The following is a 142,229-nucleotide window of genomic DNA, read 5'->3' as shown; positions in this document are numbered from 1 at the left end:
CTGAGATGAGGAGGAATTTCTTCACTCACAGGGTTACGAATCTTTGGAAATCTCTACCCCAGAGGGCTATGGATGCTCATTCAGTGACTATATTCAAGACTGAGATAGATATACCTTTGGACTGTATGGGGAATTAAGGGATATAGGGATCCATTGGGAAAGTGGAATCAAGGAGGTTCGAGGGGCCATATGGCCTACTCCTGCTCTGATTCCTTGTGATCTCATGCTACAGCCACAAACAACAGCTTGAAAAATTGGGCCTTCCATCACTGAACAGAAAAGTTTGAAGGAGAATCTGATCGAGAATTTCTAAAATACAAAATGTTTTCAGAGAGTAATTGATGAAAATTGCTTTCACTCAGTAACAAGGAGGCATGGCTCAGAATTAACATTAGAAAAACAAAGGGAAGGCGTTATCAGAAATGTTTTCACAGAAAGCGTCATTCGAACATGGAATACTATAGCACAAGGAGCTACTGGAGAAGAGAACATAACATCACTTAGAAGGGAATTAGTACTTGAAAAGGACGAGTATAAAACAATGTGATGAAAGGACAGGAAATGGGATGATAGAAGATAGCTCCAGTTGAAAAGCTAGCACCATTGCAGTCAAAACTGGACTGAATGGCCTCCTTGAATTTTATGGCTATTTAAATGTGTGGTTTGCAACTTCACAAACGGATTTAGTGGTATTATTGAAGGTGCATTGTCTCTCCAGTTCAGGTGAGCTGTACTGGATCTGGTTACAAAGAGTGGAATAGTCCCATACAAAGATATGAATTAGGAGCAAGAGTAGGCCACTCGGCCCCTCAAGCCTGCTCTGCCATTCAATAAGTTCATGGATGAACTGATTGCTCCACATTTCCACCTACCCTGATAACCTTCCACCCCCCTTACTTATCAAGAATCTAACTACCTCTGCCTTAAAAATATTCAAAGATTCTGCTTCCACTGCCTTTTCAGGAAGAGAATTCCAAAGACTCACAACCCTTTGAGAGAAAATATTTCTCCTCATCTCTGTCTTAAATGGGCGACCCCTTATTTTTAAACAGAGACCCCTCGTTCTGGATTCTCCCACAAGGGGAAACATCCTTTCCACATCCAGCCTGTCAAGACCCCTCATGATCATATATGTTTCAATCAAGTCACTTCTTACTCTTCTAAATTCCAGCGGATACAAGCCTAGCCTGTTCAATCTTTCCTCGTAAGACAGCCCACCCATTCCAGGTATTAGTCTAGTAAACCTTCTCTGTACTGCCTCCAACACATTTACATCCTTCCTTAAATAAGGAGAACAGTACTGTACACAGTATTCCAGATGTGGTCTCACCAATGCCCTGTATAGCTGAAGCATAACCTCCCTACTTCTGTATTCAATTCTCCTCATGATAAACGATAACATTCTATTTGCTTTCCTAATTATATGCTGAACCTGCATACTAACCTTTTGCCATTCATACACTCGGACACCCAGATCCCTCTGCATCTCAGAGTGCTGCAATCTCTCACCATTTAGATAATATGCTTCTTTTTTATTCTTCCTGCCAAAGTGGACAATTTCACACTTTCCTACACTATACTCCATTTGCCAAGTCTTTGCCCACTCACTTAACCTATCTATATCCCTTTGTAGGTCCCTTATGTCCTTTTCACAAGTTACTTCCCTACCTATCTTTGTGTCATCAGCAAATATAGCAACCATACCTTCGGTCCCTTCATCTAAGTCATTTATATAAATTGTAAAAAGTTGAGGCCCCAGCACAGATCCCTGTGGCACACCACTCATTACATCTTACCAAGCAGAAAATGACCCATTTATGCCTAAGCTCTGTTTCCTGTTAGTTAACCAATCTTCTATCCATGCCAATATGTTACCCCCATACCATGAGCTTTTATTTTCTGCAATAACCTTTGATGTGGCACCTTATCAAATGTCTTCTGGAAATCAAAGTACAATACATCCACCGGTTCCCCTTTATCCAAAGCACATGTAACTCCCTCAAAGAACTCCAAGAAATTGGATAAGCATGATTTCCCTTTCCTGCATCCTGGTTGATAGCGAAAAGGATAGCTGTCGGCTGCAGGAAGATATCAATGGATTGGTTCGGTGGGCAGAAAAATGGCAAATGGAAGTGTGAGGTGATGCAATTGGGGAGGTCAAACAAGGCAAAGGAATACATGATCAATGAGAGAATACTGAGAGGTGTAGAGAAAGTGAGGGATCTTGGAGTGAATGTCCATAGATCCTTAAAGGTTGCAGGACAGGTCGATAAGGCGGCTAAGAAGGCATATTGAATCCTTTCCTTTATGAGCCAAGGTATAGAATATAAGAGCAGGGAGGTTATGCTGGAACTGTATAAATCATTAGTTAGGCTGCAACTTGAGTACTGTGTGCAGTTCTGGTCACCTCATTACAGAAAGGATGTAATTGCATTAGAGAGGATACAGAGGAGATTTACGAGGATGTTGCCAGGACTGGAAAAATGCAGCTATGAGGAAAGATTGGATAGGCTGGGGTTCTCCTAAGAACAGAGAAAGCTGAGGGGAGATCTGATTAAAATCTACAAAATTTTGAAGGGCCTGGATAGAGTGGATGGGAAGGGCTTATTTACCTCAGCAGAGAGGTCAGTGACTAGGGGGCATAGATTGAAAGTGATTGGTAGAAAGATTAGAAGGGAGATGAGGAAAGGTTTTTCATCCAGAGGGTGATGGGGGTCTGGAACTCATTGCCTGTAAAGACAGTAGAGGCAGAAATTCTCAACTCATTTATCAGATCTCTGGATATGCAGCTCAAGTGCCGTTACCGCCCCAGCTCTTCAAACTCTCGCCACTGTCTCTGGAATACCCTTTATTTCTGGGAATTTCTTCAACAATGACGAGGCTGCAAAATGAGCACCTCTTTCCCCTCTGCACCAAATTCCCACAAGAAGCAATTTGCTCCCTTCACACTCTGTCGACGGCTCACTCAGACAAAGTCTCCCCTCCATGTGGCCCTTGCTCTTTGCGGTTTGAAAACCCTGACTGCTTGTCTAGAGTCTCTGATGAGTCACGAGCCAGCTTAGCTTCTGGCGACAGTAATTAACACCTGTTGAACCAACTACTTTCAGCTGATGGACAGGAGATTATACAATCGGTTTGGTGGAGAATTAGATACGTTTCTGGAAAGAGCAGAGTATGAAAGATATGACGAGATGTTCAGTGGGTGTAAACTCACTATTGGCACAGCCAGTCTGGAAACACATTTCACTTCCTGCCAGAAGTTGATGGGTATCAATCTCCTAATTTTCCTCAGTAACAGGTTACAACAGGTTCCACGTGTCTGGGTAGCATTGTCAGAGCTGAGTTGATTTGAATTCTCCATTTTTCCAATCCTTCCTTGCAAAATGAAAATAAGCCAGTGATTATATTTCTCTTATTTAGAAACTACTTTTGAAGTGTCGACATTGTTGTAATGTTGGAAATGTGGCAGAGAATTTACTCATAACAAGCTCCCACAAACAGCAATGTAATAATGACCAGAGAATCTGTTTTAGTGATTTTGATTGAATGATAAATATTGACCAGGATAGTGGGGAGAGCTCCCCTGCTCTTCTTTCAAATAGTGCCATGGGATCTTTCACATCTACCTGAGGGCCTCGGTTAACATCACATCCAAAAGGTGGCACCTCTGACAGTGCAGCTCTCCGGCAGTTCTGTGCTGGAGTGTCAGCCTAGATTTTTGTCCTCCAATCTTATTCATGGGACTTGAACCCACACCCTTCTGGCTCAGAGGTAACGCAAGTGTTACCCTTTGAATCATGGTTGCTGACACTGTAAGCAGTCCAATAGTAGGTCAGCTGTCTATCTCTTTAACTGGTAAATGGTCTGTAGATTGGAGAACAATCAATATAGTGGTCTATTAAAGAGATCCTGCTGATCCAGGGGTAAATGTATTGTCTGGCCTGTTACTAGTCTGTACAGATTGGGCAAGTGCCAATCCTAATCTCTGTGGTATTAGCATTCTCAAAGTGGGGCTGTTGGTTGGGCTGCTACAATTGGTCTGAGTAGCACTGGGTTAAGGAAGGAGTGGAAAGATCTGCCAAGGCTCCCACTCCAGGTCATTATCCAGTGACCCATGGACATTGATTGAGAACAGGATCAAATCCAGCTGCAATGCACTCACACAACCAAACAACCTCCCAACATTCACCGTTTACGTTTCAACACAGGAGGAATGACGACTCCAGACAGGCACCAGAGTGCACCTGATCACTGTGGTACCTACCCCAACATGAGGTCAACATCCTCAGGAGGAAAAGAGCAGGAAACAGGGGCAGATTTTCTTATTAAAAAGAGAAAATAATATCAGAGAGTGAGTGAAAAAGGGGCTTTGTGACCACTTATAGGTAATATAATTATGAATCAAGACATGAGTGTTTTTAGAACATAGAACATTACAGCGCAGTACAGGCTCTTCGGCCCCCGATGTTGCGCCGACCTGTGAAACCATCTGACCTACACTATTCCATTTTCATCCATGTGTCTATCCAATGACCACTTAAATGCCCTTAAGGTTGGCGAGTCTACTACTGTTGCAGGCAGGGCGTTCCACGCCCCTACTACTCTCTGAGTAAAGTAACTACCTCTGACATCTGTCCTATATCTATCACCCCTCAACTTAAAGCTATGTCCCCTCGTGTTTGCCATCACTATCCGAGGAAAAAGACTCTCACTATCCACCCTATCTAACCCTCTGATTATCTTATATGTCTCTATTAAGTCACCTCTCCTCCTCCTTCACTCCAACGAAAACAACCTCAAGTCCCTCAGCCTTTCCTCGTAAGACCTTCCCTCCATACCAGGCAACATCCCAGTAAATCTCCTCTGCACCCTTTCCAAAGCTTCCACATCCTTCCTATAATGCGGTGACCAGAACTGCACGCAATACTCCAGGTGCGGCCGCACCAGAGTTTTGTACAACTGCAGCATGACCTCGTGGCTCCGAAACTCGATCCCCCTACTAATAAAAGCTAACACACCATATGCCTTCTTAACAGCCCTATTAACCTGGGTGGCAACTTTCAGGAATTTATGTACCTGGACACCAAGATCTCTCTGCTCATCTCCACTACCAAGAATCTTCCCATTAGCCCAGTACTCTGCATTCCTGTTACTCCTTCCAAAGTGAATCACCTCACACTTTTCCGCATTAAACTCCATTTGCCATCTCTCAGCCCAGCTCTGCAGCCTATCTATGTCCCTCTGTAACCTACAACATCCTTCGGCACTATCCACAACTCCACCGACCTTCGTGTCATCCGCAAATTTACTAACCCACCCTTCTACACCCTCATCCAGGTCATTTATAAAAATGACAAACAGCAGTGGCCCCAAAACAGATCCTTGCGGTACACCACTAGTAACTAAACTCCAGGATGAACATTTGCCATCAACCACCACTCTCTGTCTTCTTTCAGCTAGCCAATTTCTGATCCAAAGCACTAAATCACCTTCAATCCCATACTTCCGTATTTTCTGCAATAGCCTACCGTGGGGAACCTTATCAAACGCCTTACTGAAATGCATATACACCACATCCATGTCTTTACCCTCATCCACCTGTTTGGTCACCTTCTCAAAAAACTCAATAAGGTTTGTGAGGCACGACCGACCCTTCACGAAACAGTGCTGACTATCGCTAATGAACTTATTCTTTTCAAGATGATTATAAATCCTATCTCTTATAACCTTTTCCAACATTTTACCCACAAATGAAGTAAGGCTCACAGGTCTATAATTACCAGGGCTGTCTCTACTCCCCTTCTTGAACAAGGGGACAACATTTGCTATCCTCCAGTCTTCCGGCACTATTCCTGTCGACAATGACGACATAAAGATCAAGGACAAAGGCTCTGCAATCTCCTCCCTGGCTTCCCAGAGAATCCTAGGATAAATCCCATCTGGCCCAGGGGACTTATCTATTTTCACACTTTCCAAAATTGCTAACACCTCCTCCTTGTGAACCTCAATCCCATCTAGCCTAGTAGCCTGTATCTCAGTATTCTCCTCGACAACATTTTCTTTCTCTACTGTAAATACTGACGAAAAATATTCATTTAACGCTTCCCCTATCTCCTCTGATTCCACACACAACTTCCCACTACGATCCTTGATTGGCCCAAATCTAACTCTAGTCATTCTTTTATTCCTGATATACCTATAGAAAGCCTTAGGGTTTTCCTTGATCCTATCCGCCAATGACTTCTCGTGTCCTCTCCTTGCTCTTCTTAGCTCTCCCTTTAGATCCTTCCTGGCTAGCTTGTAACTCTCAAGCGCCCTAACTGAGCCTTCATGTCTCATCCTAACATAAGCCTTCTTCTTCCTCTTGACAAGCGCTTCAACTTCTTTAGTAAACCACGGCTCCCTCGCTCGACAACTTCCTCCCTGCCTCACAGGTACATACTTATCAAGGACACGCAGTAGCTGCTCCTTGAATAAGCTCCACATTTCGATTGTTCCCATCCCCTGCAGTTTCCTTCCCCATCCTACGCATCCTAAATCTTGCCTAATCGCATCATAATTTCCTTTCCCCCAGCTATAATTCTTGCCCTGCGGTATATACCTGTCCCTGCCCATCGCTAAGGTAAACCTAACCGAATTGTGATCACTATCACCAAAGTGCTCACCTACATCTAAATCTAACACCTGGCCGGGTTCATTACCCAGTACCAAATCCAATGTGGCATTAATTATCAATTAATTACCCATTGCCAACAACAGACAACCATAATTTGATTGTACCATTGGTACAATGCAGTATATGTAACTGTACATGTCATTTGCAAGAGTGGAGATCATGAGCTGCACTGAGATTTCCACAGCTCTGGATAATTATAAAACAAAGACAGTGACAGAGAGCCAAATCACACTCTGAATTGTTTGGAGTGTTTCCTTTCAAATTTTGGAAACAATTCCCAGCAACATGTCAATGATTACTAAAAGCACAGCATTACCAAAAGCCAGAAGTGCTGAGTTGATGATCCATCTCGGCCTCCTTCTGAAGTCCCCAGCATCACAGATGCCAGTCTTCAATCAATTCGATTCACTCCACGTGAGTGAATCACTCCCAATAACTAGCAGATTTAATCTTGTAAGGTATCTGAAAGAAAGACATAAAATACTGGAAATACTCAGCAGGTCAGGCAGCATCTGTGGGGAGATAAACAGAGTTAACGTTTCAGGTGGATGACCCTTCATCCAAACTTTTCTCAGTACTCTCAAACTACACTTCTGTTTCCATACAGTCAATGGAGAAAGTTGGATGTGGAACCTGGGCGGGGAATGTACAGTCTATCTGTGTGAGTAATTTTTGTTTCTTCAAAAGTCTCTTAATTATTTGCTTTGCACTTTTCTACCTCCCTCTCCTGAATCTCGCTCAGTTTCACTCCTCTGGATGTCAACAGCTCTCCGGACCCATGCACAAGTGCCCATTCTTTGAATGTTAGAAAGTTTTATGAGAGGAACATGGGCTAACTGATCCTGACCTGTAAATATAAACAACCAAAATTTCAGACCAAATTAAATCAAAAACCTCCATATTCTGTACAAAGCATTACATTGAGAGACACCCCTCCTCTCGGCCACCTAACAATTTCTTCATACATGCCTTCTTTTTGTAGAACAATCAGACAATTGATAACTTGCATCCAGCCATTTAATTTTGGAGATTTCCTTTCTCACCAGCATTTGTTTCAAACCAGCAAGGTCAAAGCATTTCTCACTCACACTTTTCGGAGAGTCTACATTATCCCACAGTGAGCCATTATCTACATAACATTTAGCGGTTATACTATCTTCACTACACCTCTTTGTACTTAAAATATTTGACAAATAGAATCTCATGTTTGCTCAGAATAGTTTTGCTGTCCACAAACTCCCATATACTGCAGGCACACAACCTGCTCTGCCATATCTTAGTTTATATTTTTATATCTACATTTGAGTTTGTTGTCAGTTTTTTTTATTTCTTTGTCGACAACACTGATTTGCAGGAAATACTAAAATACTGGACAAAATTATTAAATACTTACTGCCTTAATCTCACAGGAACCACTACAAGTAGTGGAGGCAAAAAGCAGCATCTCCGTCCCCCTCTGCACTGAAATCTCATTCTCACTCAATTCCTCACATTTACACTCTGTTTATGATGCACTCCAATTCAGAGCAAACTGGACAACCATTCTAGACCTAGTTGCACCTCGTGCAAGTTGTTCTGCTGCAACTACAACACTGGAAGCAAGCTGACATTCTGTAAAATTGCCCAGCAATGTCATGTGCACAAAAAGCAGAACATATCCATTCCAGCCAATTATTATCCTATCAGCCTACTCTCAATCATCAGCAAAGTGATGGAAGGTGTTGTCAACAGTGCTATCAAGCAGCACTCAGTTACCATTAACCCATGCTCAGTTTGGGTTCCACCAAGGCCAATCAGCTCCAAAACTTATTACAAGCTTGGTACAAAATTCCAGAGGTGAGGTGTGAGTGATTTCCCTTGACATCAAGGCAACACTTTACTCATTGTGGCATCAAGAAACCCGAGCAAAATTGACGTCAATAGTGATCAGAGTGAAATGTCTCCATTGACTGGAGTTTTATATAGCAGAAAGAATGATGGTTGTGATTTTTGGGAACCAACCAACTCAGCCCCAGTACATTGCTGCAAGAGTTCTTCAGGATTGTGTCCTCAGCCCAACCATCTTCCGCTGCCTCATCAATGACTTTCCTTCCATCATATGCTCAGGAGTGCGGATGTTCATTGATGATTGAACAGTGTTCAGTCCCATTCACAACTCTGCAGATCGTAAAACAATTGGTGCCCACATGCAGCAAGTCCTGGGAAATATCCTGACTACAGGGTTGATAAGTGACAAGCAACATTTATACTATACAAGTGTCAGGCAATGATTATCTCCAAGAAGAAAAAGTCTAACCAACTTGTTTTGACATTCAAAGGCGTTACGGTAGTCGACTCACCCACCATCAACATCCTGGGGTCACTATTGACCAGAACCTCAATTGAACCAGCCACAGAAAAGCCATAGGTACATCAGTAGGTCAGAGGTTAGGTCTTCTGTGGCAATTGGCTCACCTCCTGACTCCCCAAAGTATTTCCATCACCTATAAGGCACTACTCAGGAGTGTGACGGAATCCTCTCCACTCATTGGATTGGTAGCTCTGGTCTCAGCTTAATTATTAGGGATAGACTGAATAATTACAGGCCAGTTATTCTAACCTTAATCTTTTGAAGTCTGCCATGACTACAAAGAAACACTGACATGCACTGATCATAACCCATTAAACTGAAATGCCATAATATTCTGATGGAGTTTATTATTACAACGTTATCACTTGAAGGTTGTACATATTTTGGGAAAAAACAATGTTATCGCCAATGCTTTGTCATGAATTTAACCTTATTAAGTTGCATGAGTAACAATGGTACAAAGCAAAATTGTGTTAACTACCAGTAGAGTGAATGGGAGCATGACTGCGAAAATATGTTTAAAATGTTTTCAACTTGATTTTTTTTCGTTGTAATGAAACACATTCAAAAGTGCTGTTACATTTCTTCAAGGATGGAGGTGTTATGTGAGTGCTTCTATTTTTTCTTTGCAAAAAAATGCTTTGGGAACTGATATTTGAATTGTGGACTGAGTGAAGTGTGCACAGACTGCAAGGCACCTGTTTCCAAGCAGCTCAACAGGGAAATTACATTTATGACTGTCACATGACTTGATTGTGGGTTTTCATTTCACTTTGTATTTTGAAAGACCAGTGGGCTGGACCAGCAGCATCCGGTGACAGCTGGCTGGGACCTATTTTCACAGACCAGGGAAAAAGCTTACTCTCTGAAATAAGACTTGCATCTCTTGGAAAAAGGAATCCTACATTTGAGGTGTGGCTGTGATCTTCCTGGGGAGAAGAAACGACCCCGGAGAGAGAAAAGACCCAGGAAAAGAGGAGTTGCTACACTCTGTGGAAGAAGATTGCTTTACAGAGTGGATGCTTGCATTTTTAAAGGTAGCAGATTCCTATTGCCTTCAGTCTCTGAAACATCTCTACCTCAAGAGTGATTCCTGTTGCCTCTGGTGTTTTAAGAGATCCTGAACTCTCAGGAAAGCTTCTATTGCTAGACTGCTACTTCAAAACACAAGTAGACCCATTGCTACACCCTTTGCCGAAAGACCTCTGTGACGATTGCTGCAGCTGAATTGCTCTGAATGCCTACTCATCACAGACTGTTCATCAACCTTGCTTGGAGAGATTTTGAGTGGCATCCAACTATTCGACTCTGGGACACCTAACCAATCCAGAAATACCCTACCAGACCGTAACAACCCAATTATTTTATTATTCCTAAGAAAGAGTTGTAAACAAAAACGGCCTTTTTCCCTTGTTAACCAGATTTTGAATGTGTGTGCATGTGCATGAAGGTTAGAAAGAATACGGAGTTATAAAATCTTTTCATATAGATTTATCTCATTATTGTTTAAGATTTAGTTTATTAATAAATAGTTAATTTTGTTGTTGTTTAAAGAAACCTGGTTTGATGTGCTTTATTCTGGGGGACAAATAGAGTGTTTAACTTGGTTATTCTCCAGTAGGTAGGAAACGTTACTAATATGGTGTGACCTGTGGAGCAGTGGGACTGAATTAACAGTGCATTACTCCCCCCTTGGTTGTAACACTATATTTGGACCAAGGTTGTAATGAGGTCAGGAGCTGAATGACACTGTTGTCAGGCCCCATAGCCTTTGCAGTATCCAGTGCAATCAACCATTCATTCCAGCAATAGTACTGAAGAATTGTGCTCCAAAACTAGCTGCCCCCCTTGCCAAGCTGTTCCTGTACAGCTACAACAATAGCATCTACCCGGCAATGCGGAAAAGTGCCCAGGTAAGTCCTTTGCACAAAGGTCATGACAAATCGAACCCGGCCAATTACTGCTCTACAGTCTCCTCCCGATCATCAGCAAAGTGGTGGAAGGGGTTGTCGACAGTGCTACCAATCGGCACTTGGTCAACAGTAACCTGCTCACTGAGGCTCAGTTTGGGTTCCGCCACCCAACTTCTCTGATCTCTTCATGTAACTGAAGCCCTTCATCTCTGTTGCCATCCTGTTGAACAACCGCTGTACCATCTCCAAGGCATTGACATCCTTCTGAAATGTGGTGTCCAGAATTGTGCACAATACTCCAGCTGAGGTTTAACCGGTGAATTGTAAATGTTCAGCATGACTTCCTTATTTTTTGTATTCAATGTCCCAATTTATAAAACTAAGTATCCCATACACTTTCTAAACTGCCTTTTCAACTTGTCCTGCCACCTTCAAGGATTTGTGAATATGGATTCCCAGGTTCCTCTGCTCTTCCAACTGCTCCAAATCGTACCATTGTGATTATACAGCCTCTCCATGCTGTTTCTCCCAAAGTGTATCACTACACACTCATCCAGATTAGTTTCCACGTGTACACTGACAACACCCAGCTTTACCTCATCTCCACCTCTCTCTTCACTCCTGCACCACTGTTAAATTATCAGACTGCTTGTCTGACATCCGGCACTGCTTGAGCAGAAATTTGTTCCAATAAAATGTTGGGAAGACCAAAGACATTCGCCCAGATCTTCCTGTCGGCGCCGAAGCTGTGGATTACACTACCAAAACAAAATACAAGGAGCTGGGGGCTTATGTGTGGGGGAGGGGGGGAGGGGCTGTGGAGAAGAGCTGGGGTGCTGGAGTGTTTTAACACTCCCATTAGTTTGAAGGGATGTGCACCTAAGCAGGCTTTGCACCTGCTAGTATCAGCCCTGCATCTCCCTCTGGACAATCAAAATACCTGCCCCTTTAGAAATCGGCCCGGATGAACCATCAGTGTTCGCTCTGCTGGAGCACATTGAGGCACAGTGCAACTTCTGGTTTTCGATGCAAGTGCGATCACTGGAGGTTGTGGTCACGAGAACACAAGAACAAGGATCAGAAGTAGTCCATTTGACCAATCGAGCCTGCTGCGCCATTCAATACGATCATGGCTGATCATGGGCTTCAATTCCACTTTCCTGCCCACTCCCCATATCTCTTGATTCCCTGTGAGACCAAACATCTGTCTATCCCAAACTTAACTGCATTCAATGATAGAGCATCCACAACCCTCTGGGGCAGAGAATTCCAAAGATTCACAACCCTTTGAGTGAAGTAATTTCTTCTCATCATAGTCCTACATGATTGGCCCCATATCCTGAGACTGTGCCCCCACATTCTAGATTCCCCTACCAGCAGAAACAATCTCACAGCTTCTACCCTATCCAGCCCCTTCAGAATCTTGTATGTCTCAATTAGATCACCTCTCAGTCTTCTAAACTCCAGAGAATGTGTGCCCAATTTAATTCACCTCTCATCATAGGACAATCCCCTCATCCCAGTGATCAATTTAGTAAATCTTTGCTGCACCACCTCCAGTGCAAGTGTATCTTATCTTAAATGTGGAGACCAAAACTGCACTCAGTATTCCAGGTGCAGTCTCACCAAATCCCTATACAATTTTAGTAAGACTTCTTTATTCTTGTACTCACTCCAGTCCCATTGCAATAAAGGCCAACATGCCAACTGCCTTCCTGATAGCCTGCTGCACCTGCATGTTAACGTTCTACGTTCCTTGTACGAGTGCCCCCAAGTCTCTCTGAACATCAACACAGACCAGTTTCACACCTTTTTAAAAATATTCTGCTTTTCTATTTTTACGACCAAATGAACTGCTTCACACTTACCGACATTAGACTCCATTTGCCATCTTAACCTGTCTATATCTCTTTGCAGCCTCTCTACATCCTCCCTGCAGCTTACCTTTCCACCAAGCTTTGCATCATCAGCAAACTTAGATACATTACTGTCTGTCTCTTCATCCATGTCATTAATATAGAGTGTAAATAGCTAAGGCCCCAACACTGATCCTGACAGCACCACACTATTCACTGTTTGCCAACTTGAAAATGCCCATTTATGCCCACTCTCTGCTTCCTGTGTGTTAACCAATCCTCTATCCATGCTAATATTTTACCCCCTAACACCATGAGCCCTTATCTTGCCTGTTAATCTTTTATGTGGCACCTTATTGAATGCTGTTATTGGTGCCATTGCAGCCCTCAATCGTGGCGAACACCTTAGTGTTGGTCTGCAAGATCGAGGTCATTTTGTTCTTCAGTCCTGCCACAAGCTCCGTTCCCCAGTTATCAACTCCATCCCTCTCCTTGGCAACTGTCTGAGGATGAATTGGACTGTTTGCAACCTTGGAGTCATACTTGACCTGAGATCAGCATCTGACCACAATTACACGCCATCGCTAAGACCGCTTATTTCCACCTCCCTAACGTTGCCTGACTCCACTCCTGCCCCAGCTCTTCTGCTGAAACCCTCATTCTGGCTTTTGTTACTTCTGGACTTGACTATTCCAATACACTCCTGGCCTGCCTCCCACTCTCTGCCCTCTGTAAACCTGAGATCCTCCAAAGCTCTGGCTGTGTCCTGACTTACACCAAGTCCCATTCACCTATCAGCTCTACGCTCGCCAACTTACATTGACACCTAGTTCAGCAATGCCTCAACTTTTAAAATTCTCATTCTTGTTTTCAGATCCCTCCATGGCCTCACCCTTCCCTACATCCAATCTCCTTCAGCCGCACAACCCTCCAAGAGATCTGTTAGAACCATAGAACCATAGAAAAATTACAGCACAGAAGGAGGCCATTCAGCCTGTCGTGTCTGTGCCGGATGAAAAAATTAGCTGCCCAATCTAATCCCACCTTCCAGCACCTGGTCCATAGCCTTACAGGTTACAGTACTTCAGGTGCATGTCCAGGTACCTTTTAAAAGAATTGGGGGCTTCTGCCTCCATCAGGCAGTGAATTCCAGACACTCACCACCCTCTGGGTGAAAATGTTTTTCCTCATGTCCCCTCTAATCCTTCCCCCAATCACCTTAAATCTGTGCCCCCAGGTAATTGACCTCTCTGCTAGGGGAAACAGGTCATTCCTGTCTACTCTATCTAGGCCCCTCATAGTTTTGTACACCTCAATTAAGCCACCCCTCAGTTTCCTCTGTTCTAAGGGAAATAACCCTAGCTGATCCAATCTTTCCTCATAGCTGCGACTTTCAAGCCCTGGCAACATTCTTGTAAATCTCCTCTGTACTCTCTCCAGAGCAATTATGTCCTTCCTGTAATGTGGTGACCAGAACTGTACACAATACTCCAGTTTTATACAGTTCCAGCATTACATCCCTGCTTTTGTATTCTCTACCTCGGCCAATAAAGGAAAGCATTCCGTATGCCTTCTTCACCACTCTGTCTACCTGTCCTGCCACCTTCAGGGTTTTCATTGAATTCTGGCCTCCTGGGCATCCCTGATTTAATTTTTCCACCACTAATAGCTGTGCTTTCAACTCCTTGGGCCCTAAGCTCTGGAATTCCCTCCCTAATGTAATTATAATAATAATAATGATGGTAATGCATTTTGGAAGGTCTAATACAGGTGGGAAGTATACAGTAAATGGCAGAACCATTAGGAGTATTGACAGGCTGAGAGATCTGGGCATACAGGTCCACCGATCACTGAAAGTAGCAATGCAGGTGGATAAAGTAGTCAAGAAGGCATCCGGCATGCTTGCCGTCATCAGTTGGGGCACAGAGTATAAAAATTGTCAAGTCATGCTGCAGCTGTACAGAACCTTAGTTAGGCCACACTTGGAATATTGCGTACAGTTCTGATCGCCACACTACCAGAAGGATGTGGAGGCTTTGAAGAGGGTGCAGAAGAGGTTTACCAGGATGTTGCCTGGTCTGGAGGGTATTAGCTATGAGGAGAGGTTGGGTAAACTTGGATTGTTTTCACTGGAACGACGGAGGTGGAGGGGCGACATGATAGAGGTTTACAAAGTTATGAGTGGCGTGGACAGAGTGGATAGTCAGAAGCTTTTTCCTAGGGTGGCAGAGTCAGTTACTAGGGGACATAGGCTTAAGGAGCGAAGGGCAAAGTTTCGAGGGGATGTGCGAGGCAAGTTTTTTACACAGAGGGTGGTGAGTGCCTGGAAACTGCTACCTGGGGAGGTGGTGGAAGCAGGTACAATAGAAACGTTTAAGAGGCATCTTGACAAATATATCAATAGAATGGGAATAGAGGGATATGGACCCTGGAAGTGCAGAAGGTTTTAGTTTAGACAGGCATCAAGATCAGCGCAGGCTTGGAGGGCCGAATGGCCTGTTCCTGTGCTGTCCTGTTCTTTGTTCTTTTTTTAAACCTCTCCACCTCTCTCCCTCCTTTAAGATGTTTATTCAAACCTCTGTCTTTGACCAAGCTTTTGGCCATCTGCCCTCATATCTCCTTGTGTGGCTGGGTGTGAAATTTCACTTTATAATGCTCCTGTGAAGCTGCTTGGGATGTTTAATAATGTTAAAGGTGCTCTATCAATACAAGATGCTGTGTTGTTGCCATATCCCTGCCCATTTCACCAATCTCTGTCCTCCTGAAGTCTGCTATTATCCTGCTCACTATTGACAACATCGATAAGTTTTCTATCATCAGCAAACTTTGATATGACTTTCTGGCCTGGAGTTTCCGCTCGGTTGAGCTGCTTCTTCACCACATTCCACCTGAAATGAGCCAAAGCAACATAAAAGATCAAGGAATCTGATGTGCAAATACAGTTCCCTGGTTTAAAAAGGATCTCACTCGGAGCCGGCCCTGTGACAAAACTGGTCACGACCACGGTTGAATTAATCACCATGGCGATTTTCCGCTAATTGTGCTCATTTGCAGTTGTTGGAGGAGGCTCTTAAAATAAGCTTTTTTAAGGTAACATGGACATGAATAGATAGACACATTTGAAACGCTTTTAAACATCTCTATCTCTTTCCCACTATTTCGGGGTCCACAGTAAACATCCAGCAATTTTACAGCTCTTTCTGTTTCTAAAGTCTAACCAAAAAGATTCAGTCTGAACCTCTGCCAAATCATCCCTCTCTGGATCTGTAATATTATCCTTGATCAATACTGCTGCCTCCCCGTCCCCCACCTTCCTGTCTTTCATCCTCCCTATGGAGAACTGTAGCACACAGCGTAACCACAGATTGCAACATTAACTGAGTGCACAGAGTCATAGAGTTATACAGCACAGAAACAGGCCCTTCAGCCCATCGAGTCCGCGCTGGCCATCAAGCACCTATCTATTCTAATCCCATTTCCCAGAATTTGTCCCGCAGCCTTGTATGCTATGGCCTTTCAATTGCTCATCTAAATACTACTTAAATGTAGTGAGGGTTGCTGCCTCTACCACCCCTTCAAGCAGTGTGTTCCAGATTCCAACCAACCTCTGGGTGAAAGAATTTTTCCTCAAATCCCCTCGAAACCTCCTTCCCCTTACCTTCTATCTATACCCCCAGATTATTGACACCTCTGCAAAGGGAAAAAGTTTCTTCCTATCAACCCTATCTATGCCCCTCATAAATTTGTATACCTCAATCAGGTGCCCCCTCAGCCTTCTCTTCTCGAAGGAAAACAGCCCTAACCTATCCAGTCTCTCTTCATAGCTGAAATGCTCCAGCCCAGGCAACATCCTGGTGAATATCCTCTGTGCCCTCTCCAGTGCAATCACATCCTTCCGATAGTGTGGCGACCAGAACTGTAGACAGTACTCCAGCTGTGGCCTAACTATCATTTTATACAGCTCCATCACAACACATTGTGAACTGAGTGAAAAGTTTATAATTTACTAAGCAGTCGGTGAGTGGGTCAGACTGAAATTGAGTCTCAACATTTAGAATTTAACTTTGAAATTTAATAGCAACAGGCAGTTAGCAGTTAAGCAGCTAACAGTCAATCAGCTGTAACAGCTGTAAGTGTTTGCCTGAACATGGGGTAATTACTGGGTGCTGCAAGCTGGCTGAGCAATTGTAACATGGGTGTGTCTTCAAAGGTAAATAAAAGTGGAAGATTTCTGCTGTCGTGCAGAGTGCAATGTTAATTCAGTGGGAAGCTGAGAATTTGGTGAGAGGAGGAATTTGGTGCAGAGGGGGAAGGAGGGGCTTCATTTTGACTTGAACAATTGTGGTAGTTTATATCAGCTTGAGGTAGTAAGTAAGTTTAATGTTTTAGTGCAGGTCAGTGTGTAGAAAAAGAAAAAAAACTTACAACAAACTAAATTAGATATAAATAATGTCTACTCGGATATCTCAGAGCAGATTGTGTGTCTGGACTGCAGAATGTGGGAGTTTGTGGCCAGTGAGACAGTCCTGAGCAAACACATCTGCAGTAGATGTCTCCATCTCAAATCTCTCAGGCTCAGAATCATTGAACTGGACTGTGGGTTGGAGACATTCCAATATATAATGGAGGGGGAGAGGGAACTGGACAGTTCACTTCAAAAAACCTTAAACAGACAAAAGGTAATTACATATCCATAAATATAGACTAAGATAAGGTATGGACCAAAGATAAAGAACTAAGATACAGGAACCATGGCTGAGTCCCGTGGCATTCCCGATGGCAGGACCGGATGTTGGTGGAACTTCTGCTTCTGCTGTTTTACCCGTTTTGCACGCAATTTTACATGCAAATCAATGGAGTCACGACGGGCACAGGAGACACGTGTGAACATGCGGCAGGGACAGACTTTCATTGGTGGAATGCACCGTCACTCAATCCAGCACCATGAGCACCACGGTTATAAATCTTTCTGTGTTCCAAGCCTCAAGGATTAGCAGTCTTTGTGTTATGTAAGTGTCTTCAAATTTACCGCCATTAAATCTTTTACTTAGTTTTAATTGCTTTTTTCATTGTTAATTTTTTAAACCCAGCACCAACTCCCCATATTTTCTTTTGACGACAGCAAGAGCTAAAAGTAAGTCAGCCAGCAGGCAACGCCCTACCCCATGGTTCAGTGATGCCTCCCTGCGGGTTCTCCTCCAGGCTGTCAGGGAAATGCAGGAGGTCCTCTTCCCTGTAGATGGAGTCAGAAGACCCTCCCACCTGACCAAGGCAGCCTAGATGGAGATAGTGAAGGAGGTCTCAAGGAGGTTACTCAACAAACCTGGGTTCAGTGTCGGAAACGTATCAATGACTTGCTCAGATTGGCAAGGTTAAGTGGTCTTGCCGATGCTGTTCCATTGTTTTTTCTCCTTGGCTCCGTATGTTTTAAGATAGAGGGCAGACAAGGAATGCAGTGTAATGCATGAGCATCCTTGGTGCCATGCACTAAATGATTGCTGAAAGTTGAAGATTGGCACTTTTTATGTGCTTGGATCTGTTGTGTCAAAGCCAGTCCTGAATGAGTGACGTTGATGCATTTATACAATGGGTGTGATGCATCTCTTGAGATGTCATTGAGTCTGGACTGTTCCCTGCAGGATAAATGCTCCTGTAACCAGCGGGAGCAGGAAAAAAACAGGTGAAGGTGTCCCAGACATCAGTGTCCTGACACTGGCTGAAGAGGAGGTTGTGGAAATAGCAAGAGAGGAGGGAAGCAGAATCATCGCAGATAGTGAGGCCGGATCCTCAAGGCGTAAGAATGGACTGTCATCTTCAGTCAGGCAGCCATATGTGAAAACCAAAGGAAAGGGTGTGAACTCATTTTCTCTGTGCCTCTGTTTGTGTCTCCACTGCAGGTGCCCACACTGGAGTCTCAGAACATCGCAAAGCCCAAGACTCCATCCCTGGGGAGGAAGATGAAGCCAACGCCCCAGAGGGTGCACTGTCACCTGCCTCTTCTTCCACCTTCGCCAGTGCAGACACATCCACACGTTCCACAGGGGGTTTAAGATTAGAATCTGGGTCACCAGCTGGTGTGTACAATACAGACACGTCCCAGCAGCTGAGGGAGCATGTGCCAGCCAGGTCACCTGACAATCGGATGACTGCTGGGGACCAGGCCCCTGCTCAGCCCCACACTCATGTTGATCCTCTGTTTGTTGCTGTGAAACGTCTGCTGGATGTGCAGCAAAGCCATGTGGAAAATATGTCAGAGATGCCTGAGGTCATGCCTGGCTTCACTCGTTCCGTGGAGGAGTCCATGCAAGCCATGATGTCTGCCATGTCCCAAGCATTTGAGTGTGTGGCTTCTCCAGTTGAGAGTCTGGTGAGCTCCGTGGTGAGTTTGGTTGATCACTCGAGCCATATGTAATCTGACCTGCTCTCCATCGCTGTTGCCATGGGCTCCATGCAGCAGAGTCTAAGCGAGAGGACGAGGAACCTGGACCACCCTCCAGGTGCTCCTTCCCCTCAGGGAGACAGGCAGGTGCCATTGTGCACACATATGGAGGAGGAGTGCCTGCCAGCTGACAGGTGACTTCCTCTCAGGACACTCCTATGGTAGCAGCATCTTGTCCTCTCCCCGCCCCCAACATTGACCCCCTTACCTCCAGGAGGTGAGCACAAGGGAGATGCTCAAGTACCAATGCTGCAGACCCGCAGTAGGATGGAGCCAGAGGACGCCCGCCACGGTCATCCACAGCAATGGGGCAGTGCCCTGAGCAGACTGTCTCCACTTCAGCTGCTAATGTCGGAGTAGCACCATGTTGTAGTTGTAGAAAACAAAAAATTAAGCAGTTATGAGCACAAAGGTGGCACGGCTGATAAATAATGTAAATAGATGTATAATCTTTCCGAATACATCTACTGACTTCCATTTTTGATACACTCTCTTACATCATTCAAAATGTCCCAGCTGAAAAGGGAAATGATTCTTGGAGCCCCCTGGCTGACATACATTAATGCTTGCAAAGCTTTTCTGAAACTGTCCAGTCTGTTTTTCTCCTTGACACCTGAATTTTCAGTCTTCAGTGACAGCTGTTTGTCATTTGAAGAATTTGCAGTTTATTCCTTAGCAACACGCCTTTCTATGTAAGATATGTGGCCCCTCACTTACATACTTTGCATAGGAACTGTTGCGACTCCATTATAACCCAGATCCAATTTCATGTGCTGATCACAACAAAGTGCTGCAATGTTGCAGTCTCCTCTGTTTGAGGGGCAATGGCTGGATGGAGGACACTATTTCCATTGAGACGCAAGTCGTTTTCAGTGAAGGTGATAGCAGACAGGGCGGTAAACACAACTCCACTACAGGTTCAAGTGTTGCTGTTAAAAGCGGCCTACTTCTAGATTCCAGCATTGAATCAGCTCACAGGGATGTGTGAACATTTTTTGAGGTTTTCTCTTTTCCCTTGTAGCTTTAATTTATCAAATGCCCCAATCTTAGCTGAAACGTGCAAAAATGAGGTTCTCTCTGATGTCCCTTGCACTTCTCTCCATGACTCTGACATCCATCTCAATCTCATTTGCATTGCTGCCTTCCACCTCATACACCTCCTATTTCCATTGAGAAGCACTGGTGTAATTACCCATGTCCAAAGGGGATAGTCCATGTCACCCAGAATCCAGCCATCAACTTGGGCTGGACTTCAACAAATCTTGGCAGCTGTGATATCTACAAAATGTATGATTTGTGACATCTCTCTGGGAAAGGAGCACACACCGGCATGATTTTTCTCTTCTGGTCACAAGCTAGTTGTACACTCAATGAGTGGAATTCCTTTGCGATTGAAAAATACAACAGTCTGGTCCTAGGGAACTCTAATGGCCACATGAGTGCATTTGATCACCCCTTACACTCTAGGGAAATGACCGATGGCACCGAAGGCCCTTGACCTTGCTGCCTGGTCATCCTCATCGATGGGCAAATGGATGAAATTATTTGCACGATGGAATAGGCATTGGTCACCTCTTTGATGCAGCTATGGGAGCAGACTGTGATATGACACATATGTTGCCCGTTGAGCCCTGGAAAGCACCAAGAAATTGAATGCAGCAACAACCTTGAGGGCAACTGACATGGGATTCTGACCAAAACCCAGGTAATGCTGAAGGGTCCTGCAAATATCTGTGACCATTTCACATAACATCCTCAAGTATCTCTGCCACTGCCTCTCTGACATTTGAAGGTAGTCGCTGAAGGTAAGCATGCAGGTGCAACAGGCGGTAAAAAGGTCAAATGGTATGTTGGACTTCACAGCGAGAGGATTCGAGTACAGGAGCAGGGATGTCTTGCTGCAATTATACAGGGCCTTGGTGAGGCCACACCTGGAATATTGTGTGCAGTTTTGGTCTCCTTATCTGAGGATGTTCTTACTATAGAGAGAGTGCAACGAAGGTTTACCAGACTGATTCCTGGGATGGCAGGACTGACGTATGAGGAGAGATTGAGTCGGTTCGGATTATACTCGCTGGAGTTCGGAAGAGTGAGGGGGGAATCTCACAGAAACCTTTAAAATTCTAACAGGACTTGACAGGGTCGATGCAGGAAGGATGTTCCCGATGGTGGGGGAGTTCAGAACCAGGGGTCATAGTCTAAGGATACGGGGTAAACCTTTCAGGACGGAGATGAGGAGGGATTTCTTCACCCAGAGACTGGTGAGCCTGTGGAATTTGCTCCCACAGAAAGCAGTTGAGGCCAAAACATTGAATGTTTACAAGAAGGAGTTAGATATAGCTCTTGGATCGAAAGGGATCAAAGGGTATGGGGTGAAAGCGGGAACAGGCTACTGATTTGGATGATCAGCCATGATCAAAAGGAATGGCAGAGCAGGCTCGAAGGGCCAAATGGCCTACTCCTGCTCCTATTTTCTATGTTTCTATGTTTCGATCCTTGTCTGAACATGTGGTTTGTGCTATCTTTCGAAGAAATGGTGCGTGTGTCATGCTTGGCTGGTTTCCCCACCTTCTAACCTCCTTCTGCCACTTTCCAGCCTGTACCCATCACCCTTAACACACCCAACATTACCTTACACCTTCCTGCTGTGATCCCATTACCTTGGACCAGATCATTATCAATTTATTCATGCCATCACTCCCTCTTGCTGCTGCTCCATCACCATCCAAGTGCTGACTCTCACGCTTGATCCTCCCCAAATCCAACTTGATGTCATTGCCGAGTCCCATTCCCCTCCCTTTGATATAATTGAATACCCAGCTCTACGTCTTGACCACCCCTATACGAAATCGAATTGCCCCTCGACTGTGACCATTCTCTCTGCCAGCCAATATCCTGATTTCGCTCCATGGGACCTCGACATGGACAGCACTCATCCCTCCCTTCAGGGTCCTCAAGACTATAGTTTACTGCTCTGTTCAGATCAACCCCCACCACCACCCCTCCCTCCACCTTGCCCCTCCACAGCCCCCTGTCCTCAGCCAGCGTCAGCTTCAATAACAATGACTTCACACCCTGGACATTGCACCCCTCCGTCCTCTGTTCCTCAACCCAACCGAGACCCCACCCTGTCCTTCACCCCCCGCCCCCATGTCTTCCCCACCATTCCCTGAGAAGATTCGCCCTTGTTGGTGCCGAGTCCGGAGCCAAACATTGATTCCGATGTTGGTCTTCCTTGTGCTGATGAGTTCCAGACATGAAACCACTAACATCAGACACAACTGCACAAAGCTGACTTGTGTATGCCACGTTTAAATAAATGTGAACCGGGTGTCACGGGAATACCATTTGCTGCTAACTTAATCTGGCAGGTAGGACTTAATCTGAAATAATTGTAGGGTAATGAGTATTCACGATATGGAAAGCTGCAACCCGCCACCCTGCAGGCTGAACCCCAGATCACCACAAATACGCCGCTGACTTAATTGCAAAATAAAAAACTTACCGTTAGAAAAGCGAAATATTAAATCACGCCTAATTAAGTCACCCCGCCCGCCACCAAAGCCATTTCTGCAGGGCCCATAAAACTCCCCCCAGTTTTTCACACAAAGAGTATTGGAAATCTGAAACTCTTTCCTTCAACAGGTTATGAATGCTGGGTCAACTGGAAGTTGCGTGACTGAAATCAATAGATTTTTGTTAGGTAATGGTATCAAAGGATGTGGAGAAAGACAGGTAAATGATGTTGAGGTACAGATCAGCCATGATCTAATGGAATGGTGAAATCGGCTGCAGGAGCTGAATAACCTACTCCTGTTCCTGAGTCCCATCGTGGCCCCATCTCTGATTCTGCCCACATTCTGCTCGATTACAGGTTGCTGTTGAGACAAAGATAATAAGAATATTTAAAACGGAATTGCGTAAGGACTTAATTGTGGATTTACATAGAATTACATGAAATATACAGCACACAAACAGGCCATTCGGCCCAACCCATCCATGCCAGTGTTCTGTTCTACTCGAGCCTCCTCTTTCTTATCTAACTTTGTCAGTGTAAGGTTGTATTCCATTCCCCTTAAAAGCAGCAATTTTCAAATGACTTTCATTTAAGTTGCAGAGCTTTATCCCCACAAGTCAGCTTATTATAACAACCTTATTTTACACAGTTTTATGTATAAAAATACAGTTAGTAAGCCCACGCCCCCCCAATCACCAACTCTGATCCAGTTTTGCACTTGACAAAAGGAGATTACCAGACTTGGGTCTCATCCCCGATACATTGAAGAAAAGGCAAGCAAGCAGTCACTGCTGAAATATCTAGTCCCGCTCATCATCATTTTATCAGGAAGTGAGAGAAATAAAATATGCAAAGAGTCACTGAGTTGATTAATATTTACTTTTTGAAAATTCACTTAATCTATGAAAAATGGTCCTATACACAGGTGCGACGATAGGAACGTAAACATGATACTTTGACTCAGAAGAATTTCGTTTGAAAAATTCTGGCCTAACAACGATTATGGTTGCTGACTCTCAGGGTGGAATTTTATGGGTCCGCAAAACAGGTTTGGAGGTGACGGGGACCAGAGAATTGTGTCAGGAGGCAGGGGGTGGAGGGTCTGTCATCTCCTCGTCACAATGCAATTGGGATAGGCTGACCACGGCCTTCCTGCCCGGAGGCCAATTGAGGCCCTTACGTGGTCTATTAAGGGCCCCTTCCTGCCACTGCGAAGATTTAACCAATGGCGGGGAGGCCTCCAGCACAAGGGGAGGTTGCCCAATAAAACGAAGCACCCTCTCTCGATGCTTGGGAGGGCCTCCTCCTTTTGCAATCTGTGGCCCATGGAGGGCCCCGCTGGGAAAAACTTTATCTCTGTCACCCGCCCTCCCCCCTCCCGCACTGAACATCCCCCTCTTCCCCATTCCCCTCGCCTGGACCTGCTGGTCTGGCCCTGGTGACCCCACCTGACTTCGCCTGGATCCTGGCTCCAGCCACCAAACACTTCTACTAACCCAACAAAAGTCAGTCGAAATCAATCAGCAACTTAACTGAAAGTAGTTGATGATCTTTTTAAATAAGGTGATGGTGGGGTCGAGGTGTTACTCCTGCTGCTGAGCGCATGTTCAGCTGTGCAAGGTTATATGAGAGTATTAGCTGGTGTTGAGTTTGAAAATGGCACCGCTGTAGTCAAATCAGTGTTACATGTTGGCTGACTTGGCAATCTGCCTACTCTGCAAGCTTCTGCTGTACAATTCCTGACCCACCCTAATGTCTTGGTCAAAATGGTATCCAGCAGTGGGCCACACTAGAAGTGTGTGTGTGTGCAGCACTGGTGTCATTTTGCTGGCACCATTTTGCACTCAAAATGGCATCTGTAGCATCGACAATATGAGTGCGACGGAACTGCATTTTACAGCCCTTTGTCTCACAGCCAAACAAATTCTAACACAATGTCAAGGAAAGCTTAATTAAATGACAATCTCAGCATTAAATAGACATTGTTTTATTCAATTGGATTTAGTGTCTGCACATGTGTTTCCGAAGCTCTTGCAGGCACTCTTAAAAAGCCTGTGGATTGGTGACACAAATACGTATGAAATTATTCAGTGTAACTTTAGAATACTTATACAGTGGCTTTTGACAGACGAAACATTTTGTCACAGTGCAATCTTCTGAATTCTGCCTGCAATTAACGTGTTCCGGTATAATGAGCAGAAACATATTTCACTCCAGTTTCAATGTGACATGTAAAATTGTGCGAGAGTAGATTAAACAACATCCACCATGTTTACTTTTGTTTGTTAGATTCAGTTATTGCTTAATATATACAAGATGAAAGTGTAGCCACATATTGTGACAAAATGGAGTATTGACCCATTGGATTGTTTATATCCAACAGCGGGGGCTGGAAACCATGAATGCAACTGATCATCTCCATGATCATCTTCAAGACTATAAAGAGCCAGAGCAGGCCCCAATCCCACAGCTAGTGGATGAGCTGAGTGAGTTAAGGGACAGAGTAGGTCAGTCAGTGAAGCTCTACCACCAGCTACGGAGTAAAATAAAGGTTCTCAAAGAAGATACTGAATGGGAATTTCAAAGCCCAAGCTGGTGGGAGAAAGTATGGGATTGGGGGATGAATGTCAACATCCACCCTTGGATTAGGATAATAACACATGTGTTGGTGAGGGTGCAATTGATACTGGCTCTCACCTGAGTATTAGCTTGTAGATCATGCAGACGATATACTATGTGAAAGAAAGCAAAGGCTTTGGTAAAGGAACAACACAGGAGGTTAACCGCAAAGGGTCACGATAATTTGGGACATATTGATTTAAGTGACCGGGATTCCTGAAATCACGTGATTGACCAGCATTTAGAGGCAGGGAATACCGGACAGGGTTAAAATGGGAATGATAAAGTAGCTATGTCAGTTAATAGGACTAGGGGCAGTCCTTTACCGAAAGGTGGGATTGTTGGGGGAAAATTGTGGCCGATGTAGCTCAATAAATATAGACATATATACAAGATGAAAGTGTAGCCACATATAGTTACAAAATGGAGTATTTACCCAAGGCATTGTGGGACAAGTTAGTTAGCTTGCAGCCTTGGGCATGGTACTGCTTAGCACAGGCAAATAGGCTGACCAAAGAGGGCCCCTCATATCAGTGCATAAGACAGCTGCTCTGTCTAATTGCAGACTGCACAAAGCAGCTAGGAAAACAGGCCTGACAGAGGTAGAAAGATTCATTGTGAAGACTCAAGGATAGTTGATAAGGGGGCCTGGTAAACATCCTGAGATGGTCAGGGGCGACCACAAACGATCCCCACAACCACATGATACCTAATCAGTAATTTTATTGGTAATGAATGTAATGTATGTAATCAATAACTGTTATGATTGGATTGTCTCCAGCCAGGATGGGCTGAGTAACTGTATATCCGCTGTGGATTCTCCTTTGTTCAGTGGAGAAGCACATGGTAAGCCCAGCGTCTTAGTCCCCACCGGTGTAAAATTCAATAAACCATTTGACGATTGCAATGGACCCTGAGTGTTAAGAGATTTGTCTTAGTCATTCCACTCTAACAGAGTACAAAAGCAGGGAAGTTATGCTGAACCTTTATAAAGCTCTGGTTAGGCCCCAACTAGAGTTTTGTGTCCACTTCTGTTCGCCGCATTTTAGGAAATTTGTGAGGACCCTTCAGAGGGTGCAGAGATTTACCAGAATGGTTCCAGGGTTGGGAGATTTTGGTCCAAGGTTAGTTTGGAGAAGCTGGGGTTGTTCTCCTTGGAGCAAAGGAGATTGAGGGGAAATGTGATAGAGATCTACAAGATCATGGCAGGATTAGATAAGGTAGACAAGAAAAAACTGTACCCATTAACTGATGGTCAAAGACTATGGGACACAGATTGAAGATTTTGGGAAAGAGATGGAAGGGGAAAATTGCAGAAGAACTTTTTTATGCAGCAAGTGGTAATGACCTGGAAAGAGGGTGGTGGAAGCAGAAACAATCAATGATTTCAAAAGGATATTGGATGGGCACTTAAAGGAAATAGACTTATATTGCAATGGAGGATCGAGCAGGGGAATGGGACTGACTAGTACACGACAGAGCGCCAGCATTAACTCGATGGACTGAATGGGCTCCTTCTGTGCTGTAAATAAATCCATGACTCTATGACAGACAAGCCAATTCTCACCAATCCATCAGAAGACACAGACAGGTTCGACAATGTCCTTTAATAAAAACACTTAAAAAGAACAATTTTAAAAAGGGGAGCTGTCGTTATGTAAAGCACTGTGCAAATGTAATTTGCAAAAGCAGCAGTCCTGAGGGTTTGTTGAAATTAGATCATGTTCACCTGACAATCATTGTTTCAACATTCTCAGTGTGTTTTATCCGTCAAACCACAGCATATCTTCCGAACTCCTTTTCCGTGACAATCGTGGATCAAAGAGCTTCAGGTAAGGTTCTAACAAACAACTATTTAGAAACATTTGGAAGAGTTTATGTTATAATGTAACTCAGTGACACAAATCAAACCATCCTGCAACAGGAAGCATTAACAGTACAAGCAGCACAAAGTTATTGTAGAAAGACTGACCGAGACTGTCAGTACTGAGTGGCAATGTACAACAACAATTTGCATTTGTATAGCGCCTTTAATGTATTGAAACATCTGAAGGTTTCACAGGAACATGATCATATAAAAACTGGCCCACAGTGTAGGTCAGTGGGCACAGGGTGATGGGTGAACGGGATTTGGTGCAAGTTAAGTTACGGGATGCAGAGCTTTGGATGAGCTCAAGTTTATGGAGGGTGTGAGTGAGCAGCTATTCTGGGAGAATTGCAGAGAAATGCAGTGACTGTATTTACTGTTCGAATCCAGATGGAGCAGTTGAGATTACTGCTTTTCAGGAGGCAGCAATATGTCCATCGGAAAATGTTGAGAGGCACAGAGGGTAAGCATGAACAAGTGGCCTTGACAGCTGGTTTATTCCACATCCTCATCCTCCCCCAGCACAGAGACACTGAGGACAATTGTAAAATCCCTACTGTCACCGTGACTGAGATGGAAAGACTGAGCAGAACGCAGGGACCTGCCTGGTCTGTACAGTTCAGTACCACACTGGGAAATCTACTGAAGCCCTTAAATGGAATTTACTGCTCAGCTTTTTAAATAATGTGAAAGAATTCAACATTTCAAACCATGTGATTTTTTTATAATCACAAAGTGCTGGAAATACTCAGCAGATCTTGCAGTATCTGTGGAGAGAGAAGCAAAGTTAATGTTTCAGGTCAGTGACCTTTCATCAGAAGTTGAGGGGCCAGTGTCCACATTAGTATCACCCTGATGTGGCGAGGAGGTTCACCTCCTCCATCTCAGGGCTTGTATGAACTTTGCTGCTCTCCCCCAAAGGACAAGGAGCAGAGATACTCTCCAGGCCCTGGTCTCTCTCTCACCTTCCCCCTGCTGTGTCCAGCTCATGGCCGAGGTGAGGGTTTGCAGGACAGCGCGGATCATTGGAATCTGGCTGTCCGTGAGAGTCACCAACATCGCGATGGAGGAAGCTATGCGCTCAAATGCCTGGGACATAGCAGCTATCATGGCCTGGATGGACTCCCCCACTGTCCGCTCCTGTGACATCTCCACCAGATGTGTTGCCTTAACTCTCTCTGCAACTCCAGAATGTCCTGTGCTGTCGACACCAGAGGACCATCATCAACCTGGCTGCCAGCTAGCTCGAAGGCCTCCTTCTCAGCCTGTGTCAGCAGTCTAATCTTTGGCACTCCTCCACCAGTCCTGGACCCCTCCCTCACATTGTGGGCCCCCTTTGCCGGGAAGAGCAAGGATGCAGATATTGAACATTGCCAAACAACAACATGATGCCAGTCACAACAGGAGCACTAAAACCAAAGGTGGGGAAAGCTCAGTCTGTAATACAGACTCAGCCTGTCATGTCGGTGCCATGCTCCAAGCAGCAAACGAGGGTGAGTTCTTTCACTCATGGCATCAATCCTCCCTGCCCCACCTCCCTGTCTTTGACATTGCAGTGGCACCCATGTGCCACTCTGTATGGGAACACCCAGGTCAAACAGAGCCATACAGCAAAGTGCCACTTACCTTTGCCAAGCGCATGAGGTCGTTTGCCTTCTTGCACACTGCACTCAGGCTTGGCGGATGACCCCATGGTTGCTGACTTCCTCTGCGATCTCTTTCCAGGCTTGCTTGATCAGGCGAGAGGACCTCTTCTTACCATTGCTGGGGTAAAGGACCTCCTGCCTTTCCCTTGCAGCCAGGAGGAGAGTGAGCACGGAGGCATCGTTGAACCTGTGGCCATCCTTCCTCACGCCTCTGCCATCTGCGGTGCCTTGCAGGTGTAGTTCCTTGGCAGACTGGGCTCTTCAGATGTCACTGCTGGCTGGTCAGCTCCATCAGCAAAGGTTTAAATATGGTGCCAGCATCTTCTGGCTTTTCAGCTGCATCATAGCCAATGTCGAACAGACTGCCCCTTCAATGTGATTGGGGGAGGTGGTGGTGGGCTGACTCGGGCAAGCTAATGAACCGCTGGACAGATGATTGCAGCGGATCTTTGGCGTGTGGACCGTGTGTGCGGCACATCATTTTTTAAGCTTGCCACCGAGATCGGTGACAGGCTCTTAAAATCCAGCGTGTGTGTGTGTGTGTGTGTGTGTGTGTGTGTGTGTGTGTGTGTGTGTGTGTGTGTGTGTGTGTGTGTGTGTGTGTGTGTGTGTGTGTGTGTGTGTGTGTGTGTGTGTGTGTGTGTGAAAGTTGGCGCGTAGTTTATGATTTTAATTAGTTCGATTTAACTACAATAAAGTTAACCTCTTTCTTTGAAAACCTGACCGATTGGTTCTGGTTTTGATCATAACAAGTAAGTAATCAAACACCTACTGAATTGGCCAGTACACCCACTTTAAGAAAGAATTAAACCTGTTGTGGTCAAACAAGGAGAGGGAAAAAAGAGAAGCCTTTTGTCCCCTCCTCACTTGACCGTAGCAATGTAATTCTCTTCCTCCTTCTCCTTTTCCATTTCTTCCACCTCTTCCTTCCCCTCCTCCCGTTCCTCCTGTTCTTTCCCCTGAGGTGGCCTCTGGATTGCTGTAGGTAGTGGCTGTGCCCTCATAATGTTCAGAAAGTGGAGAACACGGCACACCACCACAAACTGGGAGACCCTCTCTGTCTCGTACTGCAGAGATTCCCGCCGAGCAGTCCAGGCAGGGGAAGTGTTGTTCTGAAGGCCGATTGCCTGCTCCATGATGTTATGCGTGGCTCCCTGGCTTTAGGTAAACACCCACTCTGCTTACATGGTGGGATTGCGGAAGGGGCTCATCAGCCATTTGCAGAGGGGTGGCCCTCGTCCCTGTGCAGCAAACTCTGGATCTTCTCAGAGACCTGAAAATGGTGGATAGGGAAGGGTGTCGTAGGATGACAACATCGTGGCTGCTGCCAGGCATTCACCGAGATGAACTTCTTGGTGGATCACACACCAACTTCACGATTATGGAGTTGTATCCCTTGCTGTTCCTATACTTCTCCCCATTGACACGGGAGGCTCACAGAGCCACATGCTTTCAGTCAGTGGTGCCCTGCATGATCAGGAATCCTGATATCCTAGTGAAGCCACGTGCCCCTTCACCCTGTACTCCCTCCTGAGGGAGAAGAGGATAAAGTCCCCTCGCATTGTGTATTTAGCCTCCATCACCTCCCGGATACTGTGATGTACTCCATATTGTGAAATATTCATCACATCTTCCACTACCACCTGGACAGATCCAGAGGTGTAAAATGTGAGGGCAACGGTGAGCTTCACAGCCACTGGGAGGGTTGTCCTCACCCTGGAGTGAGATTGCAGGTTGGGCTGAAGGAGGTGTCACGGCTCTGTGACCAACTCCTTGGGAAATCTGAGCCTCCTCAGGTATTGGCTCATCGGAATGTAGCAGTTTTCTCCTGGAAGACCAGTGATGGGTTGGGCCTTTGATGGAGAACCCTCCTCCAGCTCCCTCTGCCTCCCCTGTTCCATCTGATGGTCATGTTGCAGACTAAGTGGGACAGCAACAAGTGCCCTCATTCCTGGGTCCAGTCCTCCTCTCTCCTCCCTGACTGTAATCACCAACTGCCACAAAACACCTCCAAAAACAACACTCCACACAGCTTCCACCAACTCTTTCTGAACACATGGAAGTGAAAAACACCTCACCTGCAACATGCTGACTGACCCTTTAAATAGGCCTAGTTCAGGGCCCATCTTGCCTTTCTGCACTTGTTTATTCATGACTGATTAACACCTGTGCAGACAGGACCTGTGTGGTCCAAGTTTGCAACCCTGGCATCGCATCACTCAGTTAGGCAGTGTAACATGAGGATAATGTCCATCCACAGCATTATGGAGCACACAGGGGACGTACCTGTGTGTGCCCTTCCTCTGTACTAAAACTGTGTGGGCCGTGCAGGAAGCAGCCAGCAGTGCGACTCACACTCAGTAAGCAGCTCAAGGCCTCGGTAGCGGCGTTACGCAAAACAATTTTTCATCCATCAAATTGTTAAGGGGTTTGACAGGGTGCATGCTGGGAGGATGTTTAGCCCTGGCTCAGGAATCTAGAACACGGGGTCACAGTCTCAGAATAAGGGGTCGGTCGTTTAGAACTGAAATGAGGAGAAACGTCTTCGTTCTAAGGATTGTGAACCATTGGAATTCTCTAACCCAGAGAGCTGTGAATGCTCAGACATTGAGTATATTCAGGCAGAGAGTGAGAGGTTTTTGGGCAATAAGACAATTAAGGGAAACGGGGATGGTGCAGGAATGTAGAGTTGAGGTGGAAGATCAGCATTAATTACAACTGTTTAATTTCCTGCCATTTTTCGTTCTTAGTACAGAGCCTTAAAACATAATATTTTAAATTTTAAAAAGTTTTTTGTGTTACTTTTTGTGTCATCTTAAATGACATCATACTACTTAGGAACATCTAGTACATATTTGACTTGAAAACACTTTGGGCTGGCATGAGGTTGTGACAAATGCTGGAAAAATGCAAAACCTTCTTTTACATGCTAACGCAATGCAGTCTGAGCTGTTGGTCTGTGCTGTGTTGTGAGGTCAATAAACCAGATAAAGTTCTAAAGTGAACATCGTTCCCTTCCCCCATTCACCCTTCTGTCACCAACACCCCCCCCTCCACAACTCCCAGAACCCATAAGAAGCAGAGAACCATTGCAGACAAAATGTGAACTTTAGTTTGCACATACAGAAACGCATGTCACAACAGGAAAGATTACAAGGAATAATATTTGGAAAACTTGTTCCTATTATGTGCTTTTAGTACTCACTGACACGGAACACAAAAGTCCGAGTGTATCAGGCCTGTGTCCTCAGTACCTTGCTCTGCAGCAGCGTGGCCTGGACAACGTATGCCAGCCAAGAGCGACGTCTCAATTCATTCCATCTTCGCTGCCTTCGGAGAATACTTGGCATCAGGTGGCAGGACTATATCTCCAACACAGAAGTCCTTGAAGCGGCCAACACCCCCAGCTTATACACACTACTGAGTCAGCGGCGCTTGAGATGGCTTGGCCATGTGAGCCGCATGGAAGATGGCAGGATCCCCAAAGACACATTGTACAGCGAGCTCGCCACTGGTATCAGACCCACCGGCCGTCCATGTCTCCGCTATAAAGACGTCTGCAAACGCGACATGAAATCGTGTGACATTGATCACAAGTCGTGGGAGTCAGTTGCCAGCATTCGCCAGAGCTGGCGGGCAGCCATAAAGACAGGGCTAAATTGTGACGAGTCGAAGAGACTTAGTAGTTGGCAGGAAAAAAGACAGAGGCGCAAGGGGAGAGCCAACTGTGCAACAGCCCTGACAAACAAATGTCTCTGCAGCACCGGTGGAAGAGCTTGTCACTCCAGAATTGGCCTTTATAGCCACTCCAGGCGCTGCTTCACAAACCACTGACCACCTCCAGGCGCGTATCCATTGTCTCTCGAGATAAGGAGGCCCAAAAGAAAGAAAGAAAAAGAAAAAGAGTACTCATTGACATGTTGCTGGGAATTGTTTCCAAAATTTAAAAAGGAACACTCCAGACAATTCACGGTGTGTTTTGGCTCTCCGTCACTGTCTTTGTTTTATAATTATCCAGAGCTGTGGAAATCTCAGTGCAGCTCATGATCTCCACTCTTGTAAATGACATGGACAGTTACATATACTGCATTGTACCAATGGGACATTGAAATTATGGTTGTCTGTTTTTGACATTGGGTCACCAATTAAAAACCTGGCTTGGAAGTAGCAGGAACCAATTGTATCGCAGGCTGCTGACGTTATTAGCAGTCTAATATTAGGTCACCTGATATGTCTCTTTGACTGGTAAATAATCTGCAGATTGGAGAACAATCAATATCCTGTTGATCCAGGGGTAAATGCATTGTCTGCACTGTTACTAATCTGTACAGATTGGACAAGTGCCAATCCTGTTGATAGATTGTTTGGTTGTGTGAGTGCATCACAGTTGCACTTGATCCTGTGCTCAACCAATGTCCATCTACAGACCATTTACTTGTTGAAGAGACGTATCAGGTGACCTACTATTAGACTGCTAATAACGTCAGCAGGCCGCGATGCTTTGGGTTCTTGCTATTTCCGAGCCAGAAGGTTGTGGATTCAAGTCTCACCCTGGAACTCGAGGACAAAAATCTAGGCTGACACTTCAACACAGAACTGAGGGAGAGCTGCATTGTCAGAGGTGCCGTCTTTTGGATGTGATGTTAATCGAGGCCTGTCTACTCCCTCAGGTGGATGTAAAAGATCCCATGGCACTATTTGAAAGAAGAGCAGGGGAGCTCTCCCCACTGTCCTGGTCAATATTTATCATTCAATCAAAATCACTAAAACAGATTCTCTGGTCATTATTACATTGCTGTTTGTGGGAGCTTGTTATGAGTAAATTCTCTGCCACATTTCCAACATTACAACAATGTCTACACTTCAAAAGTAGTTTCTAAATAAGAGAAATATAATAACTGCTTTATTTTCATTTTGCAAGGAAGGATTGGAAAAATGGAGAATTCAATGCAACTTAGCTCTGACAATGTTACCCAGACACGTGGAACCTGTTGTAACCTGTTACTGAGGAAAATAAGGAGATTGATACCCATCAACTTCTGGCAGGAAGTGAAATGTGTTTCCAGACTGGCTGTGCCAATAGTGAGTTTACACCCACTGAACATCTCGTCATATCCTTCATACTCTGCTCATTCCAGAAACGTATCTAATTCTCCACCAAACCTATTACATAATTAATCTCCTTCAATTAACACATTTATATAATTCAGCTCACCGTGCCCATTTATATAATCCTCTTCAATTAATCCATTTACACAATCATCATCACTGAGCCTATCTATAAAATTCCCTTCACTGATTCTATTTACACAATCCATTCTAATGAACCCATATAAAAAAACACTTCAATGACCTCATCTGCTGACTTATTCCACAACTCCCTGCTTAAAAAGTGATAATGCTCCGCTTGACCTTGTTTTTTTTAACTTCAAAGACCATAATTGCTCATTTGGTGCCTGATATTTGAACCTTTCATCACAGTGAATGATTTCCCTGGATCAACTTTGCCATTTCCATTCAGAATCCGGAAAACCTCAGTGAAATCACCTCAAAATTGCATCTCCTTTTTGAAGATAAAATGATAATAGTTTTCATTAAGAAATTATATGATTGGTTTAATTAAATTACAAGCTTAATTTGCAAGTTTAAAACAGTATGATCAAAATTAACTAATAGTGTGTAATATTTATAATTCATTTTCCTTTTGCAGTTTTTAACACAGCTGATGATATTTCTCATAAATGTTGTCAGCTCCGCATTCTGTGGACATTTAGGAAAGGTTGAATTGGACGCTGTTAGTCTTGCCTCAGCGGTAAGTTTACATTCAGAATGAGCACATTTATTTCATGATAATGTATCCTCTATAAAATTGTGATGGAATTGCATTGCTTCTATCAGTTTCAGATTCAGTGTCTTTATCAGCTGTTTATAACTGATGATAGATGATGAAATCAGCTCCTTGTAATAAAGCCTGGGATTTACCTGCTGGTCTCAATGGAAGAGAAACTAGAGTGTAGCAAATGGCTTCAGTGGCCCGAGATTTAAGAACAGAAAAATCAGCTCAGAATTCCAGCTCATTACCATTGTCAGTGACCCATCCTGGAGTCTGAAATGGGTGGATGTTAGGGTGAGAATGAGACTGGACTCAGTCGTCATGCTGTTCACGTGCAGCTAATCTTCTGACTGTCACTTGACTCACACATGAAGACTGCTCACTTGTGCAAAGCTTTCAAGGGTTGTTGTGGCCCATGGAACTGTGTCAGCAACAACAACAGCTTGCATTTATATAGCACCTTTTACATAGTAAAATTCCCCAGGCACGTCATAGGAATGTTATCAGACAAAAATATCGACACTAAGCCAAAGAAGGAGGCATTATGATCGTTGAGCAAAAGCTTAGTCAAAAAGGTAAGTTTTAGAGATTGTCCCTAAAGGAGGAGAGGGAGGTTTGGAGTAGGAAGCCCAGAGGTTAGGGCCCAGCCAGCTGAATGCACAGCTGCCAATAGTGGGGTGAAGGAGGTGAGAGCTGTAGTAGAGGCCAGAATTGAGGAACAAAGAGACCTCGGAGGGTTCAATGTCTGCAAAAGGTTACAGGGATAGGGAAGTGCGAGGCCATGGAGGGATTAGAACACAAGGATAGGAATTCTAAATTCCAGACAGTAGTGCACTGAGAACAAAGGTAGGTATTAGAGCACAGGGTGTAAATTATTAACTGTGTTTAATTATATGTCGGTGGGGATTCACTTGAGCTCCTTTAAATAGATACAGACTAATGGAAACTAAAATGGGAATGTTACAACCAGGTGAGAAAGTGGTCTCGCGTTCCCTTTCAGCCTTCACCTGGTCTTACTGTAACAGGGTTTAATTTTTTTAGCTCCCCTTTGGTGAATCCTTGTTCACCGCTTTCCAGTCATAAGGCAAAGAAACCAGCACAAAAAGGCTTTCTTAGGTTTAAAGAAGAACAGTTGAAATTTATTAAACTTAAACTTAAACTCTAATTTGGTTGACGTCTACGGATACATGATGCACCCACACAAGCTTCCATACGCAATACACACATGCAAATAGAAACAGAAAAGAGCAGAAGAAAAATAAAGTGGAAAAGTTTGGGCAATATCTAAAGAGTTTTTGTTACAGTTTTTCAAGCTCACTGTAGAGTCCTTGATTGTAAATAGTTCTTTCTTTTCATTGGGGCCCAGTATTCTTCTTAAACCTTGTTTGCTGTCGGGGACTTTTCTCTCTTGGTGTCTTCAGTGGATTCAGAGGCTTGTGAGAAAGAGATGGGAGCACACAGGAGAGATCTTCTCAGTCCAGAAGCAAAAATACACTCTCAGTTCAAACTGTTTGTACAATTCAGAAAACCCCAGGTTGCCAAGCAGGTTACTCATGTGACTAACTGGTCTGACCATGTCTTGGCTCTGTGGATTGTATCATCTTAGCAGGGCCTGGAATGCTCGTCTTACACACAATACCTGGTGATCAAGGTCCATTGTGGGTTGAATGTGCCAGGGAGTGGTCCTTTGTCCTTCCAATCACTGTCTGTTAATATGCAAATGTCTTTTCCAGCCACGACTGATCTGTTTAACAAGTCCTTTCTTCACTCCAGTGACAATTTAAAATCAATGTTCATGACAAAATTAATGTACCTCATTCTTGGGGCAGGTGGGAGCCCAGCATGGCACCCGATCAACTCTATCCAGACCCCTATTGATTTTGAACACCTCTATCAATTCTCCTCTCAACCTTCTCTACTCTAAGGACAACAACCCCAGCTTCACCAGTCTATCCATATAACTGAAGTCTCACATTCCCAGAATTGGGCACAACACTCCAGTTGAGGCTGAACCAATATTTTATAAAGGTTTATCATAACTTGCTTTATTTAAAAAGTCCAGAATGCTATATGCCTTATGAATCACTTTCTCAACCTGCTCTGCCACCTTCAATGATTTGCTCTGCTCTTGTACCCGCTTTAGAATTGTACTCTTTATTTTATTTGCATTTCCTTGTTCTCTCGAGCAAAATGTACCACTTCACGCTTCTCTGCAATAAATTTCAACTGCCAATGTGCCTGCCCATTCCACACCCTGGCTATGTCCTTTTGAAGTCTATCACTATCCTCCTCACAGTTCACTGGGCTGGATTTTGCAGACCCCCGACATTGGGTTACATGGCGGGGGTGGCCAGAAAACGCCTCCGGGAAAGGGCCGCCATTGACCCCAATGATGGGAAGTCCCAGCCTGATATTGCTGGTGACGGTGAGGCCTCCTAGCAGCTCCCCTGCATCTCGGCGATGGGACCCTCACTTGCATATCCAAATAAATGTAAATGAATGCATGAATTATACTTCCAACCCCACCTGAGTTCCCTTTCTGGTTGTCGGCCCGGTGGCCGGCACTCCCATGCCTTCGTATCCCCATTTAGGGGAATGAGGCGGAACACTTGTGTGGAGTGGGGAGGAAGTATGTTTCTCAGAGCAGGGTGGGAGAGTGGTGTCAAAGTAACATCATTGGCGTAGGGAATGGGGGGAAGGGTTTGAGAGAAATGTTTATGCATTTTGGTGGGGGTAAGGTCAGCTGGACAAGGTAAGAATTTTGGGTGAGGGCAAATAATTAATTTAATTGTTATTGAAGGGTGGGAGAGGAGCAGAAGAAATGTCTTTCTTTATTTTTATTTCCTTGCACTTAAAATGTTTAAATTTAATGGTGGGGATCAAAGCCGTTTAAAATGGCTTTAGAAACAGTATGGAGCAAACTATTTACAGAACCTTCCTCTAGGTGTTACAGTTGCAGAGTGAATCTGGCTTGTAGTCACATGACTGGTACTTAGCTCTTAAAGGGACATCACTCTTCAAAGATACAACAGATAGAGGGTATCTCTGGGTTGTCATGAGCTAAAATATCAGGTGATCTCCAATGATCTCTGTTGTGCTTCCTCCCAGCACCATGTTTTGTCCTGTCACAACAGCTAATTTAATGGCTCACTGACAACATCACAGTTGAGCAGGAACTTTCCAACTTGGTTTAACCATACCCATGAATCTCTGGAGCCAGTCATGTGTCGAGGAGCTGGAAACTCCTTGATGGCTGTTGTTTTCTGTGGATCAACTCTGACACCAGAAACATCCACCACATGTCCAAGGAACATGACAGTCGGTTGTGTGAATTCTGATAGATCCATTGGGTTTTGGTACTAGTACCATCCCCGAGCAGTAGCTTGTTGGTTGTGTCACAGGTTAAATAAACCACTGCTTCAGGACAGGGCTGGATTTTAAGAGCCCGGTGGCAAGCTCAAGAAATGGCGGCCTGCGCACATGAAAGAGCTGCCGCGATCTCCTGCATGGCAGCTCATTTAAATAGCCAGGGCGGCCCGACCCCCAATCATGTGGAGGGGGCAGGCTGTCCGTCCCCGGCAATAGCATCAGCTGTCTGTGCGCAGGCACTGGTGCTATTTAGAAAGGGCAGCCAGCCCTGCCAACATAGTTAAATTTTTAAAGTTAGAGCCCCCAAAATGTATCAAAAACATTTCCCATGCCACTTTCCCACCCCACAATATCAATTATATTAACTAATTGTCCTTCCCACCCCCCAAAACACTTGACTTTTAAATCTGACCTTTCCACCACCACCGCACCCCCCCCTCCAGACTGCACAAAGTTTAAAGTTCACCCCTTCCCTCCATCCCCTCCACCCCTTACGTTAATTTGATTCCATCCCCCACCCCCCTCCCCCAATGGAAAATCTTAACTCCTCCACCATTCCCACCAGTGTCAGGCCGGCTTTCCATGGATGGGGAATTGAAGGTGTGAGTGTGCCGGCTGCTACACCGAAGATCACAGCGAGGTCCGGAGGATTCAAGGTTCGTGTGTTTAAATTTATGCCTGCCATTAATTTCAACATTTTAATCCAGGTCCCGTCGCCCAACAGTGCGGGGGGGCTGCCACGGAGCCTTGCTGCCGCCAGAAGAATCAGGCCAGGCCTTCCCGCGTCGGTTTCTGTGGCGGACCGCTGCTGGAACCATCTTCCGGCCTCCCCCACCACAGAGCATGAGGTCAAGGCTCTGGTAAAATCCAACCCAAAGAGTCAATTTCCTTCTTTACTTTTGGCAAGAGTGGGTGAGGAACTTTTCTGGATGTAAACAGGTACACAGTCTTTGTTTCTGGACATAGAGTTATTTGGTTTGCTGTCTTCAGTGTTCCTAGTCCTGCAAACAGATGTGGGAATTCAGCTCTGACATTTGTTCGGCTGATATCTCAGCTTTCCAGTTCCTCTAGTCTGCAAATCAGATGCAAGTCGGTACAGACCTTCCTGCTCAAAAGTGAGCAACTCTGGTTTTGAATCACACACAATGTTTCTGTGCTTTCCTTTGCTCGATATTGGAGAGTTTCCTTCAGTTCTTCAATGTCTTTGAGTTCTATCACTCCTGGTTCATATAGTTTTTCGGATGATGGCTGAAGACTGTTCAGCATCAGAACGAACCAGAACTGCTGCACCAGTGTCTAAGTTACAGTGTGTCTTGTTTCCCTCTACTAGGATCTCAGCACTCCAGCAACTTCCGCTTGGTTCCTGGATCTCTCCAAGGAAAGGCACCTCAATGTCACGGATATCATCTACTTCATGGAGTTGCCACATTTCAAAGGCTTTGTGCGTATTCTGTACCAGCTCCTTCCTATGACAGACAGCTTGGAAGTGGCCCATCTTTCCACATAAATGGCATTTGCCCTCTTTGGCAGGGCTGTTTCCCGCCTGTGTTTTTCTCTGCTACACCAATTACAGTTAGCTTGGGCTGTTGATGGATGCTCTTCCTGTCTCCCTTGCTTTTTTACAACAGTTTTCACTTTTTTCTATTTGATACACTCTACTGAGTCAGCTGCTTTTGAAATGGGGCTCGCCCCCTCTCACCTCGACCCATGGATTGATTCTGTTTCCCAACATCAGCTTGTCTGCTCAGTTGGATTGCTTTTACTCAGGTTAGATCATCTCTTGATTGTAAGTTGTCAGACAAAGCATCATCCAACACTCCCATGACAATTCTGTCTCTGATCTTTCAAAGTTCCATATTCACAGACCTCTACAAGTTTATACAGGTCGTTTATAAATGCATCAACACTTTCCCCTTGATGTTGGGTATGTTTTTCCTGCTCAACAATGGCGTTCTTTCTGAGATGAAAGTATGTATCAAGTGCTTTGATTTCTTCATCATCCGTGACCTTTTCCCCATTGATACTCTGCGTGACGAGAATATCATCTGCACAGTCACACATCGTATATAACAGCGTATTGACCTGCTCACTGCTCACCTTTGCAGTGAGGTCTGATGCCGTGCAATATCTGGCAAATCTCCAATACCACTTTGGCCAGGTTTCTGCTTGATTGAGGCCTGCGACTTTCTCAAAGCTTTCAGGCAATAGTAGAGACTTCTCCATCATTATTTTCCACCCGCTGCCACTGTATAATATTCTTGGTATTGTTAGACGAATACGGAATACTTAATGAATCTGCAGAGGTGTATGAAACAGAAGCTTTATTGAATCACATCTTACTGCTCTGGCACATCTTCCTCAAGGCTGTATGAGAGACCAAAACATGTGATGTTACATCCAGGGGTCGACAATGTGTCCGTATATATACAGCAGTGTCCGTGGTAAAAGATTTTTAGGTTGTGACTGGTAATTTCGGGAATGCAAAGTTTCCCATTGGCTTCTTCTTTATGATCAGACTGACTTGAAAAAAAATCATAAGTCTGTTTCACAGCTGACAGCTGACAGGTGCTCAGAGTGGGAATGGCACTTTCTGAACTTTAGACAGATTTGGGGTTTTCTGGAGGGTTCCAATTTCCTTTTGAAAAGTCTGAATCTGTCTGAAGTGCAGAAACTGCCATTCCCACTCCCAGCAATAGTCAGAGAGAGAGATAGTGGGGGAGAAAGAGCAAAAGGTGGGGGTGGGAGAGGGAGGGGAGCGAAAGAGAGGGAGAGGGTACACCATGAGAGAGAGAGAGGAACAAGGAGGAGTATTGGAGATAGAGAGAAGGGGCGGGGGAGAGAGAGAGGAGGAGAGAGACAGAGAGAGATGGAGGGAGGGACAGAGAGATGGAGTGGGAACAAAGAGAGGGAGAGGGGTTACAGAGAGAGGGGCACAGAGAGAGAGACAGAAGGGACAGAGAGAGAGTGGGGGACAGAGAGAGAGGGGGCAACACAGGGAAGGGAGGAACAATACAGAGAGGGGGGATAACATATAGAGGGGGAACACAAAGAGGGGGAATACAAAGAGGGGACACAGAGAAAGAGAGAGAGGAGGGACAGAGAGCAATCAGGATCACTTCTGACAGATGGACATCTATCCGGAATACTCTGCATCACTACAGCAAGTGTACGGGCAGACATTGACAACTTGTGCAAGCAAAAAAAAATGCTAGGTATCGCACTAAATCAGTGTCCAACATAGTGACGAGAAAGTAAATCAATAAATCAGTCTTCTCATTCAAAGCTTCTTCACAAAAATGCATACTCATTGTTGCTTTGATTAATAGTAAGAAACATTTTTAATGCCTTTATCTTTCAAAAATTGTCTCAGCGACTCCCTATGTAAGACAAAAATTGTAATGTGGCCCCCCCATGCGAACAGTTTGGACACCCCTCTCTGTCCCCCCACCCACATCTCTTGCCCCCCTCTTGCTCACCTGTTTCTCTGCTCCCCCACACCTCTCTCTCTCTCTCCTTCTCTCTCTCTGTCCCCTTATCTCGATGTGTCTCTCCCCCACTTCCTAGCAGCTGAGTTATTTTAAAATGCCAGTTTAAAGGCTTATATTGTGTAAACTCATTTTAAAATGGCAAAAGGCATTTTGGGAATGTCTCGATTTCTGTGCTCTGGCAGGTATTATTTTCACTTGAGACACAAGCTCAGTGACATGTTGAAAGTTGCTGGACTTTTACTTCTATATAAATGTCACAATTCTGCTGCTCCCCATTTGGAATCACATTGTTCCAGAACAAGTAATGGGGAGAAAACAAGGAAGGAAATCCAAGGAGTCTCCAGAAGTCTGACCGATAGATAGTAGTTAGTAAATACGATGTAACAGATGGCTTAATCTATGAGAAACTATCGACAACTCCTTGACAAAATCCATGCTGCATTTACCGTTTTCAAACCTGTCGAGGAAGACATTGTAAACATTTATTATGTTTCAATGACCATGTTGGAAACAGTCATTAAATTTTTTGATGCTGCAAATCAGATTAAAGGACATGTTTTACAAGTATGTCAAATATCGAGAACTGTCTCATCGTCTCCCATCGTAATTCTGTGGGCCCTCCAACCTCCGAACCTGTCTCAGGGGGGCCTATAAACTTAAGACCACAGTATATTTGTCCGATGCCAAAATACCCTGTCACATGCTGAGCTCTTTGTAATTTCAGTAATTTTCCATCAGAGGTGCTTGGGGGAAGTTCCTTACCCTTCGATGTTCAGATGGACTCGGCTGCATTGATATTCTTCCAGATGAGTTTGTGCCTTTATTCTGGCAGCTATTGTTAGTTATTAGGGCTTTATCTAAACTTTTTAAGGCTCAAGGCTTGTTCCCTCATTTCAAACACAGATGTTTCATCTTGAACACATTGGCTTTGTTTAATTGGACAGCACTGTCTGGGTAAACACAATTACTACAGAACACTATGGGCTGGATTTTGTGTTGGAGGCGGGGCTCCCAGTGCCAGGCTGAAAAGGCGGGGGAATGCCCACCTCTGCCTTTTTGTGCCCCCGCTAGAGCGATCCTCCGGTCTTTTTAAATCGAAGTTTCAGGAGCCGGGATCACTGTCCCTTTAATGATGGGGATCCTGTCTTGAAGAGTTGCTGGCCAATCAGAGGGTTGGCAGCTCAGCAGTATTGGCAGTGCCACCAGGAGCAGTGGCCACTGCTGGTACTCCAGAGGCCTTGGAGCCAAGCCCAGCACTTGAACCCAAGCCCAGCACTTGGACCCGGACATCAGGTAAGTGAGGCGGGATCTCCGGGGTCAGTCCGGAAGGTCCCGGTGGTGGGGGTGGGTTTGACGTCCAATGGGGGGGTGGGGGCCCAGGGAGTGGGGGAATGGCACTGTAGTTCCCAGCGGGGTTCTTCCATGGGCCACAGATTGCCCAGGGTGGAGGGACACTCCCCAAGCCCACAGAGTGTGCGCCTCATGTTAAAAGGTGCCTCTCCACGTGGCAGAGCACCTCCCTGCCACTGGTAAGATCCCAGTGGCGGGGAAGAGGTCCTTAATGGCTGCTAATCGGCCAAATAAGGGTCTGAATTGACCTCTGGGTGGGAAGGCTGTTGTTGGCCTTTACCGCTCCCAGGAAGATTGCTTGGTGATCGGCACTCCGCGCACTCCCACCCCCGCACTCCCCCCAATCATTGATCGCGATACTCCATGCCCTCCCGCCTCTGACCTTGTCTCAGGGGGGCCACATAAAATCCCAGCTTCTGGTTCAACAGAAACCGAACTGTCCTCAGCACTAAAGGCATGACGGTAATTTGGTCAAACTTCACCATGAGGTTAAGTTTTGGTAAAACCATTACTGTTTTACAAAGAGAGAGAATTTAATTCAGGAGATTTGATGTGTTATAAAAGAGAGGTCTTAGGGAATGGAAAGTCCCTCGTAAGATTATAGGTTGTGATGGTAAGACAGTATTTATCAAACTATTAAGGTTCAACCCTCATGATTACTTGGAATTAATTACAAAATCTCAGACTCTGAGCAGCTGATAGAAATAAGTGAGGTTCCTTGTACCTCAAGTACTCGTGTTTTGTGATGAAGTTCCTGCGCAACAGAATACGGTAGATCAAGGCTGGATAGTGGTGATGTGAGTGATCATGACACACAGGACAGAGCTATCACATCCAAAATCCAATTGCCCAGAATGGGTACACGGGTGGCATATATTCCAGAGGGCTCAGTGAATGGAGGGATGTGACACTTGTGGGATATGCAGTAAAAGGTCCTGGCAAGTTAAATATTGGTTGAATGTTCATGATGATGGTGAAGAACCAAGCTCCATAGACTGACAGAATGGGATGAAAAAGTAGAGAGTAAGAAAGCTCAGTGAAAGTACTGACAGTGGGTTCAGAAGTAACTCTAGCATCAGAAAACCATCACCTTCCAGAGACGACCGTCTGATCGTGCAAGAGGGCAATCTCACAGTAAGAGTTCCAACACACAAAATAGAGTAAGTACAGAATGTTTTAAGGGCAAATAAAACATTAGAAAAATTAAATCTGGAGAAAAGTGGACTTAATTTCCTATTCTTAGGTGACCCAAAAAACATGAAACCAGTCATTTTTAGTGACACTTCACATGTTAATCTTCCTGATTGGTATTCTAGTGCAGCTGGTTTCAAAATATTTCTGATGGGTGAAATTGAGAAATGTTGTCCTTTAGTTTGTGAAACTAAGACGGTGTTAAAAGTTCTTTGGCTGTCGAAATACTGCCATGGAGATGGGATTCTATTTGTCAAATAATTAAATGAGATTCTATGCAATGGGTGTTTTGAAACTTTGGTTGTTGATAAAAATTCAATTTTTTATATAAGGCGAGATAAGGGAATCTATTAAATATCTATGAATTCTGTTTAATTGTGTGCAGGGCTGGACATTTACTGGGGATTCATTTGAGCCCTTTTAAAAATAGACACAGACTAAAACTATGGGTGTTGGGTTGGGAGGTCTATGCTTGTAATGTGTAAGCCTGTAAATAAATATAAAGGTCTTTAAGGATTGACTCCAGTGCTATCCTTCACCAATTGGCTTTCTGGAATTGAACACGGGGTCATGGGTGAACAGGACTTGGTGTGAGTTTGAGGTCAGCGAGGCTGAGTTTTGGAAGAATTCCTGTTTATCAGGGGGTGAAAAATTAGAGACCGGCCAGGAGAATACTGGAATAGTCGAGTCTAGAGGTAAGAAGATAATTAAGAGTTAGTACCAGATGGGAAGGCAGAGAGAAAAGGGAAAGAATGAGCAGCAAAACAAAATCACAATGGTGTTTTATTTATTTGCATAAAAATAGGATTTTGTATTTTGTAGCATGTTGCTGGCATCTATGATGATGGTGCTTAAATGTTCTTTTTCTCTTCTTTATTTCTTTTGTACAGGTAATATCTGTATCAGGGATCACTATAGGTATGGGATTGTCCATAGCATGTGACACACTGATATCCCAGGTAGGTGCCGTTAACTCCAGGCTGTACAGTGGGCAGTGATGAACCTCTTATGCAGCAAAAATTAATTCATTATATCAGAGAACAATGGGGGTGTGAATTTGGTTTCCATAGCGCTGCTGGAAGTGGTGATATGTAAGCCTTGTGCCCTCCTGGAGATACAGGCTGTGCCATCAGCTTCTTCCAACATGGCCCGCATGGCAGGCTGTGTTGAGAAGAGTGCCCATGCGGGCGTCCCTGTGTGTGCCAGAAGAATGTGAAGTAGCGCTATCCTGACAGCACACACCCTACCAGCTGTTCTGATGTCAGACTTCCTAATTTGGACCAAGCAGGTCCAGGGAACAAGTTTTCTTGTCACTCTGCAAACAGCAAACATTGAGCTGAAGACAGGTCTGACACCAGTGCTATTTAAAGGGCCAGGCACCCAACTTGCAGGTAAGGTAATTTTGAAGAACTTCTGCTATTGTAAAGTGTCTGGAAGTGCTCTGGAGGTATTGTGGTGAGTTCCTGGAGAGTCTTGCTGTATCCTCCCAGGAAGGGTAGAGGATTAGGTGACCTGTCCACACAAAGGCTACAACAGGTATGGGCATAGCAGTGGCAGTACCACTGGATCCTCAGCACGTCAGAATGAAGCAGAGGCTGTTGAGAGGTCAAGCTCTGCTCAATGCCTTCTCCCAACTTGGAGGCAGACTTCTCCATGCCCCTTGACAGTGACAGGCAGGCCAATAATGCACCCAGAATCTCGGTGTGCATTCCCATCAGCGCTCACCTGAATGTCATCCCATCCAGGTCCTCATCTGATTCTTCTGCAGCAGAACTCCTCTGTGACTGTGCCCTTCAGGGAGCTGGCAAATGAACCCTGGCCTGGCTGCAGCCCACTTGTGCCCAGATGACTCTCCACATGCTGATCCCAACTCTATGATAGCCTCCAAGGTACGTGCAGATCCAGTATCTGAGCTGGTAGCTGCAAGTGCCTGATCAATTGACAGGGTCTCTTTATCAGTGGTATGGTGTTGCTCTCTCTCTTCCTCCTTCAGCTGCTGTGGCTGGGCAGGTGGCAGTTTTGCCCTCTAAAAGCAGAAACTCAGAAGGGGAAGGTTGGTGTGAGGGAAGGGGTGTGGAGTGGGAAGAAAGAGGACCATGGACACCATCAGCAGCTTGCTCTTCATGGGAGATCCCAGGATGAGGGTGAGTGACAGTTGAGAACGGGCATAAGGCAGTAACATACCGTCATCCTGAATGCTCTTGGCGACACTGGATGACACGGGCTCTAGTGCAGCCAATCCCATAATGCAGAGAATTATCTGCACCGTAGGGTTCAGGAAATGGAGGTGTCTTGTCTCCCACCAGTTCTGCTCTGCTCCTTTCTATTGTTTGCCACCTTGTCCTGCGAGAGAGAGAGAATATCAATGATTGTGTAGCACTGTGTTCGGGTGATCTGCCTGCCATAGCTGAATAGCTTTAGGTATGTGGAGGCAGCAAGTGGTGAGTGTGAGGCTGGCAGCATTGGTAGGTGTGTGAGGGTGAGGTGGATTATCTGGATGTTCGATGTGTGCCCTCAGTGCTGGGACTGCTGCTGGGTGAGTGATGGGGGTGTGGTGTATTGAACAGATACTGATGGTGTGGTGGGGAGGAGATGTTATTGTTAAGCTGCAGTCAATGACCATGACCACTTGTGTGAGGTCATTGGACTTCCTGTGGAAATGCTGCCAGATCCTTGGCGCCAGAGTCTGGAAATTGACCTCCCTGGACACCTGCTCTCACTCCTTTGAGGGTCGTCCTTGAGGATCTCCTGTCCCTCTACAGAACAATGGTGTGTGCCATCCTGTCCATCTCCATCACTAATGACTAACCCTCACCCTAATCCCTCCAATCACACACCATCCTGACGTGGGAACAAGATCGCTTTTCCTTCACTGTCATTGGGTCAAAATCCTGGAACTCCCTTCCGAACAGCATTGTGGCTGTATCTACACCACATGGACTGCAGCGGTTCAAGAAGGCAGCTTCCATAAACAGCAATGTGATAATGACCAGATATTCTGTTTCATATTGATGCTGATTGAGGAATGTGTGGGAATGTGTTGGTGTGGGAGAAATGGGTTCGAATTCATGGCACATTGGCACCAGTACTGGGGAAGGAGGGAGCTGTTCCGATGGGATGGGCTCTGCCTAAATCAGATTCCTGGTGAATCGCAAAACTAGGGCTGTAGATAGGGCTTTAAACTAAATAGTGGGGGGGTGCGGGGAGGGTTCAGTTGCATGGAAAAACAGGAAGTTAAAGGAGAAGGTAGGAGTGCAGGTTAGTGATGAGGCTGATTGTTACCAGAAAATAAAAGGAATGGACAGAACGTGTGAATGTCATATTACACCAAGGAATCAGACAAGAGTAGGGAAATTTGATGATAAAACAAACTTAAAGGCTTTGTATCTGAATGCACGAAGCATTCAGAATAAAATACATGAGTTAACAGCACAAATAGAGATGAATGGTTGTGCTTTAGTGGTGATGACTGAGAGGTGGTTGCAGGGAAACCAGGTTTGGGAATTGAATATCCAAAGGTACTCAGTATTTTGGAAGGATAGGCAGGAAGGAAAAGGAGGAGGTGTGACTTTGTTAGTAAAGGAAGAGATCAATGCTGTAGTGAGAAACGATATAGGCACTGGAGATCAAGACGTAGAATCAGTCTGGGTAGAAATAAGAAATAGCAAGGGAAAGAAGTCCTTGGTGGGAGTAATCCATAGGTCCCCAAACAGAAGTTCCGCAGTGGGACACAGTATTAACCAGGAAATACTGTGGGCTTGTAAGAAAGGTACGGCAATAATCATGGGTGATTTTAATATGCATATAGACTGGATTAATCAAATTTGCAAAGGTAGCCTCGAGGGAGAGTTCATTGAATGTATTAGAGATTGCTTTTTGGAGCAATATGTTGTGGAACCAACCAGGGAGCAGGCTATTCTAGATTTGGTATTGTGTCATGAGGTGGGATGAATTAATGATCTCATAGTTAAGGATCCTCGAGGGAAGAGTGATCAGAGCATGCTAGAATTTCAAATTCAGTTTCCGGGCGAGAAACTGGAGTCCCATTCCAGCATTCTGGAGTTAAACAAAGGTAATTACATAGGCATGAGGATAGATTTGGCCTTAGTGGACCGGGCAGGAAGACTAAAAGGTAGGACAGTTGATGAACAGTGACAGATGTTTAAGGAGATATTCAATTCCTCCCAACTAAAATATTCCAGAGAGGAAGAAAGATCCTAAGAGGGGGTAAAACATCTATGGCTAAGCAAGGAAGTTAAGGATAACATAAAGACAAAAACTAAGGCATATCATATTGCAAAGGCCAGTGGCAGGCTGGAAGACTGTGAAACTTATAAAGATCAACAAAGGGTTACTAAAAAAGTAATAAAAAGAGCAAAGGTAAATTCTGAAAGAAAACGATCACAAAATATAAAAATGGATCGCAAAAGCTTCTATTAGTATATAAAAGGTAAGAGAGTAGCTAAAGTAAATGTTGGTCCCTTGGAGGTTGAGAATGGGGAGTTAATAGAAAGGAATACGGAAATGACGGAGACACGAAATCAGTATTTTGCCTCAGTTTTCACAGTGAAGGACACGAGTACCTCCCAATAGTAACAGGTAATGCAGAGGTTATAGAAAGAGAGGAACTAAGAACAATCATCAACACTAGGGAGAAAGTACTGAGCAATCTATTGGGATTGAAGGCAGACAAGTTCCCAGGGCCTGATGGCCTACATCCGAGGGTCTTAAAGGAAGTGGCAGCAGAGATAGTGGATCCATTGTTTATAATATTCCAAATTTCCCTGGATGTGTGAAAGGTTCCAGTGGATTGGAAAAAAGCTAATATCTCGTCCTTTTTCAAAAAGGGAGGGAGGCAGAAAGTAGGAAACAATAGACCAGTTAGTTTAATATTTATCGTTGGGAAATTGTTAGACTCCATTATTAAGGAAGTAATAACAGGACGTTTAGAAAGTCAAAACGCAATCCATCAGAGTCAGCATGGTTTTATGAAGGGTAAATTGTGTTTGACTAATTTGTAAGAGTTCTTCGAAGCTGTGACAAGCAAAGTGGATAATGGGGATCCTGTAGATGTAGTATATCTGGACTTCCAGAAGGCATTTGATAAGGTGCCACACAAAAGGTTAATACACAAGGTATGATCACATGGGGTTACGGGCAATTTATTAGTTTGGATAGAGGATTGGTTAACCAACAGAGAACAGAGACTCGGGATAAATGGGTCTTTTTGTGGTTGGCAAGATGTAACTAGTGGGGTGCCACAGGGTTCGGTCCTTGGGCCCCAACTATTTACAATATATATTCATGACTTGGATGCAGGGATAGAAGGTACTATAGCCAAATTTGCAAATTGCAAGAAAGAAATAAGAAATTTGCAAATGGATATGGATAGGTTAGGTGAATGGGCCAAAATTTTGCAGATGGAGTTTAATGTGGATAAGTATGAGGTTATCCATTTTGGTCGGAAGAATAGAAGGGCAAATTATTATCTAAATTGTGAAAAACTTCAGAGTTCTTTGGTGCAGAGGGGTCTGGGTGTCCTCGTGCATGAATGGCAGGGCAGGCTCAAGGGGCTGAATTTCCTACTCCTGCTCCTAGTTCTTATGTATAAGTACTGGTCAGGATAACTCCCCTGCCCTTCTTTGAAATAGTGCCCTAGGATCTTTTTACATCCATCGGAAAGGGCAGACAGAGTTTAACATCGCATCCTAAAGGTGGCAGCTTGAACAGTGCAGCACTACCTCAGTACTGTACTGAAGTGCCAATGTAGATAGCTGTGCACAAATTTCTGGAGTGGATCTTGAACCCACAACCTTCTGACACAGAGGTGAGAGTGCTACAACTGAACCACAGCTGACACAATAGCAAATGTACGAGCAGCCTCTCAGCATTCAACTACAAACACCAACTCTTACTCTGAAGATCAATCAGGATGGAAACTTTAACATTAAATAAATATTCATTAGCATTGTTTACTCTGCTTTTGGGGATACTGAGAAAACTTGCAGAAGCTTTCCTTAGGAGATAAGTTAGTTGGGTAGATTCCACGTAGCAGCAGATGGTTTAAAGAAAGGAGGGACAGAATGAATCAAATGGTATCGGATCATTCTGTCCTTTCTCATCATTTCTCTTCAAATTCTGTTAAACTTTCTCTCCAATGTGCAGTAGGTATAGTGGTTCAGAGGTAATTTACACTCCTGTGGTTGTGGTCAGAATGAACTTGGCATATTAAATGCTGAACAACAATAGTATCCAATCAAAAGTGTTTTGGTTAAGTAAGATAATTATTTTAATATTTTATATGTTGTTGCAGTCATAGAGAGATACAGCACTGAAACAGGCCCTTCGGCCCACCGAGTCTGTGCTGACCAACAACCACCCATTTATATTAATCCCATATTCTCTCCCACCTACCTACATGAGGAGCAAATTACAGTGGCCAATTTACCTATCAACCGACAAGTCTTAAGCTGTGGGAGGAAACCAGAGCACCCAATGGAAACCCACACAGTCATAGCGTGAACTTGTAAACTCTGCATAGGCAGTACCCAGAACTGAACTTGGGTTGCTGGAGTTGTGAAGCTGTGGTGCTAACCACTGCACCACTGTGCCATCCAATTTGAATCAATAAATAAATGTCGGTCCATGTAGAATCAATGCCATCGATCAGAATGTTAATGAACAATATCGATATAACTCACTTTAACTAAACTTTTGTTCTGATTTTCAGACATATGGCAGTAAGAACTTGGAGCGAATTGGCGTGATTCTCCAAAGAGGGATTCTCATTCTCATGATAACCTGTTTTCCCTGCTGGGCCATCTTCATAAACATTGAGCACATTTTATTGGCTATCAAACAATCTCCTGCAGTAGCCAAGTGAGAGTCTTATCTATTTTTTATGACAAAGAGAATAAAATGACGGCGTTAGTGTGAAAGAAAGAAGCCATCCTGAGTTTGTGGCCCAAAGACAGAGTGTGTTCATGAACATGCAAATTTTGGTCAAGCAGAGGCTAGATGGTTTCCTCAATACAGAGTGGGCCAATAAAATACTGAGTCGACCATCTTGCAGTGGATTCCACCTGGTAACAACATTCAGAGCAGCATTGATAGGGAATAGCAACAAGACTCATGCTGTCCACATAGTTGGTGTGATGGGAGTGAGAAACTAAGCTGAAATTGAAAGGGAAAATAATTCAGCAAAATAAATCCTATAATAGAACAAAATAAAACGGACTTTAGTCCTTAGAATAAGGACTGTTAGTCAGTGCCACTCTGCAACAGGTCATTCTTTTCTCCCCCGGAATCCTTTGCAGCCACATGGAGCAACCTGACTGGAAACTGAGCAAGTGAGTCTGAGTGATCCTGTGATTCAAACTCATGTCTTATTGGGAGTTAGATATAAAACTACTCCAAACCCCAGAACAGCTGCCTGTTTGATTCTTTAGAAAATAAATAGAATGATAGAATTCTACAATGGGAGGAGGAAGCCATTCAGATCATCGAATCTGTGGCAACTCTTTCGAAGAACAATCCAGTTAGTCCCACTTCCTCGCTCTTTCCCCATGTCTCTACAATTCTTTCTTCTTCAAGTATTTATCCAATTCCTGTTTGAAGGCTACTATTGAATCTGTCCCCACCACCCTATCAGGCAAAGCCAAATCCTAATCACTCATGGCATAAAAACATTTTTCCTCATGTCATTTCTGGTTCTTTTACTAATCACCTTGAATCTGTGCCCTCTGGTTATTGACACTTAGCCTTTAGAAATAATTTATTTGTATTTACTTTATTTAAACCCTTGATGATTTTAAACATCCTTTTCAAATCACCTCTTAGCCTTTGCTGCTCAAAGGAGAAAAATCACAGTTTCTCCAGTCTATCCATATACATGTAATCCCTCATCCATGGAACCATTCTAGTAAATCTCTCTGTATCCTCACCAAATACTGCCCTTCTTACCATTTCAAACTGAATGTGAATAATTTTCCTCTGCAATGACATAAATATGGCTTTGAAATACATCACTGGGAGGTAGGAATGTAGGGGTAGAAATTGATCTTTTTGTCAATTTTCTTGGCAGAAAATGGGGGGCAAAAAGGACCAGTTTTGGGAAGCAACATCCCACAGCCATATTGGTAAAGGCAGTTTTCCAGGTGTCTTGGGCAGTTGAATAAAACAGGCGTCCGGTCCCTTACATATGTAAATGAGGCAGTACAATGAATGTTGATTTCATGCCTGTATCAATGTTGTACCAGACCAGATATCAGTCCAAACATCAGAGTTGGGAATTTATGACCATCTCCATGATATATTATTTCCTTTGTTCTATTGTGTCTCCCAGTGAAACCTGCCTGAGAGTCCACTATGTGGCAGATCTAACTTGCTGCCTTCATTGCTGGGGCACAGGATGTTGGTACTTCACTGTGCTGCAAGACTTTGATATCTCAGTTTGGATGTCAATCATTGTAGAATCAAGGCTGACATCGATAGATTTTTGGACTCTATGGGAATTAAGGGAGAGGGGATTGGCAGGAAAGTGAAATTGAGGTCAATATCATCCATGATTTTATTGAATGGAGGAGTAGTCTCGAGGGGCTTTATGGACTGTTCCTGATCCTATTTATTATATTCTTATGATCAGATAGTGATGTTCTATGGTTTCCCTATTGTTACCAGAATCTTCTATTTCTCTTGCAGGTTAACACAACTCTATGTAATGATATTTATTCCTGGTCTTCCTGTAAGTAAATTATTCTCAGTCGTGCACATGCACACATAGCTCGTTAAAGAACTGAATCAGTAGTTACCTGAAATGTGAACAGGCCAAAAGAGTCCAGAAGATCACAGTGGATCTCCTTGTGACCAACTGGGTTAATGCACCAACCATCAAGCCCATATCCATCAGGATGATCCCCAGACTATGCTGTTCTCAATTGGGGAACAATAATGACTCAGTGCCATATAGCTAGATACTGGAAGAAGTCTTAAATAACCCAAAGACAGATGCCAGCAGAGCTCCAGAACCTCAACCTTGTCACTGATCCCCATGTGCACACTCACAGAAAGATGTTCATGCACAAAAATTATTCACACACTCACACATTCACATACTGATACTCACACATTCACACAAACAGACTCACACACACATCCACTGCACGCACACACACACACACACATTCCAGCACCATCATAACCAACTAGATATCCGGAGTGACTTATTTCTTGCCTTTCATGGCCCTGGATTGCTGAGGCCGATAACTGTAGCTCAAGTGCTTCCTGGTTCCTGCCCAATCCTTAGCTAACTCTCCGACACGTCCACATATCTCCCACTGGACCAGGACTCCATCACTGAAAATCAAACTATTGTTTCCAGGACTGTGACAGACTTCATCTCCTCTGGAGATCTTCCATCCACAGCTTTCCACCTCATAGTCCTCCAACCCCGAACAGCCCGCTTCAACTCCTTCCCAAGATTCACAAACAGGATTGCCCTGATCATTTCAGCCAAATCCTGCCCACTGAACTGATTTCTTCCTATGTACACTCTATTTTTTCACCCTTTGTCCAGTTTTTCCCCACCTACATCCATGACTCTTCTGATGCCCCCGGCTCTTTAACAGCTTCCAATTTCCTGACCCAAACCTTCTTTTTGTCACCATGGATGTCCAATCTCTCTACACCTCTGTCACCCACCAGGATAGTCTGAGGCTCTCCATTATTTCCTTGAATAGAGGATTTTTTTATATTTATTCATGGGATTTGGGTGTCGCTGGCCAAGCCAGCATTTTATTGCCCATGACTAATTGCCCTTGAGAAGGTGGTGGTGAGCTGCCTTCTTGAACCGCTGCAGTCCATGTGGGGTAGGTACACCCACAATGCTGTTAGGAAGGGAGTTCCAGGATTTTGACCCAGCGACAGTGAAGGAATGGCGATATAGTTCCAAGTCAGGATGGTGTGTGACTTGGAGGGGAACTTGCAGGTGGTGGTGTTCCCATGAACCTGCAGCCCTTGTCCTTCCAGTTGGTAGAGGTTGTGGGTTTGGAAGGTGCTGTCTAAGGAGCCTTGGTGTATTGCATCTTGTAGATGGCACACACTGCTGCCACTGTGCATCAGTGGTGGAGGGAGTGAATGTTTGTAGATGGGGTGCCATCAAGCAGGCTGCTTTGTCCTGGATGGTGTCGAGCTTCTTGAGTGTTGCTGGAGCTGCATCCAAGGGATGCAGGCAAGTGGAGAGTATTCCATCACACTCCTGACTTGTGCCTTGTCGATGGTGGACAGGCTTTGGGGAGTCAGGATGTGAGTTACTCACCTCAGGATTCCTAGCCTCTGACCTGTTCTTGTAGCCACGGTATTTATATTTGTTTATTTAGAGATACAGCACTGAAACAGGCCCTTCAGCCCACCAAGTCTGTGCTGAACATCAACCACCCATTTACACTAATCCTACATTAATCCCATATTCCTACCACATCCCCACCTTCCCTCAATTCCCCTACCCATACTGGGGCAATTTGTAACGGCCAATTTACCTGCAAGTCTTTGGTTGTGGAAGGAAACCAGAGCACCCGATGAAAACCCACGAGGTCACAGGGAGAACTTGCAAACTCTGCACAGGCGGTACCCAGAATCAAACCCGGGTCACTGGAGTGGTGAGGATGCAGTGCTAACCACTGCGCCACTGTACCACCCATGGCTACTCAAGTTCAGTTTCTGGTCAATGGTAGCCCCTCGGATTTTGATAGTGGGGATTCAGCGATGGTAATGCCATTGAATGTCAATGAGAGATTGTTAGATTCTCTCTTGTTGGAGATGGTCATTGCCTAGCACTTGTGTGGCGCGATTATTACTTGCCATTTATCAGCCCAAGCCTGGATATTGTCCAGGTCTTGCTGCATTTCTACACGGACTGCTTCAGTATCTGAGGAGTCACGAATGGTGCTGAACATTGTGCAATCATCATCGAACATCCACACGTTTGACCTTATGATTGAAGGAAGGTCATTGATGAAGCAACTGAAGATGGTTGGGCCTAGGACACTACCCTGAGGAACTCCTGCAGTGACGTCCTGGATCTCAGATGATTGACCTCCAACAAACGCATCCATCTTCCTTTGCGCTAGGTATGACTCCAGCTAGCGGGGGGTTTTCTCCCTGATTCCCATTGACCTCAGTTTTGCTAGGTCTCCTTGATGCCATACTCAATCAAATGCTGCCTTGATGTCAAGGGCAGTCACTCTCACCTCACCTCTTGAGTTCAGCTCTTTTGCCCAAATTTGAACCAAGGCTGGAATGAGGTCAGGAGCTGTGTGGCCCTGGTGGATCCCCAACTGAGTGTCACTGAGCAGGTTATTGCTCAGCAAGTGCTGCTTGATGGCATTGCTGCTGACACCTTCCATCACTTTACTGATGATTGACAGCAGGCTGATGGAGCGGAAATTAGCTGGGTTGGACTTGTCCTGCTTTTTGTGTCCAGGAAATACCTGGGCAATTTTCCACATTGCAGGGTAGATGCCAGTGTTGTAACTGTACTGGAACAGCTTGGCTAGGGGTGCGGCAAGTTCTGGAGCACAGGTCTTCAGTACTATTGCCGGAATATTGTCAGGGCCGATTGCCAATGCAGTATCCAGTGCCTTTAATCGTTTCTTGATATCATGCGGAGTGAATCGAATTGGCTGAAGTCTGGCATCTGTGATGCTGGGGACTTCAGGAGGAGGCGAAGATGGATCATCAACTCGGCACTTTTGGCTGAAGATTGTTGCAATTGCTTCAACTTTATCTTTCGCACTGATGTGCTGGGCTCCCCCATCATTGAGGATGGGGATATTTGTGGAGCCACCTCCTCCAGTTAGTTGTTTAATTGTCCACCACCATTCACGGCTGGATGTGGCAGGACTGCAGAGCTTAGATCTGATCCGTTGGTTATGGGATCGCTTAGCTCTGTCTATTGCATGCAGTTTACGCAGTTTAGCAAGTAGATAGTCCTGTGTTGTAGCTTCACCAGGTTGACACCTCATTTTGAGGTATGCCTGGTGCTGCTCCTGGCATGCCCTCCTGCACTCTTCATTGAACCAGGGTTAGTTTCCTGGCTTGATGGTAATGGTAGAGTGGGGGATATGGCAGCCCATGAGGTTACAGATTGTGGTTGAGTACAATTCTGCTGCTGCTGATGGCCCACAGCGCCTCATGGATGCCTAGTTTTGCATAGCTAGATCGGTTCGAAATCTATCCCGTTTAGCACGGTGGTAGTGCCACACAACATGATGGAGGGTGTCCTCAATGTGAAGATGGGACTTTGTGTCCACAAGGACTGTGCTGTGGTCACTCCTACCAATACTGTCATGGACAGAAGCATCTGCAGCAGGCAGATTGGTGAGGATGAGGTCAATTATGTTTCTCCCTCTTGTTGGTTCCCTCACCACCTGCCGCTGACCCAGCCTAGCAGCTATGTCCTTTAAGATCGGCCAGTCCGGTCAGTAGTGGTGCTACCAAGCTACTCTTAGTGATGGACATTGAAGACCCCACCCAGAGTACATATTGTGCCCTCGCCACCCTCAGTGCTTCCTTCAAGTGCTGTTCAACATGGAGGAATACTGACTCATCAGCTGAAGGACGGCGGTAGGTGGTAATCAGCAGGAGGTTTCCTTGTCCGTGTTTGATCTGATGCCATGAGACTTCATGAGGTCCAGAATCGATTTTGAGGACTCCCAGGGCAACTCCCTCCCTACTGTATACCACTACCTCTGGTTGGTCTGTCCTGCCGGTGGGACAGGACATACCCGGGGATGGTGATGGCAGTGTCCAGGACATTGTCTGTAAGGTATGATTCCGTGAGTATGACTATGTCAGGCTGTTGCTTGATTAGTCTGTGGGACAGCTTTCCCAACTTTGGCACAAGCCCCCAGATGTTAGTGAAGAGAACTTTGCAGGGTCGACAGGGCTGGGTTTGCCGTTGTCGTTTCCGGTGCCTTGGTCGATGCCGGGTGGTCCGTCCAGTTTCATTCATTTTTATTGACTTCGTAGTGGTTAGATACAACTGAATGGCTTGCTAGGCTATTTCAGAGGGCATGTAAGAGTTAACCATATTGCTGTGGGTCTGGAGTCACATGTAGGCCAGATCAGGTAAGGACAGCAGATTTCCTTCCCTACAGGACATTAGTGATCCAGATGGGTTATTACAACAATCGACAATGGTTTCATGGCCATCATTAGACCAGCATTTTTAATTCCAGATTTAATAATTGAATTCAAATTCCACCTTCTGCTGTGGTGGAATTTGAACCCACGTCCCCAGAGCAATACCCTGGGTCTCTGGGTTACTAGTCCAGTCACATTACCACTAGGCCACCACCTCCAGCCAGTTTCCATTCACCACCACCTTGCTCCGCCCAGCTGAACTTGCTCTCACATTAAACAACTTCTACTTTAACTCCTCTCACTTCTTCCATGTAAAAGCTGTTCCTATAGGTACCTGCATGGGTCCCAGCTATGCCAGCCTTTTTGTTGGGTATGTGGACCATTCCTAGTTCCAGTCGTACTCATGCCTCCTCCCTCACCTCTTTTTCTGGTACATTGATGACTGTATCAGTGCCGTTTCCTGTTCTCACCCTGAACTGGAGAACTTTATCAACTTTGCTTCCGATTTCCACCCTTCTCTCACCTTTATATGGTCCATTTCCGACACTTCCCTTCCCTCCCTTCCCTTTCTCGCTTTCTCTGTCTCCATTTCTGAGGATAGACTATCAACAAATATTCATTATATGCCCACTGACTCCCACAGCTACCTCGACTACACTTCCTCACACCCTGCTTCCTGTAAGGACTCCATTCCATTCTTCCAGTTTCTCCATCTCTGTAGCATCTGTTCTGATGATAGAACCTTCCAGACCAGTGCTTCTGATATGTCTTCCTATTTCCTCAAGCTATAGCTTGGGTCATAGAGGACCTGTGTAAATGATCTGCAGTCAGGCTGAACATAACCCCAATGAACATCGGAATCATGAATAAACTTTTCAAGGAATTATGAATGTAACTAGCTTTTTTATTTCAATAGTGATTGATACATTATCTGCTGCTAACTATTTTCAATATTCTTTCTTAGGCAACATTTCTCTATGAATTAGAGATCAGATACCTTCAGAATCAGGTATAGTCAACAACAACAACTTGTTTTTATATAACGCCTTTTACATAGTAAAACATCGCAAGGTTTTATAAAACAAAATATGACACTGAGCCACATAAAGAGATTTTAAGGCAGATGACCAAAAGATTAGGTCAAAGAGATTGGAGGGTCTTGAAGGAGGAAAGTGAGGTCGAGAGGCAGAGAGGTTTAAGGAGGTGATTCAGCGCCTAGGGCCTAGACAGCTGAAGGCACGGCCACCAATGGTGGACACTGTGTTTTGAAATGAGCATGAAATTACTTCAATAATTATTGCAGTAAGATGTATTTAAGAGTCTTCAGTTTTGTTCCCCTGATTTCGAAGGGCAACTGCATTCGGGCAGAAGATTCATAATATTTCAGGAACTAACTTTGAAAAAGCCGAATGTAGAATCCACCCAATTTCATGACACTAAAATCAAAGGGATAAAATCGGGTGGCGTCGACAATGGGAAGGTGATCTGCTTTCCCAGATTATCACCCAGGCTGTGAATGTGAAAATTACTGGAGTGTCAGTTTTTTTCATTGACAGTCTGGGCTGAATTTTACCAGCCCTCCGACACCAGGGGTCGTGGTGGGGGGCCCGGAAAATTCCTCTGGGAGAGGCTCACCATGACTCCCGACGCTGAGAAGGCCCCGTTTCTTTTTGCCCGCGGCGGTGAGGCCTCGATACAGCACGGCGGGCCTTCATTTTAATATAAAAATCAATTTTAAAAAATGCAAATAAACCTGCCTGGACCAGACGACCGTCCCATACCGATAGTCCGCCCACCGGCCAGAACTCCCGTGCCTTCGGATGTTCGCACAGACTTCTGAGGTGTGACACTGGTGGGGAGGGGGGAGGGGGGAGCAGTGAAATTCTCAGGTCGGGCCGATGGTGGAGAGCGGGGAACAGTCTTTTGATTGGTGGGGGCGATGGTGGGAAGGGGTTAAGATTTGAAGTTAATAAAAGTTGGTGGTGGGGGGTGGGGGGGGGGACGTCAGAATCTGTATCGAAGTTTTTTTTGGAGGGGGGAATGGGAAATTAATGAATCGATTCTTCCTTTGGGTTGTGGGTGAGGGAGTGAAAATGTTACTACATGTGCAACTTTAATTTTGAACATTTGTTTCCTTTAAAAATGCAAATGATAGTGAAGGACTTGGAGCCCATTAAAAATGGTGCCGGCGCCTGTCTGGTGATGCCTGACGGCTTGGCCAAGGACGGAGCGACCGCTCCCTCTACGTCATCGGGGGCGGCCGTTCTGCCCCCTCCATTTAAATGAGCCTCTGCGCGTGATATCGGGGGGCTCAGTGACGACGCATTCCCATGAACGGACCGTCAACTTCAAAGTAGTCGTCACAATTTGCAGCACGCTCAAAAAAATTTAGCCCTAAATCTCTCAACAGTGAAATGCTAGGAAACTGCACCTTCATAATGACACTTTGATTCTCTATTCCCCCAGTGCTGTGATGTCCAAGCTTTTAGTTTATTCTCAGGATGTGTACAATACTGGAAAGGCCACATTTATTGTTCATCCTCATTTGCCGTGAGAAGGTGATAGTGGGTCTTCTTCCTGAAATGCTGCAGTCCGTGTCGTGCTCAAGCTCCCCTGATGATTTTGGTTGGGAATTCCAGACAATGACTCAGGTGTCATGCCAACGTGCTGTGTTGAGTGATTTTTATTTAAATCCACTGACTGGAGAGAAATGAAAAATGAACAGACTTTACCAGCAGCTTAAGATGGCCACCAATTGGCAACACTGTATCTGACATTCCAAGGCCTGCGAGGTGGAGACAAAGTGTCTGCCCCATTCCAGCAAGAACCAAGACCTGGGAAATTTAAGGAACTGCCTGTTCCCTTTAGCAAAACTATCACTTGAATAATGGAACCCTGGTTGTGAGAAAGAAATCCCCAGACGTAGGCTGTTTTAGTTGCAAGTAGAAATACACACTGCTAGCTATAGCGACAGTGGAGTCATGGTAATGTCACTGGACTAGGCTCTGGAGACATGGGCTCGAATTCTACCACAGCAGATGGTGAAATTAATCAATCTGGAATTAAATGCTAGTCTGATGGTGACCATGAAACTAATGTTCTTTATGGAAGGAAATCTGCCATCCTTACCTGGTCTGGCCAACATGTGACTCCAGACCCACAGCAATGTGGTTGGCTCCTAAATGCCCTCTGGCCTAGCAAGCCACTCAGTTGTATCAAACTGCTACGAAGCCTAAGAAAAGAAATGATACTGGACAGACCATCCAGCATTGATCCAGGCACTGGAAATGACAAGGGCAAACCCAGCCCTGTCCTCCTTGCTAACATCTGAGGGCTTGTGCCAAAGTTGGGAGAGCTGTCCCACAGACTAGTCAAGCATCAGCCTGACATAGTCATACTCAGAAATCATACCTCACAGACAATGTCCCAGACACCACCATCACTATCCCTGGGCATGTCCTGTCCCACTGGCAGGACAGACCCACGAGATGTGCCAACACAGTGGAACACAGTCGGGAGGGAGTTGTCCTGGGAGCCTTCAACATTGACTCTGAACCCTGTGAAGTCTCATGGCATCAAGTCAAACATGGGCAAGGAAACCTCCTGCTGATTACCACCTATCGCCCTCCCACCCCACCCCATCCCTTGGCTGCTGAATCAGTGCTTCTCCATGTTGAACACCAACTGGAAGAAGCACTGAGAGTAGCAAGGGAACAGAATGTACTCTGGGTGGGGGACTTCAATGTCCATCACCAAGATTGGCTCGGTAGTACCACGACTGACCAAGCTGGCTGTGTCCTAAAAGACATAGCTGCTGGACTGTTTCTGCGGCAGGGGTGAGGAAACTAACAAGAGAAAAAATCCGACTTGACCTCTTCCTCACCAATCTAACTGTTGAAGATGCATCTGTCCATGACAGTATTGGTAGAAGTGATTACCACACAGTCCTTATGGAGACAAAGTCCCATCTTCACATTGAGGAGACCCACCATTGTGTTGTGTGGCATTACCACTGTGCTAAATGGGATAGATTTCAAACAGATCCACAATTCAAAACTGAGCACCCATGAGGCACTGCGGGCCATCAGCAGCAGTAGAATTGTACTCAACCACAATCTGTAACCTCATGGCCTGGCATATCCCCCACTCTACCATTACCATCAAGTGAGAACCAAACTTGGTTCAATGAAGAGTGCAGGAGGGCGTGCCAGGAGCAGCACAAGGCAAACCTCAAAATGAGCCTTGTGAAGCTATAACACAGGACTACTTGCATGCCGACAGTGTAAGCAGCATGCGATAGACAGAGCTAAGCGATCCCACATACCCATAGATCAGATGTAAGATCTGCAGTTGTTGGGCGGGTGGAGAAGGTCAGATGGTAAAGGTAAGTGTTTTAGGAGGAAGGGCTAATAATTAATTTAATTGTTATTGAGGAGGTGGGACAGGAGCAGAAGGGATGCATTTATTTAATTTAATTTAATCTTTATTTAAATATTTAAATTTGCCGATCGGGCGAACAGCTGTTTAAAAATGGCAGCAATGCCTTCGCACAGGCAGCTGACGCTACTGCTGGGGCCGGGCAGCCCACTGCTCCACGTGATCGGAGGCTTGGAATTGTGGTAGCTCTTTAGCGTGCGGGGCCGGACACCATTTGCTTTCGCCAGCATTCTTATAAATCTCAGTCTTAGGTCTCAGCTCTTGATGGGCTGGTAGAATAGCTTACGATGGCCCCATTTTGATAATATGAGGGCTGTTTACACTCTATTGTATTGAAGGGCAGTTGGAGACGTAGAATCTGTGAATGTCTTTGTTTTAACTCATTTTGTGCATCACTCACATCCATATGTGATGAGCTGTCTCATTTCCATGTAGATGAGGTTAATTTGTTTAGTTCCTGTAGACATGGATGTGTATTTTAGTGCAGGAGGTGGTTATGTCATGAGACTGTGTCCTCCATCTAGTTGAAAGCAAATGTTCCAGTCATTTAAAATTGTTCTAATTTTTATAGCTCTTCAGTTTATTTCTTTTATTTTCATTGCTGCACTTCTTGTGATTGTGGCACCTCCCCCAAAAAGGAAAAAAAGAAATGTCTTGGATTCTATTTTTTGTTGTTTGTTCTGATGACTTAGTCAGAAAGGATTAAAGAAGATATACGGTCACGCCAGTACACACATTCATTTCATACACTCCTCAGCCTTCCAAACCTAGTACAAGCTTTTGTGGATAGAGTGTGTATTTTTACATCCTGGACAGTACAGTGACTAGGACATAGTTTTTTTGCGCTATGTGTATAATTTTTCAGTTGAATAGTTGGAGGAGTAAACTCCATCGAAAAAGCCTGGCTTTTCTAACTTTGAATTTTTGCAGGAATGTGAGCAGATTGTGGTCTGTGTAAATTTGAACCTCTTTGTGAGAGCATGGAATAGCAGAATAGGGGGAATGAGTGAGTAGGACACTTATCAGAGAGATAGCAGTTTATTGACTAAAATCAGTGGATTCAAATCTCCTGCACTCTGGGGAAGCTCAATGATAGATGGGGGAGCTCCCCGGTGAACAGGGAATTTAAATTTGCTGATGTAACTGCAAATGTGGGCAAGTAGTCAGCAACTACAAGCAGGCAAGTTCAAGCAATGAGCCTGAACCAAGTGAGGAAAGGGGACCCTCTTAGATCAGGCACATTGTACCCCAAACATGGCCATTGGGAGAACAGTTGCATCTGACCTTCCCGCTATACTGGCACCATGCCACACATACTGTTGGTCTATTGAACGGCAATCCCGAGGCCTGACTTTATTGTCTTGTTCCCACTTCAGGGGATCATCTTGCCTCAGCTTTTCACTGGTTTCATAGCCAACATCTTCAATGCAATCATCAATTATCTCTTCCTCTTTGTGCTGATGCTGGGAGTACCGTAAGTAGCAAACAAATTTTTTAAAATGTTAAAATATCAGTTCATAAACTTTCACAGAATGATGACACAAACATGGTTTGAAGCTGCCTTTAAAATGTGTACTTGGTGTTTTTCAGAGGCTCAGCTGCTGCCAATGTTGTTTCTCAGTACTGTCAAGTTATACTTCTGTTTGTATACATTCGATGGAAAAAGTTGTACGTTGGGACCTGGGCAGGTAGGGTCCAGGTGGTAATTCCAACTTTGGACGATGGTTTAAATGGACGATAACCAATTTGCCCTACTTTCCTTTCTCCTTCTGTGCTTTTCAGACACTTTCTGTACTGTGCTCGTAACTCGTTGTTTTTTATTTAGGATGGTCTACTGACAGCCTGCAGGAGTGGGGCCACTTTATACGCCTGGCAATTCCTAGCATGTTTATGCTCTGTATTGACTGGTGGACATATTATATTGGAACTTTTCTGGCAGGTAAATGAACGACCTCACTGATAAAAAAATATACACACACCTTCCACTTTTGTTAACTGGGGCTGAATGAAATGTAATGCAAATAGATACCCTCAAAGCAGATAAGTAAGGCCACTCTTTGCCCTGTGGTCGTGAGGTTTACAATGGTTCACAAACACACACAATATGAAGACACTGGGGGAGAAATTCATCTTGGCTGCTGGTGTAAAACAAGTGAGAGTCAATCCACCCGATTCCGTGCAGTATAAAACGAGCTTCCAATTCACTATCACCCCGATCATCACAAGACAAATTTCTATCTCACTCTCTCCTTCAGTCAAATCACAATACACAGTTCCCCCTGCACTGGACAAAACAAACACAAAGTGATAGATCATAGCAAGATCAAGAGTCTGATCATAAGATGGCAAAATCAACAGAAGGCAAATAACCAAGGAAACTGAAGATTGAATAGCAGTTATAAAATCACACAATGTGTCATAAAAGCAAGAATACTGAAGCAATCTGTGCCCACATGCAGCAAGACCTGGACAACATTCAGGCTTGGGCTGAAAAGTGACCAGTAGCATATGTGCCACTCAAATACCAGGCAATGACCATCTCCTACAAAAGAGAATCTAATCATTTCCCCTTAATGTTCAAAGGAATAACAATCACTGAATTCCACCCCCGCCCCCACTCCACCCCGCGTCAACATCCTGGGGGTTGCCATTGACCACAAACTTAACTGGTCTAGCTACATAAACATAGTGGTAACAAGAGCATGTCTGAGGATGGGAATTCTGTGTTGAGTAACTCACCTCCTGACTCCCAAAGCCAGTCTGCCATCTGCAAGGCAACAGTCAGGAGTGTGCTGGAATACTCTTTGCTTGTCTGGATAAGTACAGCGCCAATAAAACTCAGGAAGCTCGCCACCATCCAGGACAAAGCAGCCTGCTTGATCAGCACCCCACCAACCACTTTCAATATTTTTAAAAATCACTCCCTCCACCACCGATGCACAGTGACAGCAGTGTGTATCATATATAAGCTGCATTGAAGCAACTCACCACGCCCATGACTTCTTCTACCAGCAGATGTGTGGGAACACCATAACATGCAAGTTCCCCTCCAAGTCACACACCATCCTGACTTGGAAATATATCTCCCTTTCGTCATTGTTGCTGGATCAAAATCCTGGAACTCCCTCCCGAACAGTAGTGTGGGTGTCACCGCACCAGATGGACTGCAGTGGTTCAAGAAGGCAGCTCACCAGCACATTCTCAAGAGTAATTAGGGATGGACAATAAATGCTGGTCTTGCCAGCGATGCCCACAACCCATGAAACAAATTTTTAAAAAGAACAAATAGAAGGAAAGTGTTTCAGTGATGGATACAGGAAATGGCCCATAGTACCTTAAAACCGATATGGAGGTTTTCTCCCACTAAACTCATTAGGAAAGCCAATGCAATGGGAGTCTCTTTGCCAAATTAAAGTTGATTTTATACCATCATGTTCTAAATTCTGGACCTGCATCAGGCATGAAAATCTATGTTTGATGTAAGTTGACAATCTGATCCAATAATTCACGTATTCAAGCTGTTCGGGGACCTGACTGGTTTCCTTCACCAATGTTTGGTGCCTGGTTAACTTGTTTTGCCAAAAATGACTCATCCTCTATTTCTCCCCCACAACCGCCCCCCCAACCCCCCAACAGAGTACTGAGGAGATGAAATCTTGTCAGGGTGACACAGTGGTGCAGTGGTTAGCACTGCAACCTTACAGCTCGAGTGACCTGGGTTCAATTCTGGGTACTTCCTGTGTGGAGTTTGCAAGTTCTCCTTGTAACCACATGGGTTTCTGCCGGGTACTCTGGTTTCCTCCCACAGCCAAAGACTTGCAGGTTGATAGATAAATTGGCCATTGTAAATTGCCCTTAGTGTAGATAGGTGGTAGGAGAATGGTGGGGATGTGGTAGGGAATATGGGATTAATGTAGGACTAGTATAAATGGGTGGTTGGTGGTTGGCACAGACTTCAGTGGGCTGAAAGGCCTGTTTAGGTGCTGTATCTCTTGATAACAAGAACTTCAAGCTTAGCTGACTAAAGGCAAAGAGTGATGCCACGCCTCATCACCCAAATTCAGTTAATGTTCCAATGGAGTTTTCCTGAAGAGGAGCAATCATTTTCCATCAAATACTAACCTCTAGGTTGTCCTAAGAATCAGAATTATGAAACTTTTCAGAAGCAATAGCACTTGGAATGTTTGTCTGAGACCGAACAACATTCCAGATGAAGCCGTTCCTCAAAATCATCCAAAAACGTAACCAGAGATTCACAGCATTTGCTGCTTCATAACCTGCTCTGTTTAGTTTCTGTTGCTGATTAGAGGATACACTTAGTTCCACTCTGTGCCCTGAGTGTATGTCAGAATCGGGAAGAAAGGCTTGCATTCATACAGCTCCTGTCATGATCTCAGGATGTCCGAAAATATTTTACTGCCAATGAAATACTTTTTGAAGTGAAGTCACTGTTGTAATGTAGGAAACACGGGAAAGGAGTTTCATGGATCATTGGCCTAAAGTTGGCCTATTTTGAAAAGCTTATTTGAGAAATCGAAGGTCTTTGATTGAAAAACGAGGGCCCCTGGAGTCAGCCAGTGAAGGGACAGATTATCTATACAGTGGATATTTGGCACTGCGAGTCTTATTCAGTTCCATTCATCTCCAGAATGGGTTGAAGAGGGAATGGAGTTGAGCTTTAACATTTGTCGTGAAGAATTGTATTTGTGTGGTTTTACATTTCCAATTCTATTGTTTTATGTTGACCACTTTACCAATTTTTACATTAAATAAAGGGAAAAGAGTGAAGAGTAGAGTTAGGGAATGGTTAATAATTGTACATCAATTGTATTTCATTATATGCAAGTGGAGTATTTTAATTGAGCTTTCACTTGCACACATATAAAGAGACACTTACGGAAACTGTAGTATGCTTGTAAAGTTTCACTCTCTAAATAAATGTTAGACTGAGTAAAGATTGGCTCCACTTCTATTTATAATGGGGAACAAAGAAATGGCAGACCAATTAAATATATACTTTGATTCTGTCTTCACAAAGGAGGACACAATTTACCTCCCAGAAAAATTGGAGAACATAGGGTCTAGTGAGAAGGAGGAACTGTCTGAAATCAGTATTAATAGGGAAATAGTGTTAGGGAAATTGATGGGATTGAAGGCCGATAAATCTCCAGGGCCTTAATCTACACCCCAGAGTACTTAAGGAAGTGGCCCTTGAAATAGTTGATGCACTGCTGGTCATTTTTCAAAATTCTATAGACACTGGAACAGTTCCAATGGATTGGAGGGTAACTAATGTAACCCCAATATTTAAAAAAGGACAGAGAGAGAAAACATGGAATTATAGACCGGTTCATCTGACATCAGTAGTAGGGAAAATGCGAGAGTCCATTATCAAACATGTAATAGCAGAGCACTTGGAAAACAATGACAGGATCGGACAAAGTCAACATGGATTTATGAAAGGGAAATCATGCTTGACAAATCTAGTGGAATTTTCTGATGATGTAACTAGTAGAATGGATAAGGGATGTGGTGTATTTGGACTTTCAGAAGGCTTTCGATAAGGTCCCACATAAGAGATTAGCATGCAAAGTAAAGCACATGGGTTGGGGTAAGGTACTGACATGGATAGAGAACTGGTTGACAGATAGGAAACAAAGAGTAGGAATAAACGAGTCTTTTTCCGAGTGGCAGGCAGTGACTAGTGGGATAGCGCAGGGATCAGTGCTAGGACCCCAGCTATTCACAATATGTATTAATGATATAGATGAGGGAATTAAAGGTAATATATCAAAGTTTGCAGATGACACAATGCTGGGTGGGAGTGTGAGCTGTGAGGAGGATGCAGAGAAGTTCCAGTGTGATTTGGACAGGTTTAGTGAGTGGGCAAATACATGGCAGATGCAGTATAATGTGAATAAATGAGGTTATCCACTTTGGTGGCAAAAACAGAAAGGCAGATTAATGGCCTACTCCTACTCCTATTTTCTATGTTTCTATGTTATCTGAACAGTGATAGATTGAGAAAGGGGGATGTGCAGTGAGACCTGGGTGTCCTTGTGCACCAGTCACTGAAAGTAAGCACGCAGGTGCAGCAGGCAGTTAAGAAGGCAAATGGTATGTTGGCCTTCATAGCAAGAGGATTCGAGTACAGGAGCAAAGATGTCTTGCTGCAATTATACAAGGCCTTGGTGAGACCACATCTGGAGTATTGTGTACAGTTTTGGTCTCCTTATCTGAGGAAAGATGTTCTTGCAATGGAGGGAGTGCAGCAAAGGTTCACCAGACTGATTCCTGCGATGGCAGGATTGACGTATGAAGAGAGATTGGGTCGATTAGGCCTGTATTCACTAGAGTTTAGAAGAATGACAGGGGATCTCATAGTAATCTACAAAATTCCAATGGGCCAGGAGATTGCCTCAGCTGGAGCATTTCAGCAATGAAGAGAGACTGAAAAGGCTCGGGTTGTTATCCTTGGAGCAGAGAAGGCTGAGGGGGGACATGATTGAGGTGGACAAGACTATGATAGGTTTGATAGGAAGAAACCTTTTCCCTTAGCGGAGGGGTCAAGAACCAGGGGACATAGATTTAAGGTAAGGGGCAGGAGGTTTCGGGGGGACTTGAGGAAATTTTTTTTCACCCAGAGGGTGGTTGGAATCTGGAACGCACTGCCTGAAGGGGTGGTAGAGCCAGGAACCCTCAAAACATTTAAAAAGTATTTAGATGAGCACTTGAAATACCACAGCATACAAGGCTATGGCCCAGGAATATGGGATTAGAATAGTTGGGTGCTGGATGGCTGGCACAGACACAGACCGAAGGAGCCTGTTTCTGTGCTGTATAACTCTATGACTGGACAGACTAGATGCAGGAAGGATGTTCCCGATGGTGGGGGAGTCCAGGACCAGGAGTCACAGTCTAAGGATAAAGGGTAAGCCATTTAGGACTGAGATGAGGAGAGATTTCTTCACCCAGAGAGTGGTGAACCTGTGGAATTCTCCACCATGAAAAGCAGTTGAGCCAAATCATTAAATATATTCAAGAAAGAGTTAGATAGAGTTCTTCGGGCTAATGGGATCAAGCGATACGGGGAGAAAGTGGGAACAGGTTACTGAGTTTGGATGATCAGCCATGATTTTATTGAATACAAAGCAGGCACGAAGGGCCGAATGGCCTTCTCCTGCTCCTATTTTTATATGTTTCTATCCTTCACCAACTGGCTTTCTGGAATAGAATGTGGTAGCAGAGAATGGTTGCCTAAAAATAAAGTTTGAAAGCAAAGAAAACATTCAGACATAAGATTACAATCCTATGAGCCATTGTGAGAAATGTTAGAAAGCAAGTGAAAATTGTTGGGATATGATTACCCGCCAATGTTCTCAGAGCCCGAACCATATGACCAGTGGATGAATGAAGTGGCTATATGGACAAGTATTGGCCTTGGCATTGTAGCTTCCTACCCAAAGTAAATCAGAAATGAAGTATTTTGTGAGCTGGATAGTGATGAAGGTTTGGACCTTCAATTAGAGTTCTTGAATGAAATGTACAAGGAAGATAATCTATCAAATGCCAATGAGGCATGGCCAGACCTCAATAGATTTTGATCTATGCCATGCAAGAATACATCATGGACTTTAACAGACTGTATAAAAGATTGAGGAAGTTCAATCTGGGAAGCCCTAGATCAGTGCTATCATTTAAACTGTTGGAGTGTGCTAAAGTGTCTCGTATGGACAGGCTCCTGGTCTTAATTCATGTTTGCTTATTGGAAAGAGACTCCCTGTTGGATCAGATGCCTTCTGCCTTGAAAAAAGTCCTGGAGAGACAGCCATTTCCTTCAGCTTTGGTGGAACAAATGGTCCAGTTGCTGGACACATGCATCAATTCAATGGAAGAGTTACAGACCAGTAGAATAAGCACCATTAGTAGATCTGGCTATTACAACAGAAGACAGAATTAAAACAGTGAATGAATCCCAGAAATGCCCAAGGAACAGTTAATAGGTCCTTCAGGTATCATTATGAGATGAATCGCCCAAAGTGGAGAGGCAGATCACTTGAAATGACACATGAGACAGAGAAATCTGAGACAGAAGATGAAGGTAATGATGAATGCAAACAAATTTTACTAGTCACAAGGAGTTTTAGTCCTGTGATTAATGTGTTAGTCACAAACTCATTTGACTGTGTTGTGCTAGGTAGTGCATGCACTTCCACTGTATGTGGAACAGATTGGTTAAAATGTTATCTAGATTCATTCAGTAGTGACGATCAATGCAAGGTTAAGACAGAAAAGTACTACTTGCTTTTGGTTTGGCAATAACACCACATTAAGGTCCCGAAAGAGATTTGTAATTCCATGTCAAATAGCTGGTGTAAGCCATTTTATCAGTACTCATGTAGTCATGTAGTCATCTAGTTTCTAGTGAGATACCGTTGCTGTTGAGTAGATTTTCTACGAAAAAGGCACAAATGAATCTTGACATGGAGCATGATAATTATTTTTGGAAAGCCAGTGGACCTGCAGTTTACCCAGTCAGGACATTATTGTATTGCCTGAACAAATTCTGACACTTCTCATCAAAGTGTCAGACAATGACATCAGGTGATAAGAATCAGTGAGAAAAGAAGCAAATTGTCTTAAGGTTACATCGACAATATGCTCACCCAACTTGTCAAAGATTGAAATCCCTGATAAAGGATGCAGGTGTGGTTGATGAAGAGTATACAAGGCTTAAAGAAGAGATTAGTGTGAAATCTGTATCAGAGAATGCCACCATGTCCTATTGTAAGCCTTGCATTGGCATGTGACTTTAACAAGGCTCTTGTCATGGGTATAACAATAGGGAACAGAGACAAAAATATTTTCATTCTACATTTTTTGGACCGGTGACCATATTTAGTCTTTCTGCAATAATACTTAGTGAGGCCAAAAGGCTGATTGTGGACAAAATCATGGAGAAACATCCTGGGGGTTACTATTGACCAGAAACTAAACTGGACCAGCCACATAAACTGTGGTTCCAAGAACAGGTCAGAAGCTGGGAATTCTGTGAAGAGTAACTCAATTCCTGACTCCCCAATGCCTGTCCACCATCTACAAGGCACAAGCCAGGAATGTGATGGAATACTCTCCACTTGTTTGGATGGGCGCAGCTCCAACAACACTCAAGAAGTTCGACACCATCCAAGACAAAGCAGCCCGCTTGATTGGCACCCCATCACACCATCAACATTCACTCCCTCCACCATCGATGCACAGTGTGTACCATTTACAAGAAGCATTGCAGCAACTCACCAAGGCTCCTTCGACAGTTCCTTCCCACCACCCAACCTCTACCACCTAGAAGGACAAGGGCAGCAGATGCATGGGAACACCACCACCTGCAAGTTCCCCTCCATATATCACTATATCACTGTTCCTTCACTGTCCCTGTGAAGCAGAACTGGCAGTTTTTCCAATCGCAATGGCAAAGTTATTAAATTGCAATAGATTATGTTTGCAAACCAGAACAGTTACAAATAGCTGCACTTCTATCACTGTTGGGGAGAGACTGTTACAAACTGTATTCCACCCTAAATCTTTCTGAAGAACAAAAACAGACAGCAGAAATGTTGAAAGCCTTAAAGGCATGCTTTGAACTCTAAGTGAACATAACTTGTGAACAGTATGTGTTCAATATTAGGGTCCAAGGTGAAAAAGATTCCATTGATCAATATATTACTGCCTTAACACAGTTCACAGAATCCTGTGAATTTGTGCAACTAAAATATTGCATGAGGGAAAATATATCCCAAAGTGAGAGCACATCTACTGAGAGAGGAGAAACTTACTCTCAGGAAAGCGATCGACATGTGCAGAAGCACTGAGGTTGTAAATCAGCAGCTAGAGCATATTCATGGCAGAACAGACCAGGCCTTGCATTATGCTGATAGATATTCCAGACCGAAAGGGAAGAAAGATCACTGACAAATGACAGGATGCAAATACTGTGGAGAATATCACACAAAGTTAAAAATAGCATGTCCAGTGTGGGGAAAGCAGTATTTTCACTGCAAGAAGCCTAATAATTTTGCAGACAAGTGTTTGGCTAGAAGGAAGCACATGCAGGTACAGATAGTCATTGGAGAGATATCAACCAAAAATTCTTGACGAATCACTATGCACCATATAACAGGTTGCTTCAGAGAGGTCAATCGGTGATCAATTGTTTGTGACGTTGGAATGATGACTGCAGAGGGAGAATATCAAGTCAACATAAAGTCTCAGATAGACACCGGTGCATCATGCAATATCATGACCTTCACAGACCTGTAAGAAGTGGCTCAATGTGGCGATCCCAAAAATGAAGTCCTCGAAAGTTAGGTTGAGGCTATATGGTGGCACCATACTAGTGCCAAGAGGACAAGTTACTCTGAGAGCCCAATACAATGACAAGAATGAAGATCTGGAGTTCCAGATCATAGACGGCAAGCAAAAGCCACTCATCTCAGCCGAAGCAAGTCTAAAGCTTGGACTGATAACCCTCAACGTGCAAAAAGAGATTGGCAACGTGTCGCAGCTACTAAACCATTGACCACGGAACAGATCCTAGAGGCGTACAACGATGTGTTTACAGGTTTAGGATGTCTTTCTGGAGAATATCATCCTGAAGTAGATGAGAGGATAAGACCAATTCAGCATCTGCAGAGGAAAGTTCCTGCTGTTCTCAAGGCCAGCCTGAAAGACAAGATAGAAGAGCTGGAAAAGAAGGGAGTAATCAAGGAAGTGACAACCCCGACAGAATGGATTAGCAGCATTGGAGCAGTGAAACAACCTGGAAAGCTGAGATTTTGCATCGGCCCAAAGGATCTAAATAAAACTCTGAAGAGATCTCACTACCTGATGCCAACCATTGAAGGAATTTTGCCACAACTTGCAAAGGCTGAAATCTGCACTACCCGAGATGCGAACGATGGTTACTGGCAAGTGAAGCTGGATGAAAGCAGCAGCTTTCTAACCTCATTCTGGACACCATTCGGGAGATACAGATGGTTGTGCATGCCGTTTGGCATTTCCACGGCTCCAGAGGAGTATCAACACAGACAGCATGAGATAGTTCGTGATCTTCCCAGAGTGGAAGCTATAGTGGATGATCTGCTAGTTTATGGATGCAGAGACTCAATGTAAGAAACCATTGCTGACCTCGATCAAAATCTAGTGTGACTGCTGGACAGAACTCACGAGGTGAACCTGAAGCTGAACAGAAAAAAACTGCAATTAAAGATGCCCCAAGTCAAATTCTTCGGTCATGTACTGACAGCAAAAGGTCTTCGCCTGGAACCTGAACAGGTGAGCGTGGTAGCAGCAATGTGGCAACTGACAGATGTAAAAGCAGAGTGATGATTTGTTGGATTCATCAATAATTTCACAAATTCTTGTCTAATTTCTCTTTGGAGTGTGAACCATTATGCCAACTCACTGCAGTGGTATTGGGGAACAGAACAAGAAGCAGTGTTCACTAAAATCAAACAGCCAGTGACGGCAAAGCCAGTGCTAAAATACTATGATGTAAAAGATGAATTCACCCTGCAGTGTGACACCAGCGAGACAGGACTTGGAGCAACACTAATGCAGCAAGAACAACCAGTCACATTGGCATCCAGGGCATTAACACAAATGGACTGACTCTACGCTCAGATCGAGAGTGCCTGGCCATTGTCTTTGCTTGTGAACATTTTCATCAATACCTACTTGGAAGAGACAAAGTGACAGTCAATCCAACCACAAACCACTCCAAAGCATTTTCCTCAAGCCACACCAATCTGTTCCAAGGCGTCTGCGAAGAATGCTACTCCATGACAGAGATATCATCTGGATGTGACATACAAGTAAGGGAAACAGATGTACATTGCTGACATGCTATCGAGAGCAGCACTCCCTATGAAGAAAGTAGAGGATGCTATAACAGAGTGTGAAATCTTCCAGATCCAACATGAAGCTGCTCTGGAAGTCATCAACCCAGCAGAGACATTGAATCTGACAGACAAGTGCCTTGTTCAAATCAAGCGAATTACCCAACAAGATGCAACTCTCCAAGTGTTACAAGAAGTAGTGATGAAAGGATGGCCTGAAAGCATCAAGGACACTCCTGTGGTCACAAGAGCATATTGGGCTTACAGAGATGAATTGACAGCCCAAGATGGCATCATGTGCAAAGGAAATAAAGTCATTATCCTGAAGGAGTAGAGAGGAGAGATGCTAAACGCATCCATGCAGACCACCAAGGAATTGAGTTGAGTCTGAGGAAGGCAAGAGAAGTGCTCTACTGGCCAAACATGAGCAATGAAATCCAGGATCACATCAGCCAGTGCAGTGCATGTAATGAGTACCAATCTAAGCATGTTAAAGAGCTGCTGATGACACAAGACATCCTGGACAGACCGTGAATGAAGCTGGGAGTAGTCCTCTTCACTCTCGCAGGAACTGATTATCTTGTCACCGTAGACTACTATTCTGACTACTGGGAGATAGACCAGCTGGCTTCAATCACTACCGGAAAGCACACTGCGGTTGTTACGGGATTCCAGACATTGTGATGACGGACAATGGCCCTCAGTTGACGAATGAAGAATTCAGCCACTTCATAAAGGATTGGGAAATTCAAAACCGTACATCATCTCCACATTATCCCCAGTCCAATGGAAAGGCTGAGGCGGCAGTGAAAATCGCCAAAGTAATCATAAAGAAATCGAGCAAATCCAGAACAAATGTATACAAGGCAATCCTCGAGTGGAGAAACACACCTACCAAAGGCATGGAAAGTAGTCTGGTACAAAGACTAATGTCATGCAGCACCCAAACTATACTTCCAATAGCAAAACAGCTACCGAAACCAAAAGTAGTAACAGGTGTGAGTGATAAAATCAAGGTGAAACGGCAGGAAGCCAAATTTCATTTTGACAAAACTGCCAAACCATTGCCGGAATTGAACATTGGAGAGCCAGTCAGAGTACAAACTTTCAACGCTCCCAACAAGAATCAGCCCAAGTGGCAACTTGGGACCTGCACAGAGCAGTTGTCACCTCGATCATACGCGATGGAAGTGAATGACCAGATATACTGTCGCAACCACAGGCATATACACACAACTGGAGAAGCTGTTCTTCACCGCAGGTGGTCAATCAGGAAGATGAGAATTCACCGCCTGCACAGACCACAGACCAACCATCAATCCCAGAGGTCCACAGCACCTCAACAACGGAAATGGAACAACAACAGTTACTGCGGCAACAAGTGACATAGAAATGACACTCGCTGGAGAAGATAAATTCACCCAGATGAACAGCCACCAACAACACACACGCACACCATGAAGAGACCAGCACGATTTCAATACTATGGCCTGAATTTTCTGAACGCGCCACAAATCGCAGTGCCGCTCTTTGAAGTTGGCGGTCCGCCCGTGCAGATCCGCCGTCGCTGAGCCCCCACAATATTTTGCACAGGGGCTGATTTAAATGAAGACCATCTTGGATGGCCAGCCCCGATGATGTTGAGGGAGCAGCTGCTCCATCCCCATCAATGGCATCCGGCGCCACCGCGCAGGCCCCGACGCCATTTTTAAAGAGCGTCAAGCCCGGACAGATTATTTGAACTGTTAAAGGTGCCACCACATTTTATTTGAATAAAATTAGTTCATTACACATCAAAGCCCCTCCTCCACCCCCCAAATGATAAAACAATATATTTATTTCCCTCCCTCCTCCGAAAAGACATTTTTGCTGGTCCCAACCTTTCAACCCCAAACTTTGCACCCTTTGCCCTTCAACACCTTCCCACCATCCTCTCAGCCTATTGAATCAGTTTTCCCCACTGACCCCCCCACCTCCCGACCTGAGAATTTCACTGCTCTCCCCTCCCCACCAGTATCATGCCTCGGATGTCTGTGCCGAAATCTGAAGGTGCGGGAGTTCCGGCCAGCAGTCGGTATATCAGCATGGGACAGCTGTTGGGACCAGGTAAGTTTATTTGCATGTTTTTAAATTAATGTTAATATTAAAATGAAGGTACCACTGCTGAGTGGCAGGGTGGTGGGGGTGGGGGGTGGGGGTGTGGTGGGCGTAGGGGTGCGCACGTCAATGCCTCGCCGCTGCCGGTTAAATGCAGCAGGGCCTTCTCGGCCTTGGGGGCCAAGGCGGGCCTTTCCCGGAAGAATTTTCTGGGCCCCCCTGCCACGACCACCGATATCGGAGGGCTGGTAAAATTCAGCCCGATGTGTGCAATGCAATTGCAGAGACTGACGAGAATAACGAACTGCAAATGCACGAGAACAGTTGTGTGCAAAGTGGGTAACTTGGATAACTCACAGTGCCAATGTTAATGTAGGCATTTTTTGGGTGTTTTTTTCTATGAAAAGGGGGATGTTTGGGATAGCAATGCAATACTGTAACAATGTGTCTCCTGGCTTGCTGTAGTCATGTGACCTCTACCATGAGGCACTAACTGCAGGCATCCATCAGAGGGCAGTTCAATAAGGACACAGTATATACACAAGACTGTTTTCCTGTGAGCTTGAAATACAGATTAAGCTTCCAAAGAACATGAAATTAGTCATTTGTAGTGATGCTTCACACGCTAATCTTCCTGATGAGAATATGAGTGCAGCTGGTTTCATAACATTTCTGAGGTGGGGGGCAGGGGGGAAATGGGAAATGTTGTCCTTTAGCTTCGGAAGTTAAGAAAATAAAAAAAGATTGTTAAAAGTACTTTGGCTAGTGAAACAATGGTTCTCGTGGAGGCAGTGGATATAGGATTCTTTCTGTCAAATATTTTAAGTGATATTCTAAGCACAGGGCTTAATGAAGATAGTATCCCATTGAATGTTATGTAGAGAATTGTTCATTATGGAATAAGTTACACTCCAGAAAAAGTGTGATTGAGAAAAGGTTACGGATTGACCTTGCCAGCTTCAATCTAACGCTGGAAAGGAAATCTCTTAGTCAATAGGTTGATGCAAGTCATCAGCTGTCTGATTGCTCTATGAAAGGAAATGCCAGTACGAAAAAATTGTTAGGGTCCGAGAGGAGGGGGTGAGTCGTAATGTAATGCTTTGTATAGATTATGGAAGTTTTCTTTGATCTGTTTTGAAATTTTGTTTGTGTGAGTTAACTCTAAGCTTTTTATTTAAAGAGAAAGAAGGGAATCCGTTCATTATATATCAAGTGCATATAATTTTACGCAGGTAGAGGGCATTAATTGAGGTTTCTCTTGAGCACATTTAGAGAGACACTTACTGAAACTGTAGTGTGGTTTAGTTAGGAGGAATATGCTTGTAATATTTCACTCTGTAAATAAAGGTTTGACCGAGTAATGATTGGCTGCTGTGCTGTCCTTCATCAATTGGCTTTCTGGAATAGGATAGTGGGAGGACAGCAGGGAATGTTTTGCAAACCAAGTCACAGGAACAGTCAGACCTGACAGGTAATTCAGAAGAGTATCCTGTCTATATTGGAATTGCTCTATCAGTGTGAATATTAATTGTATTATTTAGAAGGTAATATCATTGTCTTGTATCCATTTCACTCTTGCAGTTTATGATGGGATTAAATTGGACAGCTCTTTCAAATGGCTAGCACAGGCACAACAGACTGAATGGTCTCATTCTGTGCTGTAAGATTCTATAATTCGACATTGTCTCAATCTCTCAATATATCACTGCTCTGTAGCACATCCTAGACTGTGCCTATCATTCCATATTAAATCAAACAAATCTTAAATAAATGAATGTTTTAGCACATGGCACCAGAGATTGAGGGTCAATTCAGTACTCTGCTGAGTTACTGATCTCACATGGGCTGCCATGGGGAGTAGCAGCTTGGAGGCCAGGCACTGCTCTTCAGAGGAGGAGACAATCCGAGGGGAAGCCATTATCAGACCATTCTTATTACATCCTGGCAGCGGCTTCTGAGCAGCATCGGCAGAATCCTGGAATCCTATCACCCCCCCCCATCCTCTCAGATGGAGCTCCCAGGAAGGGAGGAAGATGAGGGATGAGTAATTAGAAGGGGCACTGACCCCCTTCCCCCAAAACAGAAGCACAGAGATTTGTTTTGGGTCTGTAATTTACAATTTTCCTTAATTTATTTTTCTCTCAATATTAGTTTGCTTTAATGCAGTTTATATTACACTTTGTTCCCTTCCTGTTCACAGGGTTTATTAATGAAGTTCAACTCGGAGCCCAGACTATTATTTTTCAGATTTTAACAGTAATGTGCATGGTAAGGTGAAGATTCTGTTCTTACAGGCCTAATGAATGTTTAACAGAACAAGGAAACAAAATTACTCTTCATACCGAGAGAATGCATCAAATGAATGTTAAACGATCTTTTTTATTGCACTTACAGTAAGGGAGACTTCACTATTGATGATACAAGTAACATCCCAGTATTAGCTGTAACTCATGAAATGGAAGGGAGGGAGGAACTCAAGAAAATTGCAATCACCAGGGAAGTGGCACTGAACAAATTGTTGGAGCTGCGGGCTGATAGGTCCCTAGGTCCTGATGGACTTCATCCGGGGTGTTAAAAGAAGTGACTAGTGAGATAGTTGATGTATTAGTTTTAATTTTCCAAAATTCCCTAGATTCGGGGAAGGTTCCATTCGATTTAAATATAGCAAATGTAATTTCTTTCTTCAGAAAGTAGGAAACTACAGGCTAGTTAGCTTCACATCTGCCTCACGAAAAATGTTAGAAGCTATTATTAAAGACGTTATAGCAGGGCATTTAGAAAGGGAAATCATGCTTAACCAATTTATTGGAGTTCTTTGAGGGAGTTACATGTGCTGTGGATAAAGGGGAACCGGTGGATGTATTGTCCTTAGATTTCCAGAAGACATTTGATAAGGTGCCACATCAAAGGTTATTGCAGAAAATAAAAGCTCATGGTATAGGGGGAAACATATTGGCATGGATAGAAGGTTAACTAACAGGAAACAGAGCGTAGGCATAAATGGGTCATTTTCTGCTTGGTAAGATGTAATGAGTGGTGTGCCACAGGGATCTGTGCTGGGGCCTCAACTTTTTACAATTTATGTAAATGACTTAGATGAAGGGACCGAAGGTATGGTTACAACATTTGCTGATGACACAAAGATAGGTAGGAAAGTAACTTGTGAAAAGGACATAAGGGAGCTACAAAGGGATATAGATAGGTTAAGTGAGTGGGCAAAGACTTGGCAAATGGAGTATAGTGTAGGAAAGTGTGAAATTGTCCACTTTGGCAGGAAGAATAAAAAAGAAGCATATTATCTAAATGGTGAGAGATTGCAGCACTCTGAGATGCAGAGGGATCTGGGTGTCCGAGTGTATGAATGGCAAAAGATTAGTATGCAGGTTCAGCATATAATTAGGAAAGCAAATAGAATGTTATCGTTTATCATGAGGAGAATTGAATACACAAATAGGGAGGTTATGCTTCAGCTTTCCAGGGCATTGGTGAGACCACATCTGGAATACTGTGTACAGTACTGGTCTCCTTATTTAAGGAAGGATGGAAATGTGTTGGAGGCAGTACAGAGAAGGTTTACTAGACTAATACCTGGAATGAGTGGGCTGTCTTACGAGGAAAGATTGAACAGGCTAGGCTTGTATCCGCTGGAATTTAGAAGAGTAAGAAGTGACTTGATTGAAACATATATGATCATGAGGGGTCTTGACAGGCTGGATGTGGGAGAATCCAGAACTAGGGGTCTCTGTTTAAAAATAAGGGGTCGCCCATTTAAGACAGAGATGAGGAGAAATATTTTCTCTCAGAGGGTTGTGAGTCTTTGGAATTCTCTTCCTGAAAAGGCAGTGAAAGCAGAATCTTTGAATATTTTTAAGGCAGAGGTAATTAGATTCTTGATAAGTAAGGGGGTGGAAGGTTATCGGGGTAGGTGGAAATGTGGAGCAATCAGTTCATCCATGAACTTATTGAATGACAGAGCATGCTTGAGGGGCCGAGTGGCCTACTCCTGCTCCTAATTCATATGTTTGTTTGGGACTATTCCACTCTTTGTAACCAGATCCAGTACAGCTCACCTGAACTGTAGAGACAATGCACCTTCAATAATACCACTAAATCTGTTTATTAAGTTGCAAACCACACACTTAAATACCCACAAACATTAAAGGAGACCATTCAGCCCAGTTTTGCCTGCAATGGTGCTAGCTCTTCAACTGGAGCTATCTTCTATAATCCCATTTCCTGTCCTTTCATCACATTGTTTTATATTCTTCCTTTTCAAATACTTACCTAAGTATTCTAAGTGATGTTATGTTCTCTTCTCCAGTAGCTCCTTGTGCTATATTATTCCATGTTCAAATGATACTCTCTGTGAAAACATTTCTGATCACGCCTTCCCTTTGTTTTTCTAATGTTAATTCTGAGCCATGCCTCCTTGTTACTGAGTGAAAGCAATTTTCATCAATTACTCTCTGAAAACATTTTGTATTTTAGAAATTCTCGATCAGATTCTCCTTCAAACTTTTCTGTTCCAGTGATAGAAGGCCCAATTTTTCAAGCTGTTGTTTGTGGCTGTAGCATAAGATCACAAGGAATCGGAGCAGGAGTAGGCCATATGGCCCCTCGAACCTGTTCTGCTATTCAATTAGATCAGGTCTGATCTTGGACCTTAATTCGACTTTCCCAATGGATCCCTATATCCCTTAATTCCCCATACAGTCCAAAGGTATATCTATCTCAGTCTTGAATATAGTCATTGAATGAGCATCCATAGCCCTCTGGGGTAGAGATTTCCAAAGATTCGTAACCCTGTGAGTGAAGAAATTCCTCCTCATCTCAGTCTTAAATGATTGACCTTTTATCCTAGGAACATGTCCTCTAGTTCTAGAATTTCCAGCCAATGAAATGGCCTCTCAGCATATACTCTGTCAAGTCCCCTCACAATCATAAATGTTTCAGTCAGATTACCTCTCATTCTTCTAAACGCCAGACAGTATTTTCTAATCTTCCTACCAGTCAATAACCTCATAGTTCCCTCATTATACTCCATCTGTCACCTTATTTCTCACGCACTTCACTTGTCTATATCTCTTTGTAGCCTTTATGTGTCATCCTCATAGCTTACATTCCTGCCTCACTTTGTATCGTCAGCAAACTTGGACACGTTATTCTCGGCCACTTTATCTAAGTCATTAATATAGATAGTAAATAGCTGAGATTCTGGCACTGATCATTGTGGCAAAACACTAGTTACAACCTGGAAATGCCCTGTTTATGCCTGCTGTCTGCTTTCTATCCAGTAACCAATCCTCTATCCATGCTGATATTTTTTCCCAAACCCTATAAGCCCTTATCTTATGTAATTGCCTTTTTTGTGGCATCTTATTGAATGCCTTTTGAAAATCCTAATATATCTCATCCATTGTTTTCCCTTTATCTCCACTGCAAGTTACATCCTCAAAACTCCAATAAATTTGTCAAACATGATGTTCCTTTCAGAAAACCATATTGACTCTGCATAATCCGAAAATGATTTTCGAAATGCTTTGTTAGCACCTCCTTAATAATAGATTCCAGCATTTTCCCAACAACTGATGCCAGGTTAACTGGTCTGTAGTTCCCTGTGTTTTCTCTCCCTCCTTTCCTGAAGACAGGGTTTACAATTCATACCTTCCAATCCACAGGGAACATTCTTGAATCTAGGGAATTTTGCAAAATCATAACTGATGTATCTACTATCTCCGCAGTCTCTTCCATTAAAATCCGAGGATGTAGGCCATCAGGTCCAGGGAATTTATTGGCTTTTACTCGCATTACTTTTGTACATTTTCACAATTGAGGTTAATTAGTTTAAGTTCCTCACTCTCATTAGCCCCTCAGTACCCCATTATTTTTGGTCTCCTTTTGTGTCTTCTACTGTGAAGACAGATACAAAGTATTTGATAAACATTTCTGCCATTTCCGAATTCCTCATTATAATTACCCCTGTTTTAGCCTTGAAGGGATCAATGTTTACTTTTGCTTTTCTCTCCTACCCTCTCTTTTCTGGTATCACAGGAGTGAACTTTTGCCATATCTTTTTTGTGTTTCTAATCTGATATATTTAGACTGCATACAATATTTCAATTGTGACATAAGCAATTTCTTTCAGAAATTCAACATCATTCCCTTGCTTTAATATTCAATATGGTTATACATAAAATTCAGAATCTCATTTGCGTTTTTAATGGCCTTTGCTACAGGTACTTCCTCATTTCAAAATCTATATATCAACACATAGAAACATAGAAAATAGGAGCCGAGTAGGCCATTCAGCACTTCATGCCTGCTCCACCATTAGAACAAAGAACAAAGAACAGTACAGCACAGGAACAGGCCATTCGGCCCTCCAAGCCTGCGCCGATCTTGATGCCTGCCGAAACTAAAACCTTCTGCACTTCCGGGGACCGTATCCCTCTATTCCCATCCGATTCATGTATTTGTCAAGATGCCTCTTAAACGTCATTATCGTACCTGCTTCCACCACCTCCCCCGGCAGCAGGTTCCAGGCACTCACCACCCTCTGTGTAAAGAACGTGTCTCGCACATCCCCTCTAAACTTTGCCCCTTGCACCTTATACCTATGTCCCTCAGTAACTGACTCTTCCACCCTGGGAAAAAGCTTCTGACTATCCACTCTCTCCATGCCGCTCATAACTTTGTAAACCTCTATCATGTCGCCCCTCCACCTCCGTCGTTCCAGTGAAAACAATCCGAGTTTATCCAATCTCTCCTCATAGCTAATGTTCTCCAGACCAGGCAACATCCTGGTAAACCGCTTCTGTACCCTCTCCAAAGCCTCCACATCCTTCTGGTAGTGTGGCGACCAGAATTGCACGCAATAGTCTAAGTGTGGCCTGACTAAAGTTCTGTACAGCTGCAGCATGACTTGCCAATTTTTATACTCTATGCCCCGACCGACCAAAGCAAGCATGCCGTATGCCTTCTTGACTACCTTATCCACCTGCGTTGCCACTTTCAGTGACCTGTGGACCTGTACGCCCAGATCTCTCTGCCTGTCAATACTCCTAAGGGTTCTGCCATTTACTGTATACTTCCCACCTGCATCAGACCTTCCAAAATGCATTACCTCACATTTGTCCGGATTAAACTCCATCTGCCATTTCTCCGCCCAAGTCTCCAACCAATCTATCTCCTGCTGTATACTCTGACAAACCTCATCATTATCTGCAACTCCACCAACCTTTGTGCCGTCCGCAAACTTACTAATCAGACCAGCTACATTTTCCTCCAAATCATTTATATATACTACAAAGAGCAAAGGTCCCAGCACTGATCCCTGCGGAACACAACTAGTCACATCCCTCCATTCAGAAAAGCACCCTGCCACTGCGACCATCTGTCTCCTATGACAGAGCCAGTTCTATCCATCTTGCCAGCTCACCTCTGATCCCGTGTGACTTCACCTTTTGTACCAGTCTGCCATGAGGGACCTTGTCAAAGGCTTTACTGAAGTCCATATAGATAACATCCACTGCCCTTCCTTCATCAATCATCTTTGTCACTTCCTCAAAAAACTCAATCAAATTAGTGAGACACGACCTCCCATTTACAAAACCATGCTGCCGCTCGCTAATAAGTTTGTTCGTTTCCAAATGGGAGTAAATCCTGTCCCAAAGAATCCTCTCTAATAATTCATTATGATCATGGCTGATCATCCAACTCAGTAACCTGTTCCCACTTTCCCCCCCATATCCTTTAATCCCTTTAGACCCAAGAGCTATATCTAACTCCTTCTTGAAAACATGCAATGTTTTGGCATCAACTGCTTTCTGTGGTAATGAATTCCACAGGCTCACCACTCTCTGGGTGAAGTAATTTCACCTCATCTCAGTCCTGAAAGGTTTACCCCGCATCCTTAGACTCTGACCCCTGGTTCTGGACTCCCTCACCATCGGGAAAATTCTTCCTACAACTACCCTGTCAAGTCCTGTTAGAATTTTATAGCTTTCTATGAGATCCCCCCTCACTCTTCTGAGCTCCAGCGAATATAATCCTAACCGACTCAATCTCTCTTCATATGTCAGTCCTGCCATCCCAGGAATCAGTCTGGTAAACCTTCACTGCATTCCCTCTATAGCAAAAACTTCCCTCCTCAGATAAGGAGACCAAAACTGAATACAATATTCCAGGTGTGGCCTCACCAAGGCCCTGTATAATTGCAGCAAGACATCCCTGCTCCTGTACTCAAATCCTCTCGCTGTGAAGGCCAACACACCATTTGCCTTTTTTACCACCTGTTGCACCTGCATGCTTACCTTCTGCGACTTGTGTACGAGAACACCCAGGTCTCATTGCATATTCCCCTCTCTCAGTTTAAAGCTGTTCAGATAATAATCTGCCTTCCTGTTTTCGCTACCAAAGTGGATAACCTCAATCATTTATCCACATTATACTGCATCTGCCATGCATTTGCCCACTCACTCAACTTGTCCAAATCACCCTGAAGCCACTCTGCATCCTCCTCACAACTCACCCTCCCACCCAGTTTTGAGTCATCTGCAAATTTGGAGACATTACATTTAATTCCCTCATCTAAATCATTAATATATATTGTGAATAGCTGGGGTCCTAACACCGATCCCTGCGGTACCCCACTAGTCACTGCCTGCTATTCAGAAAAAGACCCATTTATTCCTACTCTTTGTTTGCTGTCAGCCAACCAATTTTCTATCCATCATAATACACTACTCCCAATCCCATGCGCTTTAATTTTACAAGCTAATCTCTTATGTGGGACTTTGTCGAAAGCCTTCTGAAAGTCCAAATAAACCACATCCACTGGCTGTCGCTCAACAACTCTACAAGTTACATCCTTGAAGAATTCTAGTAGATTTGTCAAGGATGATTTCCCTTTTGTAAATCCATGCTGACTCTGCCCGATTCTACCACTGTTCTCCAAGTGCTCTGCTATAAAATCTTTGATAATGGACTCTTGAATTTTTCCCACCAGCAATGTCAGTCTGACTGGTCGAAAATTCTCTGCTTTCTCTCCACCTCACTTTTTAAATAGTGGGGTTACATTAGCTACCCTCCAATCTGTAGGAACTGTTCCAGAGTCTATAGAATCTTCAAAGATGACCACCAATGCATCCACTATTTCGAGGGCCATTTCTTTAAGTACTCTGGGATGTAGATTATCAGGCCCTGGCGCTTTATCGGCCTTCAATCCCATCAATTTCCCCAACACCATTTCTCTATTAATACTGATTTCCTTCAGTTCCTCCCTCTCACTAAACCCTGTGTTCCCCAACATTTCTGGTATGATATTTGTCTCCTCCTTTGTGAAGACAGAAGCAAAGTATGCATTTAGTTGGTCAGTCATTTCTTTGCTCCCCAGAATAAATTCTCTGTTTCTGACTGTAGGGGACCTACATTTGTCTTCACCAATCTTTTTCTCTTCACATACCTATAGAAACTTTTTCAGTCTATTTTTATGTTCCCCACAAGTTTCCTCTAATACTCTATTTTTCCCTTCTTAATCAATCTCTTGATCTTCCTTTGCTGAATTCTAAACTGCTCCCAATCCTCAGGTCTGTTGTTTTTTTCTGGCGAATTTATATGCCTCTTCCTTGGATCTAATGCTATCTCTAATTTCCCTTGTAAGTCATGGTTTGGCCACCTTTCCCATTTTACTTTTGCACCAGACAGGGATAAACAATCATTGCAGTTCATCCATGCACTCTTTGAATGTTTGCCATTGCCTATCCACCTATCATCTCTTTAAGTAACATATCCCAATCCATCATAGCCAACTCGCACCTCATACCTTCGTAGTTTTCTTTATTCAAATTCAGGACCCTTGTCTCAGGATCAACTCTGTCACTCTCCATCTTGATGAAGAATTCTATCATATTATGGTCACTCATCCCCAATGGGTCTCAAACAACTAGATTAGCACCCTAAGATCTCTCTGTCCTCCACTGTGTTAACAATCTGATCATATAGAGTACACTTCCTTCCACTGACCTTTTTCCAAGATGTATGATGACCAAATTTCTCACCATGAAACTGCATTTTCCCACTCTGTGAAACTGCTTACAACCCCTTGAAATCTCTTGTATCCTTCCTCCATTTGCCATTCCTCTTAGGAAGACTTTTCAATCAGGTGATCCAAGTGCTGATGTGCACTGGGATCTGTTTGATATTTACCAGGAGCTTTCTGGTACCTCATCTAAGCTGCTATTCTTCAACAACAATAATGCATTTATATAGGGTCTTTAACATTGTAAAATGTCCCATGTTGCTTCACAGGAGTGTTATCAAACAAAATTTGATAAGGAGATATTGAGAGAGGTGACCAAAAGCTTGGTCAAAGGGGTAGGATCGAAGATGCACCTTAAAGGAGGAGAGAAAGGCCAAGAGGTTAGGGGACGGAATTCCAGAGCTTAGACCTGAGGCAGCAGAAGGCACGACCGCCAATAGCGGAGCAATAGAAATCCGGGATGAGTGCACAAGAGCCCAGTATTGGAGAAATGCAGAGATTTCAGAGGGTTGTAGGGCTGGAGGAAGCTACAGAGGTAGGGAGGGACCTTAATGGCAAGTGTGAAGATGAAAATGAGGGAATCAGAGCCAGCACAAATCCTCCACTCATTGAGCACTCATTGAGTATGTTGGACACTTTATAAAGTTGTCGTGTTAATGGAGAGTAATTGGGAACAGAAACTCTGGGTGGTTTTGTTCCTTCCAGAAACCCGGAGGGCAAGGTAGGAAGTGGGTTTGGGGGGTGGGGGCAGGTGAGGTTAGGTTTAATGCCAACTGCTTCCACTTGATACCAGGTAACTCAGTACAAAGGAGGGACTGAACTCTGACCTTCCTGGTCTGTTTGGTGTACATCCACCCACAGGTATATTAATGGAGCAGTTAATTTCAGCAACTAATTGAATGGGGGATAGAGAGAGAATAATGTACAAGTAACTGTTTATGTTCTTTCTCCTGCAGATTGCTTTAGGATACAGTGTGGCTGTAACTGTTCATGTGGGTAATGCGCTGGGTGCCAGAAATCCAAAGCAGGCTGTAAACTCTGTTAAAGTTGCTTTGTGCTGCATTGGTGAGTCCAATAGTTTAAACTCATTGACTAAAATTCTATTTATTCAGGTGATATCCAAGTCCGAATGGTGTGTGACCTGGAGGGAACTTGCAAGTGGTGATGTTCCCATGCACCTGCTGTCCTTGTTGTTCTAGGCAGTAGAGGTTGTGGGTTTGGAAGGTGCTGTCGAAGAAATAGATAGTGTCAGAATGTGCCAGGATGAAGGGGTTGGAGATTGGGTCCAATGACAGGGGAACCAATCAAGCACTGAGTGGTGTTCAGTGTTGCTTTGGTCGTCCCAGGTAAATGGTGAGTCTTCCATCACACCCCCAACTCGAGCCTTTCAGATGGGAAAGAGGCTTTGAGTGACCAGATCTCTCAGTCTGTGCTTCGCTATTGTAGTCAAGGTGTCAGTATGGATGATCTAGTTACGTTTCTGGGCAATGGTGACCCCTTGACCCCCAGGAGGTTGGTGATGGGCCGCTCAGCAATGGGGGTATAGTTAATGTTTAAGCAGAGATGGCTGGACTTTCTCTTGTTTGAATTGGTCATTAACCTGGCACTTAGATGGTGCAAATGTTACCAGTCATTTATCCTAGAGTGATGGGGAAGAGGCAAATATGGCAGGTGCAAGATGGCACTGGTGACTGCAGCTTCAATCCTGCATGGAGGCGGCTCAGTAGTACGGGTCGTTTGACTGTTGACCTGAGACAACAAAATCATCCGGCAGCAACCCTGATTGGCCAAGCAGCCTTCTCTCGGAATCACACTGCTTTCTCCAAATGGAGAAGGGCCTAGAAAAAGTGGCCCAAACCAACCTCCAAATGATCCAAAACAATTGGTGGACAGCACTCACTGAGAGGTTACAAACGGGTGCAGATATGGGAGATATGAGATCCTTCGATGAAGACTTGAGATATGTATATGGATCTTTCCACCAGGTGCAGGCACCACTAAAATCTTCTGATGGCACAACCTTGCTCATAGATAAAGAGTCCATCTTGCATTGATGGTCAGAACACTTTGAGAGCCTATTTAGTAACCAGTGGATGGTGCAGGAGACGTCCAACACAAAGACCTCCCGGGGGAAGTGAAATCTGAGCTGGAAGAACTACCAACCAATAAAGAGATCAAGATCACTACGGCACAATTAAGATCACACAAAGCCCCTGGATTCCAGTCGAGGTCTATAAACAGGGATGAGATGTGATCCTTGATAAGCTTCCAGATCTGTTTACAGCATGGTGGGAGAAAGGGACAGTGCGTCAGGTCTTTCGAGATGCAGTGATTGTCTCCCTCCACAAAAACAAGGGAGAGACGCCTGACTGTTCACACTGCAGAGGCATCACCTTACTCTCCATCGTCCAGAGTGCTTCTCAATAGACTTGTTTGGACAATAGCTGAAGAAAGTCTCCCTGAAAGTTGATGTGGATTCAGATTCAATAGGGGAACTTCAGTCATGATTTTTGTGCTGAGACAGATCCAAGAGAAATTTAGAGAACAAAACATGGGCCTGTACACTACTTTTGTAGATCTGATCAATGTGTTTGATAGTCAGCTGGGACAGACATTGGAAGATATTATCTAGATTGGGGTGCCCACCAAGGTTGCTCATCATTCTCTGCCAATTGCACGAAGGCCAGGTCGAGCAGCATGCAGCCCTCTCAGACAACTTCCCTATCTCCAAAGGTGTTAAACAAGGGTGTGTTCTGGCACTGACCCTTTTCTCTATTTTCTTCAGTATGATCCTTCAAGAGGAAAAGGCAGGCTTCACAGAGGGCATCTACATCCACTTCAGAACAGACCGCAGTCTCTTCAAGGTGACAACTTCTGGCACATACCAAAATCACAGAACAGCTTATCGTGGAGCTTCTGTTTGTTGACAATTGCGTCCTTCTGGCGACCCAGTGGCGCAGTGGTTAGCACCGCAGCCTCACAGCTCCAGCGACCCGGGTTCAATTCTGGGTTCTGCCTGTGTGGAATTTGCAAGTTCTCCCTGTGGCTGCGTGGATTTTCTCCGGGTGCTCCAGTTTCCTCCCACAGCCAAAAGACTAGCAGGTTGGTAGATAAATTGGCCATTATAAATTTCCCCTAGTATAGGTATGTGGTAGGAAAATATAGGGACAGGTGGGGATGTGGTAGGAATATGGGATTAGTGTAGGACTAGTATAAATGGTCGGCACAGACTCAGTGGGCCGAAGGGCCTGTTTCAGTGCTGTATTTCTAAACTAAACTAAACATGGAGGAGGCAATGTAGCTCATTGTAAGCTGTTTCTGTGAGACTGCAAATGCCTTTGACCCAACTATTAGCCGAAAGAAAACAAGTGCAGTACCAACCATGGCCTCAAGGAAATTACAATCCACTGCAGATCAGCATTGACAGCAGCAACCTCAGTGCAGTAGAACAGTTTACTTATCTAGGTAGCATTATCTCAAATGATGCCACATTCACCAAGGACATAGAAAATTGTCTGTCCAAGGCCAGCAGCTCCTGTGTCCTCCTCTCGAAGCATGTCTGATAAAACCATTCACTACACTTCTCTACCAAAATTCATGTCTCCAGAGTGGTTATCATAACTACCCTCTTGTGTGGGTTAGAATATGGGTTCTGTACAGAAAACAAATGCGACTGCTGGAGCACTTCCATCAACACTGTCTTCGATCCATCATGATGGCAGGACTACATCACAAACAATGAAATCCTCAACTAACAGAGCCAATCTGCCCATTGAATGCATTCTCTGACAATGCCAATGGTACTGAGCAGGACATGTGTCATACATGGAGGATTCCAGAATGCTAAAAGCGGTGCTTTATGGTGAACTATGCTCCGGTAAGCAAGATCGAGGTGCACCTCACAAACTGTTCAAAGACCAGCTGAAAAGACAGTTCTTTGTGGCTGACATTGACCAATGGGTATGGGAACAGGAGGCTGCTGACAGAGACAGCTGGCACACAATAACCAGGAAAGCAGCCTATCAGTTCAAAACAAAGAGACACGAGGTTGCTGAAGAAAGGCACAGACTACGGAAGGAGTCTGCTTATACCAGAGCCCCTTCCAACCAGGATTTCTTGTGCCCCAGCTGGTCAAGATCCTGCAGATCAAGGATTGGTTTCTTCAGTCACCACGATCATGCCAACTGCCACAGAGACAAGCCTTCTCCTGATCTTCACCTGCGAAGAACCTGCCATCAATTCGGAAATTCTGTTGAGCATCAGATCCCTTTATGATGCTAAATGGAAGCTCAAGGAACGACACCTCATCTTTCGATTATGCATTTTACAGCCTTGCAAACTCACCACTGAGATCAACAATCTTGGATCATAACCATTGCTCCCATTTTTTCAGACAGCACGATTTGGTAATGATCTTGCTTTTGCCATTTACAGCTCCTTGCGACCAATCTTTTGTCTCTTTACTTGTCCTATTTTGACCCCATTTCCCTAACACTGTTATCTCTTTTGTCATTTAATCACTCCTGTCTTCCAGCCTTCCATAGACTTTCCCTTCTCTTCTATCCTCCCCCTGCCTCTCTTTCCCTGCCTCTGTCCTTGCTTCAAAACTTGTTCCATCTCAAATATTTGTCAGCTCTGATGTAAGTTCATTGCCCTGAAACATTGGGGAAAATTTTCCCAGCCAGGAGGAGGCAGGTTCTGGTGTGTGCCTGGTTGGAAAGTTGCAGAAATTGATATTGGATTGTGATCCAGATGTCGATCGATTTTCTCGGGAATGGGTTTTGAGTTCTGTGTGGACATTCTCTGGGTCTGGATGGAGGTGATTAAAAAGGCAATTATGAGCCTTTTTAACCATGAATTGCTTCTTTCCCAAGAGCAAATGGCACCAGGGTCACCGAGGCGAGTACACAGCGGGAAGAGCTTCTTCAGTGTAACTGACAAGCTGTAAAAACTATGATCAGTTACACTGAAGAGCTCCAGCCATGGCCATTGAGAGTCTGCTGTTCAAAGCACTTCTTCTCTCAGAGAGTGCTTTCACTGTTTGACAGGTGATGGCAAACTGCTTTGAACACGCTTCACCTGTCCAGCACTTCACTAATCTTCAGCTGCACTTCTCTGCTGCCAGTCTTCACCATGGCATGGGAGCAGCTTATGCAACTCCACTGTCCACCTCTACTGAGGGTCAGGAGCAGAAGCCACACCACGGCCCATCGTTGCAGCAGCAGCAGGAGCAACATCAGCAATAGAACCAGCAGTCTTCTCCCCAACCACATGCCTGCCCACAGCAGAGGGGATGGACACCAAGATCCAGTTGAAAATAGGTGACAGCCCCAACATAGGGTTTCCAGGAAGAGGATCAGCTCTCTTGATATGTCTGAGGTATCAGTGCCTCAGGAGGCACAGCTCTCAATGAAGGCCATTGCTGACATCTGAAGCCTCCTGGAACAAGATCTCCATCCCAGCGGAGCAGATGAGCATGCATTGCCAGTGGCCGACAAGTGCCTGTTACTGAAGGGCCACACCCAGACCTTCCCCCGACCCAAGTTGCTGCCTCTCGCCATATTGTGTGCTCTCTTCTCCTGCAAGGAGAGAAAGCAAAGATGTGTGAGTGGCCATTATGGCTTGGGTGCAGAGGAGGGAAGGACAACATTTGAGGAGTGTGAGTGAGACATGGCTGTAGGATCACAATAGACTGAGGGTGAGTGTGAGTGTTGGCTGTTTGGATGGGGATGCGAGGTGCCTGCAGGGAGATGAGTGAGTGGAGCTGCAAGGTGTGTTGTCCTGAGGAGTGCTGTGCTGGAGAATGCTGGGCAAGTCAGAGTGTGGGGTTTGGCACCTGAAAGTGTTTTACCACTCACCTTGTGATGAAACATAGGTATAATAGGCTTAATTAGGTAGAATTTAGACATAATACATGATACCTTTTAGAATTAAAGATTGAATAAATGGTCAGTTTTCAAGACTCTCTGAAATTCCTCATTAAGGGGAAAGGAAAAAAAATCCATTTCAAGATCTTCCAAGGTCTCTGCTACAATGGAATTAGAATATGACACACATTGAAATGTCTATGTGAAGTCAGTCCAGGATGGCTATAAACTTAATTAATTGATAGTGTTAGTGATATGGACAGACTGACTCAACAGGATGGTACAAGGTACCATAAAAAAAATTACAGACAATAAATTACAAAATGAAATGGTACTTACAAAGACAGATGCCTAGTAAACACAATTACAAATATTTGGACCAGATAAAAGCTCACTTCAGAAGAAGAGGATTTCTAGCAAATACGTTAATGGGAATGGTAGCTAATGATATTACCATATATGAATCTCAAAAGCAGGAAAAACACACACAGAAAGGTAACACCTACATTCCAAAAGATAAGATGATAGATTATAAACAGTATAAACATGAGAGTCTTGAATCAAAAAAACAGAAGTATTGAATTCTTCATCAATGCTTCTCAACCTTTGGTACTCAGGGACTTTAAGGTAAAAGTTTACTTTAAATTTTGATGGATATTCTAAGATATTTTGCTGCAACATTGTTAAGGTTGAACTTTTGGATTCTATTTTAGAAATAAGATTATGTTTTATATCTCTTAGTAATCTTTGATATTGTAGTATACTCAGCCACTTAAAATGTATCGCATGATCAACTCTTTAATAAATATATAATAGTTAATAAATAATCTCATGTAGCATTCTGTATACAACTGCAGGAACTCCCTCTCTGTGTCTCCTTAAGTGGGGAGATATTTATTGAATAGTTTCCGAGACCTTTATAATACCTGAGCTATTTATGATTTTGCTGTAATTATTTAAAAATAGGCTATCCGAAAGATAGTAATATTCTGTGTTTGTTTTCTTTCTTTGAGGGAAGAATTCAGTTTTTTGGACCCAAACAAATGTCTGTAGGAATCTGTCTTGTCTGAACTTAATTAAAGGTGACTTTTAGAGATGTACTGTCATGGTCCTGTAGTTTTTTTTCAGAATGTGTGGTTTGCCTTTCAGGCTTGCAAGTGATCAGTATTGCTTTAAGAGCCGGCAAGCCTTAGGAGTTATAGGAAGGTGCATTTTCTTTGCCTTAGGAACAGCCATTTGGAGACTGTGATTCAAAGGGTGCATTTTCGTAACGATAGAGATAGCCACTGTGAGTGAGCCTGATGTGATACATTTGTTACAATTCAGTTTTGAACTGGCTTATGAGTTGAAGACAGTTTGTCCTAACTGAACACACAGACACAGAGGACAGTTGATGTTAGCACTTGGAAAAAGAGCTCTCGACCATTTAAACTGAAGGAATAGGATTTTTAGTTTGTTTAACTGTTATCTCTCAAAATTCTAAGGAAAAGTCAGGCCAAAAACAGAGATCTCTGGTAATTTAAATTGAAGAAAGGGAAGTTAGACTGCGACAATCTTTTATCCCTCAAAAACTCTAAAGTCAGATTGATTCTGTTGAAAGTGTTGGCAAGTCGTTAATTGTTGAAATTCACTGGAGAAGGTAAGCAACATTCCGGAAAGACTTCAAGCAACACTCCGTGAGGAATTCGAGCAACATCCTGTGATGACTTCTGGTAACATCCTGTGAGGACTTCAAGCAACATTGGAGTGTAAATTTGCAAGGACTCTAATTTTTTCTATTTTAAATGTTGTTTATATCTTCATCTTCTTCTTCTTCTTCTTTGGCCTCCTTGTCTCGGGAGACAATGGGAAAGCGCCTGGAGGTGGTCAGTGGTTTGTGAAGCAGCGCCTGGAGTGGCTATAAAAGCCAATACTAGAGTGACAGACTGTTCCACAGGTGCTGCAGAAAAAATTGGTTGTGGGGGCTGTTACACAGTTGGCTCTCCCCTTGCGCTTCTGTCTTTTTTCCTGCCAACTGCTAAGTCTCTTCGACTCGCCACACTTTAGTCCCGCCTTTATGGCTGCCCGCCAGCTCTGGCGGTCACTGGAAACTGACTCCCACAACTTGTGATCAATGTCACAGGGCTTCATGTCGCGTTTGCAGACGTCTTTAAAATGGAGGCATGGACGGCCGATGGGTCAGATACCAGTGGCGAGCTCGCTGTACAATGTGTCCTTGGGGATCTTCCATGCGGCTCACATGGCCAAGCCATCTCAAGCGCCGCTGACTAATGTAGGGTTTATAAGCTTGGGATGTTGGCCGCCTCGAGGACTTCTGTGTTGTAGATACAGTCCTGCCACCTGATGCCAAGGATTCTCCTGAGGCAGCGAAGATAAAATGAATTGAGACATCGCTCTTGGCTAACATACGTTGTCCAGAACTCGCTGCCGTAGAGCAAGGTACTGAGGACACAGGCTTGATACACTCGGACTTTTGTGTTCCGTGTCAGTGCGCCATTTTCCCACACTCTCTTGGCCAATCTGGACATAGCAGTGGAAGCTTTTCCCATGCGCTTGTTGATTTCTGCATCGAAAGACAGGTTTCTCTTCATAGTGTTTAAGAATTTAGTTCTTCTAATTAAAGAGTTAATTTGTTGATTTAAAGACACCTGGTTTGGTTAGCCTCATTCAGGGGTTAATAGATGGTACAATTTGGCTGGGTCTTTCTTTACTTTGGAAAGTTTTCAATGATATGTTAGCCAATCTGTGGAATGACAGGATTGAATTAACAGTGCGTTAGTCCCGCCACAAGCAGAATTGTATATTTTGATTGGGGGCTTTGACAGGAGGTCATAACATTTATTGGGGTCTCGTCCGCGACTGGATTAACACATTAATTGGGGGCTCATGCAAGATTTGAATCACATATTAATTGGGTTTCTCATCTGTGGATTTGATTCATATCTTAATTTGGGGTCTCGCTCGCAATTGAATCATATTTAATTCAGTGGCTGGCGTCTGAGATCAGAATCAGACAAATTTGGAGGACTCATATTTGGAATCATAGTAATTACTCATCTCTGGGATAACATATTCAAATTGGGGTCTTGCATTTGGCATCAGATTAATTTCCCTCGAGTCTGGGATCTTATCAATTGGAAACCTGATTGTTGGGATCTAAATCTGACACCAGTTACAAAGAAATTAAAAGAACCAGGTCTCTTGTCTAATAAGGTACAGTCTATACCATTGTTATGGCATTAGAGGTTGTAGCAGAGTTTTTGGGAAAGCAGAATGTTTCCTTGAGTGACTTGATAACTTTAACGAAGAACAAATTAAAAGAAATAGCAGTGAAATTGGGGTTGGAATTGAAATCAGGTGCCAAATAAAGCGAGATAATTGAAATAATGGCCGAACATCTGGAATTAGTAGAAGAAGATGATGATGATGATAATGCAGATGAAGGGCAATATGAGGAACAAGAAAGCGAATATGAAAGACATGAAGGTAGTAGGTCCCAGAGTGATGCAGTGGAATTGCCTGGGATTCAGTTAGAAATAAAAAAAAAAGGGGGATTCAACAGGAAAAAGAAAAAGCAATAGCAATAAGAAAACTTGCACTTCAGAGAGAAAGTGAAAGAGAAGAGAGAGAATTTAGGCTAAAAGAGATGGAACTAAGACAAAAGGCTAGTCTTGAATTCAGCGAAAATTTGGATCAGGAAGAATCTGAATTTAGATCAGGACCCAGCGAGAAGTTATTTAAAGTTAGACAGGCTCTTCCTAGGAAGAGGAAAGGGATGTAGAGGCATTTTTCATATCTTTTGAAAAAATAGCCAAACAGATGAAATAGCCGAAAGAAAGCTGGACATTGTGCATGTAGGGCAGGCTGGTAGGCAGAGTTCATGAAGTTTATGCAATCCTTTCCGAAGAGGCTTCTGCAGATTATGAGCTGGGAAAAAATGCTGTTCTCACTGTGGATGAGTTAGTCCCTGAAGCTTACCGTCAGAAGTTTATGAACTGACGGAGATTGACTGGGCAGACATATTTAGAATTTGAGAGGGTGAAGCAAATGAATTTTGACCATTGGATACGGGCATTAAAGATAGAAACCACATATGAAAACCTTCGAGAATTAATTCTCTTGGAAGAGTTTAAAAACTCCATTCCTTCAGTAGTGAGAACTCATATAGATAACCTGAAAGTTTTGAAAGCTAGGCAAGCAGCAGAGATTGCTGATGATTTTGAGCTTGTAAATAAGCCAACCTATTTTGTCCATCACCCCCCATAAACCCGAGATGGATAGAAAGTGGGAGAGTGAAAGGAAGGAAAGTAGCTGGGGTCAAGAAGGAACAGCTGGGACAGCCCCAGGATCACCTCCTCAGGTCAGAAAGGAAGGTGCTGAGGGTAGAAGTGAGGTTCGCAAGCCTAAGTGTTATCATTGTAACACAATGGATCATCTTCGTTCAGAGTGTTGGAAATTGCGAGGTAAACCCATAGGACTTGTTGGGGTACGAAAAGTTATTGCAGAGGAAAAGACTCTGACTGAGAGTATAGAAGACCAGGCTATAGCTTTAATGGCAGCTGTGAATGTGAAACCAGATACTAAAACTAAGAGGGGTGTAGAGGTTAAGAATAAAATCCTGAAAGTTATAATGAATTTTTGTCAAAGGGGAGAGTAACTCCATATCCTGTAAGTGAGGCAGGAAAATCTATCATTATACTCAGGGATAAAGGAGTGACCCAAACACTCTTGCTGGGGAAAGATATGAGGTTTCCGCCAGACAGCGCCTTGAACGCTAACGTTTTAGTAAATGGAATTGCCGGGGTGTGTATACCCGTACCTTTGTATAAAGTTCGCCTAGAGAGTAACTTAATATCTGGGATAGTAACTGTAGGAGTTGTCCACAGTTTACCAGTAAAGGGAATTGATCTACTCCTAGGAAATGATTTGGCAGGATCAAAAATATCAGTTTCTCATATGGTTACAGAGGAACCATGTGAAATTAAGGAAATGGAGCAATTTCCGGGAATATTTCCTGCGTGTGTAGTTACCCGAGCAATGGCTAAACAAGATCCATTGTTGGAGGTAAAAGGGGCATCACAAATAGATAATCAGGCATCTGAAACCTTATTTGGGGATTGAAATAATCCAAATGAGATGTTTAACAGATCGTCGATCATTGCAGCACAGCAAGCTGATGCAGAGATCTACCAAATAGCACAGACGGCTCTGTCAGAAGCTGAGGTGAAAGGAGTTCTGGAAGAATATGACAGGGCAAACAGGGTTTTGGGGAGGAAATGGAGACCACCTCATAGACCAGCCGACGAAGACTGGACAGTTATTGAACTGTCCTAAACTGTTGCACCACCTAAATATCGTCGAGGATTATTAAGGTTAGCACACGACATTCTTTTTTAAGGACATAGGGGAATTCGGAAGACCAAATCACACATAAGCAGACATTATTACTGGCCGGCTCTTACAAAGGATGTGAGACAATTTTGTAGGGCATGCCACACCTGTCAAACGGTGGGAAAACCACAACCTACCATAAAACCAGGGGATGAGGTATTAGTGTTGTTACCATCACAGGGAGAACCATTAAAAGCACGGTTCAGTGGCCTATATAGAGTGATCAAAAGAGTGGTTATGGTAGATTACTTGATTGACACCCCTGATCGCCAGATGAAGAACTGCTTGTGTTACATTAATTTGCTCAAACCACAATACCGCAGGGAGGAGGATAAACCAGTACAGGTATGTCAGGTAATCGGGACAGTGGAGAAGGAAAAGGATAGTGAGGATGAGGCAGAATTAGGCCTAGGAAATTCTCAGATTGAACCTTCAACTATCCCATTAGTGAATGAAGACTGGCGAGGAAAATTAAACAATAGGCTTTTAAACTTAGAACCAAAACAGCGTGAAGTCCAAACCAGGGTTTTCACAATGTTTCAAAATGTTTGTAGGGATAAGCCAGGATGTACAACCTCAGCCACACATCATGTGGGTATAGGGGGAGCCGTTCCTTTAAAACAACATCCTTGTTGCTTAGGTCCAGACAGACAGGCCCAAGTGGAAGCAGAGGTACAATGCATGCTGAAGGGCAGCTTAGATGAACCTCGTCAGGACAGCTGGAATTCACAGATGGTCTTGATGTCTAAACTGGTGGGACGGCTCAAACTGTCATAGACGTTAGAAAAGTCACTGTGGTAAAGAAGGCAGACTCCTACCCAAATTCTCAAGTAAACAACTGTTTGGGCAGAGTGGGCAAAACAATGTGTCTTAAAGAGACAAATGTGTTGGAAGGATACTGTCAAATTCTCTTGACACCCCAGGGTGAGAAAAAATCAGCTTCTGTTACACCGGACAGAGTTTTCCAGTGTCAAGTGATGCCACATAGGTTAAGGAGTATTGGAGAAACTTCTCAGAGAATAGTGAACCCAGTAGTGGTTAGTGCTCCGAGCTGTGCAGCTCACCTGGCTGAGGTGATGGACAATAGGGACACTTGGAAGGAAAACATGAAAGAACTGGAAGACGATGCTTGTAAATTTAAAATGAGTTAATTGGAACACCTTTTGAAAATGTAAAGCCGAAATGTTCTGGTAACTTGTTGCTGTAGTCTGAACATTTTTTTTAGAAATGAGTATATCTGTAAAATACATGAACAAAAAGGTTAGCGTTTTTTCAATTTGTATTTTTTTTACTCATTGTAATGAAATGCATTTTTAAAAATTATTCATTCATGGGATGTGGGCATCGCTGGCTAGGCCAGGATTTATTGCCCAGCCCTAATTGCCCTTGAGAAGGTGGTGGTGATTGAAACGCTGCAGTCCGTGTGGGGTTGGTACACCCACAGTGCTGTTAGGAAGGCAGTTCCAGGATTTTGATCCACTGACAGTGAAGGAACATCGATATAGTTCCAAGTCAGGATGGTGTGTGACTTGGAGGGGAAGTTGCAGGTGGAGGTATTCCCATGCATCTGCTGCTCTTGTCCTTGGAGGTGGTAGACGTCATGGGTTTGGAAGTTGCTGTCTGAAGAGCCTTGGTGCATTGCTGCAGTGCATCTTGTAGATGGTACACACTGCTGCCACTGTGCGTTGGTGGTGGAGGGGGTGAATGTTTGTGGATGGGATGTCAATCAAGCTGGCTGCTTTGTCCTGGATGGTGTCGAGCTTCTTGAGTGTTGTTGGAGCTGCACCTATCCAGGCAAGTATTCCATCACACTCCTGATTTGTGCCTTGCAGATGGTGGACAGGCTTTGGGGAGTCAGGAGGTGAGTTATTCGCCTCAGGATTCCTAGCCTCTGACCTGCTTTTGTAGCCACGGTATTTATATGGCCAATCCAGTTCAGTTTCTGGTCAATGGTAGCCCCTAGGATGTTGATAGTGGGAGATTCAGCAATGGTAATGCCATTGAATGTCAAGGGGAGATGGTTAGATTCTCTCTTGTTGGAGATGGTCATTGCCTGACACTTGTGTGGCGCAAATGTTACTTGCCAATTATTAGCCCAAGCCTGGATATTGTCCAGGTCTTGCTGCATTTTTACACAGACTGCTTCAGTATGCAAGCAGTCGCGAATGGTGCTGAATGTTGTGCAATCATCAGCAAACATCCCCACTTATGATCTTATGTTTGAAGGAAGGTCATTGATGAAGCAGCTGAAGATGGTTGGGCCTAGGACACTACCCTGAGGAACTGCTGCAGTGATGTCCTGGAGCTCAGATGATTGATCTCCAACAACCACATCCATCTTCCTTTGCACTAGGTATGACTCCAACCAGCAGAGTGTTTTCCCCCTGATACCCATTGACTCCAGCTTTGCTAGGGCTCCTTGATGCCATACTCGGACAAATGCTGCCTTGATGTCAAGGGCAGTCACTCTCACCTCACCTCCTGAGTTCAGCTCTTTTGTCTATGTTTGAACCAAGACTGTAATCAAGTCAGGAGCTGAGTGGCCCAGGCGGAACCCAAACTGAGCGTCACTGAGCAGGTTATTGCTAAGCATGTGCTGCTTGATGGCACTGTTGATGACACCTTCCATCACTTTACTGATGATTGAGAGTAGGCTGATGGAGTGGTAATTGGCTGGGTTGGACTTGTCCTGCATTTTGTGTACAGGACATACCTGGGCAATTTTCCGGGTAGATGCCAGTGTCAACTATACTGGAACAGATTGACTAGGGGTGTGGCAAGTTCTAGAGCACAGGTCTTCAGTACTATTGCCGGAATATTGTCAGGGCACACAGCCTTTGCAGTATCCAGTGCCTTTAGTCGTTTCTTGATATCACGCAGAGTGAATCGAATTGGCTGAAGTCTGGCATTTGTAATGCTGGGGACTTCTGGAGGGGGCCAAGATGGATCATCAACTCGGCACTTCTGGCTGAAGATTGTTGCAAATGCTTCAGCCTTATCTTTCGCACTGAGGATGGGGATATTTGTGGAGCCATCTCATCCAGTTAGTTGTTTAATTGTCCACCATCATTCATGGCTGGATGCGCCAGGACTGCGGAGCTTAGATCTGATCCGTTGGTTATGGGATCGCTTAGCTCTGTCTATTGCATGCAGTTTACGCAGTTTGGCATGCAAGTAGTCCTGAGTTGACACCTCATTTTGAGGTATGCCTGGTGCTGCTCCTGGCATGTCCTCCTGCACTCTTCATTGAACCAGGGTTGATCTCCTGGCTTGATGGCAATGGTAGGGGGGGGATATGCCAGGCCATGAGGTTACAGATTGTGGTTGAGTACAATTCTGCTGCTGCTGATGGCCAACAGTGCCTCATGGATGCCCAGCTTTGCATTGCTAGATCGGTTCGAAATCTATCCCATTTAGCACAGTGATAGTGCCACACAACACGATGGATAGTATCCGCAATGAGAAGGCGGGTCTTCGTCTCTACAAGGACTGTGCGGTGGTCGCTCCTACCAATACAGTCATGGTCAGAAGCATCTGCGGCAGACAAAGTGGTGACAACAAGGTCCAGTATGCTTTTCCCTCGTGTTGTTTCCCTCACCACCTGCCGCAGACCCAGTCTAGCAGCTATGTCCTTTAGTACTCAGCCAGCTCGGTCAGTAGTGGTGCTACCGAGCCACTCTTGGTGATGGACATTGAAGTCCCCACCCAGAGTACATTTTGTGCCCTTGCCACCCTCAGTGCTTCCTCCAAGTGGTGTTCAACATGGAGGAGTACTGACTCATCAGCTGAGGGAGGGTGGTAGGTGGTAATCAGTAGGAGGTTACCTTGCCCATGTTTGACCTGATGCCATGAGACTTCATGGAGTCCGGAGTCGATGTTGAGGACTCCCAGGGCAACTCCCTCCCTACTGTAGACCTCTGTGCCGCCACCTCTGCTAGGTCTGTCCTGCTGGTGGGACAGGACATACCCAGGGATAGTGATTGCAGTGTCTGGGACATTGTCTGTAAGGTATGATTCCGTGAGTATGACTATGTCAGGCTGTTGCTTGACTAGTCTGTGGGACACTTCTCCCAACTTTGGCACAAGCACCCAGATGCTAGTAAGGAGGACTTTGCAGGGTCGACAGGGCTGGGTTTGCCGTTGTCATTTCCGCTGCCCAGGTCGATGCCGGGTGGTCCGTCCGGTTTCATTCCTTTTTATTGACTTCGTAGTGGTTAGGTACAACTGACTGGTTTGCTAGTCCATTTCAGAGGGCATGTAAGAGTTAACAACATTGCTGTGGGTGTGGAGTCACATGTAGGCCAGGCCAGGTAAGGACAGCAGATTTCCTTCCTGAAAGGACATAAGTGAACCAGATGGGTTTTTACAACAATCGACAATGGTTTCATGGCCATCATTAGACTGGCTTTTAATTACAGATTTATTAATTAAATTCAAATTCCACCTTCTGCTGTGGTGGGATTCAAACCCATGTCCCCAGAGCAATACCCTGGGTCTTTGGGTTACTAGTCCAATGATAATACCACTATGCCACCGCCTCCCCCATTTCAGGAATGGGGTTTCATTCCCCAAGGGGTGGAGGTGTTGTTGTCCTGTAGATTTTTGTTGCAATATGCGGTTTGGCTTTAAGGCTGGCAAGGGATCAATATTGTTTTAAGAGCCGGCAAGCCTTCGGAGTTAGAGGAAGGTGCATTTTCGTTGCCTTAGAAACAGCCATTAGGAGACTGCAATTCAAAGGGTTCATTCTCGTAACCATAGAGATAGCCACTGCGAATGAGCCTGATGCGATACATTTGTTACAATTCAGTTTTGAACAGGCTTATGAATTGAAGACAGTTTGTCCTAACTGAACACAGAGACAGAAGACATAGGCAACTGTGACAAGCACACCTGAAAAAGTGCTCTCAAACATTTGAACTGAAAGAATAGGATTTTTAGTCTGTTTAACTATTATCTCTCAAAATTCTAAGGAAAATTCAGGCCAAAAACAAAGATCTCTGGTAATTTAAGTTGAAGAAAGGGAAGTTAGACTGTGACAATCTTTTATCCCTCAAAAACTCAAAGTCAGATGGATTCTGTTGAAAGCGTTGGCAAGTCGTTAATTGTTGAAATTCGCTGGAAAAGGTAAGCAACATCCTGTGAGGACTTCAAGCAAAATCCTATGAGGACTTTGAGCAACATCCTGTCAGGACTTCGAGCAACATCCTGTGAGGACTTCGAGCAACATCCTTGTTTGGGCTTCAAGCAACATTGGACTGTGAATTTGCAAGGACTCTAATTTCTTTAATTTTAAATGGTTGTTTATATCTTCGTAGTGTTTAAGAATTTAGTTCTTCTAATTGAAGAATTAATTTGTAAATTTAAAGACACCTGGTTTGGTTAGCCTCATTCGGGGGTTAATAGATGGTACAAATTGGCTGGGTCTTTCTTGAATTTGGAAAGCTTTCACTTTAATGTTAGCCGATCTGTGGAACAAAGGGATTGAGTTAACAGTGCGTTAATCCCACAACAATCAGAATTGTATATTTTGATTGGGGGTTTTGACAGGAGCGGTCAGTTGTAAGAGTATGCTTGATTGGGTTTGGTCCCTATAAGGGGTTAAAGTCATAAATCACTTCAGTTGGTGCCCAATGAGTCACTTCAATCTTTCCCGCCCTCGTGAGATACTGGATCCTCTTGGTGCACTGTCTCCAGGCTGGAGGGAGCACACTGCTGCTGCCTACTTCCTCGGCCAGTTCCACCCACACCTGCTTGGTTGGAGAGGGTGTCCTCTTCCTCCTATTCCTGAGTGAGCTCATCTCACTGCAGTCCCTCAGATCCCACAGCAGGACCTCCAGGTAAGAGTGAAAGACCCGAGGAGCAGCTTTCCCCAGTCCCCTCTCCATTCCTGTAGTTGCTGCAGCTTCAGCAATCCAACTGCTGGTGATCCCTTGTAACCCATGCCGTGATCCCTTTAATTTGAAATCCCTCGTTTGACAGAATGGACTTGACATCCCACCCACCCTCACTAATTGGTTGGGTAGCCTAGCAGTGGGATCCTGATGCTGTTTCTCTGAGAAAGAGCCTTGACAAAGTCTGCCCATTCGGAAATCAGGTTGCCGAATCAAAAATGGTCCTGGCAATCCACTAATTGTATAACATTCCACCCATTAACTCTGTTTCTATCTCTAAACCTGCTACCTCATTGTTTTCTAAATTCATTCATGGAATGCAGATAAGCCAGCATTTATTGCCATTCCCTAATTGCCCTTGAGAAGGTGGTGGTGAGCTACCTTCTTGAACCGCTGCAGTCCATGTGGGGTAGGTACACCCACAGTGCTGTTAGGAAGGGCGTTCCAGGATTTTGACCCAGCGACAGTGAAGGAAAGGTGATATAGTTCCAAGTCAAGATGATGTGTGACTTGCAGGGGAACTTGCAGGTGGTGTTGTACCCACAAGCCTGCTATCCTTCTTCTGGGTGGTCGAGGTTGTGGGTTTGGAAGGTGCTGTTGAAAGTGCCTTGACAAGTTGCTACAGTGCATCTTGTAGATAATACACACTGTAGTCACTGTACGCCATTGACAGAGAGAGTGAATGTTTAAGATGGTGGATGGGTGTCGATCAAGTGATTACTTTGTCCTGGATGGCATTGAGCTTCTTGATTGTTGCTGGAGCTGAACTGATCCAGACTGAGTTTTTCCAACATCCTCCGCTAGGGGAAACAGGTCTTTCCTGTCTACTCTATCCAGGCCCCTCATAATTTTGTGCATAATTTTGTACATAATTTTTGTACACCTCAATTAAGTCACCCCTCAGCCTCCTCTGAAACAACTCTAGCCAATCCAATCTTTCCTCAAAGCTGCAATTTTCAAGCCCGGGCAACATTCTTATAAATCTCCTCTGTACTCTCTCCAGAGCAATTATGTCCTTCCTTACTGTGGTGATTAGAACTGTACACAATACTCCAGCTGTGGTCTGACCAGTGTTTTATACAGTTCCAGCATTACATCCTGATTTTGTATTCTATAATTCAGCCAATAAAGGAAAACATTCCATATACCTTCTTCACCATTTTATCTACCTGTCCTGCCACCTTCAGGGACCTGTGGACATGTACTCCAAGGTCTCTCACTTCTTCTACTCCTCTCAATATCCTCCCATTTATTGTGCATTCCCTCGCTTTGTTTGTCCTCCCCAAATGCATTACCTCAAACTTCATCAGAGTGAATTCCATTTGCCGCTTTACCGCCCACTCAGCCAAACCATTGATTTCCTTCTGAAGTCTATAGCTATCCTCTTCAATATCAACTGCATAATAAATGGGAGAATACTGAGAAGTGTAGAGGAACAGAGGGACCTTTGAGTGCATGACCACAGATCCCTGAAGGTGGCTGGAAGGTAGAAAAGATGGTTAAGAAGGCACGTGGGATACTTGCCTTTATTAGTTGAGGCATTGAACATAAGAGCTGGAACTGTATAAAAAACTAGTTAGGCCACAGCTGAAATACTGCATACAGTTCTGGTCACTACACTAAAGGAAAGATATGATTGCACTGGAGAGGGTACAGAGGACATTTACGAGGATATTGCCTGGGCTGGGAATTTTAATTATGAGGACATACTGGTTAGGTTTGTTTACTTTGGAACAGAGGAGGCTGAGGGGAGACCTAATAGGTGTGTATACAATTATCAGAGGTCTAAAAGGAATGAATAGGAAGGTCCTATTCTGCTTGGTTGAGGAGTCTGTAACCAGGGGTCATAGATTTAGGGTATGCGGTAGAAGGTTTAGAGGGTATTCGAGGGGTAATATTTTCACCTAGAGGGTGGTGGGGCTGTGGAACAGACTGGCTGAAAGGGTGGTAAAGGCAGAAACCCTTGTAACATTTAACTAGTTCTTGGATATAAACTTGAAGTGCTGCAACCTACAAGGCTGTGGACCAAGAGTTGGAAAGTGGGATTTGGCTGGTTGCCTACTTGATGAATGGAGATGATGGGCTGAATGTCCTTCTTCTGTGCTGTAAATTTCTATGATATGGCCTCAACATTCTGGATCAGGGAGGGGAAAATCAGCTCTGGTTCCAGCTCCTGATCATTATTCAATGTGTGGGTCTGGACAATGGGTGAGGACAGGATCAGGTCCAATGGTGATGCCACCGCAGTCAATAGATTCACATTCACTGTCTAGGCTTATGCAGGAAGAAGGTCCGTGGAGCAAGTTACAGGAGGGGGAAGAGGTTCCATCAAACTCCCAGACAAGGAGTCGACACCCAGTCAAACAGAACAGGGGGAGGAGGGGGTTCATGTGTTAGAAAAAGGGAGGGAAAAAATAAACAGTGAATTGCAATGCTCTGTAAAAAGTTTGTCTGTTTCTTTAATTGGACAATTTGATGATAATTCTTCATATTTTACACTTATTTTCACAGGGTGCATTGCCTTAGTTAATGCAGTGATAATTGGAGCGATAAAGGATGTGGTGGGCTATATATTCACCAATGACAAGTTAGTAAAAACAAATTCTACAAGTGTAAAAACTCATCAACATGCACTTTCAAAATGGATTTAGAATCAGCTGAAAGCTCTCTGATATTCCTCTTCTCCTTTTCCAGAGAAATTGTTCATTTAGTTGCAGAAGTAATTCCACTCTGTGCTGCTCTTCATTGGGTTAATTCCATGGCTGTGAGTATTTCAGTATCTGTGATTTTCATACAGGTTATCATGTGACATTTCTTTTGTTTGTTACTTTTAATTGTTAACTCCTTTATTTTAAATTTATTGTATTATATCAGTGTAGTTTTACCTTTTTTAATTAGGTCATGGGGCGTGGGCATTGCTGGCATGACCAACGTTTGTTGTCCATCCCCAATTTCCCTTGAGAACAACTGAGTGACTTGCTGGGTCATCTCAGAGGCAGTGAAGAGACAACCACATTGCTGTGGGTCTCAAGTCACATATAGGCTTGACTTGGTAAGGACGGCAGATTTCCTCCCCCGAAGGATGTCAATGAACCAGATGGGTTCCTTTGCCAATCTGGTCATTCCACAGTCACCATTACTGACGCTAGCTTTTTATTCCTGATTTTTATTCAATGAATTGACTTCAACCTCCCCAGCTGCCATGGTAGAGAATTGAACTCATGATGCTAAGATCATTAGTGCAGGTGTCAGAATTACTGATCCAGTAACATAACCAATATTTTACAATAACCCCAAAGCACATTTCTGTTAGATTCTGCATGTCACACTTCATAGTGTTATACTGCATTTCCTACTCAGTTACCGATACAATCCAATCTTAGAATTTTACAGCAGAGAAATAGGATATTCAGCCCAACTGGTCTGTGCCAGTCTCATAGCTGTACTGAAACAACTGGGTATGACAGCAGCTCGCTGTGGTGCACAGGCCTTCAGAACTATGAGCCCCCTTGTCTTTACTGTATCCATTGCAGTCAGCTGCTTCTTAATATCAGGAGGAGTGAAGCAATTCAGAATGACATCGACAGTGTTGATAGTGAAAGACGTCTAAATGTGGTTTATGTGGGATCGTCCACATGGTAATTACCTCCATAAAAGGAGTCTCCGCCTCAACCACCACTGAAGCTAAAGGGGGAGAATCGTGAGGAAATTCATCCCCATTGTCTGCTATCTCTGAATGGTTTGAAGTGTTTCTGTTTTGGGATCACTGTGCTTTTAATTTTAATTGATTGGTTTCGAGCTGAAGCTTGACTGAAAGTGGTGAGAGCAGTTTGAAACATGCAGCCTGCAACAGTGGACGCAGCCTCATGGAAAAAAGTTGACATCACATGACGGGTATCACATTGCGGTGGAGACTGCAGCACAGAGTCGATAGTCACATAGGTTTTTACACAGGAATAGGAGGAGGCCATTCAGCCCCTCGAGCCTGATCCACCATTTAATCAGATAATGGCTGATCTGGACCTGAACTTCTTGTCCCCTCCTTGGCTCCATAACCCTTGATCTCCTGACCCAACAAAAATCCAGCAATCAGTCTTTAAAGCTCCAGTTGTCCCTCAGCATCCATAGCTTTTTGGAGGGAGGTCTGAACAACATGTGCACTTTGAGTTAATGAATTCAGATAAGACTTTCTACTTAAAAGCAAAATACTGCGGATGCTGGAAATCTGAAACAAAAACAAGAAATGCTGGATTCACTCAGCAGGTCTGGCAGCATCTGTGGAAAGAGAAGCAGAGTTAACGTTTCGGGTCAGTGACCCTTCTTCAGAACCCTGTTCCGAAGAAGGGTCACTGACCCGAAACGTTAACTCTGCTTCTCTTTCCACAGATGCTGCCAGACCTGCTGAGTGAATCCAGCAAGAGTTTCTACTTGTTACCTTTAATGTTAACAATACGAGAAAGCGTGTTGACCACATGAGCTATTCCCTACAGAACATCAAGACTGTGTTCAAAATGTAATTATGAATTATTTGAGCACATGTTAAGTAAGTAGATTTAGTTTCCTTCCTGCATAAAATTACAGCAGAATGTTGTGTAATCACTAATATATTCTGTTTATCTGTTCTGCAGACTGTAAGTGGTGGAGTATTACGAGGAACTGGGAAGCAAAAACTGGGAGCTGTCGGTAACCTAGTTGGATTCTGTCTATTTGGGCTTCCCATTGGAATTTCACTGATGTTTGCTCAAAAACTTGGTGTAATTGGTAGGAATTGAGTTTTGTTTTCTTTCTGTCGTTTGATGTTTTGTCAGTATTCTCGTTCTTAGTAAACACAACTAAAAAGTACTCATTAAGTATTCTAGCCTTGTCCTGTGCTTTAAGCATATATCACTCTTTGTCCCCATCAGACCCCACCCTGCCTCTTACTACCCATTTACTAATTACATGCGTCATGAAGACCCCCAACTGCCAAGAATGAGGTATATTAATTTTGTCATATGAACATTAATTTTAAACTGTTGCTGGGAGTGAAGAAATGACTTGTTTAAAAAGAGATCACCAGACACTTGGCTGGACGACATTTGCATACCAAGAGATAGTGCTTGGAGAGACTGATTCAATTAACAGAGACTGGGCAGGACAATGGTGATCCACATCACCACCACCCCGCCCTCCCCTGCCACCGAGAGCGATGGAATCCACAAACGCAGGAGTGGTTAAACAAGCTGGTCACATGACTAACCTGCTGGTCCAGGTTTTTTTGAACTACATACAGGGCAGTTTGGGGTCAGACTGCAGATTGTAACTGAACCTGGAACAAGAGAGCCTCTCTCCTGGCTGGCTCTTTCTTGCTCTCATGTCTCCAGACCCACTGAAGTCGCTTAAACCTCGAGAGAGAAAAGACTCCTACATGGAAACAAATTGAAGCATGCACTGGGTCCCAATGAACAGCAAGACGTACCGGCAAGCAAAGACTGCACATTGAATTTAAAGGACTGTAAATAACTAACAGATATTGCCATAAACTTTTTCCCTTTATTTCTTCTACTTTTTCAGTCTGTGTGTGTTTTAATTGTGTATATGCATGCTAACATGGTCGTGTGGCGTACTCGTAGTCGCTAACTGAATTAGAGATTAAAATGAATAAACTTCCACCTTTCTTGTTTAAATCTAAGAAAACTTGTCGGAGTTCTTTGCTTTACAATTGGAGCAGTGAACAAGGATTCACTGATGGGGAGCTAAAAACATGGTGTTTAAAATTAAACCCGGTTAAGCTTAGACCAGGCAAAGGCTGATAGGAAACCCCTAGACCCCTATTTCACCTGGTCGCAACACATGCCAATAGAAGATTTTTGTGTTCCCTTTTGTTAACTTTGATTCTATTCTCAGTCTCTTTGCCAGTCGAATTTTCCTCTTCACTTCCCCTCTCAACTCATTGTATTTGTCTTGGTTCTCGCTTGAAGAATTCACCTGACATGCATCATGCACCTTTTTCTGTTTCACCATAATCTCTATTACCCTTGTCATCCAAGGAGCCCTGTTTTTGGTTCCCTTACCTTTTGCTCTTGTTGGAATGTATGTAGCTTGCACCTTAAACATCTCCTCCTTAAACATCACCCATTGCTCATTTACAGTTTTTCCTGTCAATCTTTGGTTGCATTTTACTCCGGCTAGGTCCCCTCTACTTTAGATTGTTCTTTGCTGTTCTTCATTACTAATCTAAATCTTACGATACGATAATCACTCTTACACAAATGTTCCCCCAATGGTCCACTTGGCCCATCTCATTTCCCAGCACCAGATCCAGCAATACCTCTTTCCTCGTTGGACTGAGAACATACTGGTCAAGGAAGTTCTCTTGTACACATTTCAGAAATTCCTCCCCCTCCTTTCTCTTTACTCTTGCGTTATCCCAATCAATATTTACAAAATTAAAGTCCCCCAAAATCACCACTCTATAGTTCTTAGATATCTGTCATTTTCCTGCAGATTTGCTTCTGTCTCTCACTAATTGGAGGCCTATCGAATATCCCCAGTAGTGTGATCATCCCTTTTCTGCTTCTCAACTCGAACCAAATGGATTCTGTTCTTGCACCTTCAAGGATATCTTCTCTTTCCAAGACAACAATGTCTTGCCTAATCAGTACTGCCATGCTATCTCCTATTTTACCTTCCCAATCTTTTCTGAACACTTTGCATCCTGGAATATTAAGGGCCCAGTCCTCACCATTTTAAGCCGCGTTTCTATTATTGCCAGTGCATCAACAAGGCTATTTGTGATTGTGGCACCCCAATCTTATTCACCACACTTTGTGCATTTACAGACATGCTGGCTAAACCTCTCTTTGTAATCCTCATAGTCCTTCTTATTCTCCTGCTGTCTAGTATGGTACAACTTCCTTCTCTAATACTATCCAGCACTCACTCCTTTATGCACTTTATTCCTCTTTTCTACCTCTATATACTCGTGCCAATTTAGTTTACACCCTCCCCAACCACACTTGCAAACATCCCACGAGGATATTAGTCCCAGTCCTGTTGAGGTGCAATCTGTCCCTTTTGAATTGGTGCCTCCTGTCTCAGGATTAATCCCAATGACACAAGAATCTGAAGCCTTCCCTCCTGTGCCATGCCTCAAGCCACAGTGATTCTCCCTGTCTTCCTATTTCTACCCTTGCTAGCACATGCCACTGCCACTCCCTAGCTCCTGAAAATCCGACCGGAGGACCTCAATACCTGCCGTCTCTATGTCATTGGTACCAATGCGTGCCACAACATCTGGCTCACTCCCTTCCCCCTGCAGAATATTTTGCACCCTCTGTGATGCCTCCCTGGTGCCAGGGTAAAGGACAGCACACCATTCAGGACTCTGATTGTTACAAAAGTACCTCTCTGTCCCCCTCACAATGGAATCTTCGAGAATGACTGCATTGCTACTCTTTGCTGTTCCCTCCTGTGCAGTCACTTGCCCATTGGTGCCATGGTGCTGACTGCAATCGTTTGAGGTGTCTACAAAGCTGAGTACCAGTTTGAGAGTGGCACACACCCTGAAGACTCCTGCATTTCCTGCCTCTTCCTACTCTTCCAGATTGCCACCCATTTACTATCCTGAAGACTCACTGCCTGTGGGATGGCTCCCTCCTGGAATGTACAATCTAGAAACTCCCATGCTGTCTGATGCTCCACAGTGACTGCAGCTGCCCCTCAAGCATGGAAATCCTGAACTCGAACTGAGGCAGATGGAGACACTTCCTGCACACATGGTCCCCCAAGACACACGACGTGTCCTGAAGTTCCCACATGGCACAAGAATTGCAAGCAATTGTTAGCTGGCCATCCATGATCGAAGAAAAATATCTTTCTTCCTACTTTTATAATCTAGTTAGTATCTTGTATAAACCCTGTGCTAATATTGTTATTAATTCAGTTATAGTTTTACTTACCCCAACAGGAATTCTATTAATCAAAGCTATAAATTTTATACAGTACTTTATAGTTTCCTGGTGCTAGATTGCTAAAGAGGGAAAAAACCCTGAACAGCTGACCAGCCAATCACCTACCTGTGATGTTGTGATCTTGCTTGTTCTGGAAAATACTAGAGTAGGCCCACTCTGAGTTATTCACCACCACTGCTGTTGTCAGGTTCACACTGTCCCCCACTCACTCACATGGGCCATTCCTTGTTTTGTAAAAGACACACAGCAGTACCTCTTCCCTCACTGACCAAATTTCTCAAATTACAGATGCTTAACGGATCCAGGCTAAACAGTGAAGAGTGAAATTTAATACAGATCATTTTTCTTGAGAACCAGTTTATTCACCAACCACACTTGTATCCAACAGTCTCTATTTTCATTTCAAATCACAAATTGAACAATGCCTTCAAATGTTTACCTTTAACAACATTAACCATTAACAGATTCCCCTTCCATTGAAGGAAACTTAAATAATTATAAAGCAAAAGAGAAGAAATGATTTTCCATCTTTCATACAACTCATATTGCAAGGTGTCCCTCTTCTAGGACCTCCAACAATTTCTTGGAACAAGCATTCCTTTTAGTAAAACAGCCTGATAATTGGTGCCTTGCATCAACCCATTTAATCTTCGAGATTTCTTTTCTCTCCAACATTTCTTTTATACTGGTAAAGTCAATCCTTAATCTTTTCTCAGCGCCACTCTGTCAAATGAACGTTATCCCAAAGTGAAATAAAAACAGAAAGTGCTGGAAATACTCAGCAGGTCAGGCAGCATTCTTGGAGAGAGAAACAGAGTTAATGTTTCAGGTCTGTGACCTTTCATCAGAACTGGCAAAAGTTAGAAAAAGAATTAGCTTTTAAGCAAGTGAAGGTGGCAGGGGTTGGTTTGGTGGAGAAGAGAACAAAAGGAAAGGTGTGTAAGAGTGTAGGAGAGATTAAATAACAAAGATGTCAATGGACAAAGGCAAAGAGTGTTTTAATGTTTGTGGTGAAAGACAAATCATTAGTCCAGAGTGTTAATGGCAGAGTAATGAGCAACTCTGTCCAAAAGCACAAGATGCAAAACAGGCTTATAGTTAAAAAATAAAATCAAATCATAAAAAATAGGGGAAAAAAGGCCAGTCATGCTCTGAAATTATTGAACTCAATGTTGAGTCCGCAAGGCTGTAGAATGCCTAATTGAAAGATAAGGTGCTGCTTCTTGAGCTCGTATTGATGGTCACGGAACATTGGATCAGGCCAACGACAGAAATGTGGGTATGAGAGCAGGGGGGAGTGTTGAAATGGCAAGCCACCGAAAGCTCGGGGTCATGCATTCGAACTGAGCAGAGGTTTTCTGCAAAGCCGTCACCCAATCTACGTTTAGTCTCACCAATGTAGAGGTGATTGCATTGAGAGCAGCGAATACAGTATATTAAATTGAAGGAAGTACAAGTAAATCACTGCTTCACCTGGAAGAAGTGTTTGGAATCCTGGATGGTGAGGAGAGAGGAGGTAAAGGGGCAAGTATTACTGCTCCTGTGATTGCATGGGGTGATGCTGCGGGAAGGGGCGAGGTGCTGGTAGTGGACCAGGGTGTCATGGAGGGAACGGTTCCTTCAGAATGCTGACAGGGGAGGGGAAGATGTGTTTGGTGGTGGCATCATGCTGGAGGTGGCGGAAATGGCAGAGGATGATCCTGAAGATGCGAAGGCTGGTGGGTTGGAAAGTGAGGACCCAGGAAACCTGTCGCAGTGCTGGGAGGGAGGGGAAGTGGTGAGGGCAGAATTGAGGGAAATAGGTCAGACATGGTTAGGGGCCCTGACAACCACAGTGAGGGTTGAAGAAAAAGGAAGAAAAAACAGAAGCACTGTTGTGGAAGGTTGTATCATCAGAACAGATGAGTCAGAGATGGAGAAACTGGGAAAATGGGATGGAGTCCTTACAGAAAACAGGGTGTGAGGAAGTGTAGTCAAGGTAACGGTGGGAGACAGTGGGCTCAATGAATTTTAGCGGACAGTCTGTCCCCAGAAGTGGAGACAGAGAATTCGAAGAAGGAAAGGGAAGTGTCAGATAGACTGTGTAAAGGTGAGAGAGGGTGGAAATTGGAAGCAAGGTCGATGAAGTTTTCCAGTTCAGGGTGAGAGCAGGAAGCAGCACTGATACAGTCATCAAGGTACTGGAAAAAGAGGTGAGGGAGGGGCCCGAGTAGGACTGGAACAAGGAATGTTCGACATATCCTAGAAAAAAGACAGGCATAACTAGGACCCATGTGGGTACCCATAGCAAGACCTTCTATTTGAAGGAAGTGAGTGGAGTTGAAGGAGAAGTTGTTCAAAGTAAGAACAAGTTCAGCCAGGCGGAGGAGGGTGATGGTGGATGGGGACTGGTTGGACTCCTTTCAAGGAAGAAGCAGAGAGCTCTCAGGCTGACCATCCCAAAGTGAATGGTTATCCACATAACATTCAATGGGAAAACATTTCTCAGAATGTCCCTTGTGTAGGATTTCTTTCAAAATGTTAGATATGTAAAATTCCATATCTATCACTTCCACTAACACCAGTGTTTCTGCAGCTATAGTGCTGTTAACTACATTTTTAAAATTTTCTTGGCTTCCCAAGCCAAAGGATCAACACTTCCCATGTTTTCCCACCAAGAATATGATAAATCCGGCTGGACTCGAATATCCGTCTGGAAGATTAGCATGAGAAGCATAACTAAAAATGACTAATTTTATGTCTTTCAGATAACTCAATTCTGGAAAATTGAGTGTGCACATCTCCCAGTTTAATTTCTTTCCTGTTTTATTTGCCCTCAAAAACTTTCTCAGTTGTAATGTGTTTCATCACAGTACTAAGTTCCAATATATCATAACTGGTATCAGGTCTTGTCTGGTTACATAACCAGCTTAACAGTCAGGTCAGGCTTTTTAGCTGCTCGGTTTCTTCTTTGAACGCAAGATCATCTTTCTGTGATGACCTGGTCTGATTTATGGGGATCCAATTAACACTTTCTAGATATGATTGTTCATTCAAGGTTATTCCTGACCTATTCTGATTAATGTCTAACCCTATATATTGAAAAGCCCCTGAAGCCTGACTTCCAATCTTAAATTCCCCTTTTTACTTAATAAGCAATTGCTCAAATTCCACAGAAAATCATCGACATGCATCAGAAAGATGCCTGCGCGTTTCTCTTTGTGATTTCAGTAGAACATTGCTGGATCTGCTTTCAGCTGAATACAACCTACTTTCAGCAAGACAGACCTAACCCAGAAATCCCAAACTCTCAACACATCATTCAATCTGTAAACACGTGTTTAATTTCCACAGCTTCCCTTCTGCATCACTCACTACTTTAGGTGGTTTCAAAAAGACTTCTCTTTGAAACTTTTCACCCTTCAAAAATGTGGCTTTTATATCAATCGGCCTACAGTCTCACAAGTATGTGGCGAAGAGAACAAAGAAAATTTTCAAGATTACTTTTCCTGTTGTCGGGGAGTTCACTCTCGCATCTTGATCAAGTCTCTCTTCAAATCCCCAAGCCACAAGTCTCACTTTAGCCTTATAGGTTCTATCTGGGAGTACTTTTTTCAGATGCATCCATCTGTGATAAGGCTGGCTGTCCCTTATCTTATACTACAGAATAGACACCAAATTCCTTCCAACTTTCCAACTCTTTTCGTTTTGCCTCTCATCAATTTTTCTTCTAATTTATTTGCAGCCACCACAACTTCCCAATCATAAGAGCTTCTACTTCTAATAATGTTCCTAGTTGTCTCTGTAGTCCTTATTCCAGTCAAGCTACACCCTTGACTTGCCCTCTTATTTCTTTCTGGACGACTGCTACAGGATCACTCCCTCCCACGGTCAGAGGTCCTGTCACCAGTACATGATCATTTCCTGGTCCCAGAGTTATTTCATTTATCTGCTTTCTGCAACCACTGTCCAATACAGTGCAATTAAATGAATCTGCAACTTGCATAGACATAGTTAGATACAGCACTGAAACAGGCCCTTCGGCCCACCAAGTCTGTGCCACCATTCTCTTACCACCTACCTACACTAGGGGCAATTTACAATGGCCAATTTACCTATCAAGCTGCAAGTCTTTGGCTGTGGGAGGAAACCTGAGCACCCAGCAGAAACCCATGCAGTCACAGGGAGAACTTGCAAACTCCACACAGGCAGTACCCAGAACTGAACCCAGGTCGCTGGAGCGGTGAGGCTGCGGTGCTAACCACTGCGCCACTGTGCTGCCCTTGTACACTCATTGCCAGACTGAAGCATCTTGTGACCAGTACAATTCCCTCAGCACTTCGGAGGCGTCCATGTCATGCATCGTCTCAAAAACCCTGTTGTTCCATTTTGGATAGTTTATCGCATAATGAATTTTGAATCACATCTGAAACACCTGTAATAATTCCCCAGGCATTCTTAGGGTTCATTCATCTGTTACTTCATTCCTGTTATCTGCCAGATTTGTCTCTATCTTCATTTCATTTGTCAGTGATTCTATTGCTGTATTGATGCCTGCGCCTCCTGTCTGAACAATCTTGAAATGCCACGACCAAAGAGTCCTCCATCCTCCGTGACACCACCGAATGCCCCATTCGTGCCATGAAGGCTGCTGGAAATGACAGCTTTCCCAGGAACTTTTTAAAGCATCAGACACCTGATCCAAAAGTGTGTTTGTTTCTGAGAACCTAACTCCAGTTAAGACCAGGAGCCGAGCCATGTGCAACACAGTAGCACAATCCAACAATTTGAAAGGAAGCACTGAATAAGGAATTTCCAAATAGAATTCCTGCAGTCTGTTATATGTTGTGGAAAATTCCATAATATTATCCCTCTATGGAATAACCATTCATCTTTGTAAATTTATCAAAGTCTGACCATGCCTGGTATGCATTTGCTCATCTTTCTTAGAAATGTTATCCATAAAGCTTAATAGAATCTCCAAACCTTCCTCAGTGTCCGACTGACAGGCCTCAAGCTCACAAAATACTTTGTACCTGATCTTGCTTTTGTTAAGAAGTTGCGGTGCCGAGGCACTGGTTTTCTCTTTGGTAAGGATGTAATCCATGTCCACATATCCACTTCACTTTTCCATTGGTCATAAGGTTCAGATTCAGCAAACATCAGTGGGAAATCATACCCTGACATTTTACACTTGGTTTTAGCCATTCTTTTCAAACATAATTCAGATTACAACCTTGCATCAGAAAAAAAAGTTCCCAGTTTCCAATCTTCACCTTTAGATAACCGTCATCTGCTACCATGTTAAATGGATCCAAGCCAAACAGTGAAGAGTGAAACTCAACACAGATCCTTTTCTTGATAGTCAGTTTCTTCACAGAATGCAGCAATACACATCTCTGCCTTCTGTTCACCATCCACACTTGTATCCAGCAGGCTCTCTTTATATTCACTTCAAATCCTTAATTGAACAATGCCTTTCAGCTCTTTACCTTTAACAACATAATTAACCATTAACAACACACTCTGTTGTAGGAGTACTCAGTCGAGCTGGACTTCGTGCTACTTACTTTTGAGTCAAAGGCCTCGTCCAACATCAACACACATCTCCAGCATGGGTCATTAGATATGAATCAGGACTGCGATCCCTGACTGAATTCTTCACGTCCTGAATCCAGGGATGCTGAGACCAAATGTGGCACAAGTAACACCATGCAGGCTGACACCAGCCATCTGATAAAGGAATAGAAGTGGAAGGAAAACACAACAGCATTGCCTCCATACTCACTGCACCATTATTATTTTGCAGGGCTCTGGTCTGGAATATTCATTGGCGTGGCTGGACAACTAGTTTTCTTTCTGATAGTGATTTACAGAATCAACTGGAGTGAAGCATCCGATGAGGTAAGAGCAGAGAATAGAGATTATTTATTACACCAATATTTTTGGTGTAAGTTTTTCTATTTCTCCCATCTCCTTGTCTCCTTGTGCCATGTACTGTACCCAGCTGGCAGAATGAGCAGTCAGTGCATCCCCACACATCTGCCAACATCATTCTTAATCTGCCTGCCAGGGGGCAGTTAAGAGAGTCTCATGGTTACTTTGCCACCCAATAGGAAAGTGCAACTTTTTTATATAAATTATCAATCTGGATGGATGGTGTCATCAACTTTAAGAGTTCGCCAGTGGCACCTTTAAAGTGGCAGAGCCAATAGACTGTAAATCATAAAAAAACTCAACAAATTACATTAAAATTTGGTTCCTGGTGTCAATGATGCACTCCAGTCGCTCCAGTGCCCACTGGCCATGGAAGGCCTCAGGCTTACTGGGGGATACTGTGCGCTCCCTCTCCAGCTACACCTGGGCACAAACATAGTTGTGGAAGAGAGGCAGGTAGCCAAGATGAGCGACCCCTCTACTGCACGCTGCCTGGATCTGTGGTTTGACAACTTAGCCAGGCCCAGGAACAGTCATAGGAAAGTTCAGGGCCTCCCTACAGTTCTCCTTGTCCCCAAGCAAAACAGCTGGGATCAGGAATTCACAGTGTGGGGAACCACGGATACAAGTCACTCTGTGACACATTGCACAGGATCTCCAGAGACACTGGGCTGAATTTTACCAGCCCCTTGATGTTGGGGTTCATGGCGGGGGGCCCGTAATATTCTGCACGGTGAGGCCCGCCTCAACCCCCAACGTCAAGAAGGCCCCGCCGCATATTACCGGCAGTGGGGGGACCTCGGTGTGGCCACCCCCACGCTGCTCGGCAGCGGCAACCCAATTATCATATGTAAGGGGCTACTTACCTCTCCTGATTATGCATCACACTGCCTCTCGCTCCACACTTCCACATTCTACTTTGAACAGGTGGCCATCACATCCTGTCCCGTTCACGAACATAAAAGCCAACAGGACATCTGAAGCAGGAATACCTGGACAGTAAAGCTAAGTACAGGGGTCTGAACTCTGCATACTTGAAGGGAGGTGAGAGGGGGTCTGGGATTACTGGAGGGAAAGCTGTGCAGGCTTGATGGGAGGTACTGTGTACCCTCCCTCCATAAACAATGTACGCTCTGCGTTTGTTTGTGTGTGAAGGTGCAATAGCACTCGAGTCACGCTGTGTGTGGGCAGGGTGCCAGACAGTGTAGGATCGTTAAGGTGATATGAATGCAGCTGGTCTTGATGTGGTCATGCTGTGCCACTCTGAGTGTTGGCCAAGATGGGCAATGCCATGCCGTGACGCATAGTTGATCCATGAAAGCATCAGATGTACCCATCAACACCAATCCATGCCCTGTTAGGAACCTTTGAATAAATGAAGGATACAACTTTATTTACCACATGGAGATGGGTATGGATCATCCTAGATTGTGAGATCCTCTTCTCCTGAGAATCCGTATGCACTGGAGGCAAAATCAACAGGCAGGTGCAGTCCACATAGATGCCCCCAGTCATGAGCAGCAGCCCCCAACGGGAGTTCACCATTACAGTTTGCCACGCATCTACAGGCCCCACATGACATGCCATTGGATGTCAGGGCTCCAGTGTCAGAGGCAATTGCATATGTAGAGAGGATGGTGACACATCTCTGTGCCCTGCTCAACGGTGACGTGCAGCCCATGGGCTTCAGTGGACATCCTACTCCTGTGATACTCATAGTGGTAGTGACTCTTAAGCTAGATGCCTGTGCAGCATTTCAGGGGCCCATCGGAGACCTTTGTGGGGTCACACAGTCAGCAGTGCATCGCTGCATCGGGAGGTCACCAATGTCCTGCACCGGAGGGCCAGTGAGAATGCTTGCTTCAGGACGGACCCTCACAGCCAGGCCCAATGGGCCATCGGTTTTGGCACAATTGCTGGATAACCAAAGGTTTTAGGGTTCATAGACTGCACCCATGTGACCATCAAGTCGCCCGCCAGACTGCCACCTGAAGATGTTACCATGAAAAGAATCCTCTCAATCTAGGTGCAGCTGGTATGTGATCACCAGAGATGCTTCATGCAAATCTGTGCCAACTTCTCAGGCAGCTGCCATGATGCCTTCATCTTGCACCAGTCTCAGCTGCCACTGCTGTTCACTGAACTGGTTCAGATGGAGGGGTGGCTTCTTGGAGACAAAGGCTATCTCTTGCAGATATGGTTCCTGTCACCAGTGAGAGACCCCACCACTGCTGTAGAGGAGAAATGCAACACCAGCCACGAAGCTACAAGAGCCATCACTGAACAGCTGATTGGCATGCTAAAAATGCGCTCCCACTGCCTGGATAGATCGGGTGGTGCCCTGTGCTATGGGCTGAAATGGCCAGCTCCTTTCTTTGCTGCTCTGCACAACTACACACCCAATAGGGGCCAGGCCTGGTATGATGAGGGAAGACATCAACAGGATTCCTCCTCGGACTATGAGGACACTGAGGACCTACAACAAGAAAGGCGCGTGGGAGGGCAGATGGCACCCAGGCTCTGCATACAGGGCTAGCAGTGAACTAGGGATGTACGGCAGTGGCTTATCAGACAAAGGCTGTCTGCTTCATAGGAACTGACATGAGCTCTGCAAGCCACACATCACCCTTTCTCACCTGCTGTGCACCAGTCCACATCTGCAGCATCCCTGTGTAAACCATTAGAGGCAGCAGCTGACTGAACCAATGTCCATGTCACTGCATCTATGGAGACGCTCATGAGTAATGGTGGCATGGCAATGGTGTTATTGCATATGATAGCTTTCCTGAAGGACCAACGGTGCAAAGGGAAATGACATTGGCGCTACATGCTGGCACACATCATTCACACAGAAAAAAAGGACACACATGTTGGTGAAGAACATTTGGTGAAAGATGTATTTACATTGCTGTGACGCCCGTGCATTCCCATTTATGTCAGTGTGTTCTCTTTAAATGTTTGCGAGTGCCCCTTCTCAGTGCAACCTCTGTGCTGGCAGCCTGACTGGAGGAAGGTTGCTGATCTGATTGCCGTTTGGCTGTGGATGAGTTTGGCAGTCGTTCTCTGCACGCACGAGGCCTGGAGGGCACCGGTCAGCTGGGGGAATGATCGTTCATCCTCTTCTGACATTGGACCCTTTGATGCCAGATGGCCCCACTGCTACTTACCTTCCCTGCCACCTCCAGCCAAGCTGCCTTGGACAGGCAGGAGGGCCTCTTCTTATCATCACTGGGGAAAAGGACCTCCCGCCTTGCCTGCACAGCCTGGAGGAAAGTGAGCAGGGAGGTATTGCTGAACTGTGGGGCCTCCCTGGAGCACCCCTCTGCCATCCTCGGTTTTTGGTTTGTACCTTTAAATGCAAAGGTGACTCCACAGTGTAACTGCTCTAACTTCTGGCTGCAAGTTTTTCTTGCAAATGTTTAAAAGGCCATGCAGGACTAGCGAGGAAATCTGTCCTGTTGTCCTGGTTTCTCCTCTATTACACATTAACACATTCTCACGTACACTTTGCTTCTGAAGCAACTGATCATAATTATTGATGGAATATTTCCAGTTGGCAAAGCAGCTCGAATATGAACATATTTTTCTCCGTCTTTACAAAGATTGTTTAATTGCGTTTACCTGTCTTTTCACATAACAGTTAACAGACAGGTGAATACAGATTCCAAATGCATATTAGTCTGCAGCTTTTCACACTCAGATGATTACAAGCCCATAGTATAAAAATATTCTTCAATTATGGTTTTATTTCTCTTGTGAATTTGCCTTTTATGGTACATTTAAGTCTCATGTCCTGATATGTGCAAATGTAAGATTATTCACCCAGGTGCAGCACGCCTACTTGAGTGGAAGAAGTGGATTGCAACTTCACAGGACACTGGGACACAGCAGGGTAAGTATGTGGCAGCAAAGCAGAAAGTACTGGGCAAACTCAGCAGATCAGGCAGCATTTGTGAAGAGAGAAGCAGAGTTAACTTTCAGGTCTGTGAACTTGGTCAAGTTAACTCTGCTTCTCTCTTCACAGATGCTGCCTGACCTGCTGGGTTTCTCCAGCACTTTCTGCTTTGCTGCCAGATTGACAGCAGCCCCACTCTTCAGCAGTCAGGTGAGTATTTCTTTGGCAGCTGTCAGGAAGCAGGTGCTAGGGAGCTTTAAATAGGGCCCCAGCACCTGCTACACAGCTGTCAAAAGGTCCCTCACTGCTCCGGATGTCCCGCCTCTCCCCACGTAATATGGGGGAGAGGGAGGCATGATGCAGTACTGCTAATAAGCCCCCACGCAAATTATCATGGGGGCTCAGCGGTGGCACTTCTGGACGTGAAGGCTGCTGACTCAAAGTGCGCCTTTGCGATTTGTGGCGCACAAGTAAAATCCAGCTCATTGTATCTTCTCTCCAGATGGTGAATTATGTATAATGCTCCTTTAAAGAAAGGGTCTGAGCATCAGATTTTCTGGTAAAATCAAACCAAGATTTGGTTGTGTAGTCCACCTCTACTACTTGCTTTTGAACACAGCTCAGACTGATGGGATGAGAAGTTCCTCTCTCCATGCTCTGACTCAATCAGCAGGAAAACTGATCCTCAGACTGGTCTGAATTGTTATTTCCCATTAAAAGAATGGAATTCCCTCCCTCCATAAATAGAACTCTGCATAATATGTCACTGGACTATCTCTTGATGCAAGATTTGAAATGACAGGTCTCTAGACTGGATCACATATGCAAATATCTTAAATCCTAACAACTTTTATATTATATTATATTAAAAGCAGGTTGAAAATAATAGATTGAAGAGTGCTTTGTACAGAAAGTGCTGTCTCTGTTGTGTCCTTCCTTTGCCTTTAGTGATGATTTTTGTGTTTTGTTTGAAGGCTCTGGTCAATGCAGGTGTGATGAAAGATGGGCACACCTCAAACATCGCCTCTGGTGGTCAAACCCAATATAGGTCAACAGGTAAAAAAGCATCTTGTGCTGACTTTAAAACATGCACCAATCAACTGATACAAGCAGATTGAAAAGCTTTTATGGTACATTTTCTTTCAAAGTGGGGCTAAAGTGTGGCGACTCGAAGAGACTTAGTAGTTGGCTGGAAAAAAGACAGAGGCGCAAGGGGAGAGCCAACTGTGTAACAGCCCCGACAAACAAATGTTTCTGCAGCACCTGTGGAAGAGCCTGTCACTCTAGAATTGGCCTTTATAGCCACTCCAGGCGCTGCTTTACAAACCACTGACCACCTCCAGGCGCGTATCCATTGTCTCTCGAGATAAGGAGGCCAAAGAAGAAGAGAAGATATTCAAAGTATAATTTAGTTCATCTATCAAACTCAATTATGCTGCAAGAAATTCCCACTGTCAAATACACTCAGGAATCTGCTCTAGCTAAGAATTCCATTTTCATTCCCACCTAATTTAAAGTTCAACCCTTGCTGGACATCAGTAAAGGCAACAATAATTTTGAGATCAAAACTCTGTAGTTAACACATACATACAAATAAATAACATTATGTGCCACACAGGAAACTGGAAGTAGGATCATATCAGAGATTGAGAGTCTGTTTCTGTTTTACCACCGATGTCCCAGAATTGACTGTCGGCTGCTTCTGAGTTTTGGGGCACAAAACATTCTAACTTATGTTGTTGAAGTAGATTCCAGACCAATAATTGTCAGGATTCTAAATGATTGCAGGGACAATTTATTATTAGATTACTTCTTGTCAACATAAAATGAGAGCAATTAATGTAAGTAATCTGCAGTGCAGATAGCACACAATAGGATTGAATTTCCACAGGGGTTTAATATTTTCACAATTCACAATCAGATACATTAAAACCTTTTGCTGGTGAATATATTGGGAGGACACTGCCCGTAATTCTCTTCAATTCACACACCATCCTGGCTTGGATATGTATACCACCGTTTCTTCATCATTGCGGAGTCAATGTCCTGGAAATCCCTCTCTGGGAACCTTGTGGAAGCACTGTCACCACAAGGACTGCAATAGTTCAAGGAGAAGGTCCATCACCACCTTCTCAGGGCAAGAGGAATGGGCAATAAATGCCTTCTTGCCCAGCATTTCCCCTGGAACAAAAAGAAAGAACACATGTGCTTGGCTGCCAATATCTATGAGGTAAAAGGAGTGCACTTCATACACTCCTCCTGCCTGTTCACTTTGACTTTGGTTCCTCTTTAATTAAAACACCAAGATATCACCAGATTGTTCAGTAAGTCTTCATTCATATTTTAATAGAACACTAGTACTTGAGCTGTGAAACTCCAACTGACCTGTGGTGATTCATGGTCACATCCACCAATGATGGGGTCAATGAACCTTTGCCAGTTGTTGGTCGTATTGCTGGCCATAACTTTGTGGACTGGTTCTCAGCCCATTTGTGGCCCAACTCTCAGTTGGATCAGGGAGGGTTCTGAACAGTAAGTAAAAATCCTAAAGGTAAAAAGGGGCAATGTCTATTTTTGTGCCAGTTAATCTCCTGTTAATTGTTGTGTTGAACTGGTCTCTCAAACTTAGTCAGGAGGGCTACACAGCTAACCCTCAGTTGACAATGAGTAGAGAAACTCTGTACTAAAGTAGTCCAAAACTAGGAGTCCAGGAGTATCCCGTACTTTTGGCAAGACAGATCACCTGGTTGGGGAGTCTAGAACCAGGGGAACAATTTCAAAATAAGGGGGAAGCCACTTAGGACAGAAATGAGGAAAAATTTCTTTACTCAGAGGGTTGTGAATCTTTGGAATTCTGTACCCCAGAGGGCTGTGGAAGCTCAGTCACTGAGTATGTTTAAAGTAGAGATTGACAGATTTCTAAATACAAATGACATAAGGGGATATGAGGATAGTGTGGGAAAAAGGCTTTGAAGTGGATGATCAGCCATGATCATATTGAATAGCAGAGCAGGCTCAATGGGCCGAATGGCCTACTCCTGCTCTATGTTCCTATGTCTGTAGCTCATGTGTTGTTGCTGGTCGTCATGGAGGAGATCATTGTTCTGATCACCAGCCCCCCTAAAAACAATTGGATCAACCAGTAACATCATGTACTTACAACTTTTCCATGTGGCTTTCCTTCACAGAAGTGGACACAGGAAACAGAGCAGTGGTTCCAATGCCCAATGTTTGTCAAATGGAACAAAACATAGACAAAGACCGTGTTACAGATGAGTCTTCCATTCTGGACACTGGAGTTACCACAGTTGGAGAAATCTTGTCCACAAAACAACTGATCATTCGTCGTGGCCTAGCTTTCCTTTCAGGACCATTGGTACTGGCAATTGGACTAGTGATACACTTTATTCTTACAAAGTGAACATTACAGAGAGAAAACAAGATTATTTTCTGTAGCATGAGAAGTAAAACTGTGCCTGAATTACAATAGAGGCCAAATTTCACACAAAATCTGACTGTGGCTGTTCAGATTCTCCAATCGATTTCTAAATATATAATAAAGAAAAATTTATGAACAATGATCAGTTACAAACAGATTTCCAAATGTCTCATAAACTGTTGATATTTCAGTTGGATGGTGTTAAGATTTCGCGCTTGGAAAGACCATTTTCCCATTCAATTGTTGTCCAGAGTCCCAGTGAACAAGCTGCCATTCTTGTGATCAGTTTGTGGATGTATAAGACTAGGCAAGCAAGAGTCTAACTTAGTCATATCCATCAGCCAATGTCCCAGACTCCAATATGACTCTCTCTGGATATGTTTCATCACACCAGCAGCACAGACCCTCCACAGGTGGGGATACAGTAGTATACAGTCAATGGGGGTTACTGGCTCTGGGAGTCATCAGCATTGACCCCAGACCCCTCGCAGTATTATTGCATTAGGTTAAACATAATTAAGGAATCCTCCCACTGATTACCACCTACCATCCGTTCTCAGATGATGAATCAGTTTTGCTCCATGATGAACACCAGGAGGAAGCACTGAGGGTAGGAAGGGCACAGAATGTACTGTGGTTGGGAGGCTTCAATGCCCATCACCAAGACCGGCTTGGTAGTAGCACCACTGATCGAACTAGCCATGTTCTGAAGGATATAGCTTGCAGACAGGTGGTGAGAGAACAAACACAAGGGAACAGTGTACTTGACCTCATCCTCAGCAATCTACTTTTAGCAATTACATGTGTCCACGATGGTATTTGTTGACTTGATAAATCATCACATAATCCTTTTCACACTGAGGACACCCTCCATCAAGTGTTGTGGCACTGCCAATGTGCTAACTGAGATAGATTAAGAACACATCTAGCAGCTCAAAAGTGGGCATCAATGAGGTGCTTCGGTCCATCGGCAGAAACAGAATTGGGTACCACCACAATCCGGACACTCATGGCTCAGTATATTCCTCATTCCTCCATCACCAACAAGTCAGGTGACCCACCCTGTTCTTTGAGTAGTGTAAAACAGCATGATGGGAGCAGCACCAAGCATACCTGAAAATGACTAACTGACCTGGTGAAGCTACAGCACAGCAAATGCATAGATGCTAAACAGGAAAGCAGCACACTGTATGCGGAGCTACGCAATCCAACAACAACACCAACTTGTATTTATGTAGCGTATTCAATGTAGTAAACTTCCGAACGTTCTTCACAAAAGTGTTATCAAACAAAATTTGACACTGAGCTAGGTACGGAAATATTAGGGCAGATGGTGGCAGCTTTAGAATTCATGTATGTGAACACACAGAGTGTGAATGAGATCCGTGAGCTACAAGCAAATAGCCATGTGAGAATATGATGCAGTGCCAATAATGGAAAAGTGGCTTAAAAATGGTGATGATTGGGCACTTAATATACAACGATACAAAGTATTTAGAACAAGTAGTGAAAGAGAAAGGGGAGGTGGAGTCGCAGTACTGATTAGGGAAGAGCAAACTTACATATATACAAACATACGAATTAGTAGGCCACTCGGCCCCTTGAGTCTGCACCGCCATTCAACAAGATCATGGCTCACTGATTGTAACTTAAACTCCCCATTCCCGCCTCCCCCGATAACCTTTCACCCCCTTGCTTATCAAGAATCCATCTACCTCTGCCTTAAAAATATTCAAAGACTTTGCTTTCACTGCCTTTTGAGGAAGAGAGTTCCAAAGACTCACAACACTATGAGAGAAAAAATTTCTCCTCATTTCTGTATTAAATGTGAGACCCCTTATTTTTAAACAGTGACCCCTAGTTCTAGATTCTCCCATAAGGGGAAACATCCTTTCCACATCCAACCTGTCAAGACCCCTCAGGATCTTATATGTTTCTATCAAGTTGCCTCTTACTCTTCTAAACTCCAGCAGATACAAGCCGAGCCTGTTCAACCTTTCCTCATAAGACAACCCGCCCATTCCAGGTATTAGTCTGGTAAACCTTCTCTGTAATGCTTCCAATGCATTTACATCCTTCCTTAAATAAGGCGACCAATACTGTACAAGTACTCCAGATGTGATCTCACCAATGCCCTATATAACTGAAGCAAATTTCAGTGAGCAAATTTCAGAAAGATAAAGGTATTAGAAATTTCTTTTAGTATTAATCAAAACAACAAAAACTGGGTGTTTTTGTGAAAAAGCTTTAAATGTACTTTCTCATCACTATGTTGAACACTGATTTAGTGAGATACCTGGCATTGTTTTTGCTTACAGAAGCAGATAACGTTTGTCCACACGCTTGATGTAGCAATGCAGAATATTCTGGATAGATGTCCATCTGTCAGGAATGATCTTTATCGCTCTCCCTGGTCTCTTTCTCTCTCTGCATCTCCGTTTCTCTCTCTCTCTCTCTCTCTCTCTGTATGTCTCTCTCTTTGTCTCTCTATCTCTCTCTGTCTCTGTCTCACTCTATATCTGTCTCTGTCTATCTGTCTCTCTCCCTCTGTCTTTCTGTCTCTGTGTCTCTCTCTCAGTCTCTCTCTCTCTTTATCTTTTTCTCTCTCTCTATCTGTCCATCTGTCTCTCTCTCTCTCCCTATGTTTCTCTCTCTCTCTGTTTCTCTCTTTGTGTCTGTGTGTGTGTGTGTGTCTCTCTCTCTGTATCTCTCTGTCTCGCTGTCTCTGTCTCTCGCAGTCTGTCTGTCTCTGTCTTTCTGTCTCTCTCTGTCTCTGTCCCTCTCTGTGTCTCCCTCTGTCTCTGTCTCTTGTCTCTCTGTCTGGCTGTCACTGTCTCTCGCAGTCTGTCTGTCTGTCTCTCTCTCTTTCTGTCTCTCTCTGTCCCTCTCTGTGTCTCCCTCTGTCTCTGTCTCTTGTCTCTCTGTCTGGCTGTCACTGTCTCTCTGGGCTGAATTTTACCAGCCCCTTGACATCGGGGGTCATGGCAGGGGGGCCCGTGAAATACTTTCTGGAGCGGCCCGCCACGACCCCCGATGCCGACAAGACCTTGTCGCATTTTACTGGCGGCGGCGGGACCTCATTACGGCCCCCCTGCTGCCCAGCAGCAGACCTCTAATTTAAATATGTTAAGTGCTACTTACCTTGCCTGATTATATGTCCTGCTGCTCGTTGCTCCTCAGTTCTCGATTTTTCACTGAACATGAGAGAAGCAGCGAGAGGCAGCATGGTTTTGTCAAGGGGACGTCGTGTCTTTCAAATTTGATTGAGATTTTTGAGGAAGTGACGAAGATGATTGATGAAGGAAGGGCAGTGGTTGTTATCTATATGGACTTCAGTAAAGCCTTTGACAAGGTCCCTCAGGCAGACTGATACAAAAGGTGAAGTCACATGGGATGAGAGGGGAGCTGGCAAGATGGATACAGAACTGGCTCGGTGATGGAAGACAGAGGGTAGCAGTGGAAGGGTGTTTTTCTGAATGGAGGGATGTGACTTGTGGTGTTCCGTAGGGATCAGTGCTGGGACCTTTGCTGTTTGTAGTATATATGAATGATTTGGAGGAAAATGTAGATGGTCTGATTAGTAAGTTTGTGGACGACACAAAGGTTGGTGGAGTTGCGGACAGTGATGAGGATTGTCAGAGGGTACAGCAGGATATAGATCGGTTGGAGACTTGGGCGGAGAAATGGCACATGGAGTTTAATCCGGACAAATGTGAGATAATGCATTTTGGAAGGTCTAATGCAGGTGGGAAGTATACAGTAAATGGCAGAACCCTTAGGAGTATTGACAGGCAGAGAGATCTGGGCGTACAGGTCCACAGGTCACTGAAAGTGGCAACGCAGGTGGATAAGGTAGTCAAGAAGGCATACGGCATGCTTGCCTTCATCGGTCGGGGCACAGAGTATAAAAATAGGCAAGTCATGCTGCAGCTGTGCAGAACTTTATTTAGGTCACACTTCGAATATTGTGTGCAATTCTGGTCACCACACTACCAGAAGGACGTGGAGGCTTTGGAGAGGGTACAGAGGTGGTTTACCAGGATGTTGCCTGGTCTGGAGGGCATTAGCTATGAGGAGAGGTTGGAAAAACTCGGATTGTTTTCACTGGAACGACGGAGGTGGAGGGGCGACATGATAGAGGTTTACAAAGTTATGAGCGGCATGGACAGAGTGGATAGTCAGAAGCTTTTTCTCAGGGTGGAAGAGTCAGTTACTAGGGGACATAGGTTTAAGGTGAGGGGGGCAAAGTTTAGAGGGGATGTGCGAGGCAAGTTCTTTACTCAGAGGGTGGTGAGTGCCTGGAACATGTTGCCGGGGGAGGTGGTATAAGCAGGTACCATAGAGACGTTTAAGAGGCATCTTGACAAATACATGAATAGGATGGGAATAGAAGGATACGGACCCCAGAAGTGCAGAAGGCTTTAGTTTAATCAGGCATCAAGATCAGCGCAGGCTTGGAGGGCTGAATGGCCTGTTCCTGTGCTGTACTGTTCTTTGTTCTTTGTTTGTTTGTTGACAGCAGAAAAGGGAGCAATCGCAGACAGTGCAGGTAAGTCTCTGTAAACCGGGGTCTCAACTCTGCATACTGGAAGGGAGGTGGGAGGGGGAGATGTTGTCACAGGATGCATATCTCTGCAGGCATGAAGGGAGGTATCGTGTACCCCCTCCGCCACCGTAAACGGTGGCCGCTCTGCGCCATTGTTTGTTTGTGTGAGTGAAGGAGCAATGGCATTCCAGTCACCCTGTGTGAGAAGAGGATGCCAGAAACAGTCGGCATGTAAAGGTTATCTGGCTGATGGGGCAATCGATGCAGCTGGTAGAACCTTAATGTAGACATGATGTGCCACTCTTAGTGGGAGCTAAGACAGGCAATGCCATGCCACGCCATGGATGATCAATGAAAGCACCTGATGTAACCATCAAGAACAGTACCTGCCCTGTTAGGAACCTCTGAAAAAGTGAAGGACACAGCTTTATTTGGCACGTGGAGATGGGTATGGCTCATCCTACATGGTCTGATCCACTTCTCCTGAGAATCCATATGCACCGCAGGCTGAATCAATAGGCAGGTACATGTACAAGTCCCCAGTTGTGAGCAGCAGCCCCCAAGGGGAGCTCGCCATTATAGAACGCCGAGCATCATCAAGTCTCACATGACATAACAACGGATGTCAGAGCGTCAATGTCAGAGGCGACTGCGGATGTAGAGTGAGGTGGTGACAGATCTCTGTGACCTGCTCAACAATGACCTGCAGACCATGGTATTCGGTGGCCATCCTATGCCTGTGGACCTCTTAGTGACAGCAGCTCTTAAGCTTTTGGCCTATGCATCATTTCAGGGGCCCACCGGAGACATTTGTGGGGTCACACAGTCAGCAGTGCACTGCTGCATCAGGGAGGTCACGGATGGCCTGTACCGGAGGGCCAGTGAGTGCCTGGCTGTGAAGGCCGCTACAGAATGGACCCTCACAGCCAGGCACCATCGTCAGATAACAAAAGGTGCAAGGGGTCACAGACTGCACCCAGATGGCAATCAAGCCTCCCGCCAGGTGACCACCTGCAGACATTACCAGTAAAAGAATCCTCTCAATCTAGGTGCAGCTGGTATGTGATCACCGGAGATGCTTCATGCAAATCTGTGTCCGCCTCTCAGGCAGCTGCCATGACGCCTGGATCCTACGCCAGTCCCAGCTGCCACTGCTGTTCACTGAACTGGCTCAGATGGAGGGGTGGCTTCTTGGAGACACAGGCTATCCCTTGCAGACATGGCTCCTGACACCAGTGAGAGACCCCACCACTGCTGTAGAGGAGAGACACAATGCCAGCTATGGAGCTACAAGAAACACCATAGAGCAGGCAATCGGCAAGCTGAAAATGCTCTCCCACTGCCCGGATAGATCAGGTGGTGCCCTGTATTACGAACTGCAAAGGGCAGCTTCTTTCTTTGCTGCTCGCTGTGCTCTGCACAACTACGCACCCAATAGGGGGCAGGCCTGGTATGATGAGGAGAGATGTCAGCAGGAATTCTCCTTGGACTATGAGGATGCTGAGGACTTACAACAGGAAAGGCACATGGGAGGGCAGAGGGCACCAGGCTCTGCTTTCAGGGAAAGCAGCGAGCTAGGGATGCACGGCAGTGGCTTATCAGACAAAGGGACTCTGCACCATAGGATCCACCATGAGCTCTGCAAGCCACACAGCACCCTCACTCACCTGCTGTGCAGCAGTCCACATCTGCAACATCTTTATATCAGCCATTAGTCAGGCATTCATATATCTTAATGAAGCTATTGAGTCTTTCTTTGAGAATAGGAGCTTCTACCTGCACTAATCATCTTTCACGATGAAGTTTATTCAACTTTGTCTGGAGATACCAAGGTATGATGCCAGCTGGTGGGCATAGGGCACCTCAAGTGCAGCCTGAACTGAACCATTAGCCATCTCCACAGCATCCGTGGAGATGCACTTGAGTAATACTGGCATGGCAATGATGTTACTCCATATACACCAGCAGTTCTGAAAGGCCAATGATGTAATGCAAGGAGACACAATTGGTACTTGCTGGCACACTTCATTAACACAGTAAAAGCAACACACATGTTAGTGAAGAAGTGTTAGAGATTGAACGTTTTACAGTGTTGTGTCACCTGTGCAGACTGATTTGTGTCACGGTGGTTTTTGTAAATGCTTGTGGGTCTCCTTTGCGTTGCCACTTCTGCACTAGCAGCCTGACTGGAGGAAGGCTGCTGATGAGATTGCCCTTTGACTGTGGATGTCTTTGGCGGCCGTACTTTGTGCGCACGCACGAGGCCTGAAGAGCCCCGGCTGGCTGGGGGAATGATCGTTTATTCGCTTCTGGCATTGCACCCTTTGATGCCGGATGGCCCCACTGCTACTCACCTCCCCTGCCACCTCCAGCCAGGCTGACTTGGTCAGGCAGGAGGGCCTCTTCTTACCATTGCTGGGGAAAAGGACCTCCGGTCTTGCCCACATAGCCTGGAGGAAAGTGAGCAGGGAGGCATCACCAAACTGTGGGGCAACCCTAGAGCACCCCTTTGCCATCCTCGGTTTTTGGTCTGGTCCTTTAAATGCAAAGGTGACTCCACTGTGTAACTGCTCTAACATCTGGGCTGCAAGGTTTTTCTTGCACATGTTTAAAAACTAATGCAGGACTAGTGAGAAAATCTGTGCTGTTGTCCTGGTTTTTCATCTCTGACACATCGGCACATGTTCACGTACACTTTGCTTCTGCAGCAACTGATGATAATTATTGATGTAATATTTCAACAGTTAGCAGAGAAATATATACAGATTACAAATGCATATTAGTTTGCAGCTTTTCGCAGTCAGATGATTACAAGTCCATGGTGTGTCGATATGCTTAAATTATGCTTTTATTTCTCCTGTGTATTTGCCTTTTATGGTACAATTCAGTCTCACGTCCTGGTATGTGCAAAATTAAGATTATTCACCCAGGTGCAGCACGCCTATAAGAAGGAATGTTACACTTGAGTGGGAGAAGAGGATCGTAACTTCACAGGACACTGGGACACAGCAGGGTAAGTATGTGGCAGCAAAGCAGAAAGTGCTGGGGAAACTCAGCAGGTCAGGCCACACGTGTGGAGAGAGAAGCAGAGTTAACTTTCAGGTCTGTGAACTTCTTTCATCAGAAAGGTCACTGACCTGAAACATTAACTCTGCTTCTCTTTCCACAGATGCTGCCAGACCTGCTGAGTATTTCCAGCACTTTTTGTTTTTGTTCCTAAAAACCTCTCCCTGTTTAGTTTAAGAGCACCTCTCACCTCGTGTTCATAAACTCATTCAAAATGACATTGGGTGAGTCCCTGGTAGCAAACAGAAGAAATCCCAGCCCTTTATCCCAGTCGTGGGGGTACTCATAGCAGTATTCCCTGATCATTGTCTTTAGGGTCTGGTGGTACCACTCCAAAGCCCCTCATGACTGTGGGTGATAGGTTGAGGACTTTAGATGGGTTATATCCAGATTACCCATGACCTTTTAAAAAAATAGGGGACTTAAAATTTGCGCCCTGATCTGACTGGATCTCAGCAGGCAGCTCATATTGGGTTAGCCTCTCCACACCTACCTTGTCAGAGATAGTTCTCAGGGGAATGGCCTCTGGAAATCGAGTAGCCACATCCATAATAGTAAGGAGATACTGGTAGCCTCCTTTTGTTTTCGGCAGGGGTCTCACACAATCTACCAGCATTCTGCTGAATGGTTCCCCAAAAGCTGGTATGGAAATTCGGAGTGCAGGTTTTATTGCAGCTTTGGGCTTCCCCACAACCTGACACGTGCAGCAAGTCTTACAAAACTCCATCACCTCCTTGTGGAGTTGTGGCCAGTGAAAATGCTGTCTGATGTGGGTTTGGGTTTATCAGATACCGACATGTCCAGCCATTGGAATCTCATGGACTATTCCCAATATTTCCCTCCGGTACCTTGGCATCACCACGACCTGGTGAACTAGTGTCCACTATTTGTCTGCAGGTCTGTGGGGAGGTCTCCACTTCCTCATCAGCACCTCATTCTTTAAATAGTAACACTCTGGAACTCCCTCTGCTTCAGCTTCTGTTTGGGCAGTCTGTGCTAACATTTTTAACCCTGGGTCAGCTTGCGCAGCCTTGACCAAGGAAGACCTGCTTAACACTTCCTTTAGTTCCTCTAAATTCCCCAAGAAAGCTTCAGATAATCAGACAGCATCTGCATTGCCAGTCCGGCCTCCTCTGATGGATCTTGTTTGGCCATGGACCGGGTCACCACACAGTCAGGGAAAATGCCAGGGACCTTCTCCTGTAACTGCTCTGTCTCCCTGACCTTATTCAGTCTCTCTAAAACAGGGTTGTCCAACATACAGCCTGCAGGCCTGGATCTGGCCCACCAAAGGTTTCCATCCAGCCTGAGGATATATTTCAGAAATTAAAAATTTTCCATTGTCTTCTTTCACACCAACTTTTTAAAAAATTGGCAGGTTCTGACTTTTATTTTTAAATGCCTTCCAGAAAACCCCGAATCTGTCTGAAGTTGGGAAATCGCTGTTCCCACTGTCAGCTGTGAAATGGACAGCATGATTTTTTTTTAAAAAGAGTGACCAACCGCACAACTGCTGTGCTGAGCACCCCTGCTTCCCACAACTCTCAGAGAGAGGGGGAGAGAGGGAGGAGAGAGAGAGGGGGAGAACAGAGAGTGAGGGGGAACAGAGAGAGGAGGGAGAGAGGGAGGACAGAAAGACAGAGGGAGAGTGAGGGGGGGGGGGTGGGGGGACAGAGAGAGGGGCCAAGAGAGAGACAGTCAGAAACAGACAGAGAAGGGGGCAAATAGAGAGGGGGCAGAGAGAGTGAGGGGGACGGAGAGAGAAAGAGGGGGACAGAGAAAGAGGGCGGACAGAAAGAGAAAGGGGGGGTCAGCGAGAAGGGTGGACACAGAGAGTGAGGATGACACTGAGAGGGGGGAACAACACAGAAGGGGGTGATCAACACAGAGGAAGAGAGAGACAGACAGAGAGAGACAGAGAGAGAGAGAGGGAGCAAGAGTGATCAAGATCACTCCTGGCAGATGGACATCTATCCAGAATTCTCCGCAACGCTACAACAAATGTGTGGGCAAACATCAACTACTTGTGCAAGCAAAAAAATGCCAGGTATCTCACTAAATCAGTGTCCAACATAGTCACCAGAAAGTAAGTCAATAAATTAATCTTTTCATTTAAAGTTTCTTCACAAAAATGCACCTTTTGTTGTTGTTTTGATTAATAGTGAGCTAAATTTTTAAAGTCTTTATCTTTCTGAAATTGTCTCACCAGCCCCCTGGTGAGACATAAATTGTAATGTGGCCTCCCACACAAAAAGGTTCGACCACCCTACTCTAAGCCCACAGGAGAAGCTACCACCTTCACCCCTGCCAGGTCACTACCAAGGAGTAGGTCGATCCCATCCACAAGTAAACTAGGGACAAACCCACAGTTACCAGTCCTACTTTAAGGTTGCACTCCAGGTGCACCCAAAATAAAGGTATGGGCATATTCCTTCCCCCGATACTGTTTACTAATACTCAGGTATTCAATACTTTCTCTGGGGAAAAGGTCACGCCTCTTCCCAGCAGAAGGGATTGGGTGGCCTCTGCATCCCTAAATATGCCTGTGGGCTTATCTGCCTCACTCGAGGGGTATGGGATCACATTTTCTCCGGACACAAAATCCTGGTAACTCTCAGGGATTTTGTTAAGTTTTCCCGCACTCGCAACAGTAGTTTTTCTGCCACAGTTAAAGCCACAGCCTGGTCTGCTCTGCTTTCCATCAGGGTCCCTTTCCCTGCACTGGTCTGGTGTACCCTGTCTAAACCTATGGGTTTTCCCTGTAACTTACAGCCGTCATGACCTGCCTTGTTACAAAGAAAACATACAGACTTTCTGGCATCACTCCTGTTCTCAACACCTTCCATTTTGATCTGAGGAGGGCCCCCTATGTTTTCAGCTCTCCCTTCTCGCCCATGACTGTTCATCCTCCTTTCACCTTTCCACCTTCTATAATTTTCAGGTTTTTGGAGGTGTCTGGGGTAGGATTTCCCTTGGGGAAAGGGCTTGTGAATCGGTATATAATCATCAGCCAGGATTCCTGCCTGACTGGCTCTTGGAACTTTTTATTCCTCCACATTGTTTTGCTATGGAAAGGGGAAGTGAGATTTTGACCTCCTCAAGGAGGATCACCCCTCCGAGGTTTTCATTGGTGGACTCTATCTTAAGCACCCACATCCATTGGTCAAAAGCGAGTTGCTTAACCCTTTTGAACTCAATATAGATTTGTTCAGGCTGCTTTCAGCAAGTTCGGAATTTTTGGCGGTAAGCCTCCAGTACCAGCTAATATGAGTTCAGGATATCATTCTTGGCCATCTCATAGTCTGATGAACTCTCATCAGACAATATGAAATAAACCTCATGGGCTTTTCCTGTTAATTTGCTTTGCAGTAGCAGGTCCAGCCCTCTGCTGGCCACTTCAACTGTTCTGCAAATTTTTCAAATGAGTTGAAAAATGCTTCCACATCCCTCTCATTGAACTTTAGTATCAATTGGGAGAACTTTAAGAGTTCAGCAATCACTCGTGAGTTGGCGTAGTTCCCTCACTAGCTGTGTCTTTACTGGGTACATTGGGTCATCCACTATTCAGTTCGAGCTGCCTTAACATGAAATTCCTCTCATCCTTTCATTCCTGAAATTCTCTTTCGTTTTCCCTTTCCTGGAATTCTCTCTCTCTCCTTTTTCTTTGAATTCTAGCTCTAATCTCCGCAGATCCAACTGGATCTTGGCTAATGTTATTCTTTTCAGCTTTTACGTCTGTCTCCAATTCTTCAGTGTCAATTTTTAAATGGTTGGCCACATGCTTTAGGATTTTGGGTTTCCTAGCTTTTGAATGGATATTTATCCCGAAGTACTGAATTATACTCCTTAACTCTTCGACAGATAGAGCTTTTAAACTGTCCCAAGTTACTTCACTCTGTTCTGGGAAGACACTGGCCTCAAGAACACAATAATGCAAGAAATAGAAGCAGGAGGAGACCATATAGTCTATCGAAACTGCTTTGCCATTCAAAACGATCATGGTTGATCTTAAGTCTCAATTCCACCTTTCTGCCCACTCACCATATCCCTTAATTCCCTGAGAGACTAAAAATCTGTCTATCCCAGCCTTAAATGTATTCAACGATGGAGCAGACACAAAACACTGGAGTAGAGAATTCCAAAGATTCACAACCTCTTGAGTGAAGTAATTTCTCCTAATCTCAGTCCTAAATGATCAGCCCCTTATCCTGAGAATGTGCTCCCGTGTTTTAGATTCATCGACCAGTGGAAACAATCTTTCAGTGTCTGCCCTATCAAACCCTTCAGAATCTTGTAAGTTTCAATTAGATCGCCTCTCATTCTTCGAAACTCCAGAGAATATAGGCCCAATTTTCTCAGCCTGTCATCAGAGGATAACCCCCTCATCCCAGGGACCAATTTAGTGAACCTTCACTGTACTGCCTCCAATACATGTATATCCTTTCTGAAATGTGGAGACTAAAACTGCTCACAGTACTCCAGATGTGGTCTCACCAAAACCCTGTACAATTGTACTAAGATTTCCTTATTTCTGCACATTAATCCCCTTGCAATAAAGGCCAACATGCCATTTGCCTTCCTAATTGCTTGACGTACCTGCATGTTAACTTTCTGCATTCCATGTGCAAGCACACCCAAGTCTCTTTGAATATCAACACTTACAAGTTTCACACCTTTCAAATAAAATTCTGCTTTTCTATTCTTCCGATCAAAGTGAATAATTTCACCCTTCCCTAGATTATACTCTATCCGCCATCTTGTTGCCCACTTACTTAATCTGTCGATATCTCTTTGCAGCCTCTCTGTGTCATCCCCACAGCTTACTTTTCCACCTACCTTTGTACCATCAGCAAACGTAGGTACATTACTCTCTGTCTCTTCATCTAAGTCATTAATATAGATTGTAAATAACTGAGGTCCAGCACTGATCCTTGCGGCACTCCACTATTTACTGCCTGCCAACTTGAAAATGCCCTTTTTATGTCCACACTTTGCTTCCAGTCTGTTCAGCAATCATTTATCCATGCTAATACATTACCCTCAACTCCATGAGCTCTTATCTTGCCTGTTAACCTTTTTTGTGGCACCTTCTCGAATGCCTTTTGGAAATCCAGGTATACTACATCTACTGGTTCCCCTTTATCTATCCTACTAGTTACATCCTCAAAAAACCTTAATAAATTTGTCAAACAGGATTTCTGTTTAGTAAAACCATGATGACTTCTTGTAATCATACTGTGCTTTTCTAAATGCATTGTTAAGACTTCCTTAATAATAGTTTCTAGCATTTTCCTGACAACTGATGTTAGGCTAACTCGTCTGTAGTTCCCTATTTTCTCTCTTCCTACTTTCTTGAAAAGCGATGTAACACTTGCCAGCTTCCAATCTGATGGGACCATTCCCGAATCTAAGGAATTTTGGAAAATTGTAGCTAGCACATCCACTATCTCTGCAGTTACCTCTTTTAAATCCCTAGGTTGTAGGCCATCAGGTCCTGGAGATTTGTCAGATTTTAGTCCCTTAACTTTCTCCAGCACTTTTTCTCTGCTGATATTAATTTTCTTAATTTCTTCACTCTTTTTAGTCCCTAGATTACTGTTTATTTCTGGTATGGAACTTGTGTCTTCTACTGTGAAGACAGAAACAAAATATTTGTTCAATGCCTCTGCCATTTCCTCATTCCCCATGATAGTTTCTCCTTTCTCTGCTTCTAAGAGACCAATGTTTACTTTAGCTGCTCTCTTCCTATCTATTTACCAATCAAAGCTCTTACAATCTGTTTTGATATTACTGGCTAGTTTACTCTCATTCTATTTTTTCCTACTTTATCAACTTTTTGGTGCCCTTTGCTGGTTTCTGATACACTTTGAATCCTTAGACTTGCTACTTATTTTGCAGCATTGTAAGTTTCTTCTTTTAATCTAATACCATCCTTAACATCCTGAGTAAGCACGTACAGATATTTCTTGCTGCATTTTTGTTTTTCAATGAATGTCTGCTTGTTGAACATTTTGAATTGTTTCTTTAAAGGTTTCCCACTGTTCATTTACTGCCATGAATTTTAGTCTATTTACCCAATTTACCTTAGCCAGTTCTTCCCTCATACCTATGTAATTGGCTTTGTTTAAGTTTAAGATTCTTGTTTGCTATTGGACCATGTCACTTTCAAACTTAATATGGAATCCAATGGTATTATGATCACTAATTCCCAGTGGATCTTTTACTATGACATCACTAATTAACCCTGCTTCATTACACAAAACTAGATCTAAAATAACTTTATCCCTAGTCGGTTCCACAAGAAACTGTCTCGAAGATTTCCTCAAATGCGGAGATTTTAGTACTCTAGCACTAAAAACCACAAGAAAACATGTATTGAAGCTTTTTAAAATTATTGCTAGGGATCAATTTGGTTTCCCATTTCCAATTTCTCATTTGTCTTTGGGTTTGAACATGGACATGCCTCCAAATCACCGTTTGACCAGGTGAGGAGGGATCAAAGGAATCCTCTCTTGTCCCTCTCCTTGTTTGACCGCAACACTATGATTATAAAAATAACCATTCGGACAGGTTTTCTTAAGTTTAACAAAGAAAGTAAAATAATAAACTATGGTTCAACTTTCACGCACATATACTCGAGGCTCACACACACACAATAAATAGATTACAGAGTGGGGAGGAGTTGATTGGTCTAGTTAGAGGCCATATAACAAAAAAAAGGGTGTACAGTCTGTGGAGTTTGGTAACTCGGCTGACTTCTATCTCAGTTTGGTGGTCCTGAGATTTCTTGTTTGAAGAGATAGATGGCTAATTTGGTGAGTCTCTTGGAGACAGTGATGCAGATGATTTCTATCAAGGGGTCACTGGTTGCAGCTGGAGTATGCAGAGATGGTCACAGTCAGCAGACAGGGTTCAAAACTTGCAAGCTGGAATGGAGAGAGAGAGAGGAGGGACCCCCACTTGAGTCTGTCCCTATCAGAGACCAGATGCTAGTCAGCCTTCTGTAGAGAAACAACAGCGTAAAACACAGATGGTGGGGTGGGCGGAGGTTTGTCACATGACAGTCATGCAGTGATTCAAACATGGTAGTTAGCAGTATATATTTTTGCTTGCAAATAAAACAGCCCATGTCTTGGGATGTTTTCTCACAACTAGGGTCCCATTGCTCAGGTGATAGTTTTGCCTTGCTAAGGGGAACAGGCAGTTCCCTTAAATTTCCCAGGTCTTGGTTCTTGCTGGGACATGGCAGACACTTTGTCTGCAGCTCGCAGACCTTGGAATGTAGGACACAGTGTTGCAAATTAGGTGGCCATCTTAAGCTACCAGTAAAGTCACCTTTTATCTGTTCCTTCTTAATTTCTTTAAAATAAAATGCAGGTCTCCAGCCAGTGGATGAAAAAACTATCATTCAACAACACATTGACATGAAAATATCAATGACTTGGATGAAGGGATCGAATGTACGGTAGCTAAATTTGCTGATGGCGCAAAGATAGGAAGGAAAGTAAATTGTCAAGAGGACATAAAGGGTTGGATTTTATGCAATGGTGCTGGGCCGAAAAGTCAGTGGGAACCCCATCTCTGCAGTTTTTCTGATACCCGGAGAGATCGTCCGGTCTTTTGGAGTTAGAGCTTAAGGATGTAGAATCCCCGTCTCTTTATACACTTAATAAGGGCGGGCATTCTTCCCCCAATCACAGAGCCGGCAGCTCAGCAGTATCAGCAACAGCCCAGGAGTGGTGGCCACTGCCAGTACTGCAAAGGCCTCAGACCCAGGCTCAGCAGTGGAACCCAGACCTCAGGTAAATAAGGCAGGGTCACCAGGGCCAGTCCAGAAGGGCTCAGCGAGGGCCGGTGCAGGGCTGGGGGGTGGTGTGTGCATTCGATCCAAGGGGAGGGTAGTCCTGGGGGGTACACGTGTTTCCAGTAGAGGTCCTCCATGGGCCACAAATTGCCCACAAAGGAGGGTCCCCCCCAAGCCCGCAGGGAGGGGGCCTTTTTTTCCAACGTGTCCTGCCCATGCGGCCGAGGCCCTCTGCCGCAGGTAAGATCACAGCGGCGCCAGGAAGAGGCACTTTTTTGGATTCTGGACGGGAAGGCTGTCATAGGCCTATCCCGCCTTCGGGAGAAGTGGAACTGTGATTCCTGGCATCGGGCTCCAAGGCGGACGATTCTGCCCCAATTCTCCGTCCCCCTGCCACGAAACCTGCCATTGGGATGATCACCAAATCCAGCTCAAAGAGTCTACAAGCCAGATCTTGTTGTCTCGCTGCCAGGAGCTGCAGTAGGTGTGGAAATTAACGGCCGCTCCGCACAGGAATTCCACTGCAGGTGGCCATGTAACATATTGATGACATCCGCGCCTCCCTCCTCCCACCCCCCAATCACAAGGTGGGCGGGCCTCGGCAATGCCGTGAGCAGCATCACCTGATGTGGGAGAAGGTGCTGGCACCATCTTTAAAAGGCAGCCGGCCCTGCATTCAAGCATTGTACTGAAGCTTGCAGCAGCAACAAGTCAGGAGCGTTGCAGAAATCTAAGTCAGCAAGTGACACCACTGGGCATCCATCTGGTCATGTCAGAGGTCTGAGCAAGGTTGGCCCCAGCTTATTCTCCTCCAGTCTGCAAGGAAAAGGTAAGAGGTCCTTTTCCCCAATAAGAGGTCCTCCTGCCTGGCCGAGCAAGCCTGGACCGAGTTCGCAGGGAAGGCTATCAGCCGTGGGGTCACCCAACAAGATGGGGTCCAGTACCAGAACATACAAATGTATGAACATATGAATTAGGAGCAGGAGTAGGCCACTCGGCCCCTTTAGCCTGCTCTGCCATTCAACAAGATCGTGGCTGATCAGATTGTAACTGCAACTCTACATTCCCGCCTACCTCCACTAACCCCTAGTTCCAGATTCTCCCACAAGAGGAAACATCTTTTCCACATCCACCCTGTCAAGACCCCTCAGAATCTTATATGTTTCAATTAAGTCACTTCTTACTCTGCTAAACTCCAAGCCTAACTTTTAAGTGTAGCCTATCCAACCTTTCCTCATAACACAACCTGCCCATTCCAGGTATTAGTCTGGGAAACCTTCTCTGAACTGCTTCCAACGTATTTACATCCTTCCTTAAATAAGGAGACCAATACTGTACACAGTACTCCAGATGTGGTCTCACCAATGCCCTGTATAACTGAAGCATAACCTCCCTAATTTTGCATTAAGTAGTTAATTAATTAACTTTCCTAATTGCTTGTTGAATCTGCATACGAGCCTTTTGTGATTCATGCACCAGGACACCCAGGTCCCTCTGCATTTCAAATCTCTGCAATCTCTCACCATTTAGATAATATGTCTCTTTTTTATCCTTCCTGCCAAAATGGACAATTTCACATTTTCCATTGTCAGATCTTTGCCCACTCACTTAACCTATCTATATCCCTTTGTTGTCTTCTTATGCCCTCTTCACATATTACTTTCCTACCTCTCCTCATGACATGAACAAATTTAGCGACCATTCCTTCAGTCCCTCCATGCAAGTCATTTATATAGATTGTAAAAAGTTGAGGCCCCAGCACTGATCCCTGTGGCACACTACTCTTTACATCTTGCCAACCAGAAAATTACCCATTTATGCCTACTCTGTTTCCAGAGGTAGCCAATCTTCTATCATGCCAAAATGTTACCCACTCCACCATAAGCTTTTATTTTCTGCAATAACCTTATTAAATGCCTTCTGGACGTCTAAGTACAGTACATCCACCAGTTCCTCTTTATCCACAGCACATGTTACTTCTTCAAAGAACTCCAATAAATAGGTTAAACATGATTTCCCTTTCACTAAACCATGTTGACTCTGCATGATTACCTTGTATTTTTCTAAGTGCCCTGCTATAATGTCTTTGATAATAGCTTCTAACATTTTCCCTATGACAGATGTTAAGCTAACTGGCCTGTAGTTTCCTACCTTCTGTCTCCCTCCCTTTTTGAGTAAAGAAGTTACATTGGCTATTTTCCGATCTAATGGAACCTTCTCCGAACCTAGGGAATTTTGGAAAATTAAAACCAATGCATCAACTATCTCATTAGCCACCTCTTTTAAGACCCTTGGATGAAGTCCATCAGAACCCAGGGACTTGTTAGCCTGCAGCTCCAACAATTTGCTCAGCACTATTTCCCTGGTGACTGTAATTTTCTTGAGTTGCTCCCTCCCTTCCATTTCCTGATTTACAGCTATTTCTCAGATGTTACTTGTATCCTCTATGGTGAAGACTGATGCAAAATACCTATTCAATTCATCTGCCGTCTCATAATTTTCCCTTATTAATTTCCCAGACTCTCTATCCATAGAACCAGTGCTCAATTTGTTAACTCTTTTCTTTTTTAAATATCTATAGAAACTCTGACTATCTGTCTTGATATTTCTAGCCAGCTTTTTCTTGCACTCTAAGTTTTCCCTCCTTATTAATCTTTTAGTCGTTTTTTATTGCTTTTTATATTTTTCCAATCTCCTGACCTGCCAACCATCTTTGTGCAATTATATGCGTTTTCTTTAAG

At 44.4% G+C, this 142,229-nt stretch overlaps 1 protein-coding gene across 1 annotated transcript; it reads left to right on the top strand.

Moving 5' to 3' along the window:
* The first annotated feature begins 33,815 nt into the window (after positions 1 to 33,815).
* On the top strand, positions 33,816 to 124,054 carry LOC137346462 (multidrug and toxin extrusion protein 1-like). Its single transcript, XM_068009913.1, has 17 exons — positions 33,816 to 33,965; positions 34,594 to 34,695; positions 45,005 to 45,073; positions 50,845 to 50,993; positions 52,815 to 52,857; positions 58,219 to 58,263; positions 63,068 to 63,165; positions 63,282 to 63,379; positions 63,517 to 63,630; positions 77,883 to 77,950; positions 86,678 to 86,786; positions 105,382 to 105,457; positions 105,565 to 105,634; positions 107,499 to 107,631; positions 116,611 to 116,705; positions 121,608 to 121,689; positions 123,822 to 124,054. The coding sequence occupies exons 1-17, from the start codon at positions 33,819 to 33,821 to the stop codon at positions 124,052 to 124,054; spliced, it is 1,731 nt and encodes a 576-aa protein (XP_067866014.1). The 5' UTR covers positions 33,816 to 33,818.
* The last annotated feature ends 18,175 nt before the right edge of the window (positions 124,055 to 142,229 follow it).

The sequence above is a fragment of the Heterodontus francisci genome, chromosome 30 (genome assembly GCF_036365525.1).
Source record: "Heterodontus francisci isolate sHetFra1 chromosome 30, sHetFra1.hap1, whole genome shotgun sequence".
Classification (NCBI taxonomy): domain Eukaryota; kingdom Metazoa; phylum Chordata; class Chondrichthyes; order Heterodontiformes; family Heterodontidae; genus Heterodontus; species Heterodontus francisci.
The sequence above is the reverse complement of the archived record's forward strand: the minus strand, read 5'-3'. Positions and strand labels throughout refer to the sequence as shown.

What these genes read in the sequence shown, in the direction of transcription:
- LOC137346462 (XM_068009913.1), top strand. Translation starts at nt 33,819, where the DNA reads ATGGAGAATTCAATGCAACTTAGCTCTGACAATGTTACCCAGACACGT. An exon ending in TATATATTCACCAATGACAA is followed by an intron (nt 105,458 to 105,564) that starts GTTAGTAAAAAC and finishes CTCCTTTTCCAG; the next exon opens with AGAAATTGTTCATTTAGTTG. An exon ending in GGAGTGAAGCATCCGATGAG is followed by an intron (nt 116,706 to 121,607) that starts GTAAGAGCAGAG and finishes TTTTGTTTGAAG; the next exon opens with GCTCTGGTCAATGCAGGTGT.